The sequence below is a fragment of the Opisthocomus hoazin genome, chromosome 3 (assembly GCF_030867145.1).
Source record: "Opisthocomus hoazin isolate bOpiHoa1 chromosome 3, bOpiHoa1.hap1, whole genome shotgun sequence".
Lineage (NCBI taxonomy): Eukaryota > Metazoa > Chordata > Aves > Opisthocomiformes > Opisthocomidae > Opisthocomus > Opisthocomus hoazin.
In genome coordinates, this window is record NC_134416.1 from 45,326,323 (window position 1) to 45,444,947 (window position 118,625).

The 118,625-nt window shown below is 42.9% G+C and overlaps 3 protein-coding genes and 1 non-coding gene across 6 annotated transcripts; 3 read left to right on the forward strand and 1 right to left on the reverse strand.

The window, feature by feature from the left end:
* The first annotated feature begins 2,449 nt into the window (after positions 1-2,449).
* RPS20 (ribosomal protein S20) lies at positions 2,450-5,191 on the forward strand. Its single transcript, XM_075416131.1, has 4 exons — positions 2,450-2,562; positions 3,646-3,745; positions 4,491-4,564; positions 4,970-5,191. The coding sequence occupies exons 1-4, from the start codon at positions 2,560-2,562 to the stop codon at positions 5,150-5,152; spliced, it is 360 nt and encodes a 119-aa protein (XP_075272246.1). The 5' UTR covers positions 2,450-2,559; the 3' UTR covers positions 5,153-5,191.
* LOC142360942 (small nucleolar RNA U54) lies at positions 4,350-4,414 on the forward strand. The gene has a single exon (XR_012763546.1). It is a non-coding gene; the product is annotated as a small nucleolar RNA U54 (small nucleolar RNA).
* A 3,092-nt stretch (positions 5,192-8,283) lies between the features above and the next one.
* Positions 8,284-32,778, forward strand: LOC104332325 (kinesin-like protein KIF20A). The gene is made up of 18 exons (XM_075417253.1): positions 8,284-8,415; positions 9,539-9,613; positions 12,260-12,379; positions 13,312-13,450; positions 13,550-13,734; positions 17,214-17,310; positions 17,785-17,982; positions 18,068-18,179; positions 19,866-19,937; positions 21,602-21,748; positions 22,706-22,871; positions 24,204-24,374; positions 25,105-25,244; positions 26,435-26,600; positions 28,229-28,346; positions 28,429-28,493; positions 30,173-30,292; positions 32,291-32,778. The coding sequence occupies exons 1-18, from the start codon at positions 8,284-8,286 to the stop codon at positions 32,561-32,563; spliced, it is 2,496 nt and encodes an 831-aa protein (XP_075273368.1). The 3' UTR covers positions 32,564-32,778.
* A 1,855-nt stretch (positions 32,779-34,633) lies between these two features.
* LYN (LYN proto-oncogene, Src family tyrosine kinase) lies at positions 34,634-88,522 on the reverse strand. 3 transcript variants are annotated; one of them, XM_075416133.1, is made up of 14 exons: positions 83,020-83,078; positions 81,748-81,877; positions 66,974-67,110; positions 65,725-65,773; positions 65,531-65,636; positions 65,089-65,187; positions 64,879-64,982; positions 63,254-63,403; positions 61,824-61,976; positions 55,013-55,195; positions 54,033-54,109; positions 43,522-43,675; positions 41,621-41,752; positions 34,634-36,300 (listed from the first exon to the last, which is right to left on the reverse strand). In XM_075416133.1, exons 3-14 carry the CDS (start codon positions 67,103-67,105, stop codon positions 36,098-36,100), a joined length of 1,542 nt encoding a protein of 513 aa, XP_075272248.1. In that variant the 5' UTR covers positions 67,106-67,110; positions 81,748-81,877; positions 83,020-83,078; the 3' UTR covers positions 34,634-36,097. The 3 variants fall into 3 exon arrangements, with proteins under 3 accessions (XP_075272248.1, XP_075272249.1, XP_075272247.1); XM_075416134.1 differs by lacking the exons at positions 81,748-81,877; positions 83,020-83,078 and adding an exon at positions 88,351-88,522 and having other exon boundaries at positions 67,037-67,110; XM_075416132.1 differs by lacking the exons at positions 81,748-81,877; positions 83,020-83,078 and adding an exon at positions 88,351-88,522.
* Between the last annotated feature and the right edge of the window lie 30,103 nt (positions 88,523-118,625).

A 118,625-nucleotide genomic window follows, 5' to 3' on the forward strand; every position in this document is an offset into this window, starting at 1 on the left:
TAAAAAACAGAAAGTATCATGAATGCACATGGAACAATATTCTGCGTGATAAACCATGAAATTGGGCATTAAATTGTTTCTGTTACAAATGTTAAAAGCATGTCTTGCTTCTTAATTGTTTATAATCTTAATTATGTGACATGAGGAAAACCGTCCTGGAAGCTTCAACTAAAAAGCATATGCCAACAGTGTATTCTAAGTCCAAATTCACAATCTCACATCTAAAGTTAGCATTAGCTGGGGAGAAAAACCTATATTAAAACAAATATGTAACCAAAGGAAAACCAAGCATAACACAAAATATGAAACAGAAGCTAAGAATGACAAAATATTCCAAAGGCAAGTGAAAAAGTTGTATTTACAATGGGTATTTAATCATGTGAATAGCATGAACGCGTATTTTTTATAGTGTGTTTCAGAGCGAGCAGAAAGTTCAGATATAGTTCTGTTCTACATTTGTGGATAAAAACAACAATATATCAGAAAATTCTAACAATAGCTAAAGAAATCTTTAAAGATAGGAACAGAAGGCGGTTTTTAAATCAGCAGCTCCAGATAGCTTGCATCCAAGAATTTTAAGAGCTGGCAAAGGAGACTTACGTGCTGTTAATATGGATTTTCCATAAGCTTTGAGAAATCTGGGGAGGCTCGGAAAAAAAAAAATCTCAAAGAAAGCTAAGGTGGCGCCAATACTAGAAAAAAAAGTAAGAAAGGAACAAATTCAGGAACACTGCAGGGAAAAAAAAAAGCCAACTGGCTTCTTGATATAGAAACAAGAAATAAATGAGGAAATTCTACTTGAACTACACAGCTTAAATGTATGGAAAATGTATCTTTTCAGATTAACTTTTTTTCCTCATGCAATTACAGCATACGTTTGGTAGGCAATAGGAACAGTGGTGGTATAACACATTTGTACATCGACTTGTTGAGTAGGACACAGAAACTGGTATAGTTGTGCACATATAGTTCATAGTAAGTAAATTAAAACTAAGGTTACAGGTCTGTGTCAATGAGGAATCAGTCAGACATATTTCTAATTGAATCCCACAGGAACTAGTTCTTGGCAGCAAGCTACTCAGTATCTTATTTGCAAATAAAGTTTACTAAGAACATTCGTAGAAGCTCTAAGCAAATAACATAGCAAGACTGCTGACTGGAAACTATCCGGATTACTCAAAAATGAATGTTTCAGCATGATCAGTGTGAAGTCATGATTTAAGAGTGATGAATATAAAACACTTATAAATGGGAAACTTCCCCAGGAAGTAGTTGAAATAGCTGATAACAGAATAAACATGGGTTCCTTATGCATAAGCCAGTTCAAAATTGTTAATCTAGTTGCTAAATGGCTCAGAAAAAACACCAGAATGAAATCCTGCTTTCGTTGCAGGGAGGAAGAGACCAGAGAAACGGGAGTATATAAAAACAAGTTTTTGAAGTACTGATGTCCACTGGCAAGATACATTGCTGCATTTCAGGAAGCAGCGACAGGACGACACTTCTGTATCCTTGTTTATTTGAACTGCTTTATCAGAATACAGCTTCTAGTCCAAAGAAGTTGTTAGTAAAACAGAGGTTTCCATGAGTGAGTACAAATGACCCAAGCGCAAAGCGAGTCTAAAATGGAGCATCACGATGGAATAATTGTCATACATTAGTTAACTCCATCAGATGAGGTTAAAGGACCACAGGAAGACCTGCAAAGCATTTGGTGGTGGTGGTGGGGAAATTATAGGAAGTGCAGTGTGGTAGCTGAAATTAAGTTCGTATTAAAACACCAAGCAGACTTTTTTGAGTAGCTGTAGTAATTACTGAGCTTCCAAAGGCGGCAGCAGTTTTCGCTAACACCATACGTCTCTATGCTGACCGGACAAAACCCCAAACTAGAACCAAAATATTATTTTTAAAAGACAAGCGCACTGCCCTTGCCACAAGCCGCCCCCGGGTAAGGCACAGGCCCTGTCCCTCCCTCCCGGCGCGGCCCAGCGGTCCGTCGGCACGGGCGGGCAGCCGGCAGCGCCGGGCCCGACCAACCGCCGCTCCCACCGAGGGCACTCCGAATCCACGCCGGGACCTCGGTCGGTAAAATGAATTTCGGTGCCTAAGAGCGAACGCCGCCGCCATTTTTACTGCTCACAGCCCCACTTCCAGTGAAGCCCAAGAAGCAAAGAGCCTCAGACTGGGACGGGCTCGCCAGCCCTGAGAGCGACGAACGCCCGCTTGCGACTCAAACCCCGGTACCTCCCCCCGCAGCAAGCCGCAGCGCAGGACGGCCCGCTGCCGGCCCCCTGGCGCCGCTTCACCCGCCGCCGAACGCAGCAGGCCCGGCCCGCCCGGCGCTTCCGGGCCGCGGCCCGGCGGGTGAAAGGTCCCGAGGCGCCCGGATGGAGGCGGTGCTCCCGCTCCCTCCCCCGCTCGCTATATAAGGGCCCCACCGCCGCCGCCGCCTCCTCTCCCCGCGCCGCCGCCGCCTCCTGGCTCACCGCTGTTCGCTGGGCCCCGCGCCCCCCCCCCCCCGCCCGGGAATAAGTCGGTCAGGAAGGCTCCGCTGCCGCCATGGTGAGCGGGGGTCGGGGCGGGGGGGACACGGGACGGGACGGGGGCCGCCGCCGGCAGCGCCGCGTGGCTGCCAGGCCCGGGAGGCCGCATGCGCCGCGCCGGTGCTGGCCCGCGGCTGCCGCCTGGGCCTGGGCGCTGCGGGCCTGGGCGCTGCGGGCCCGGGCGGGGGGGGGGGGAGCCGTCAAGGATCCCCGCCGCCGGTGCGGCTGCCGGAGCCCCTGGGAGGCGACGGGGGCGCGGGAGGGGCCTTGCGCCCGCTGCCCCCCGAGGCGGCCGGTGGGGCGGGCGGTGCGCGGGCCCGGGACGCGCCAGGCCACGGCGCTTCCTGCTGGCCGGGCTCCCCCTCGGGAGCGGGGTCCGCGCTGCGGCGGCGGGGCCGCGGCCTCGGCCCGGCGGGGGTGGCGGTGACGGGGCCTTGGGCGCTGGGCCCGTAAAATCGGATTTCGCTAGGGGAATGTGCGTCGTGAAGACGACAGACAGCGCCTCATCGGCGGGAGGACTGCCGCGTTTCATCCCCGGCTTTGTACGGCCTTTCTACCCCCGTGTTTTCACTTTCTGGTTTTATTCATCGGTTGCCTTGGTCCACAGCAATGCCCAATTTTTTGTAATCGTATGGTTGTATCAGCGCTTCACGGCGGTCTCCCGAGTGGCCGAGTTGCTCTTTGTGGCCAGACGCCCCATTTTGTTCTCGCTGTTGCTGTTCTGTCGATATCTTCGTTACTTAATTCGTGGCGAGGTCAGGTGGTGAGATGTGTGAAATCCTAAGTGTTTTTGGGGTCGAGGATTGTTGGTGCTGGCCAGCCTGCTGTATGTAGGCAAAGCAGGGAGCGATGTTCTTGCAGCTTCCCACCGTGAGACACAGTTAGACACTTCAAAAAATGCTGCTCCTCAGAGCAGTTAGAACTTTGCCATTCCTTTCCCAGCGTTTCTTCCATGCCTCCGTACCCTTTGCATATGTCATCTAGTCAGCAGAGCAGAACAGTCCCATGGCTAAATTATTCTTTACGCTCTGGAAGTCTGTTTTTAAGAGGCATTGGCTGGTGCCGACTGTAGTGTCTGACACCTGTAACTTCAACATTTCAGGCGTTTAAAGATACTGGCAAAGCACCTGTGGAACAAGAGGTAGCAATTCACCGCATTAGAATTACTTTGACAAGTCGCAATGTAAAATCACTGGAGAAGGGTGAGTGATGCTTTTTTTTTTTAACTGGGATGGCTTGTTAGGTAATGAACGGTATATAAGATATAGCGTATTGCAAAATACAGTGTATTGAAACCAATTGTAATTAAAAATGTTAGTGTTTGCCTGTTCGTATGTGGCTTGGCTGACAAAGTCAACCTAAAGCACTTCATCCACTGACAAGTAGATTCTAATGTAATTTTTAATGGAAGCTAACGTTGGGGTTTTTCATCGTGCTGAAAACTTGATGTCATAATGACTAACTTAAGGGAGTGCCGCTTCTTCCCGTCGGTTCTCATGGAGGTTTCACTTGTCACTACTCGAATGTGTAAGAACTGAAAGGCCCCAGTTTCTTGTTTGATGCTTTGTCGCTCTTGTTATGAAGAGTTGTCTTTAACATTCTTTAAGAAACTGTTTATTCTTGTTTAGGAACTGGCTTTGTGGGTGTTTTAGTCGTGTGATTTAAATGTTGTAGAATCACTGTTTCATGCAGGATCTTCAGGCTGATAACAGCTTAAATACAGCTTAAACTTGTAGTAATGGCTTTGGCCTACTGTTGTAACATGATTTTGGTAACCATGGCATAACATTTCCACTTGGATGTGGTTGGCTGTGAGGATAACCCTTAAAATGAATGGCAATGATCACTTCATACGCTATTCTGAGCCAACTTCTTGTTTCAGATCTTCACATAAGAAAACAAGCAAAAAAACCGCTCAAAAGCCTGAGCTATTTTGTATTTTTTCAGTCTGTGCTGACTTGATCAGAGGCGCTAAGGAAAAAAACCTAAAGGTGAAAGGACCCGTTCGCATGCCCACCAAGGTACTTAACACTGTTTTGCTGTCTCAAAAGTTTTTTTCTGCAAATGTTAAACCATCTTTTTTAAAAAAAAAAAAGTTGAGATGAAAAGCAGTACTACTAAATTGATGGTGACCCAGTGTAAACAGATAATGGTTTCAAAAGTTGCTTTGACACTTGGGGCATCTGTTTAATGAAAAACATGTTGAACATGGGAGGGGCTCTTTTGTCCTTCAATTTATTTTAATTGCGTTTTTTTAAGTTTTTTAAGTGAGTATAGGGAAGGAGTGTTAACATCAGTAGAATGTAACTTAAGAAGTAACTTTCTGATGACAGATACCATACGGTATTTTTAGGTGGATTCATTTGATTGTAGATTAGTCTTCTGTATACATAAACTAAATACCCTGTGTTTGTGATTTTGTTCAGACTCTGCGAATCACTACCAGGAAGACGCCTTGTGGTGAAGGTTCCAAGACCTGGGATCGTTTCCAAATGCGTATCCATAAGCGGCTCATTGACTTACACAGCCCTTCTGAGATCGTGAAGCAGATCACTTCCATCAGCATCGAACCAGGTGTAGAAGTTGAAGTTACTATTGCCGATGCCTAAATGATGGTCATCGCTGAATAAAGCTGATTTACAAATTTTCGTCACTGTTTGTTTTCATATGCGTGCTAAGAGTCTTGGGTAGCCCTGTGATGATTTTCATGAAGGACCGCAGAAATCATAATCAGAATGCTGTGTGAGAGGATTGTGTGGTGCTGATATTTAAGGAGGAATACGCCAGTTGTGAACATGAGGAAGCTGAAACTCAGGCATGATAGTTTCATTGGAGGTTGGTGACTGCATGGACCTGCAGCACTTAAATTATTAAAAGTATATTTTGCATAAAGGATTTAACTTTGGCTGAAATCTTAATGCTGCTGCTTGCTTGTCTGGGTATGGACTAACATTGATGTTTAGGTAGATTGCCGAGTTTTGAATTCTTAGTTTTTGCCATGTAAGACTGAACACTTGGGTTTTTTTTTCCCCATCCTTTTCACAGTCAATGGATCCTGAGGATGTTAGCTGTAAAACTTCATAGTTTGTGGTGAATACATTGAATCTAGCAAGTTCTTTCTTTGGGCTTGTGTGTGCAGTCACAAAACTAAGCTGTGGAATGCTGCACTCTCTAGTTGCCTTCCTAGGTTTAGATTTCCAGGGATTTGAATATTAAAGGTAAGCTTCATATGAAAAGCAATAAAATGGCTATTTTCATTGCTGCTGCTTAGGCCCCTCAAGTTTCGTGGTGGGTTTTTTTCTTCTGCAAACTAATCCTTAAAGGAGCTATGATTGATTCTTAAACCTACAAGACATAAAGCCCTGAGTTAAAGAACACTGTCTCATTTCATTCATTTAAGATCAGGTTGCCACTTCCGCTTCAAGCGTAGGAGAGAACTTCAGCTCTAATTAAACAAGCAGAAGCGAAGAAGCATGCGGCTTTGTAGACCTTGTGGTCCCATTTGTATTTGCTGAGACCTAAAACAGTGGCTAAAGCTTGAGCTTTCTTACTCGGGGGATTCGGGAGTCTGTCACCTGCCCACTTAATGTCATTAAAGCCTAAGAAGGATTCAGTCCCTCTAGTTAGCAGGCTCAAGAGCTTTGGTAGAAGGGGGAGGTGAGAAACTTTGTTGCATTTACACACGCAGATTGCCACAAGCCTGCTTCCTTGGGCAACATCTCAAAGAACTATGAGCAGAGGAAAAAAAAAAACACTTTGTCTTACTAACGGTCTGTTTCTGGTAATATGATCTGCCTGACAAGTACTGCTAGCCTTAATTTTAGAAGTATCTCTGTTGTCTGGGGTGCTCTGAAAAGCATGGTGAGGACTTGACATTGTGACACCAGTCAGATGTAAATAGGATAAGCTGGGGTGGACAAGCAATGGATTAGAAGTGGATGAGCTGTTAAACTGTCACCCAAGTTGTATTCTCTCTGCTTAACCCGATGACTTTCTGACAGAAGGCGCTTGGAGGGGCCTAGGGAGGGCAGAGTTGGCTGGCTTCGACATAATTTCTGCCTTGGGTCTTTACTGTTGGGACAGGTTGCCCAGAGAGGCTGTGGATTCTCCTTCTCTGGAGATACTCAAGACCCACAAGGTCCTGTGCAGCCTGCTGTAGGAGACCCTGCTTCGGCAGGGGGGTTGGACTAGATGACCCCCAGAGGTCCCTTCCAACCCCGACCATTCTGTGATAACAGCTTCGTGCTGGCTGCACCTCTGGCTTACAGGGTGCCCCTTAAACCATGCCTAAACAGCCCCGAGTCCGTCTGTGTCCTTTGGGTAGCGTGGCTCTGGGTAAACAAGATTTCTGTCGTCTTATGAGCGTGCTTCTCTCTTCTCGCCTGCCTTCAACTCCCCAAAACCAAGGACAAATACGACTTTTGCGGCTGGGTCCTACACGGCGTGAAATCGCCTCGCTCCTCTCTGCCCGGACCGGCTCACGCGTGTGGCTTTCCCGCCCGTTACCAGCGGGACAGGCCGCTGGCTCGCCGGGGGGCGAGGCTTTCCCGCCCGTTACCGGCGGGGCAGGCCCGCTGGAGGCGGCGGGCGGGCCGCGTTCTGCCGGGCCGTTCCCAGCCCTCCGGCCCGTCCCCCGCCGCGCTGGCTTTGTGTAACCTGAACGTTCCGTGGTTGGTTTGTTTTCTGCTCCGCTGACGACAGGGCCGCCTGGTGCCGCAGCGGTTACGTAACAGGCATCGTCACCTTATATAACTGATTCGATGGAAATGCTCAGGTATCTGCGTCTCCGCTACCCCCCCCCCCCCCCGCTTTCCGTCAGGCAAGACACCCCTCCTGTGGTCGCCAAGCTGCCGCCGCCCATCTATACCCCCGCGCCCCGTGCCTTATTAAAATCGGTAAATAAATCCTGCGTCACGAGCACACGCTGCACACGTGCCCCCCCCCAGCCCCCACCCCCCCCGGCCGGCGGCGCCGCCGCGGCTGACCTTGCGCTGTGCGGCGGCGCCCCCTGCTGGGCGGAGGGAGCCGCGCCCGTGCCCGCACGGGCATGTCCGTCACCGCCGCTCCACCCCGCCCCTCTCCCTCCCGTCCGGCCAATCAGCGCCCGCCTCTCCCCCCCGCCAAATGCTCCCGCCGCCGCCCGCCCTGGGGTGCTTCGCGGCTTCCCGCGCGCGCGGCGAGGTAGCGGCGGTTGGTGCCGCGCGGGGCTGAGGCGGCCGCGCCTGCCCAGTCCCCCGGGGACGTCCCGTCCCGTCCCGTCCCGTCCCGTCCCGTCCCGTCCCGTCCCGTCCCGTCCCGTCCCTGGGGTGCGGACGGGGCCGCCTTCGTCGGATCGCGGAGGCGGGGGACGGCGGCCTCGGGGGCTGAGCGCGGGCCCGTGCCGGGCGGCCGAGTCCCTGGCGACCGGGGAGCGCGGAGGCTGCCGCGGGTGGAGCCTGCCGCGGGTGGGGGTGACGGGCTGTGGCCCAGCGCTTGCGGGTGGATGAGGGTGATGCCTCGCAGGGGCCATTGGTGTGCTTCCACGTGGGTGTTTCTTGGTGTAACCCAGCCGTCAGTCGTTTTTTTAAGGTTCCTTCACGGTTCCAAACTTTGTTTAGGTGACCACGTTTGCTTCAGAGTGCTTGTTTATATACAAGCTACCCCGATCCCTGGTTTGATCTTTGTGTGTTTTTGCCTGTTCTGTGAGAAAATGATCATTTTTTTTTATTATTATTCTTTACAAGTCCCTTTGCACAGAGCAATGGATGATGAAGGGAAAAACTATGTTTCTGCAGAAGTGTCTGATATGTCGGAATCAGTTTCTTTTCTGAATGTAGCGGGTAAACTCTCACCTATGGAGTCAACAGCATTGCCTAATACAGAGGAACAGGAGGTGTGGATTAGTTTTGCAATACATCTGATTATGCTTTTGTTTTTTAAGCTCTATTTCTGGCAAATATTTTTTCAGTAGGAACTACTGTATTCCCCTGCCCCCAAAGATGCGTTTGATCTGCTGCTCATTGCTTACGAACAGATCACAGCCAGTAGCAAATGCACGTGGTCAATGCTACGTGATGTGCTGTGCTAAGCTTTTGAGAAGCAAGTGAAGGACTTCAGTGATTGCACTTTGAATGTAATGTGACTGTACTGTTCTTTTTAGTAAGCTAAAAAAAAGTATAGGTCCTTTTTGAAAGCTTGTTAGGTGCTTGGAAATAAAAATCTATAATGTGCTGCAGTACGCTTTTGAAGATAGTATAGCTATCTCTGCTTTTTTATGGTGGTAGGTTTCCTGATTGACTTCCATCAGGTGACTTAATTTTGTATGATTAGCAGAGTGCTGGTCGTGAGAGGGCTGTGGAGATCTCTGGTAAATCCATTTGCTGATGAACGAGTTGCCAAAGTAGGGACTTTGAAACTCTCTAAGAAAGTAAGGAAGGCTGGGATCCCTCTAAAAATCTCCCTGTTATTTTTGCCTCACCTGGATGGGGAGACCTTTGTATAATGGTACGGGATGGAAAAGCCCACCTTAGCAGCTGAGAGCTGTTTCATGGTTGTTGCTGTGAGGAAGATGAGGGGCTAGGTGCCTGGATGGTGGTAATGAAGCAGTCTCCTGAGGCGAAGAATGTGTCAATCTATTAACTGAATGTGCTCCATACAAAATGGAAGTGCACTACTGCAGAGCAGCTATTAGAAAATAGTTTGAATTCAGTACAGAGGGAGACCAGAAGGTGGAAGCAGTGCAGTTTACGCCTCCAATGGTGTGCTCTTTTTAAATCAAAATCTTGGCTTTGTTGTAAAAGAACACTGGAGGGGGCAGGGAACAAAAAAGGAATTACTTGAGGACATTATGAGGTAAAGAAACAAATGAAAGCTTAGTGTCTGAACTTCACAAAGAGAAAGTGAGGAAGTAAGATAAAATAGCAAATACTCCATCAGAGATGTATGCTGATATGATTTTGGGGGGGTTCAACTTAAATAAGTGACCATTATAACTATATTTCTTTTTTAATGAATAGGTGTATCAACCTTTGAAAGTCTTCTTGAGAGTGAGACCATTTTCTATAGCAGAGCTTGAAAACCATGAATCTCAGGTTAGTTGCAGAATTAAGTTTTTCTTCTTGTACAAAGAATGCCTAGTATTGTAAGCCAGGACTTTCTTTTACAAAAGCCATTGACTGCTTCCACATAGAACTAGTGAACACTTGGGTAAATGTGATTTTTATTTCTTTTTCTATCACAACTTTTACTAATTTGCCTGGTAAAGACATGCACATCTGTAGCTCTGCAAAACTCTGCTGGGTATGTTGTTTAAAAGGTGATGTCACTCTTGACTCTGTACAGTGCTCAAGAAACAAAGGAGTTTCATGCAAGAAATTGTGCGCTTCTAGGAGCAATTCAAGTATCTGACCCTGGGGTTTCTTTGTAATGTCTGACTGATCTACTGCCTGGTCCTGGTGACTTGCTGTTCTTTCTGTCAAATTTTTCTATAACCTCTACAGCTTATACTGTCAGATTCAGATACTTCAGTGTTTTATACACACATACATGTACACATGCAGACACAGAGAAATGCTCTTCCTTCCCCACCCCGCATTGTGAGCACTGATGCAAAGAATTCATTTAGCTGTCCTTGGAGGACAAGGTCTCCACAGTGTATGTCAGCCCTCATGTTTGCAGGGTCCCAACAGGCTCTCTGATAGACCTCTTGTTCCTGACCTATTCAGAGAAGGATTTAGTATTAGTTCTGATTTGCTTCCTGTGATTTGCTTTTTAAAAAATCTGTTCTTGCATTTAGTCTGCCAGAGTTGGAACATTTGTATTTTTTTTCACTTGTTGTTTTTTTTTTTCCCTCAACTTCCATTCACCTTTCCTTAAGCAGTTCTTGTTGAGTAGTATGCACTGCCACAGTGTTTCCAGTTAGTATTATTCAGCAATCTGAGCTGGCTGTAAGGGTAAATTGATTTACGAAATAAAATTATTTTACAAGGTTTTATCTCTTATTCATCTTTGGAATAGGAAATTTCTGACTACCTGACCATTAGTGAGGCTACTTTTTTTTTAGAAACAGGGAAGGATGAGAAAAGTAAGTGTTGAATTTTGTATTAGACTTTTTTTTTAAAGCTCTTGTCTTCAGGTAGTTCATGATGAAATTGTTGTTCTTCCAACATATTAGCTGTAAAACCTGTTTTGCATGGTATGAAGGCTTTTTCCTCAGCCTCCAAAAACTATGAATGCTTGAAAGATCTTCAACATCTTCAATATTTTCTACTACTGATACTCTTAACTATCACCTGATTCCATGAAGAACAGGCTTGGTAACAAATTTTAAAAAACCTCAACCAACCAAAAGAACCCATTCCTATCTGTATAATCAATGAGAGACCAACTTAATTTTTATGTTATTTTTAATTCCCTGCAGTACATAATTTTTGGGAAAGCATCTTTGTTCCAAATATGCAACAAGAAAAGAAAAAAGTAGAACCCAACCCCTATTTTGTATAGCTGTAGACTGATGCTTTAAACAGAGATAGCCAGTGGGTTAACTGATCTGAGATAGTGATTTATGCAAGTAAAGCTGAAGAGCTCTGGGTGAAGTCCTGTACTCTTGATACAACTGCCAGTGATTCTCCCGAGTCACCCGCTGGAGAGTGGAAGCTGCATTCTTCGTATATGAATGTTGTGTACAGTGGCAGTGACCGGCTGGATTCCAGCTCTGCAGATCTGACTTCAACGCCTCTACTCACGAGCTTCTATGAGGCAGGTGGCAGCTGATGGGACATGCTGCAGGTGTTGGATTCTTCTGTAGCCCTCTAGGATTTGGTACATCTGACCAGAATTGCTGTTCCTGCAATGTGTGGGAGGAATGTTAAAGAGTATATGGGTTTAGAGCCTGGCACAGTCTGCAAGTGATTGGTCTAAATTCAGTACCCAGCTTCTTAGAGCTTCTATGCCTGTTGATAAATAGGCTCGTTAAGTGAGACTCCTAGGAAGAGCAGGTACTTCCCAAGTACATGCTACACATGGATTATTCAGCCTCTGAACGTAAATGTCAGATTTAGTTACAATTAATCCTTGCAGCTGATGCCTCGAGATGCTGTTAAGCTATACTGGTAGTTCAGTTTGTATTTTTGGTAGCCAGTGTGGTGTAAAATAAGTTTTCGTGTGATACTACACTCTACATTTTCTAGTTTGCGAATGCTAGGTAGCTGTATTTCACCTTTACTTAATTGAGAAATAGCAATCAAATTACTTGAAACTAATTCAGTTTCCTTCACTGCTGATAACACCATCTGTCAATCAAAGGATAATACTTCAGACTTATTTTACTTTATTTATGACGGTTATAGCTTGTTTCGTACTGACAGTGATTGAAGTGGAAAACCATTAGATTTCTGTGTAGCTTTGTTTTCAAGGCTAGGATTGTGCAAGCCATGATCACAAAATACCAAGGTTTAAAAAGAGTTTCAGAAAGAGAAAGTTGCTGGAAGGAATCCTAGAAAAATTTTAAACCTCTTGGAGAACTCCAGATGATTGCCTCAACCTTGTCTACACTCTGACTTTCATGGGAAGTGGCTGTCTCTGTAGTTGTTACATGCCTCGAGAGATTATATGTAAATTTTGCAACTCTTTGTAGCTCTGGTAAATGGATGAAAACACCAGGGTTTGGTTTTGGTTTTATTTTTTCTTCCTAAAGAATTTTGTGTGGTGTTTTGGTTTACCTTCTCTTGTTTTTTAAGGGTTGTGTAACTATTGAAGATCCTCAGACAGTAATTCTGAATGCACCCAAAGAGTCTTCTGCAATGAAAAACAGTGAAAGAGGGATTGGTCATTCTGTGCACAGGTTCACCTTTTCTCAGGTAGGCAAACTTTTTTCTAACTTAATTATAGTATGGTTTTCTTTTCCCCACTGCAATGCTAAAAATTGAATTTTGTGATATACCATACAGTGTGATTTTTCTTCTTTGAATTACATGTGGTGGTGGTACTTGCCTTAAAAGAACAGACTGCTTATTTACTGTTAGGCTGTCAAGAAAGCTGTATTACAGTGGAAGTGCCTGTTATATGAGACAAGGAAGCTTGTTGGGCAGCTCTTTTGTTTTCTTTGACTAGATGCCACAGAAACTTCTTGTAGGCACAAACTTACAGTGGTTCTGCTGTTCCTGCAGAAGCCCTCATCTGGGAAGTGTTACAGGAAATCACCTGCTTAAAAAGACTTGTGTAAGCATGTGTTTAGGAACTTACTTTTGAAAGAATAGCAGCCTAACTGCTTACACCTTCTATACTGGAAGTAAATTTCTTAACTCTGTTACCTACTGCAAGAACTTCTGTTCGTCTGTTCATACTTGCAGTATGAAAAGATAAACAGCTCCAACCATTGATTCATTTAAACCATTGTACTGCTGATCTTCTCATCAACTGTGGGTGACTGGTACAGAGTAAGGAGGGAGTTGTGCGTTACCAGCAGAGCTCTTGGAAGTATCCGCTAAACAGTATGTGCTCAGTAGCATCCTGAACAGTTTATTTTAGGAGTAGAAATATATTAAAAAAATAAGTTCAAGCCTGAGTGCCTCTCAGAATTAAGCAGGCATCCTTTGAGAACCCAACAGAAAACATTGAATTGGAACGGGTTCAGGCAAGACAGAAAACTAAGCTGGTATCTCCTACTCAGCTTGCTCTGAAAAACTACTTGCTATTAATCGGTGCTTAATGTTTTGATATATTAAACTTATATATGCCATTTATCACTCCTTTTTTACTTTCTCTTTTTTTTTTCTCCCCCATCCTCAAGGTCTTTGGACCGGAAACTACTCAGAGTGAATTTTTTGAAGGCTCAGTGAAGGACATAGTAGGAGCGTACGTCAATGGAGTGAATGGACTGGTGTTTACCTATGGGGTTACAAATGCAGGCAAGACATTTACTATCCAAGGTAAAAAAATGTTTGCCAAAAAGCATATATAACAACCAAGTCAAAATCCAATGAGAAGTTTATATGAATGTCTAAGTTTTATCTTTTGTTATTTTTAAGGGACTTCAAAAGATTTTGGTATTTTACCTCGCTCACTGGATGTGATTTTTAACCACATAAGGGGAAGACAGTACCTGAAGATGAACTTCAAACCATATTTAAGCAATGATGTTAAGAAACTAGAAGATGCACAAGTTAAGCAAGAAGAAGCCATAAAAACTGCTCTTCTTGCATCACTGAAAGAGGTCAGTGATCAAATACTTCCTTGTTGCTGAATGAAGCTTCTTAAAAAGTTCCTGTCTAACAGACTATCTTTACTAAAATATCTGTTTCACTACTGATCCTTTAGATTTCTCTAAATCCACAGTATGGATACTTGGTGGACTTGGAATAATATGGCAGCTGGCTGTTTTTGGAGCTTAGGGTAAACCGCTAGAACTTCCTGCAGCAGGCAGCACACAGTTCAAACCAAAAACCATTGCAAAGACAAAGCTGAGATTTCCATAGAGGAGCAGTTCTGATGCTGTGGTGACATTAGCCCTTAAAAAGTCGCCAAGAGCTGACCTGTCTAAAACCTGCTTTTTAAGTGAATCTTCTTTTCGGTCGGGTTCGTGGGCTGTATCTCTGGGCAGTTGCTCAAATTCCAGTACTAGCTCAGGAGAGATGATGGCAGTGTCTTAGCAGGAGCAGTGAAGAAGGCAGAAGAGTCCCTTTTGGTGGAAGACAGTTTTAAGGTGGACTCAAAAGTCTGTAAAGCTGTGATTTATGTAAGTTCATAAAGAAACTTTTCTGATACAGCAAGTGAAGTGAGGTGCCACAAAATTAACTGCCTAAAGGGATTACAGCCTGCTTTAGAGGATTGTATGTGTCTTTAACTCTGGTCTCTGAAGACTGTAGGTAGAATAGGGGAGTCTTCACTGTGGCAGCCTCCTGTTCTCGTTATCTAGTCATTTCTGTTTCCAGTGGAAAAAAAAAAAAAAGGGTCTCACCAGAAAATGGGCACCCTTGTATGTGTGACTCTTCTATACTTCTAAGCCCAGGTGCAAACTGTCACAAGTTGTCTGGCTCTTTTTTACCCTTATATTCAGAACATTTTTAACCTGAAATGTAAGCCTACTCCATTTTGGGATTATGATTCAAAGCAACTCTGAATTCTGGAAAGTATAGAAGTAATTGACTGGGTTTTCTTTTTTTTCTGTGGTCTTTAATACTAACGTTGACAAAGTACTCCAGTTAGCTCTGAAAGAATATCCTTCTATGAACCAAATTCGTATTTAAAGTTCCACTCTAAATTCTGTTGCTTGATTTGAACTCTGCAAACTGAACTTCATTTAATCTGCATTTAATTTGGGGAAAGACCTCAGATGAAAATCAAAAAGATGCTAAAGATCCCATATTTATTTTGAGAGTGTATTAAAAGCTCACTTGCACTGTATGTGTATGTGCAGGGTGAGGGTCTTAAAAATTGAGAGGGTCAGGAGGATAGTAGGTAAATATTTTTAAAAACTTTATGGAACCTACAAGCCTGCAAGAAGGAAAAAGCAGGAGCTCAAGGTCTAGAACAGGAGGTCAACTATCTTATTTTGAAGATAACGCTATACTTTACAAATAGTATTTTCTGTTAAATCATAGTCTGAGTTTATTAATAGTTTAGTAACTGAATGTTGCAGTAGGTGATTTAGATGCTGATGCACTACAGCGAAAAGCAAGCAAGACTCCACCATCAGGAAAGAAAGGTAAAAATCCATCTAGAAAATAATACATGACAAGACCTTGCTTGTCTTACAATGCTTCCATAGTGATAGCTCAGCTATCCCCTGTACTGAAGCTGTGCTTCTTGATAGCTCGTGAATAGCATCACTGTTCGGATACTCACCCAAACTTGTAATCTGAGAGCAGATAAGGTTTGGTAGACTTGGTTTTAGCTTACCTGAATTTATGTAGCCTTTTTCCCAGGCTCAGTTTACACGTTTTGCAGAAAGACCTTGCTGTTCATTTAATTCTTTCTTGCGGTTTAAACTGCTCTGAGTTACTGCAATACACTTGTTATTTAATGTTCTACGGTTTCTGTTCTCTGTACAGTACTGCTGCAAAAACTCTTACTTGGTGTGGTTCACACCCTCTTTTTCCTTCCCTTTAGTTGTTCTGTTCACTGGATTAAATACTGGGTTTTACTGGATTAATAGCTGCTTTACTCGCATTCCTATTCCCACCTGTCCTCGTATTTGCTATTAAATGTCAGCTTCTGTCACTGGAAAACAATGTCTGTTCCTGTTCCCACTTGTTTTCAGGCAGTCATCTTCATGTTCTTTTCTGCATTTGGTCTAATGATTTGAAGACCAGTATAGCAACATAGCTAATTCACTCAATTTTGTTGAAATACTTTTACAAAAACTTGTGCACAAGTACTGTGGTACTGTTTTTTTTTTTTACATTCCATCACACTTTTGACATGCATAGATGTGCCATGCATGTCAGTCCCTTGTCCTGCTTTAGAATTCTGCTTTGTACTTTACAAAGAAAATGCGTAAAATCTATGCTTGTGGTTATACTTGTAACCACTCAAGCAGCATAAACGTATAAACAGTGCAGTCTTTGCAAAATGGTCGTTTCTAACATAACGTGTGATTTTGTTGTTGTCTTTAAAATGGAAGATCTGAAAGTATGGCTTCATGCTTTTCTGTTTGTAAGAATTTGGTTTTGGATATACTGAGCAAGTAACATAGGAATTGGTAGACAATCCATAATGAACTAGAAACTGCATTCTAATAGCTAGAACATTAAGGTTTACTACTTTGAATCTGTTCCCCTCTTCTACTGCAGGATGGCCCTCTATCAGGATTGGGTTTTGGGATATCAGGGTGAATGTCCTATTGAAAACTTAGATCAGTGTATAAAATATAGAAAGGGATGGAGGTAGTACGTGGAGGTGTTGGAATCTCTAAATAGTGGGAGTTGCCAATTCGTTACACTGTTCTTCCTAGGGGTAATTTGAAGCCTGTGCTTTGACAAGTTTTGGCAGATTTTAAAGTAATTTTATTGATGTAAAGAAATTCAGCAAATGTGTGTACTTAAAGAAACTGTGCTGTTATCTGTGTGGGATTTTTAATGGCCTTTCAATTCACCCTGAATTAAACCAACATACGCTTATCAGATCTTTAAGTCCTTTATGAAGCTGTCGTTTCACTCTGGGGTCTTAAAGTAATTCTGACTCAAACTCTCACAGACCTGGCACAAGCCTGTCATTGATTTGCAAAAGAGCTTTGCAACAAGCAAGCAAATTAGGAATCTCTAGTGCTTTAGTTTCTCTGTTGTCCACCACCCTGCCGTCTGCCCCTGGAAGAAACTCACTGCTCCAGTTCTTTTGATTGACAGAAATACTGTTCAGATTTGTCCAGTAGTTCATTAAGGCATTCCAGGCTGTCACAGATTGGCAGAGGATCTTGTTTCTCCCAGCACTGTAAAGTAAGTCTCATATGTTAGCAGCAATTGGCCGCCAAACCAGGTTGCTGGGAGTACCAGAGAACAACAATTCTTGTAAGAGAAGGAGCGCTTACTGATTTTAGTTTGGTATTGTTGAAAATGTTTGATCTGCAGGCAGAGAAAGGGGGACTTAATACTACCTCAATATTTAAGTCTTAAATATAGGAGTTACTGTCATTTTTTACTTCTGCTGTTCTCATAGTATGTTCATGTGAATGTAACAGTCTCTTATTTTCTCAAGGAGACAGAAAACATCACAAATACTATTACAAATGTGTGTGATGTGGAGTCGGCTTCTTTCAACTGTACTTCAAAAACTCTTCCTTCTGATTTCCTAGGTAAAATAAAGCGGAAAATTTTTGTGGGGAAAGAAGAGTAGAAATTTTAAGAATATGAGTGGGTAACTATTGGTGGGTTTAAATATCTTTATACTATACTACAAAGTAAATGTATGTAGTTTTTAACAATTTTAGTCGCTCAACTCAGGCGCAGGAGTAGCAATGAAAAAATATTTTGATAGCTTTGGCCCTTTTCGGGGAAGAGGCAGGCTTATTAGCGTTGCAGATGTGTATAAGCTGCTGGGCACTTGTGATAGACGGGGGCAATAGCTTAGAACTTGGGCATGTTCTGGTTACAGGTGGCTGCTGAGAAGTTTGAACGTTCTTGTGTAAATGCCAAGTCACACGGTACTGTGTATCTAATTGTACAACAGATATATACAAGCCTCCTCCTTTTAAAAGGTTCTATATACTGCAATTAAAATTTATCAGTGCATTGTCTGGTCATTGAACTCTTTCTCTGTTTTGGGTTAGCAGAGAACAACTTTGTTCCACTTGACACGTATAGGACTAATATACAGCAAAGAGCACAAGCATCTGTGTGGATTTCTTTTTGTGAAATTTATAATGAATATGTGTATGACCTATTGAATGTGCTATCTTCATCAAAAACTCAGAAGCGCAGAGTCTTAAGAATTTGTGAGGATCAAGGAGGAAATTCTTATATTAAAGGTAATAATACTGTTTTATGACCTCAGCAGTTTCACAGAATTTCTTTTGATGATCAGAAGTGTGTGTAAAATGTCTCTCTTCACAGACTTAAAGTGGATTAACATCCAGAGCACTGAAGAAGCCTGCAAAATACTAAAATTAGGAAACAAGAACCGAAGCTTTGCTTGTACTAGAATGAATGAGCAATCGAGTAGGAGGTTTGTTCCTCTAACTATAAGCATACTCTGTCTCTTTTCTTTTAAGGGGGGAGGAGAAGACTTCAGAATTTGTTTGAAATGAGCCACTCTTCAATAATAGCTTGAGACTTTCCTTGATGATTCTGTTTTTATTATGAAATTCTTTCTGGAAGAAAGCTAGGAGAGTCCCTATGACTTGACTAGTAGCTGGATTTGATATGCCATTCGTGGCTTTGGACAACTGAAAAGGTCAAATTGCATTAATTTTTGAGTGCCAACAGTGCTGTACATCTTGGCAAATGCTAATGGCGCTGAGCGGGAATGGCTGTGTGAGGATGTTGAAGGAGAAGCTGGATAATTCTTCATCACTGACAGCATAGTTCTTGGAAACCTGGAGCCTGTCAGTAGGGGGTGTAGGAAGGAGCGAGTTGTGCAGTACCTTGGGCTGCTGCTAGATTATCTGGATGCTTTTATGTTGCTGCGTCCTAGCTGAGCTGAATTGATATCTTACGAACTAAGCCCCTAGCTCTTACCCAGCTCTGGGAGAGGCATCGGGGAGAATCTGGTTTGATGGAGTGGGAGGAAATAGAGAGGGTGGTACACTTTCTGTTGAAAATGCTTTCTTACTTGATTTTAATGCCCTCTTATTAATTTGTCCTTTAAGTGTGGAAGGGCCATGTTGTATGTTTAGCTAATATAATCTTAGTGTTGCTAGGCCTGCTTTTTCTCTAGAAAGCAAGAATTATGCTGTTCTGTGTTATCTAAAGACAGATGCCATTAAATTTCATGCTGTGATTCCACCTGAATTTCACTCAAGCCTAAAGTAGTACAGAAAAGAATTGTGTGCTTTTCTGTCAGTTTTGTGCCTAGAATGTCCTTTTTTTACTCTAGAGAATATGCTGACTTCCACTTAGCTTGTTTCTAAATTGAGTTTTTGGTGGGTTTTTTTGGTGTGTGGGTGTTTGTGGTGTTTTTTTGTTGTGTGTGTTTTGTTTTTTTTTTAGAAACGTCATTCTTAAATTGTGGCTTGGTGCTGAGAAGTAAAGCACTGCTTTATATCTATACTACAGAAGTCTGATTTTTGTGCTTCCTGATTTGCTGGATAAACTGGGCACAGGGCACTTCTGGTTCTGGGATTTTCTCTTTGGTTTTGGACAGCCATGTCCACTGCCTTTGTAGCTTGATGTCTAAAACAGAATGATTGGATTTTCAAGTATTACAAATTCAACCTTTCTAGAAAACTGAATAAATAACTGTTTGCTGAAGTAGGCAAAATTATAGGACTGTCAAACCTTCCTTATTCCCTTTCCCCACTGCCTAGTTATTTCTAAGAAGTTAATTCTTTAGTTTTACAGAGTTCAGATACTGTTTAAAGTTCGCGTACGAAGTGGCTACCTGAGTACTCATCTTCTGATCAGTACACTTAGGTGATCTAGCTTGTTCTTTCTCTAAGACAGCTTGTAGGCTTCATGTGGTGTTTTTCCTTCTCCTGTGTTGAAAGAAATGGAAAGTCACAAAATACAACTTTTATTGCTGTTTTTTGCTGCTGAATGAATGCATTGTGGAGGTAACTAATGTAAATTAGTGAATTAATTCTTGTTTGTTCTTCAGCACTGAACTTTCTGTAGAATACAAATTTTACTTTGCTTCAGTGACTGCTTATTTTTTGTAATAGTGGTTATTAAAAAGGACTTCTTTCCATTCCAGTCACAGTATATTTTCGATCAGGCTACTAAGGCTAACTGATGAGCACCAGCCGCATGTTCTTGGAGTTTCAGAGTAAGTGAATGCTTCAGCTGGTTGTAAGAACCATAGGTATTTTGGAAGAATTGGTCAGGTGTAAGTGTGCTAAACTGGTGAACTTTCGTTTAATAAACAAATCTTCTGAGCGCTGAGAATGAAATCAGAACTACACTGGCTGCATCTGACTCAAAACCTGATAGGGACAGGCATAGAAGTGTTTCCCTGTCTCTCTTATTCTGTTAATGTTTGTCTGCAGGAGCCTGTTAAAACTCTGTCAGTAGTACATAAATTGAGGGAAATATACTTATACTGGGTTACATAATAGGGGTGGGGACAGAGTAGTACTGTGTAATACCATGCTAAATACTCAGGTAAGCAGAAGTCAGATGACTGGCTGATAGAAGCCAATCTTTAAAGTCGCAGTGCAGCAGGTAGTGCTGAAGACCAAAGGTGCAAGCTATGCCAGTGTATCTTTCTGCTTTAGGACTAAACTAGAGTTATGGTTGGATGTCTGTTTATGGCAGCACATTTGATGTACTTCTGGAAAGTCTATCATCCAAAAAGAATGCAGGTGACATGCTGTGGAACTGCTCCATGGTATAGTCTACAGTAAGAGGGGATTGTCAGGTGACTGGTTTAATAACTGTTCTCATCTAAAATGCTAATGTAGGTGCACCCATTAAGAGCAGTGCTAAGTCCTTGCGCCTTTCTGTTCTTTTGTAATTTAGAGGAAGAGTTTGTATGTTGCTTTAGAAAGAAAAAAGCTCTTCATCTTATACTCAAAATTATAAAGGTCATAAGATCATAGCCTTTCACACAGTTGAAATATGTTCTTTACTAATATGTATACTATTAATATGTGCTTATTTCAACTCTGATCTTAAAAAGGTGTCCTTATATGTAAATAAATGTATGTATAAGTGACTAATAGTTGGGTTACATAAATTATCTAACTTCTAGAGGTTCTGTATTTCAAGGTCTTTCTTAATGTAAAGAAAAAGTGGTGAAATTCCTTGATAATCCAAGATTAACTGTCTCTGTAACCTATTGTACCTTGAGGGACGATTCAGTAGCCTGAGTTTAGTAGCACATAATCGCTATAGCCAAAGAGCTCTCAAGTGATCTGGGAAGGACTTCTGGCCTCTTATCTGCTACAGTAAACAAATGGTTCTGGGTTCAAGAGAGGCAGACTGCAGTGTACCGAAGCGCGCTACTATCCTGCAATCCTCTCAGTGCTGGAACTGGTGAAGGTGATAGTCAAAGTGCTTCTATAGTATAGCCCCAGAATGCAAAACTGCTTCAGAAATGCCTCTTGTCTTGTCTGGAAGTACTTTAGGATTGCAACAAAATTTGGATTCCTAAAATGAATTCTTTATGTAAGAATTCGTACAACGTTTTAAAGAATGCTATAGGCAAACTTCTTCAAATGTGCTGAATAGACTGTCTTAGGAGCAGCAATCTTGTTGAAGTATCTTTTTATACAGTGGGAAGATAGGTTAGTGCTGTTATCCTAAATACCTTGTGTAGTGCCTTCTGGACAAAACATCAACGTTAAAGTACAACTTATTCTGTGATCTAGGTAGCTTGAAATGAGTCACTCACAGTTTAGACACATAAAGAAATAAAAAGACATGCAGTTCTGTTTTCATACGGTTTAGAAGTAAGTCTGTATGTATGTTCTGGATAATTCTTTCATGCAGGTTGTCTTTCTGTGACTTGGCTGGATCAGAGAGGTGTGATAAAACACAAGCCTTTGGAGACAGACTGAAAGAAGCAGGAAACATTAATAATTCACTTCATATCCTTGGAAAATGCATTGCAGCATTGAAGCAGAATCAAAATCCGAAGTAAGTGACAAGTTGTGAACAACATGCCAAGTCTTAGGTTGAAACCTTAAGCATCCCTTTCTGTTTCTGTGGGAGGTCCTTGTGATCAGAGGAAAATGGAAATCTACAAAATCTTGTGAGCTGTCTTTATTACAGGGGAACATTATTTCTCTATTTTGTTCTCTTCCTTTCCTCCTCCAAATTATACAGGTAGATTAATCAGGCATTTGACAGATGTCCTGTGCTTAGCCTGTTGGCTTGTTCCAGGATCTGCTATCTAACCCTAGGGAACTGTGATGCAGACACTATACTACTCTTACTTTTAAGTACTTCACTTTGTTGGAGAGCTTATGAGATCCAGGAAAAACCTTGCTCTTTGATGTGAAATACCTTAGGCTTAAATATGAGCATCCTGTTGGATCTATTTCCTGAAAGAGAGGAGCTGTTGGAGTGGGTCTAGAGGAGGGCTGCAAAAATGATCCAAGGGCTGGAGCACCTCTCCTATGAGGGAAGGCCGAGAGAGTTGGGGCTGTTCAGCCTGGCAGAAAAGGCTCCGGAGAGACCTTATAGCAGCCTTTCAGTACCTGAAGGGGGCCTACAAGAAGGCTGGAGAGTGACTTTTTACAAGGGTATGTAGTGATAGGACAAGGAGTAATGGTTTTAGACTGAAAGAGGGTAGATTTAGACTAGCTATAAGGAAGAAATTCTTCACTATGAGGGTGGTGAGGCACTGGAACAGGTTGCTCAGAAGTTGTGGCTGCCCCCTCCCTGGAAGTGTTAAAGACTGGGCTGGATGGGGCTTTGAGCAACCTGGTCTAGTGGAAGATATCGCTGCCAGTGACAGGGAAGTTGGAACTAGATGATCTTTCGGCTCCCTTCCAACCCAAACCATTTCAGGAACAGAATTAAGTGAAGTTACAGTATTACACAATTTTACTTCTTATAATTTCACAATTTCATTATTCTTTTATCCATGAGGATGAAGCCAAGCTATATTCCATTCAGAGAGAGCAAACTGACTCGTCTGTTTCAGCCATTCTTTTGTGGAAAAGGCAAAGCTTGTATGATTGTCAACATTAATCAGCATGCTTCCACATATGATGAAACATTACATGTAATGAAATTTTCAGCTATAGCCAAACAGGTAAGAGTGCATCTACTTTCTCTGATCAAATTGTATGGACTTGAGTCTGATTACGACTTTTGATGCATCATATTAATTCTTCTGCATGTGGCTTCCCTCTAAAATGTTTCCAGTAGTCTTGCCCATCCTCAAACCTATTTGTGGTAACAAGATAGCTGCAGCTGTCTGTGGCTTGTTCAGTTCTACACCACTGACATTCTGTCTTGAAAAAAAAAAAAAAATCAAAAAACAAAAAACAAACCAAAACCAATAGTCAGGGCACTTTTAGATATGACTGGTCATACCATGTATCTGAGCAAATGCAAGATTTCGATGCAAGCTTTTGATGAATCGCTTAACCTGTGTGAAGTTAAGCATCTGTTGTCCAAGATGACAATTGCTGAAAACTTCTTGGACAGCTAGCAGTAGTAGTAAAAGGAGTAGCCTCTTATTTTGTAGTCTGAATGAGATCTCTTGCGCCTGCATTGCTCCTGTTCGGCTAAGTGCAAGTAACTAATAACAAACAAAAAGGGAGGACTTGTTTTGTAACTTGACACTTGAAGATAGTGTGCTCCTCCCCTTTGAAGGCAAAAACCCCTCTGGTAAAACTACGTGCTTTCATGCTTTTTCTGCTTGCTTTGCTTGTCAGCCTCCCATTAAATTCAGGACTTGGGGTAGATGTTTGGTCTTAAGTCCATTCAGCTTCCCTGGAAACTGCTTCATGTAGGGGGTCAGATGGTGGGATGTAGTATGTTTCATGGCAGAAATAAAGTCCATTTCTGTTCTGGAACCATGGATTAGTTCTGACACGTTCCAAGTCTGTAAGGGCATGTCTAATTTGACCTCGGAGAAAAAGATTTTTCTAATTCTATTCAGCTGCAACTCATGATAAGATGAGTGCGTGCACGGAGGAGATAAGCTTCTCTGATATGTTGTCCTATGACATACATACTTGAGTCTTTATGTAAGTAGCATGAATTGCTGAATCCTGCTCACATTATTTTAGGAAGCAGCAAATGTTTTAGGGAATTTCTGCTTTTCATTAACTTTCCAAGAAACTACACCAAAACCTTATATTTTAGGGGGAGAGAAAACACCTTTCTAGACAAGCATACTAAGGTTTTTAGTAGATAATCTTTCCCATTTTCACTTTGTTAGAGTACTAAAGTCTTATATTTGTACTGATAGATGGTTTTGTCTGCTAAAAGACAAGTAAAATTTTGCTGATGTTCTTGGAATCATTAAATATAGTGTAAATACAGCAATACATTCATGCCACTTCTTCCCAGTGTTTTGATACCTGCAATATTGACAACATTGATAAATCGGTGCATTCAACTCTGGATTTTCCAGGTAATCCAGACAATCCTACCCAAGTGTTTTAGTTATTTTCCACCCAAGCTAGTTGGAGGCGACAGCAAACCTATCGTGCACTTTGATGCTAACACGTCTGTAGAGGACTTCCCTGACAGTACTGAAACCTCTGCAGAAGAGGAAGTGGACATCACCATTCTGAGTCATGAGGTAGATATATGTATACTCAAAATTGTACCCAAGAAAGCCATTGCTACTAGTTCTAATGTTAGAATCTTTTACCATAGGAGGTGTGCTGGAGGCTGTATCAAAAGAGAACTGCAAGCTTCTGCTTAGTGTCAGGCAGACCTAAACAAGTCTACTTCTGAGGGAACAAGTGTATCTGTGGAAGGCTGCCTGCGACTTTCTGGTTAGGCCAAGTGCTAAATTTGGAATTCAACTGATTGCTCAATGAGAAAAGTTAGGAAGCAGTATGTGTGTTTTAAACAATGTTATTTAGTTTGTGCTTTTTTGGGAACAGCAGGAAGAAGTCAAGATGAAGCATTTTAAAAAAAAGCTATACAATCTAATAGCAATAAACTGTGAAAATCAAGTACGCTTTATGCTAAACAGTTGTACAAATTCATATTTAAATGCCAAAACAGTAGTAAACATTTTGCTAACAGAAACCATCAAGGCATGGTGGTGTTGAGTTGATGGTTGGACCTGATGATCTTAGAGGTCTTTTCCAACCTTAATGATTGGAAAGAAGATGGAGAAAGGTTGTCTTTGTAGTAGAAATTAATGTTTGAAAATATTTAACTTTTGGTGCAGCCCCCCTGAGAATATAGGCTTGTAGAAATGCCCTCTGTGGATGGCTATCTGTATGAATATTTCATTTGACATGCATATCAATATGTGTTTCTAGCTTGTTTTCTGAACTGAAATATGTTAAATTTAGGATCTCTTGAAAACTACAGAGAACCTAAAGGAGAAGCTAGTTGCAGAAAGGCAAAGTAAACTCCTTCTGGAGGTGAAGATACGTAGAGAGATGGCAGAAGCAATGTTCCGACAGCTGTTGGAAACAGAGGAAGCCTGGAGGCAAGTCATATTGCAGTCCTCTTCAAGACTGAAAGGATTCCACATAAATAATTGCATATATTTATATATGTATATACACCTATCTATGTATAAGTATATGCAAGACATGCATGCTTATGTTATTTAGAGAAGCTAGGGCTGGACAAAGCTTGTGATGAAAAGGGAAAAAGGAATGTTAAAGTAAACTTGTACAGATCGGCCTCTTCCCATGTACAATGAAGAAGTAATGCTGTTTTCTGTTGAACTTTTCTCTGTTTAATCTGTAGTTACTGGAGATTGTCCTGACTCATTATTAGTATTTAGCAGATGTGGAAGATTGTTACAGATGCCCCACTGAAGCTTGTGATTGTTCTAAAACTTACACTTGGTCACGTTAATATGCACACATGTGTTTAAGGTGGTTTGAATTTGAGCTCTCCTGGATGAATTAAGAACCATTATAAGTTTACTGTCTTATAAATTACTGTGGTTGCCTGCAATTATGTTACTAATTTGGGGATTTTTTTCAAGTGTCCAGGTTACTCAAGCTGAATTCACTTCTTAACTCTTCTCTTCCTGAAATCAATTTCCTGCTGTTTGAATTGCTAACAGAGACTAAGCCCAAGTTAAGTTGCCAGCTGAACACACTATGGTTCAACACCTGCACTGACTTTAAAATTGTTTGGGTGCCTTTGGCCAAACACATGAAACAGCAGTGATGCTTTTTCTCTGTTGACGTGATGTTCTATGTCACTGCTGGGGCATTTTTAAAGATTGTGACAGAAGTAATGTGTAATGTGCTGAAATAGTAAGACAAAATCTTTATCTTTAATGGATGAAAAAAAAAATCCCAAATCCCAATGTGAAAGACACCCCTCAGAAAGATGCTTCAAATGTTATATCTAATTGGGTGTAGTCATATCTATCACTACATATTGGTGGATTTTTTTTTTTATGAAACTTTTGTTTGACAGATCTTAAGTATGTGTGCTTCTATAGCACTTTTCTTGGTATATGCCAAGTAGAGGTTATGCCTTGGTGCAAGTCTGTAGGATCACTGAGAACGAAAAGGAGAAAAGGGAGAAAAGTACTTCTTGGTCTCTTAACTTCACCATTTATGATTAGATTAATAACTTTGATAGTGCCAGTTGAACACATGTAATCAAACTGTAATAACTGGAATGCTAATAAAACTAACATGTTCTCCTCAGCAACCGCTTAGAAGATATGAAAGACAGTTATGAAGAAAAAATGGAGAGCAAATTTGAAATGTATAAAGAGGCCATCAAGAAACATGCGTATGTGTGTGCAATGGAACAAATTGAAGACCATTATGTTCCCATAGAAGAATTTCTAGCTGAAAAAGAGAAAGTTGAGGTATGACTTGACTGCTGCTAAAAATGCGTGCTAGCCTCCTAACTGTAAATTTTGCTTTTCCTTAACAGAATAATTCAGGAATCCTAAGTGTAACACTGAACAGTCAAAATAACTAGCAGTTCAGCCTAGCTGTTCTGGTGTTCAATGCTAACCATAAGGATAGAGATGTCTTCTGTCTAACACCACCTGTAGCGTATACCTAAACTTCCTGATCTTTGAGGGCGCAGTTGCATTAAATCCAAGTCATCTTTATCTCTGTAGTGTAATGATTGGAGCACTGAGAGGGAAAGTGTATACAGCAGTCCGGCTTTGTGGAGATCCTTGGGATGTAGAGTAAAAAGCTAGTCTGAAAAGGCTGGTGGAGAATTCAGTACAGGGTAGCTATTGTAATTATAATGGATCTCTGCTCTGAAGGTCTAGAGGGAGGATTGTGGGATAAGAAATTGCAATGAGAAATCAAACTTCATGCAGGAGAGAACTTAATCTCCTGAATGTACTTGTATCTAGAACTGCTCAGAGTTGGCAGCAGTAAGTTGCTATTTCTTTTGCAACTGAGCCACGTTAGCCATGTGCAACTCTATCAGTCTTTACTTCTAGCCTCTGCTGAGATAGCCAAGTGCATGCAGGCAACAGATACGACCTGTGGGTCTCAGTCCTTTCAGAAGGTCTGTAGTGGGAGAACACAACTGTGGTATACACCAGAGGTGCTTTCTCACTGCACTCTCCTGTCCAGGAACCAGTAAGGCATCTCACTCTACTGGTAGGCAGGTTCCTTTCAAGACATGAGGAAAGGGGATTTCTGTTGTAGGTTGTGATATGTAGACATTTCTACTTTTACAGCTCTCCATTCAGGTGCTGACAAGCAAGACTGTATTGTGTAATGGCCTCTTTTTCCAACTCCTTCAGGCTTGTCTTTTTTTCCCCACTTAGACTCTGGTTTTATGTTCACTTAAGCCCTACGTACCTACACCATACTGGGGTGAAGGAAAGGAGTTTTAATAATGCCCTCTGTATCTATAGCTCTTACACTGCCCACAGGGCTGCATAAGGGAAGATTCAAAGAACAAGATGGGCTTGGTAGCAAGTCAGATGAGAAACTGATGAAATTTATAAAGTGTAAAATTCTTGATTGACAAAAGAGAGCACAACATGAAATCTGAGTGAGCAGCTTCAGAGAACCAGAATTAAATGAATAACTTCTTGTGATGGTGACTCTTGTTGGATTTTTCACTCTGAAATATCACCCTAGCGATCTGACAGGTAATGAAGGAGAGACTGAGATTAAAATTTAGCTGTATGAAATATGTTCTTCCTTATTTAGCAAACTAACTGGTAACAGCGTTTAACACAGATAACACTAAAGTTTCCTTTCTGCCATATGGTTACTTTTAATACAGTTTGGAAATCTTCAGATTGCAAGAGTTGACTCCTGTGTAAAGTAACTTCTTCCTAGAAGGTCTTGTGATCTGAGTGTTACTCCTTACTGTTATTCTTCAATGATAACAACTTCCACCTGAAATGATTTAAAAACTGAATATACATGTGCAGTATAATTGAAGGATGTGCAGTAATGTGTCAGATTAAGCAGAAAGTTAGACAAATTCTACCATGTCCCCTTCTTTTTTCAGGATAGAGAGAGTAAAATACTGCAATTGGAAAGGCAACTTGATGAACAGTCAGGAAGGCTGTTGGCTGTGGGAAGTCTGAATTCAGATGTACTGACTACTGAAAGTAACATGGAACTAGGTAGGAATCTAATCTGGATATTTAAAGTTCAATTTACTTTTGGTATTGTGTATAAACAAGCAAACTTTTCTTTTGCCTATAGATCTTACGAACAACATGAAGAGAGCCAATGAAGGATTGCAGAAACAATGCAAAGAAAAGGAAGAGGTAGCTCTTGTTTAGTATTTAACAAATCTGGGGATAACAGTCCTAAACTCTGGCATGATTCAGTGCTTAAATATCTCCACCGTAGACAAAAGCATGAAGATTCCTGCAAACGGCCATCAAGTTCACAAAAAAGCCCTTGCTCAATTCTGGATTATTTTTGCCAGAAACTGACTGTGGTCTGGCTTTACTCTATTTTGTAAAAGCATCTACTACGGTAACAAGTCACATGGTGAACATGATGCAGATTGGAAGTAGGGATAAATATAGCACCTTATATTGGAATGCGTTGTAAACATTGCTGCCATGGCCTCAGTGCTTTCCTTCCTGAAATGCTGCCTGATTGTGCACAGAGGCCTAGTTACAGAGTCTGGTAACAGTTTAGATCTAAAGCCAAAACAGTGCCTTAAACCAGTCCTTCCTTTAAGTACTAAACTCCTCTATCCCCATAGACTGAAGTAAAGGCTAATGTCTCTGTTCTTCAAACAAACAAGATCCTCATGTTCTGAATAGCATATAGAGGTGGAAATTAGGAGCTGCAAGCTGTGTTGTGGAAAACAAATATTAATTATGCATTTTTAGTCTACAGCTTGAATGAACTTCTTGTAAGGCTACAGTTAGTTTTCCATGTTTAAAGAGGATGGGAAGGAGGGAAGAGACAAGCCTTGTTACTTTCACTAATAACAAATACTAGTAGGAGTTGGAGAATTTGTTCCAGCTGTTTCTAATAAACCATGTAAATGGAAAGTGAACTTAAATCCCTTTCTATTGAGAAAGTGTAATCCAAAAATAACTTTTTCCTTACCAACTTTAATGTCTCGTGTTATGGCCCTGGCATTGTTTTCTACTCTTGTTCTTTAGAGCTGTACATCATTTTCCACTTCCTATGTCAATTTCAAATTTTGATGGTAGAAAGAAACTGACTTTTATGCTTGATATGGGGATACAGTATTGATTGTTTTGTGTGGCTGGAAAGTGTTAGAATGACGGGATTGCTGCCTGGCAATAACAGAAGTGAGAGCAGTTTAAAGCAGTTGGTTCCATCAGTGCCCTTCTGCTTCGCCTGAAATATCTGTGCACGTGTGATGAGTAATTCACCACTTCTTTTCCTTCCCTCCCATTCAGCCATTAAACATGTGCAAAGGTGGTTTTTTTTAGCAATTGAGTTGTTTTCCCTCCAACTTTATAGAAGTAAATTAATGACAATTAAGAAGTAAATTAATTAATTGTGCTAGGTCCGAGTTTCTTTTCCCTCTCAGGACTTAATCACCAATATTCCCATCAGAAAGGTGAGGTCTTCTGTTGTAACTGTGCTCCAATTCTTTATATGAATAGCATTAATGAGGTGAGAGCATTCTTTTAACTACCCTTACTGAAAAGGAGCAGACTGTTCCAGAAGTAGCTTAGTCTGTGCGGCTCTTCTTTGACAGGTCTGTGTAAATCTAGTAGCTTCAGCACAATAGCCCTCATATGCTCCAGCTCCATTTTGTCACCAGAAATGACGAGTGGGGACATAGGAGGTTGAGAGCAGCAGGCTTCATCTTCATTGCTTTGATCTTGCAGTTTGCACTGTGCAATATTAAACAGAAATGGTTACAGTGTCTGTATGAGTTCTAGTCATAAACAAAATTAATGTAAAATGTGCTGTCTTGAACTTCAGTATGTATGGGTTTTATTTGCAGCTTATAAAATCTCTGAAGTTTAAAATGCAGAAATTAAATGAAACCCTGCTAGAAGCTAATGAAGGCTGCAGAAAAATGGCAGAGGAGAACAGTCAGCTGAAGCACGCAATCATGCTCAAGGTTTGTCAACAATTTAAAAGCAACTTTAATATGGCTTGTATCTAGCTGTACTGGATGTTTCTGCATCTTTGTACATGTAAAAACACTGTTCAGTCTTAAGGGACAGGATGCCATCTGGAGGGACCTGGACAAGATCAAGAGGTTCAGTAAGGCCAAGTGCAAGGTCCTGCACCTGGGTTGGGGCAACCCCAGGGACCAGTACAGGCTGGGGATGAAGGGATTGAGCGCAGCTCTGGTGAGAAGGACTTGGGGGTACTGGTGGATGAAAAGCTGGACATGAACTGACAATGTGTGCTCGCAGCCTGGAAGGCCAACCATATCCTGGGCTGCATCAAAAGCAGCTTAACCAGTAGGTCAAAGGAGGGGAATCTGCCCGTCTGCTCTGGTGAGACCCCACCTCGAGTCCTGTGTCCAGCTCTGGAGCCCTCAGCACAGGACAGACATGGAGCTGTTGGAGCGGGTCCAGAGGAGGGCCACAAAGACGATCCAAGGGCTGGAGCACCTCTTCTGTGAGGACAGGCTGAGAGTTGGGGCTGTTCAGCCTGGAGAAGAGAAGGCCCCGGGGAGACCTTATTGTGGCCCTTCAGTACCTGAAGGGGGCTAGAGGAAAGGTGGGGAAAATTGTTTTCAGCAGGGCTTGTTGTGATAGGACAAGGGGTAATGGTTTTAAACTAAGGGAGAGTAGATTTAGACTGGATATAAGGAAGAAATATTTTACAGTGAGTGTGGCAAAACAGTGGCACAGGTTGCCCAGAGAGGTGGTAGTTGCCCCATCCCTGGAAATGTTCAAGGCCAGGTTGGATGGGCCTCTGAGCAACCTGATATATTGGAAGATGTCCGTGCTCACTGAAGGGGGTTTGGGCTAGATGACTTCTAAAGGTCCCTTCTAACCCAAACCATTCTATGGTTCTCTGTTAGCATTATGTTTATACTTAAGTTGGTTTTTTTGCCTTCCTTTTTTCCAGTCCCGAACTTCCTGAATTATGAGCTCTCAGAGCCCTTGTGTTTCTCTCCTTGACTTTGTAAGACAGGACTCATTTTTCAATTTAAGTGATAGATTTGGTCAATACGGTAGCTCTGTGCTGCTAGCATCTAAGGATGCCACAAATTATTGTCAAGCGAAGAAAATACTACTTGGAACTCTAGTGTTTTGCTCAGGGCAAGCAAGGTGTCAGTGCACAAATGTTAGTGCAATAAGACCTAAGGATCTATGGCTTTAAAGCTATACTGACACTCCTGCAGAGGTGGCCAAGCTGGAGAAGGGAAATGGGCAGGTAAACTACTTAATACTGAAATAGGAATCTAGTTGCTCTCTGAGGTCAGATGCTGTAAACTTTATGAAGTCCCTGCTTTTCTCTAAATAATAAAAAAAAATGAAAATTTTGAATGCTTGACATTTTGCATCTATGCCTCATTTGTAGTCTGCAAATGAAGCAAGGCAGTTATAAGACTGTCTAGTCATTTTTCTTCTTTGAACATTAAATTACGTTCTGCAGGCTGCTTAGTCTCAGTCTGAGACTAAAAATTCTTAATCTTGAACTTTGTTTCTTAGATGGTTGTAAGACATAGGAGGGTGACAAGGATTAGAGAGCATCTTTAAGACTCTGTATTCTGCCCACTGAAAGCTCTTATTCAGTCCTGGTTAGCAGACTTATGACTAAGAGTTTTGATTTGACCAGTTTTGCTTTCAGTAATTGCAGCTCGAGACAGGGAAGCCTTCTTTCTTTGGTTCCTAGAACAGCAGCAGTGCTTTGCATAGTGTGGCTAAGCATTTTAGCTTCAGCTTCTTCAGTCAGATTTAGTCTCTAACTAGATTTGATGGCCCTGCAGTTTGCTGTTCCCTAAATTACATAGAAGTATTCAGAATAAATGAGTACTGAACAGCCATTTGGCATAGTAATAACAAGGGTGTTTACTGGTATAGCAAAATAATCTGAAAGAGAAAATAAACTACATGAAAAAGACTTTGGAGTGCCTAATACAGCCTTATCCTCACAGGATCAAGAAATGAATGGTCTTCAGAACTGGGCTAAACGTGTTCTTGAGCTTGAAGAAACAGTGTCTTCCCTACAAAAAGAACTTGATGAACAGAAAAAGCATCTCTCTGTACAGGAGCCAAAACACCAAAAACCCAGGAGAGGTTTGTTGGCTAACCTGAAATCCACAGTAGCAGCCACTGCTAGCACACCTCTAGGTAAAGGCTGGGGGAAGTATGAAGATGCTTCATCCTCTTCAAGAAAACAAGTACTGTTTGCTCATAAAACAAAATAATATTTGATTAATGAAAGCATGGAATTACTGGGCTGCTTTATCAGTCTCAAACTGTTGGTAGCTTTTTCTCACTCTTAGATGCCATCTTCATTGTCATGTTAACTGAGAGAAAAATGTTTAATACAGAACCTTTTAAATTGAATCAGGGTTGAACTTAGAGCTATGCTTATAGATCTGAATTTGTGCTTTTACTGTTGATATGGGGATGTGATTTGAGAGAGATGTATATATAATTTTAATTCTCGAGTAACTGCTGTCATGGTCTTCTGTACTGATAAATGTGAGACTCATGCATAGTGGGATGTTTCTCATCTGCTCTCCTTAACTTTTTAAAATTAAGTATTACATTTTCATTGTTGATTCCTAGAAATCAGATGGCTTGTAAGCTTAATCTCAAGTAGTTAAAATAGCTTGGTTCTTCAGTTCATGCTCTGGTTTTGACCTGGAAACTGCTATCTTGAGACCAAACTGAGCAAACTGCTAAATGTAAAGCCTCATAGAAGAGGCAAGAAAATGAACTCTTTCTTGCTATTTTTCAGTTAATTTGGCTTTGTAAAGGAACTTGTTTTAGTATCATTTGAATTCCCACTAAGAATACGCATTAAACTTTGAAAAATCTATTTATAATAAAAGTTCCCATTGCTAAATTAAGCTCTGACTGTTCATTTTCTAAAGATGAGAAAAATCAGTGAAAACAAGATAAAGATCATAAACTTAGATGCCAAATGATCAGTGTGATTGGTGTATGATGATCTTGAGTTGAAAGAATCGTAGCCCTGATTATAGTACTTACCTTTAGTAACTCAAGGAAGGCTGGAGCATGATTTGAAATAGCTTTCTTCGAGCCGTTTCAGTCAGTGAGGGTGAGAGTTTTTTCCTAACTGCTGTGAAAGTACCATGCATGCAAGTGCTGGAGCAGTGCTTTAGACCAAGGCAGAATCTGTAAGCAGCTGGGACTGATCTGTCCCTGTAAAGCTGTTTCCCACAGCGGAGGGGGACCCAGCGCTCATCCTCCCTGTGAAGGCACTAGGTGGTGCAGCCTTCCCGTGTGACACCGGGGACAGCCCTTCTCCGCTGTGACTCCTCTTGCCAGGGCTATGGAGTTGTCTGGTTGGTCTGTGCAGATGCAGGGACAAGTAATCACTCTGGCAGGGCTTTAGCCAGGCTGGAGATATAGCTCTTGAGCCAGTGCTTTCTCATGTTTTGAACTGTTTCTGTTAAATACAGGTTATCTGGATCCAGTAGCTCTAAAGGCCTATAATCCCTCCAGGCTCAAATTTCTAAAATATTATTCTACTTTCACACAAACTATTCCAGCTATTAAAAAAATATTTTGGTGCAATGATACAATACACTGAGTGTTGAAATAGAATAAGAAATATTGAATAAGAAAGCTGTTATACAAATTGTTTTAAGAACAGCGCTATTCAGAGAGAAATTTAAAAAAAAAAAAAAAAATCATCAGACCAGGCTAATGCTGGAAGCTTTCTGTAATACCATTTCAAACAATCTAGTGCTACAGCTTGACAGTCTGTCACTTGTCTGAGAGTGTATCTTAGCAAGTTTATAGAGCACTAACTGTAACCTCCTATTTGCTGAGTATCTGCTGTTTCCGTGTTCCCTCCTACCTCCGAAAGCTCTTTGGTTGGCTACAGGAAATGGTTTGAAAGACAAGGTTACATTAGCTCAAGCTATTGTTTTTTTCCTTTAAAATAAAATGAAGCCTGTAGTGAAGTACTGACCAATTCTTAACTGTAATGTTTGCCAGAGAGTTGCAATGGGCTGTGTTACTATTACATTAAAGACTTTTGAGAAGCTGTTTTAAATGACAGCTGAGGACTGACTTCCTCTCTTCCTGCCCTGCAGACCAAAAAGAAACCCCAACAAGGATGCAGAAATGGCTGCTTCAGTCCTTTTCAGCTTCTTGAAGCTGAATGGGTGTGAGGGAAGCAGAATCCATTATTCTTGTTAGTGATGATGAGCAGATGTTCCCCTGTTCCATGTGAAGCTGCCCCTCTGGATAGAACATCAGCAATTTGTTTTATCTCAAATTACTGCCATACAACTTGCTTCAAATTAAGTTGTTTATTAAAATTAAAAATCACCATACAATAGAAACTATTTACATATTTAACTGATAGTCTGCTTAAACTGCACAGTTTGACTGAAGGAAGCCAATGGAAAAGAAAAGCAATTAGTATTTATGCTGCTGAACTCCAACTGCAGGCACACTGAAGCTTTGTCAAAAAGTCTGTAAGCTTCTGAAAGTACCATTTGCCTAAATAATTGGGCTGAGGGGTGGCAAAGATGTACTGGGTTTTACTGTAAGAACCGGTGTCACTTTGAGGGAAAAAAGAAGTAATCTGTGCTGCAGTCACATTGCAATTGCACTAGCTCAGCTGTTTTGGTAATTGGATAGAACAATTCAATGTGTACACGTAGAGCTTAGCAAACTGCATTCACTGTTATGAATTAGATTTATGTACTGAGCAACAAACCTATAGTGTCACTGCAGTGTAACTTGGTATCCTGTTGCATATTTCCACAAATTGTTTTTGATAGCGCTAGAGCTAGTTTTAGCTTTAAAACAGATTTGAGGTTAGTTGATTAAAGCAGCAAAAATATAAGGAATATTCTTGAATAATCACAGAGGATTAAAAATTAAGATTAAAATATTTTCACTGGTAACAGTCTCAGTGACTGCAATGAATGTATTAACTTCCTTCAAAATCCTGTGCTTTCCCTTGGACTTCAGATGGTGGCTTTGGCCTTGTGGGAACCTGAAGGTTGAACACAGAGCTAGGTGGGCTGCTGCTTCTGCTGTCATGCATGTTCATATTACATGTCTGCATCTGTGATGGCTGTGCGATGCTTTGAAAAATGATTTTAAATTTAGTATGAGTGATACAGCAGTAAAACAGAATAATCTTCAGTGTAAAGAGTTACATACATAATCTTTCCTTAAAGGAAACCATGACACTGTTTAGAAAGTCTTACAAGTGGTGACAGTACTCCAGATACTAATGTGAAATAACAAGGATATAAAAATAATTTTCACAATATGCTGTATTTCAAAAAAGATTATTTATGAACATCACCATATCTTAAATCTGTATGTTCTCCTTCATGACTTTTTCTTTTGGAAACAGCTGTTTGTGCATCTTCTCACCCGTTTTATAAAGGTCTCCTTGTAATGTATTGCATGACTTAGCTCCTAAGCAGGCGTTGTCAGCCTGTACCAGTGCACGATCTCTTTCCTTCCTTTTCCCTCCCCACCCCAAAAAGCCTGCTTGCTTTGGGATGTTTCTGCAGATGCGAAACACAGAGCATTTAAAGAGAACTTCAAGCTTTAGAGGAACTGTTTTAACCAAATAAAACCATTATTATTTCTGTGCAGAATTATTCTTTCCTTCAGCATTTCAGCTTCCACACTCAGTTAAGACATCCAAACGCATGAAGTAATTGGTTTGAGCAGTCTGTCCAAATAATAGTCTGTGCCAATGATCCATGTCAATAGAAAAAGTGTTCTTTGTTCTATGGCTGTTGCTGATACTGCCCTTCTGTTGCTGTGTAGAAGTCATCAAGCACACTCTGTAGATAATCAAATGTTGGCCTCTCTTCTGCTTTGTCTTTCCAGCATGTTTTCATGATATCATAAAGCTCAGCTGGACAGGTTTCCATGCGTGGCATTCGGTACCCGCGCTGAAGAGCAACCATCACATCTGAATTGCTCATACCTTCCACAAAAAAAAAGAATGTTGTGATGAAATGATCTCAATTCCTAAAGACATGATTTTTTTTCTATTTTATTTACTTCACTCTAAGGACCTTCACCCAATAATATGAGACTATTGCTACATATTAAAGGTGGCTACTAATGTGAGTTAAATTAACAAGGCCGAGGTGTGCACCAGCACCGAGGGGCTTGCTCTGAAAATCCTGAGGGGAAGAGTTCCATCTCTCCAGTTGAGCGTAGGGACCTCTTTAGTGCCAAGTCTAACTGGGCTGTGGGAGGGATCATCATTCTCGTCTCCACAGCCAGCTGCATTCTGCTCCTCTGCCCAGTCCTGCCGCCGTTTGTTCTGCTTTCAGTGGTGGTGAGATTCCCAGCAGAAGCCCACCCTGGTGTCAGCCTTTGTCTCTAGCTGCAGAGCTGCTAACCTGCTCGACCTGGACCCTGTCCATACTGAGACAGAGAGCAGCCCACCTGTTTGACCACACTGCCAGCCACCCTGCCCGATGGAGCAACACGCCTTCAGATTTTCTTCTACATCAGCTTTTGTGTAAGTGTTGCTGATTGCAAGATACTGGACATAGTCACTTCCTCTCCCTTCTTCCTCGTCCTGTTCCTATTGTGCAAAACCATCTCGCCAGCTGTGCTGAGCTTTGCTTTGCTTCCCTGCTATGGCTTTCTTGCAGAGGATAAGATTTGTCACTGCCAGAAGCGCATCCTGAGCCTCACACACCAACTAACGTCACGTGAGAGGCCTGCCTGGACTCCAGCCTCCTCCTTGTTTTTTTTTTTTTCCCCCCACTTCCCCCTTTTTTAAATCCTGGAAATCTTGGTTCTCAGAAGGAATTCAGCACCTACTCTCAGCGGGTCAGCTATGCCAGGGCCAACAAAAAGGCTCACCCCTTCCGACCCAGAAACCAGCCTTTCAGCGTGTCCCTTCCTCTGCAAACCTTACGCAAGCCTGTGGGGTAATTGTGCCAGGATTACCTTCTCCAGGACACAGACTCTAAACTTTCTGTACTCCAGCGAATGCTGTTCCTCCCGATGGCTGGGCATGCAGGTAGCACCTGTGCTTCAGCCTAGAGATTTGTTACCAGCAGTGAAGACCCTCCCTTTTGAGCAGGGTACTCAGACCCCACAGCCACTGGCCGCTCCTCAGGCTAAATACTCCATGTGGTGCAGTTCTGCCTAGGACTACAGTTTCTCATGGGTTTTCTTAGGCAGGTCGGCCGCCGGTCGGGTGCGTGCATGACATTCACTGCTCCAGCTCACACCAGTTCCCCGGAGGTCTGGGAGAGCAGCTACACCCTGCTGAGGGGAGGCAGGACGGGTCCTGCGCCGAGCAAGGTCGGTAGCGGAGATGCAGATGTGGTGCTCCCCCGACCGCTTCGTGTCTGTGCAGCTCTGTTGCTGCAGACTGTGCACATCGTTGTGCGTGTTATCTTACTACTAAAGCTATGATTTAAGCCACTTGGCAGGTAAGGACATGTTTGAATTACAACCAAATGACAACTTTATCCGGTATAAGTACTTTGATTATTCAAGATGACTATAGCTCATGTAGTTGACTTCAGTTCAAGCCTTTTGGCTTCAACCTAGTCTAGAAATAGTCAGCCATAAAATCTGGGTCTGGATCAGAGTGCTTCCTTTGGGCACATTTTTTTATATTTTCAGTTCCTCTTTGGAAAAAGGAGTGAAGTTATTCTGAGCTAACATTGCACACGTGTAGAAAAACCAGTATTTCGAAGGTAGCAGTGGAACGGCATGTTGTCACAGAATAAGGAATTAATGCTATATAAAGACAAAATAAATACAGGAAGAAAGTTGATCAAGCATTTTATAGAGAACGGTGATCGGACTGCTTGAGCTTGAAGAAATGGATTGTATATAATTTATGCAGTAAAACAGTTATTCATACTGTGCGAAGTCTTAGTTAACCATGTGTAATGCATGAGGACTGCTGCTGCTGGGTTTTGCACAGAACGGGGCTGGTTCTGTGGGTTTAAGCACTTGACAGGATTGTGCTTAGATCAAGCGTCTGCAGGACTGATTGTTACGCTCTGAATGCCAAGGACAAAGCCTGTGTTTCAGCTAACTTGCAGGAAAACTATCTGTTAAATAGCCATTTAAGTTCACGAGGCAAAAGACTTTTATCAGTCAGTTCCACAGTCAATACAATGTCACGAACACACTTGCATATGTTTAGGGTTTTATTTAAAACAAAAAAGCTCACCTGTCTACCCACAGTCCGTGCAGTATTCTCAAAATAGCTACTTGTTTAACTTTTCCTTTTTTTTCCTTTTTTTTTTTTTTTGTGGCTAGTGAATTACCTGTCCCATCAAAACTACATCCTAATCAGCAAAAGAAATATATCCCACGTGCGTATGTGTTACACTTATACCCTCTTAAATACCCTCTTACATCCTAATCAGTAAAATAAATATATCCCACGTGCATATTTGTTACATTTATACCCTCTTCAATGCTAGCAAAGGATGTTAGCTCTAAAGGTTTAGCACATGTCTGTTAATTTACACCGTGGTACCTGTTAAGCATCACATATAGAGACACATTTACTTGTGCTAGAGCCTGGGAAATTCGGTGAACGTGTTGTCCCGAAATTAAGATTCTTTTACCCGGTGTGCAAAAAGCAGTGGTACGGCGGAAGAACCCCACCGTATAGAAGGTGGCAGATCTTGTGCAGAACAGCTGACATAACTGAAATCCAAGTACGGAGGTTGCCAGTGTTTGACATACTATACAATCACCAGGAAATTAGTTTTAACAACTAATTCAACTTATTTGCCTAAAGATTGAGATACTTGTTTCATATTTCAGAGGTGGTTCCTAAAATTATAGTCCCACTAATTGCTTTGAGTTTCTCAGGAAGAGAAACAGCTGCTGGAATTAAGAACAAAGGTCAAAAAAGCCCCAGGTTTCTTGCCTGGAAATGCTTCCTACCAAGTTGCCTGCCTAGATTTTCTTCACAGGTATTAACTACTTGCAACTCAAACTGTTTCATATACAGCTTTATGCTGGATACTGTCTAGTTGCTGGAGCTGGTTAATAATTGAAAATAATATTTTGAAGCATTCCCATTAGAACTGAAAAATCAATTTGCAGTTTCTCTCCAGTGGCTGCTGGTTGCAGCCGATCACCAAGTTACTCTTGCCATGCTGGGGTAATTTGCCCCAAACTGTCACAACTCTTCATGTAAAGTAAACTGGTCACCCGTTTATTTTTCTGTCCTTCTGATTCTTCAGTATCAACTTTCAGTCTAATTGGCTATTTCAGTTCACACTTCGATGTAAAATACACGTATATGCCTCTTCCAGTTTAATGCAAGCAATGCCTGCAAACTATTAAAATCTTCCAGTATGCACTCAAGAGGCTTCTGCTTCTAATTGCTGGTTGACAAACGAATCCACAGTGTATGGCCTGTTTATGGTGCTCATAAAAATGCTCCCATATTTGAAAAAAATATTGCCCAGACTTCCCCTAGAAGAGATATTTTCCCACAGTAGTACAGCAGTACAGTGTCTGCTGTACAGATTGATTTTGTTCTTAAAAGAAAAATATGTTTTATGGAGGTACAGACTGATTTTGTTCTTACAATAAAAATATGGTATGTTTTACAGAGGTAAAGAGAGAGCAGACTTAGCTGCAGAATTAAGTATTGGATTGGGTTTTGTATGTTTGTAGTGCTGGTTTCCAGGTGAGCTCGTAGGTTTGCTCAGGCAAGGACAATTTTCACGCATCCAGAAATCACCTTGTGAGCCCAGCTCAGCGGAGGCAACTGTCTGTTTACATGGGCATGTGCTAATGGGAAAAATAAGTATCCCAGCTGTGGGAGGAACCATGCGCTGCTGGGCTGCGTACAGCTCCCATCTGACCCTCCCTGGGGAGGTGACCACTGTTTAGAATAGCTTTGGGAGGACCTGCTGCTCGGTCACGTATTTTATAGCCCTTACCTAAAAACCAGCCTGGAGCATATGTTCAAACGCTTTGCTGTGCAAGCAGCCCTATCACCTCTGGAAGTTTAAGGGGGCTACTCTTGAGCTTAAGTGCTTCCCTGGACTGGAGCCTTACCGAGCAATGAGAACGTCTGGTTTGGCTCTCCCTCTTGTATGGAAAGCTGATATGTTCTTCCATAACGTAGCGTAAAGCTGGCTGCCATCACCCCTTCCCCGCTGCCCGTGTCTCGTGGGGCGTCCGGTCTCCCTGTGCCCAGAGGTGTTGAGCCTACTGTCGTTTCAGGGACTCGAGTCTGCCCCTTTGCTGTCTCTGGCAGCTCAGGAGGCAGAATTCCAGCTGCTCACAGAGTGCTGGGGAAAATGTTCTCGCTGTTTAAACATCAAGAGCTGCTGCACTGGAAGCGCTGGGAAAGCGTTGCTTGGATGAAATATCTGTTCTCCCTTCACTGCCTGTAAACTGCAGGATCCTAAGGGTTCTTCTCAGAAGATACTCCACCTGTGAGATGTACTGTATGGGTGAACATGGCTGTACTTTCCCCACTTGCCCACAAGATAAGAGAATTTAGGTAAATTTTCCATAATCTCAGTAAGCTTAAATGAATGCAATCTGCCGCCCAGAGTTAATCAGCCATGCCTCAGATGTAACAACTTTGTGTGCATCAAAATACCCTTCCTGCAAGCTGTCTCTGTGTGCTGGGAACATTAATACATATTTTGTTTAACAGAAAGAAAAATGAAACACAAAGTACATAACCATTTCACAGCTACTTAATGCAGCCACAACTGATGTACTCCTCTGTGGTACCTCGTGCGTGAACCGTATGGAACAACGAAGAGTAAATATTCCTAGGGGTACGTCCACAATGCGTTAACGTCTGCTTTGATATTTATTTAGATTAGCTAACACTCACAAATTCTTACAGCCTAATTGCTTGTGAAAACATGCTTTCTGAGTACTTTCACACGTTACGATACTGAAAACCCCAGCAGCTTACACAGCACCGTCAGAACTTGTAGCACTGCATCCTCGCTGTGGGACCGAGCCGCTGACCGTAAAGCCGGGATCTGTGACAATGCAGTGTTCGCTGCAGCTGTAACACCTTTTGAATATATAAAAATGACCACACGTTCATGGTGCCCTTAGTCTGTTTGCTAAAATTTACCCCAGAGAGGCACGCGGTTTACACGTATGGTGACTATAAGTTTTCAAAGCAGTAACATTACCTGCAGGACATTTTCCAAATCACTGCTGTCGCTACTGTCTGATGCCAGCTCTTTCCCTGCGCATTTTCTTTGCTTTTTAACACCAAAGTATAAATACAGAGGAACGGTATAAACACGTGCCCGTACCTGGATAAGGAATCTTTCCATACGTAACGATTTCATACAGGAGAATCCCAAATGACCACACATCAGATTTAATAGTGAAAGATCCATAGTTAATTGCCTCTGGTGCTGTCCATTTAATAGGGAATTTTGCACCTAAAAAAAAGCACAGTCTCAATCAGTCAAAGGCAAATTTAAACACTCAATATCAAGTCACTAAACGGCCTTACACGACTTGCCTGGGATGCCCCTAGATCAGCAAAGTTACCAGCAACTCCTGCTGTCCACGCGTTATCAGCAGAGGTGTGCTGCAAGATGGACGTTGCCACACTGCATGTCCTGCGTCAGAGGTGCAAATAAGGTGCCGAAAGTCACGCAGCACCTTTCGACTCTTCGGTATGGTGAATGCTTGCTAAAGTTACAGCCAACTTCTCCTTCTGCCCAGTCACCAGGCAACAACCTTCCAATTCCCATTGCCTGGAACTTTGCAAGCCTGTAACTAACTTCTCCTATTTTAAAGAAAGTCAGCTGAGCTTCACCATACACTTTACATGCATCATGTTCAGCCATAGATGCAAAAGCAGTAATAAGTCACATCTTTAAAAGTCCTATCTTAAAATAATGTCTTTCATGTCTAATTAACCAATTCCAGAAAATCCCATCTAAAAGCACACTCCTGCCAGTTAAATAAGAAAAGCTCAAGCAGCCTTTGTTGGGGAATATTACGTTAGCTCCTCAGACAATGAAGAGTAATACACGCAGATTCTGTCTGTGCCTTTCTCAGCCTGCTCTATCATTCTGGCACAAAATACCAGGTAAGCTAGGAAACTTTTCTGAATGGTAGAAAACACATAAAAGAAACTCGGTATAAAGAATTTATAACCTGAAAGGTTCATTTAATCAACATACAATGTCCAGAGCTAGCTAAAAACCACAGATACGGGTTCTGCACCTCTGAAAACTGTTTAATCAGACCCTTCCCTCTGATCTATTGAATTCCTGTTACCTAGTGACTGCTGAAAAGCTCACCTTCCTTTAATCTCAGCTGTAGCGCATTGTTCTCTTTCTTCCTCACACCTTAGTTCTTCCACTCCTGTCCTACATTACCACAGTTTCCACCCAGGCTGTGTGAAAATATGATGTGCTGTCTTTAAAGCCAGAGGGGGAAAGCCGGCCAGCAAACCTGCTCCGAAAAGTCACCCCAACGCAATCTGTGCACGAAGTGTAAACAAAAACTTTGCACTGCAGCAAACTGACTACGCGCTGCTTGAAAGGATCCTTGACAACATGAGGAAACACACATATATCTTTAAAGACAAATATCTTTACCGGTATGATTGCCCCTCTTGCCGGTGCTGACCCTGCTGCGATGCCAGCTCCCCTCTGCGTGCTGAACCCCCGGGGACCTGAGCCAGCCCTTCCGTCTCCCTGCATGCAGCAGCAACGCTGCTGAACATGCAGATCAACGCTGCGGTGCCTAAAGCAGCTTCAGAAGGTGACCGGTTCCACTGAAGGCGGAACTACAACCCATAGGGCTTCTTCCTTTCCCTAAGTGAAGGAGGCACATCTGGCATTGAAGGATGTGAAGAGAAAATAAGATCACGTTTTCTTGGCATTTAATTCAGTGGGATGGAAGCTGTGGCTGCGCAACAGACTTGTTCAATTCAGAAAAACTTGCATGCAGTTAAGCACTCTCAGTTCTCTTTGTTCTTCAAAATTATTTAAAATAAACTTTTCAACAAGACTGGGGAGCACAGAAAGGTTATTTGTTTCCTTATTGTTTTTTAAAGTTCTTGAAGCATTAGAACGCTGTCTCCAGGAAGTTATCATGGCATTTTCTGTCCTTGGTGACCATGTTATTGTTAGATACAGCCTCGCTGCCTCCCAGAGGCTGCAGCTTTAAATACAAACAGAGAAACACATACCTTCCCTTGCTGTATATTCATTGTCTTCGATGACTCTTGCTAGTCCAAAATCAGCAATTTTGCACATCAGTAAGTCCGACACCAGCACATTCGCTGCTCTCAAATCCCGATGGATATAATTTTTTCTTTCTATGTATGCCATCCCCTCTGCAATCTGTAAGCAAAGAAACAACTCTTTCCATATTTCCACACCACACGATACCATCAGCAGGTCCGACCCCTCTGTTCTTCCAAGGTATCAGCAGGGTCGCATCCATTCATCCATGACCAGTATCTTCGGAGCATTTTTCAGATGGAAGCATGGAAAGGGTAATTGCCATGGAAAACCTAAGCGTAGATCCAGTTCTGCAAAACTACACTTACAGTAGCAGCTTCAAAAGAATTGCTTGGGTGAATAGCAGCTAGCAGGATTAGAGATATATGTTAGAGACATTTCCTGAAACAAAATATGAATTAAAATGTTCCTAAGACTTCTACTAAAATATTCTCTTCCCCAAGTTAACCACCAGTGTATTTTCCACATACTAGGAAAATGGAAGGAATTAATAAGTTCAACAAGATACAGATATTCTTTTAAGGACCAATGAAGCAACATTGCAGATAAGAGTTAAAAAAAGCCCAACAACTTTCTGTTTACCCAGTATAGGCCTGGACAATCAGGAAACAATTACTAAAATAGGGCAAACAACTTTATTTTCTTCTACAACAACATGTACCTGTTCATAAATGAGGAGTGTTTGGCAACAGCCAGCTTTCAGATACTATCATAAGTAAATTTAATTTGCATTTCAGCAGCCCAAATTAATTTTCAAACCAAATTAAACATGATTAATATCCTCAAAATATGCACCGGGGGTCATATTTTCAGTATTTGCCCAGACTGCCTCTTTTTTCCCCTCTAAAGAAAAAACGCTTTACTTTTCAGAAAAAAAGAAACTCAAATAACAGTTTCTAAACGCAGAGCAGTAAAACTGATGCGTCGATTGTATTCTGTCCTAAAGTTTTAGAGGAGCTAGGAAAAAAGCAAACTGAACCCAGTGCTTGTGAGCTGTCAGTTTTCCTCTTCCTTGTGAGACCCTGGTGATGGGTGACCCCAGACAAGGCCCACGGTCCAGGCTATGCCGCGGGCACCTCTCCAGGACGCCTGTGGCTGGGAGACAGCCAGATTGCTCTCAGCCACGTGGCTTGGGGAATGAACGTGCAAGCCCCCAGATCTGCTGAGGAAGCAGTGAGGGTCCTTCTCCAGTGCTGGTCCCCAGCACACCCGCACGTGGGCTCTCTCCTCTCCTCCTCGGGAGAAGACAAGTGCACGGATCCCTTCTCAGAGGGCGTCGTTGCGGCCGTGCAGTAAAGCAGGAAGGAGCACCCGACCAAATATTAAGAGAACTTTAACATCACTTCTACTTATCTGTTTTTAAACAGTCCCCGAAGGTCAGTGCGAAGGCACACACTGCCGCCGCTTACAACACAAAACCACATGGTCTTCGTTCCTCTTTTTCGGTTTAGGCAATGGAAAAATAAAGCCATTTGCCCTCCCACCTCCTTCCACTGCAAACCTCTTCTCACAAACCAATACGTTCTTCAGAGCAGAGTGTTACATTGCCCTTGCACAACGCAGGGGGGTTCTCACACTAAACCAGAAAGAAACTCCGATGATGAAGAGAATGAAGAACACCTGCATTTGACCTTTTCTAGAAATAAGTAAGATGTTTTATAGCAAAGGAAGCAGCTACCAGTGAATAACTGACACAGAGAGTCTTACCAGAGACTTACAAAAGAAACAGAAGAGCAGCATTTGATTCAGAGCCTGTTCTGCCCCTCTCTCCTCCCCTTGCAATTATTTGAGTTTGGGGAGGAAGGCGAGATGAACGGGAAGGATTTGCTGTAAGATCAATGCTGAGACTGGATTGGCCGGCTTGGCAGATACGACGACCAAAATGCAGACAGCTCCGCTCATGTCACCTAAAGCACATCAACCATCACAAAGGAACCAACTTTCCTTTAACATTTTGACAAACTGCTGGCTGGGAAATGAAGAACCACTTCACAAGGGAGACATTTGTGATGGTGATATTTAGTTTCCAAGTCCAAGCAAGCAAAGCCATCGGAAAGACCATTTTGTTTCCTCTTGTTTGTGCTAGACTCACTTAAGTCATCATTTGATTAGTCAAAAACGAAGAATGTGACATCAAACAGTCCATTATGTTTTCAGGAAATATAAACTCGATTTCCATGAAATTCTCAGACAATGGTTATGACTGTGTTGAATCAGAGAAGCTCAGGGAAGCCACGTATGTATGAGCATTTGGGCATGAAAGAAGCGGAAATGGATAATGGGCAAGGAATTTTGAATGGGAGAGAGAGGGGAAAACCAGCAACTGGACAACTGAAATCACACATCTGGTCACGTTAAACCTTTGCTTGTGGGGAAAAAATAAAGATGATTTTTTTATCAAGGAAATGGGTGCCAGAGCCCATGTGATAACCCTTTATGATAATTGTTGGGTTTTCCTTGCCAAATGATATGTTAAATGTAGAGAAATTCATGGGAACAAAAGAAAATTAAAGCCTTTTTCTCCCTCTTCTAATGATCATTGCTTACCTGCCAAGACTGTTCGGCTACACGTAACTACTACTCAGGAGCAGGCTGGGAAAGCTGATCTGGGCTTCTGGAATATGTCCTGTGTCCTGGAAGGGAGGATTCTGCCTACACAACTGTTACCACCAAGAAGGGAGCAGTTTCCCCTTTACCTTCAATGAACTACTGACACGCTTCTAGAAATGCCCAGGTTGAATCCTTTTAAAACCAACCAGGCAGCAAATCTCTGAATACTAGGAACTCTGTAACTGGGGTAAGAACGAGGAGTAACTCCCTAGCTCCTGGAAGAAATCAATCACTCTACGAGACAGCCTCCATACTGTAAAACTCCAGCTAAAAGTCACACAAAAAATGAATGACTCGGAGCCACAGTTCTGCAGATGGCTCTGTCACCCATCTGGGGCATGATTTCAGCTGGCAGTGCTCTTTGCTCTCCGTTTTTGCTCTTTCTGCCTGTAAAACAGCGTAATTACTCAACTCTCTGGAACACTTATGGGTCACTTCGCAAACAGGTATAAAACTCTTTCAAAATCCTGAAAGAAAATGGTAACAAAAGCATGGAGCAAACAGCGATGCTTTGAAAACCCGCGTTCCCTACTTTCTGACCCATTTTTTGTAGCTTCTGAAGGCATTTGGAGAAAGCAGCAAAAGCAGCAGAGGACTCTGAAGCAGGGAGGCAAGACCCTAACAAACCAGCATGTCAGGAGGGGACACTGCTGTCACAGAAGAGCTACACCTTCAGAGAAGGTCAATTGGTCGCAACTCAGAGGCTTCCTTGGCGAAACATCACAGCTGCTGAGAAATAGCACGTAGAGGGATGGGCAGTTCTGTCCTTTATTTCAAAAGATGAAACTCAGCTATTTCCTTTTTTTGGGCTTTTTTTTTCTAAAAACCGGGAGAAATTCTGAATTCCTTCATAGCTCTGTTTTTTAACTCCAAGACATGCTTAATTTCAACTCCCATCCCAAGGTCTGTGATCCCCTTTTGCGAGTGTTATTTCAACCAAGCCACGTTTTACTCATAGGTTGCAATGCTGGTTCTTCATGCAGAGAGGGGGGTGAGGCGACACACGTCATGGATTCTGCTGGTGCATTCCTAGGCTGTATGTAAAAATGTGTAACACTGAAGAGGCCAGATGGGTTTGTTTAGCGTCAGCCTGATAGGAAGCTTTTACATCGTGCTGAGAACATTTTATATCATGTTGAGAAGGAAAACTAAGTGACAGGGATCATGAAGCAGTGGCATGGAAATGAAAAGGAATGAAAGAGTGGCCAAATATAAAGTTGTTGGGTTTTTTTTGTTTGGAAAGCGAATTTTAAACAGCTTGGAGGGTTGACAGGTACAACCTCATAGGAAAAAAGTCTCCAGAAAAACACACCATTAAAAAAGCCAGCAATTACAAGTGCAAGGGCAAATCACACTTAGTGCAAAGACAGTGCCTGACATGAAAAATAAGGCCAAATCTTATGTGGTCAGAAACACCCGAAAATGATAAGGCCAAATTAAGAAAGTTTAAAATACACCCCGATATGACAAAAATTGTAAGAGCCCATGCACAAAAAGTGTTACAAATAGTAAGTATGAGCAGGGGTACGTTAGTAACAGGACAAGACCGAGGAAAACATTCGCATTAAATGAATGATTAAATGATGGAGAAGACTACATGCAAATCGTACAGAGAATTTTTGAAATGCCTGCTCTTGCTTCAGTCTCCACTGAAAGGGCCAAGGGTGCACATGTCACTAGTGACAAAGAGGTAAGAACACAGGATGGAAAAGAAAGAACTGGGTTAGGACAGTTTTCGTGGGTAAAGGTGGTTTATAAGACACCTGAAAACTCAATAAATCCAAACTCACACATCCTCACTTGGCTTCAAAGCAGGCAAGCAAAATGGGAAAAAAATGTAAGTGGAAAATCAGTATTGAAATTTGAGCCTATTTTTTATTTGGTTACAAATGAAGTCCACTCTGGGGAAAAACCCAAAAGGATATGACCTACAATTTCCAGAATATTGAGAAAAACTGGGCTAAGAACCCAATCCTCTCCTGCCCTATTTTTAACCAGAATCATGTAGAAATTATTACTTAGAGATAGTTTGGGTATACTTTTAAAAGAATTCCCTTTGTGTTGACAGATGTGGCTTTTCACTCTTTTCAGGATCCGTACTACAAAACTCCATGTGAAACCGCAGGCAGTAGAAGGCAGGGATTCATGCATCAAGGCAGCTTCAAAACCCCCTCTGCATCGCTGCTGCCTGCGAGACAAGCGGTGCTGAGCCGCTGCGCCCGCTCCCCGGGGCCGCTCTGGGGCCGGGATGCTGTCCCCGAGGGTCCAGCTGTGGAGGCGACATCCTGGCCGCCTCTCTCGTCCTTTGCTCGGTGGGTGGGCAACAGCGGCCTGCCAAAACAGGTAAAGCAGCCCGACAACGGGACTGGGAATGAGTGCAAAGCGCTGGGGGTGGGAGGGAGCATCCTGCTGGTGAATTTTAAGCAGAGGAAATAATGGAGCATATTCTGAGGTTCACACTGCCTTGGGTTCGGCAATTCTCCGTTCCCAGGGAACGGCCTCACGAAAAACAGTCTGCGCTTTTGAAAGGTTTGGAGCAAACACCTGTTCTTGATCCGGACAAGATTGCCTTTGGTCTGAGATTAACCAAAACCTGGTTCCTTTCAATAATGTCCAGACACATAATAAAATAAAATATACTTCTGCATCACAGTTTTCAAAAAGAGAGTTCATCTTCACGTGACACTGTCTGTGAAGAGACCCTTTGTATCTGGCAATTGAAAACTGCTGTGAAATAGTCACGTGTCCAGTGTAATACCAATGTTCAGTCTGCAGCAGTCCGTATCCTAAAGACAAAGTCAGGAAAGGCTGAAAAAATGTATTGCTCTTGCCCCAGTCAAGCAGCTACGTAGTCAAAGCAGACCCACAGGGAAAAAGAAGAGTTATTAAAGTAACATATATAATTATGCCCTAGAACATTAGAAAGTATCATGAAAAATCAAAGAAACTAGAAAAGTACTATGGCAAAACTGCAGTGGAAATCTCCCAATGCCAAATAACAGTTAAAATTAATTCTGATTTAGGACTTTCCTTTTTCTCCTGGAAGAAGAGAGGAGAGAGAGGGATTAAAGCAGTGCATCAAAAATATCTAGTAATTTTATTTAAAGTCTCTTATAATTTTAATTCGTAGCCTTAGAAGGCAGAAGGAAGAGGATAAGAGTTGCCAATGAAGTTGTAGATCATAGAAGAATTAACAAAAGTAGCAGTACTACACAAGAAAGAAGACACACTCTTTGTGTGACACAGCTTTGGCCAGTTTGAAAGGTAGGATGTGAGTATGTTCAGTACCAACTGATATCATTTCCCTGACCACAGCCACCACGCACATGTCTGTGCTAGCCGGTAGATAACGGATTTGCATCAGAAGCAGGAGGAGCTGACACGTGCCAAAGGCTCACTGAATTTGCATCGTACGTTTTCAGCAGCTGTCACCAAACAGAAACAACTATGATTTCAAGAATTGTGAAACAGAGAATCGGTATGGCTGATGGACAAAGTGACGAAATTCGCTTACCCTCCAGCTGGTTAGTGGGAACTGACAGCACCTTTGGGTTCCCCGAGCCCGCTGGCCAAACTGATGGGCAGAGGCCCCAGGAAGGGGATGCGTTGGCCAAGCACGTCAGCTAACGCCCGCCTGACATACGGCTGTGGTGGACCAGCCGAGGAGGCTGCCATGCTGCTGACCCACATGCTGGCAGTGGTCACACAAGCAGGGGAACGGGTTCAGGTTTTGGTTTCCTGGCAGCTACTGGCATGCCCGACACACCGACAATTCTGCTGACTTCTACAAGAGATGCCGAAGCTCTGCTCTGTACTAAAGCGGGTAGTATGTGCTTGAAGATCCATTTGCAAAAGCCAGCTTCCTTTAAAACACGCTCCTTCCAGAGACTGCTGGCATTCATCTCTAGTGGCCAAAATAATTTTCACCAGGGCATAGCTAACACTAGATTTCCTCCGCCTCTACTCATACTCAGTAATCAAAACACAAAAGAGAAACTTCAGCTCTTTCAGGGGGCAGATTGCTTTAGAAACGGAACGTCACCACCTTCCCAGCAAGCATTTTCTTGCCTGATTTCATAATTTGTGATTGTTAGTACAGCAGAAAAACCCACAAAAATCCTGAATCCACAGCTGTACGCTAAAGGAGTCACTAGATTTAAGTGTGACTAACTAGAATCACAGAATCATAGAATGCTTTGGGTTGGAAGGGACTTCTAAATGTCATCTAGCCCAGCCCCCCTGCAGTGAGCAGGGGCATTTTCCACTAGACCAGGTTGCTCAGAGCCCCATCCAACCTGGCCTTGAATGTTTCCAGGGATGGGGCCTCCACTCTCCACTACCTCTCTGGGCAACCTGTTCCAGTGTTTCACCACCCTCATGGTAAAAAATTTCTTCCTTCTATCCGGTCTGAATCTACCCTCTTTTAGATTAAAAATATTACCCCTTGTCCTATCGCTACAGGCCTTGTTAAAAAGTCTGTCCCCAGTACTTGGCTATCGCTGGCAAAAATAACAATTATTGAGCGTGGATGCTAAGCTAAGAAAACAGCAAAATCAATATAGCAGAGTAGGATTATATCTGATTACTTCCTTGAAAAATGAAATATTTTAAAAAGGTGTATATTTCACTTAGAGGAGCAGTCCATACTTTTCTTTTTGCAAAATCAGAAGCTTTCACCCCTTGGAAATGCAGCTTTCTTTCAAGACTGTTCAAGGTAAAGGCGTCACGAAGGCAGCGAGTTGAGCGCTAACAGCAGTCTGGCGATGGAAACACCAACCCACAGCGCTCTTCAACACCACTTGGAAAATGGGCTTCAGCTGGGCATTCATGTTCAACTGCCTGCACTACGTCCTTCAGCTATCTGAGAGTCACAGAGACTGCACCCTCCCCTCCCTTCCTCCCATTCCCAGTCCCTCCTTCTCTGACAAGGCCATTGTAAGGCGGCAAAGACCTTTCCTCTGGATAGAAAGGCAACAAACTAAGTGGAACCACTCTTGCCAATTTCCATCCTGCTGTATCGTAAGCCTACTGGTAATGTACCCTTCTGCCATGGGTTGGGTTCTTCCACCAATTTTTGTTGCACCAGACGACTGATGTGCAGATGTGTGGATGCGAGCCAGGCAGCTGCGCAGCATGGTTGGGAGAAGGTCAGCCTCATGCAACATCACAGATGTATGAGGGGAAAAGCAAACCAATCCTCAGCTACTGTTTCTTGCATTTTCAGTCTTTCTGAGAAGCTGGGATAGCCTGGTGAACTGCCTTGCCAGAATGGTGTGATTAGACAGTCGTGAAGAGCTCAAGTGTGCGTCCACCAAGGCAAAAAAAATATACCTGATCTTATATAAGTAGTTCACCATGAGCTTCTTTCCATGCTTTTTTTTTTTTTTTAATCTGTTCTGAAACATAGCTCCGCAAATTTCTTTCCCCTTAGGCTGTACAAAGAGGTTAGCATCACTGCTTTAAGAATAAATTAGCGTGCCATTTGCACAAAACAGAGTCCTACCAAAAATACCAGACACATTTCGTGTTCTCCTTTATATACAGCCTACATCCTGGAAAAGTGTGATCCACAAGTCTGCACTAAAATTACCATTACCTTAGCAGTAGGCCAACAGAGTTTCAAAATTTTTTTGTCTGTCTTTTGCCCTACAGACCCATGAATTAACATTCAGACTGCCAGAGCTGGAGAAGACCAGTGAACATCTGTTGGTCAGAGTGAAATGCCTTGTCTGAGAACCACATGGAGCCTGCAAGCCTATTCCACACAGCCCTGTTTTTACCCAGTGGCTTTAAGGGGTCTTTAAAAATGTGCTCCAAAAACCCTACAAATTCTTTCCATAATAAATATCCCAGTATCCCTGTTGCAAAGTTGTGTTTGGGCTGCAGCTAGAAATCCTCAGAGAGGCCTTCCTGAACATCCCTTTAAGATCCTTCTGCAACCCAATGCACGGCTCGCTCTCAGGAATTTCTGTTGATAGCCTACATCTTCGGTGGAGAGAGGGACTTCTCACACCATCTGTGCTGCACAAGGTGCTGGCCTCTGAGGTCAAGTGCAGGAACTGGCTCCGAGAGGCTGCTGTCAGATCGGGGTGACAAGCGAGTCCGTTTCAAGGGACCCAACTTTCAAAGCTTTGTAAATGACAGTCGCTGACCCCTGTCAACTTGGAAGTGATTTACCCATGTTGTACACAGAGTTGCCATCTAGTTCATTAAGCTTTTTAAGCCTTAAATTTCTGAAAACACGATATTCATTTAAAATGAGCACAACATCCCTAACTCCAATAAAAAGGGCTGCTATAAAACCACATGTGCTTTCCTCTCCACATCCAGGGTCTGCTTTCTTACCACTGCTCACAGATGTTCTTCTCTCCCTTGAATTTTACATACTATTTTCAAAGGTACTTTTTTTTTTTCTGCCCACTGTTCTTCATCTCTCCAGACCATGACCTGGTTTCCAGCAGGTTTTCCACATCTGCAAAGATTTTGCCCCACTAAATTCTCAAGGACAAGTTACCCAAAGAGTTCAGAGAACTGAAAAAAGCTATAGCTAGACTGAACCAACAATTATAGTGAAAAAAGCTCCTGCATTGAATCTATGTTAAATAAAAATCCATATTTGATATATTGAACACCTATATAAAAATATGTGATAGATAATATACCACAGAATAGAATAGTTCCAGTTGGAAAGGGCCTCCAACGATCATCTAGCCCAGCTGCTTGACCACTTCAGGCCACTTTAACCAAAAGCTAAAGCACGTCTTTAAGGGCCTTGTCCAAATGCCTCTTAAACACTGACAGCCTTGAGGCACCGACCACCTCTCTAGGAAGCCTGTTCCAGTGTCTGACCACCTTCTCAGTAAAGAAATGCTTCCTAATATCTAGTCTGATATTTATTTATATAACAATAGTTATATAAAAGAGTTATCTAATATTTTCATAATAAGTTTTTGGTATAAATCACTAATGTTTTATTACGTCTTTTTAGAGGTTTCTTGTCTTTCCTCATGAATTGTGACAAGCTAGTTTAACGGAGTACACCAGTCTGAAAACTAATGCATACTGAAAACCCCAAAAGGTTGGCAAAAAAATAGCCTCTCAGAAATGCCTTCACTACCTATTAGTAACACGAATTACAACTCACAAAAGCATAATTTTTACTCTATTTTCTATATGCCTCTGAGGACATCTAATGCTGGCAACTGACCGAGGCGACACACTGGGGTCCAGGCACTTCTGATCCAGGCTTTGACACACAAATCATTCTGGGGTCTCTCTCTACATGTTTCATTTATGTCATTGGATAACTTGTATATTTTGAAACAATCATCTCCGTTCATAAATCAGACACTAGTACCTGAAACATCATTTAACTGGATTTCATTTATTTCACAGTAACTTATGTAAGGATTCGAAACCAAAAATAGTCCCTTGAGGTTAAGAGAATTTTGACCAATAGACCTAACTTAAGAAGTAAAAATGACACATTCCTTACCACTGAAGGAATCTCATAAGCACAAACTCACAAACCTGTACTTACACTTTCAACTTGCAGCCTCTCAAACTGAAAACTGCCTTCCACAAAGGAAAGCGGCTGCCTACCACTGCCATATCAGCAGGTCACCAGCGGTATCTAGGAGTTAAGCCTAACACCACGTATTCCCTTTGAAACCTCTTTTATCTATTCCCTCCTTTCAAGTAAACTTATTTACTCAGACCAAGAATTATTTGAAATTCAATTATTTTTTTTAATGCAAAAAAACTTAGAAGAAAGTTGCCCAGCACGAGTTTCAGACTCAGAAAGAAATAAACCCCCTTAATTTTGAGCACATTTCTTAAAATTTACCTGAGCAGAGAAGTCAATTAGCTTTGGAAGCAACAGTTTACTTCCTTCATCGCTCTTCAGAAAGTCCAGCAAACTTCCTGTTACAACAGAGAAAGATGAAGTCAGTGCAGCTTCTCACCAAAATAAAGCCCCAGTGCCAGTCCCAGTTTCCTGGTGAAGTGTTTTGATGTATTTTCAAGCTGACTACAGTAAGGCAGTCTCTTTATATCCTTTAACAACAGTAACAGCCAAGTCAGCATGTCAGGCATCCAGGTTTTGCCATTTTCCTGAGTGTAGAACATTCCCATCAGACCAGAGCTTAGTTCAGGGGTGTTGAGCGTGGTAAGTACCCTGGTCTACGGACTATCAGGAAAGCTGTCTAGGAGAGTCATCCTTTCCAAGTCATAAAGTGTAAGTGGCTCAACACTTGCTTATGAAGTTATCAGCAGAATTGCTTGAAAACAGAGCAAAAGAAGAAGAACTACCACCCAAGACAATCTGAGAAGGAAATCTCACGTATTTTGGGTAGTGACACTCCAAAAAGGTTGCCCTTTTCTACTCGTGCAGCCACCCTTGCAAGGCCGCTCATCAGTCACCTTATTATACACATATTTATCAATTCAAGGGTCACATGGGGCAATTTCTAAGGCTTGTTTTAACTACTTTGCTGTGACACCGGACACGAAAGTTGGGTAGGGAGCCCAAAGGAACCAGAACTATTTTGAGGGTTATGCTCTGCATCTGAAACAACTAAAAATGCTACATTATAGAAAACTGTAAAAATAGTTTATTTCACAAATGCAGCAATGAATCACAGAATTAAAGCCCAGTCCTCCTCTAGGACATGTGCTCCTTCACATTGTATCAGAGCATTCAAAAGAATAATGTTAAAATCCCAAGTTTTAATTTTTTATTCTTCCCTCGTTAGAGAAAAGGGACTAATTTAGGAGAAGCAGAAGAGTTTACAAAAACATTGCTTGCAGATCCAATGTTGTTCTCACCTTTAGCCATGAATTCTGTTATAATATAAATAGGTTCTTCTTTGGTCACTACAGCATAAAGCCTAACAAGCTTATCATGCTGCAGAGTTTTCATGAGGTTGGCTTCCTCCAGGAAGGCTTGCACAGACATCGTTCCAGGCTTCAGAGTCTTCACAGCCACTTTCGTACTGTTATGGTAGTAACCTAAAAGGAGGGGATACGATCAGTGCACTTGAGGTCACTTGGTGCCGCACAGGGTCCCGACTGGTAGGAATTTGTAAAGCAGGTGAGACTGGATTCCAGTAACAGCTAAAAGCCTGAGAGCAAGTGCCAGACGTAGCGCAAATATTTACGCTAGAATTCCTTTTTATTTTGCAACTGATACAACACTGCAGTGAAAAATAATCCATTCCCTATTTTCAGTAATCAGTTATCTGAAAAAAAATAAACCTGTATTAGTTCATACCAAGTTTTCATTTAGAAGGAGCCTATAAAATATTCAAACAGTCAAGAGATGCTTTAATGAATGTCCACACAAATTGTTCCAGAATCTAACAGAACCCATGGATTGCTTGCAAGATTCTGGAGCACCTTTAAATACCATGATTATAACCATTTTATGCATGCCAGTCTCATGCTTATAATCCTTTCTGCAACCCTCAGTGCTCAAAACGGAGCGTTAGGGGAAAGTGCAATCAAACGAGGATTCTCGTGACCAGCCAAGATATGCTGCCAGCACTGCAGTCCTCCAACATTCAGAGCAAGATTTAAAATGTGATAACTTCTTATCACATAGCCTGTGCCAGGAGTGGAAGAGACTGTGGCAGTTTCACTTCTGTTTATCCAACCCTCTAAGATAATATTCGAATTATATAAAAAGCAACTATCAGTAAAAAGTAAAGCAGTGAATTATTTTCTGCTTTAATGTTTTCCAAACATAAAATAAATCTTAAAATAGAATTTAAAAAAATAGAGCAGCAAGCACTGATCCTAAAGTTTATTTTGTGAAGTTATTTAATTTGAAAAATAAAAGAAATAAAAGAAAAGAGAGAGAGGGGGAGTTACAAATGCAACTCTGGTCCCCTACCACACCCATTTCAACATTGCAAAAATATTTCTCAGAAAAGGTAAAACTCTCATGGCTAAATGAAATAAGCTCATTTCCTTATTCAGCAACAATCCACAGTATTACCGCAATGGGTACACCTCTAAATCGGAGTCCACAATTTCCTTATACTACTTGTCATCCTAACGTAAGAGATCAGTGGCAAAGCAAGGAACTAATTTCCACATCTTAAGGGACTGCTCTAACCACTGCATCTTCTGTCACCTTTTTTTAAAGAAGGATCATCACCCAAGAAAAGCTACTATGTCTATCACAAAATATTCACCTGCGTGATTATTAAATATATTTTCCCAAACATGGTCAGGTCAAAGCACAATAAAGATATGCCTCTAAATGATCTAGTAATAAGAAATGACAACTACAGGTCAAATCTGCTGGTAAAGCTCAGGTACACAATTTGTATCTATCACAAAAACAGATGTTAAATATATTTCTTTCTGCCTAAGAAGCAGAAAGATTATTTGTATCATTTCTACTATTCCATCCCATACCCTGAAGCAGAGCACTAGTTCTACTCCCAATTTGTTGAATACTCTACTGAACATACTAACTAATTAATGTCATTATTTCTGTGAAGCAGTTGTGACCAATACACTTAATGGTGTAACTGTCTTTTACATTCACTAAAGAGAGCCATCAAACTAGGGTTCTACTTACAGAAAGTTTACTACACCACCTCAGCAATACTGATGTTTTCTGCAGGAAAATGGTCTACCCCGACCCTCTGGTTGTAACACACAAAGCAGATTAGCTGATGAGAGCACTACAGATAATTGTTCCTGATGTCTCTGATGTTCATTTATTTCATCAGGTGTTGAGAGGGATGGGACACCAAAATGCTCTGCAGGAACACTCTTACTGCGCAGGTAGGGAACTGCAGCCTTTGTGCAGGTGGAGGGAAAACTGGTGACCTCAAAGCACTTCAGCTGGTGACAGCAAAGTTAATGCTCAGCCTGCATCACAGCAGGATTCCAGTGACGCACAGGGAGCTGTGGGAAGGGGTGGCTACAGCACTGTATCACCCCTGCTTCATACAGTACCTGCAGCTCTGAACTCTCCACCAACATCTGCCTTGGCTGACATGAACCTGGTTCCAGGCGTAAACCCAGCACTCGCTGGGTCGCGATATTCCTTGCCATACAATATGACCGTGACGACATAGTCAGTCTGATGCCTAAATGTGAACTCAACAAGATAGGTAAGCAACGAAATTCTTGTTTACATCTGGAACACCTGACATAAAATTCAGATTCTTTGCAACTAACATTCAGCTCATGCATGTACTGTAAAAATCCATTTCTGATACTGATGAGATGTGCCAGCAAGTTTTCTTGGTTCACTTTCGATGCCTTTTGTTTTAATAACAGTATTTCTGTGGTATTATTTACTCTCACTTTTCTAACAGCTGCATAAGGAAGTACACGTCCAAAATGTTTAATACTTGTATTCTGATTTGTGTTACCAAATGAGAGAATCTTTTACACCTGAGATGCAAGCAAAATGTGTCTCATCAATAAAATACACCATAATGGCTCCATTTGGCTTGTTAACTTCTCTTCTAGCCCTGCTTGAGAATTCTCTTCATAGGTTATTAATACCAGAGAGTATTATGGTTCACATCATATCAGTGCACATTAGGAACAAAAATGCATAAAACATAGACCCTGCTCTTGCAGTGCTGCTCTGGTTCATCACATCACTGAAGCAGCTGCCCAGATGCAGTGAACTCTATGGTCAAAAAACCTTTCATACCACGGCAGGGAGCAAGTCTCTCTGCAATTTAGGCTTCGTTAAAGATTAAAGGCACTGCAAGCAATAGCATGCAAGTCTGAGGAACCTGATGATGTCTTACATAGAGCACCATGTTCTTTTCCATATGTTAGAATAGAATCCTCCAAAAATTGTTAGTTTCAGGTACTTATTTTGGAATTGATTATGATTATTTTGACAGAGTAGTATCTAGCACAGCCAGGTTGCCCCCAGATTCTTACATGGGCTTAATCAGACCAAGCTGTGATATGAATTTAGAACAGACAATAATGAAATTGAGCCTACCATTTCTGACCAGATCTCCAGGGCAGAAGATGAACAACTTTATGAACAAGCCTACAAGATGCAGCTTTCTCCTTCCTCTGCTTTCACAGTAATTCTCTGCAAGGTTATACTGGGAACAACGTGTCTGAACTATGGAGGTGTGACACTGTTAGAAGCCAGGTAATGCCTCAGGCCGTTACGATTGCAGGAGATGCTGGGGAAGTGGCAGAGGAACAGCAGTGGCTCTGCATCCTACTGCATGTCAGCACATCACTGACACCACCGTCACCATCAATTCACCAACTACAGCCATCAATCAGCTGAAGAGCAGAGGAATGCAACAGCAGCTCCATCTCCAGCTCGTCTCCATACAGACCATTAAATGCGGAGGCAGAGAGCACAGGCTGCAGCTTTCCAGCTACTTCCACAGTGCAGTGCATGAAACGTGAACACAAGTCCGCTCTGCTGTTTTCATCTATCATGTCAGCACAACTCATGCCCAAAATACACACATAAATGCTAACTTGGTAGCTTAAAAGCAGAAAGTCTTTATAATATATCTAAAATTACACATAGCTGTAAAGAAGAAAGAAATTAAATGCACTTGCAGTGACAGACAAAACTGGGAGCAAATTTTCTCTGTGTAAAAGACACTCGTCAGAGTTGGAGGGGATTCACCTGCCAGGTTCGTTAGTGACAAAGATTCTCTGCAGAGGCTCACAGGTGCACTGAGAAGCAGCACAGCCAAGTGCTTGGGGGATACGGGGGTCTGCTTTTTGTTCCTTGGCTTTTCTGAGTCCTCCTATAACATAAGCTAACTTCCTCCAAAATGCACAAAAGGAACAAAACTTGGAAGCCCAAAGAGTACTTATGGACGAACTAAAAAGAAAAGACTATAAAAGAACACTGGCATATCTTCACATTGCAGTAACAGTATTATCTCTATCTTCCCGTATATCACAGAATCACAGAAGGGTTGAGGTTGGAAGGGACCTCTGGAGGGCATCTGGTCCAACCTCCCTGATCAAGCAGGGCCATCACCTAGAACTGGTTGTCCAGGACCCTGTCCAGCTGGCTTTTGATTATCTCCAAGGATGGAGACTCCATGACTTCTCTGGGCAACCTGTGCCTGTGCTCGGTCACCTTCACAGTGAAAAAGTGTTTCCTGATGTTCAGAAAGAACCTCCTGTGTTCGGTCTGTGCCCACTGCCTCTGATCCTGTTACTGGGTACCACTGTAAAAAGCCTGTCTTCATCCTCTTTGCACTCTCCTTCCATATTTGTATACACTGCTGAGATCCTCCTGAGCCTGCTCTTCTCCAGGCTGAACAGTCCCAGCTCTCTCAGCCTCTCCTCGCAGGAGAGATGCTCCACTCCCTTCTCCATCTTTGTGGGCCTTCACTGGACTTTCTCCAGTAGCTCTGTATCTCTCTCTACTGGGGAGCCCAGCTCCTCTGAAGAGGACACTGTTCCCTCTGAAACGACAATTCTAGGTACCCTTTATCAAGAAGAAATTTATTCAGTAATTAAATCATGGAACAGTATTTCTCTCTAATTCACGCTATGGCTGAAAAATAATTTTTTTCTAAATGAGGAGAGAGCGTAACAACTAGCTCTCTAGTCAGGAGAGCGTAACAACTAGGTTATTTCTCATTACGTCTCCGTAAGTCCTGATGCTTCTGGGTGATCATTACAACACACAGTGTTTGCTGACACCCTGCATCATACCGGTGACCTAATACGTCTTTTCCAGCTCGAACTTCTATGGTTCTAAGATCAACCACGCTCCTGACTCGAGAGGACCTGCGCCATGCAAATCAGCTTCTCTCGCTTCAGAAGGGAAGCAGAGAAGAGGAAACACAGCAATTGCTTTCACAGTACATTAATTTTTCTCACAGTGAAGCAATTCAGATGCAGGGGTTAGGCCCAATCTAGATGTTAAAATAATGACACAAACAAGAGGAAACATCTTGAACCAGAAACACCCTCTTAAAGTTTTATGACTTTCTGTGTACATGTGCAGAAGTAGTCACTTCCCAAAATGAGCGACATTTTCAAGCAGGTGATTACCTTCTGCCACAAAGCCTTTCACAGCGTTTCAGTGCCAGCTAAACACTTCTTGCTCTGGTTTGTTGGACAGAAAAAAACTGCACAATGGCTGACTCTTGTCTTAGCTAGTATGTAAATGGTCACTCATGTACATCATAGCTAGAGGGTTGCTTAAGCCTTTTCTCATGAAGGTAGATAAAAGGCTGAAATTGGGTATATTATATTATAGGGATGCATTGCTTGCATTTTCTACGTGATTTATGTCAAAAGATTGCACTATGACTGAATTAGAGCTTTCTGATAGGCACTGTAATTTTGTGTGGAATTTGCCACTGAAACAGCACCACTCTGTGCTTTGCTTTTCTAAATGAGAGCATCTCTTCAAAGCAGTGACACTCCCGACAGCCTGCCACACTCCTCTGGGTCATCAGAGACCCCTTCATAGGTTTGCATCTTCTAAAAAGTTTTGGGATACACTTTTAAGATACTCAGAAATGCCCTGCATATAGAAGCTTGTTAAAAAAACCCCAAAAGCCCAAACAAACAAAACCAAACAACAACAACAAAACCCCTTCTATTATTAGAATAACAATTTTATTACTATTTAAATATAATTTCCAAAAAGGAGACTCAGGGAAGGGTTGAGACATGATCTGGCCTGAAAAAACACCATAATGAAGACTTTGAGAGAAAGGTATAATTTACCTCAAATAAGATGGCAACCAGTAACAAGTGTGTAAGTACTGAATAGCACACAGAACACAGAATATGGAACCCAAAAGAATACTCAGATCCCTGCATAGACAGCATTTCAAAAGCAAGAGGATTAAATCATTTCTACAGAATGTGATTAGATACTAGTCATAGCCCTGTGCCACAGGAAGCCACTGTGGCTGAGAAAATATTGTTTATAGGCAAACAAAGCTAATTATGGTCATAATAAGTAATACTATAATTTTTTTTCTGGGTATATATTAATATTCACAACTTGTAGGTCTTATGACACTTTCATTATTGGAGACTTGCATGATAATTCAAGGTAGGGGGATGATCGTCATCTAATCTTACTACTTAAGCCACCCACTTTCCAAGCAGCAAGCTGGCAGACCATAATCTTGGATTAAGTGTCCCTGTTCTTCACTCAGTACAGCAGCCCCATGCATTGCATTGCAGCGTCTTCTTTACCAAGAGACAATGACAATTCTATACATAAATCACTAAAATACATGATTTCTTTTTATTTCATGCTCTTTACTACTTTCTGATTTGAAACAAAGTTCGGAGAGGCCCATCAATTTTGAGAATCAGTAGTCACATCATACTATAACCTTCTACTCCATCCACAAAACACAACCAAAAAAAGCCTTATTGTCTTTGACCTTCTAAATTACAGTGCTTGCTTACCATTTTTTTCCTTTAAAAGACACCAAAGGATTTGTTCCACGTCTCTGTCAGGTATCTTCCCCCTCACAAACCCTCTCTCCTCTCGAGAAGGTATGTTCTGGACCTGATTGTGCTGTTTTAGAAGTACATCAGACCAGGCTGATGTCCACTATTTTTCTGAATGACTCTGAAATCACACTTTCAGGAGATATGAATGCTCTTTCCAAAGGAATAAACTTACCCATCCAGACTTCTCCAAACTGACCAGCTCCAAGTTTCTTCACTAATTTAATTGATTCCCGTGGAATTTCCCATGCATCTTTATCCCATGGTTTTTGAGGCTTGGGACTAATACAAGCTTTTTCCAGCTTTCTGCATAAGCCATCTGATTGCTCTGGTTTTCAAACAAAAAACAAAATACAAAATTCATAACACTTCTGTACCTCATGACTTGAGACAAACATTACTTAATTCCAGGTGTGCACTAACAAGCTCAAAATAATGTTCAAAATAATCAGATGCTTTGACGAAAATGTAATCTTTCTGGTGCTTTCATGGAACTTTAAGCACCTCTGAACTGAAATTTGATATCCAGCGACAAATTTAATACACAAGTGTCACGTTGCCATCAGATTATTAAGGGGTTTTAGTACAATTTGTACCAAATAAAGACAATGTAGGATCTGATTACTGGCAGTATGTTGATGAAGATACACACCAGAGTCAGGCTTGAGACCTGTATTCTGAATTTGTCAGTAAATTTTCTTGCAGCATCGTTTTCACATACATGTGCATGCAAGCAAAAGTAGGTCACCGTTATATTTTTTCTCCAGACACTGACCCGCTATAAATTTAGTACAAATTTTGAATAATTCTCAGGTTTTCCAGTTGTGCCAAATAATTACCACACCTGTGTAACAACTCAGAGAAATCTCATGGCTAAATCCTCAGCTCGGCTTTCAAAAATCACTATGTGATTTTCTGTCCTAAGTTTTTCATGTTCTCTGTCTTCCCAGTTACAAGACTAAAAAACACATATTTGGAGCTATCCACCAGGATGTTACGCAGAATGAAAAGTCACTGTTGTAGCTAAAATAAAGGTAGAAATTTGTCCATTCTTCCTCCCCGCCTTTTTTTAAATAATAAATGTATACATGCTATGTAGGTGCAATTTTCTTTATTTGAAGTCGATGGAATTTTACTTCCTTCAAAACGCCATTAACAATAAACAAACAAACAAACAAATAATGTTATAGGAAAAACAAAAACAATTCCAGACTCAACACCACAAGAAGACATTCACAAGTCTATACGTATTTTTGCTAAATATGACTACAAATTTACTCTCAAATACAGAATTAATTTATTTACAACGCAGGCAGTTCTTACTATAGCTTCACATCATCACAACTTTGATGAGGTGTTAAACGCAGCTATTCTTTATTTCACAACGGTATGCCACAGAGCAAGCAGCATTAGGTCTGATTATGATAACAACGTTACTTGGGTTCCAACCAGTTTTACTTTATCTTTGATAAATTGCGGGCCTGGGTTATTAAGAAAAAAAAAAAAAAAGATGAAAAGGTCTGAAACAAAACAAAGAATTTACTTTTCTTCACAGGAAATAATGGCTGTATTGTATTAAGTAACCCACTAACTGATTTAACTTACTTTGATAATGCTTGATCATATCATTGATGTTGGGAAAAGTTATTCTTGGAGAGATGTAAAACCCTCCATTGTCTAGACTCCTAATTTTGTAGTGCTTAATAACGTCACCATGCTGTGGATCATAGTCTCGTATGGAGAGAGAGTAACTGCCTGTGGATAAAGAAAGCATGGTCATTAACAGATAGCAAAAGTCTACAGAGTCCAAGCATACACAGCTGAGCCCAACACAATCACCTCTTTGTCTCTTTTTCTTTTTAGCCCCTTATTTCCTCAAAAAGCATTTTGCAATCAAGAGGAGGAAGTTGGCCAATAGCTGGGCCTGAACCGGTCACCAAAATGCTTACAGTCACGCTTTCTTTTTCAATCTTATTCAACAAAGTTAGGAGTTCCATAACCCAGACACCTCCACAACCAACACCCACTTCTGCAGAAAGTCCCCTCGGTTCGAGTGGAACCGGCTGGGGAAGCAAGGCCAGGGCTGTCACACTGCTCGGGCAGAAGCTGAAATTGGAGATCAGCATTTTGGAAAAGGAACACGCTTGATGTCATGGGCCAGCTGGCAAAAGGGCAGCTTGGAGATGGCTCGAGGCACACAGAGGGCAGATCTGTTAGTCCTAGGGAGCCTCACCTCAGCTGGGACTTAAGATGGGGCAGCAGAACATCTACCCTAAACTACAGAGCTCTTTGATTCTTCCACTCATGCAACTCCTGTCTATTTTCAAGGCTAAGAAACCACCTCAGCCCATTCTCTCATCCCACACACAGATGCAGGCACAGAAAGATTTTGGGGGTACTTTGCCTTACTCCCAGCAGCTTGTGTTGAAATTAGATCTCTGTCTTCATTTGAGAGCACAGAAACAGTGATATGGGCCCATTACAGAGAGCTGCCTAATGAAGAATCTGCAGTGTTAGGGCCAGAAAAACCACCCCTGCAGAGAGGATGGGCATACAGCCCGCTGCAGGAGTTCACGCGTCTTCCTCCGGAGGATGCGGTGTTGGAGCATCCAGCTGGAGTCAGGCTGCTGTCAGAGTCCAGGCGCTGGGGCAAAACCTCCTACGCTTTTCCGAAAGTCACAGCCAAAGAGTCTGGGGACTTCACTCAGCTTTTCAGTAGAAAGGGCTCTGTCTACTGCAGAAATCTTTACCAGAAAAACTTTTGGGAAAAAAATCACACTAAGTTCAGAAGTGTAAACTCTCATTGTGCACTAACTACATTTTAAAACTTGTGGCAATGGGTACAGACCAAATCATGGAAGACTACAAAATGCAGCATCTACTGTTTACAAAGTATGCTTCAGTAAAGGAATCACAAATGCTAGGAAGGGAAAAGATCTCTCCATTCATTCCTGCTTCTCGTCAGTGTAATCACACACACATACACAGATACACACACGCGCCCTTTTTTTTCCCTGTCTGAACTTGGAGTGTTAACCTGTAACTCTCTTTTCTCTTTTCCTGGTGATTTTCTCATCCTTCTCACTCCTGCAGAGCTGCAGAAAATTCACACAATAGGACACACTAGGACTATTCCACACCCAGTGCCAATTGATGCCAAATTTTGTGCAGAAAAACTGTATGTTTTTAACTCTACTATGAATTGCAGAGTAATCCATGCCAAAGCCTACCTTTTAATGTTTCACTTTCCCTGATAAGGAAAGCTCCAGGACTATTTCCAGGAGCCAGGAGTTGTCTTTCAGCATCTTTTCGGGTTATGTCTTTGAAGAACCATCTGAAAAATATTTCAAACAATTAGAATCCTTTCTTTCCCCCATCCACAAAGGATACACCACCAGGGTGAAGCAGTTTGCCAGTATTTAGAGCCCAAGAGAACTTACTCTTCTGTTTCCAAGGTGTTTACTTTTGCTACGTAGTTGCTGGGAATGAAGCCTTCCTTTCTTGTCGTGAGAGATTTTGCCCTCCACCATTCTCCCAGCCTGCAAAACAGAAAAGCCAGTAGTGTTCATAGGAAAGGAAAATTGTAAAGTGTTATTTGGGTTCTGCTGTGCTGAGAGCTCTGCCCATGCTGGAGAGAGAAGCAGCATCTCTCTCTGAACTCAAACCTACTGAGAAGCCATGGGCTCCGTCGTTCAATGTTTGGTCGCTGTTACTGAGGGCAGCTGCCAAGTGCTACCAACAGTTCCACATGCGTTTGTATTTTCACATATAAGAGAGCTCTCTTACCATTAATACACTCATGAGTAGGATACCAAAAATTTATGAAGGGGATTAGATGTGTCCAAAGGAAAGCTGCAATACAATCAGCACTGTCATACTTACTCCTCAATAACTTTCAATTTTTCTCCTTTTTTGAAGGACAAGTCATCTTCATGAATGCCGTCATAGGGATACAAAGCTACCACAATGACTCCATGCTCCTCTGCATCTGCAAAGGTAGAAAGCCAAAGGTGCGTTCGCATTATGTCACTGACGTGGGCATAGCACACAGCAGTAAGGCTCCTACGAAAACGTACCTTCGGTGACAAACCTCTGTCCTGGTAAGAGCTGTGCTTCTGTATTCGCCTACAATAAAATATGCCTTTAATTAAGCAGTTTTAGATCTTTGTGACAATCTTATGTTACATTACATATTATTCAGTTGCTTTGATACCATCTTATATGTCTTAAATCGAAAGGAAATGCTCCAGTCTTTTCCCACCATCCTTCAAAAGCAAATTACAACATAAAAATGTACTAAGTCCCCCCTAGATTTGGAATTGAGCAGCTCAGCCCTCGGGAAGGTGTGGGGAGGAGGCTCACAGCTCTGTGACTTGTGCCGAAGCTTTAGGCAGGGCACTTCAACAGGACAGTTATTGACATGCAGCTGTCATGCTGAAGAACCACAAGCACGGTTACGTTGCCAAGATGAAAAAAGAGTAATTAAAAAAAAAAAAGTAATGGTAGTTTGTGATGTGTGTACATTGGCTGAGGGCAGGGGGAGTCCACCATGTCAGCTGGGGAGAGGGGAGGGAAGGGCGTCGTTCGCACCCGCAGGAAGCACAGCCCCCGAGTAAGGGGAGCTGGGAAATAGGGCTTCCCCAGCACCGCAGAGAGGGTGGGGAACCAAGCTACCAGTCGCTGTCTGCAAAAGAGCAAACCCGCTTGGCACCCGCTGGGATGCCCCTCGCCAGCACCCTTACTTTCCAGTACCAGACAGCACGCATGGCCCCAATGCTGGGCTGGTCCTCTCCTGTCACCGCTGCACCCTCCGCTCCCCTCCCTCCCTCCTTTCCTACCCACCTCGGGCAAGGCTGGGCAGCCGCCTTTCCCAAGCGTAAAGAAAGCTGGCTGGAGCTGGTAAGGAATCGCCCGCAAGCACCTCAGCTTTTCTGAACAGAATGATCAACAGCTGGACCCCACAGCTGTTAAAAACCCAGCGCCGATGCTTTTAAAAGCGGTTTTAAACTACTTCAGGTTTTCTAAAGTCACCTAGCATTCTTCTACAGACATAGCTACATCTAGATCAAGTGTCCCCAAGGATTACTGTTTTCGTGCAGAAAACTATGACAGACATAAAGTAATGAAGTAACAAACTGCCAATTTTTATTTTTTATTTCTTTAAGTACTTATTTGTTGAGGGTGAACTGCAAAACACTAAAAGCCCAGTTGTGGACTAATGATCATTTGAATTTCTTCATGCACATGCTTTGGATTGAAATTTAAGTTACGCCAGTCATGCTTTGATCTTGCTACTGGAATTCTCCCCTGAGACTATCTACTTACTGGCCTTTGCTGTTTATTGGACGTTGGATCCCTCACATAAATAGTTCGTTCAGTTTTACGTACTGGTTGATTCTTCAAATCTAGCCCATCTCCATGCAGATTCTCTTTCCTTTTTGATTTTATACATCCCATATTTCCTGTTGGAATAAAAAAGGTATTAAACAAAACACGTTATGCCATAAGCCAAGCCGTTTCCCACGCAAATATTTGGGCTACGTAGCAAAAACCTGCTTCCTTTTCATACACAATAGTTCACGGGGAGAACAACTGGCAGTTAGGAACACATGCTGAAAGCTCTTTTCTGCTGCAAAGGAAAGAAATGAGCTCTGTCTCAATTCACAGATGACGTAAATATTTCAAAATAGTTATTTACCATTTCGATATTTTCAGATTTATCATTTTTTGTCTGATTCTCTCCCCCCCCCACCCCCTACATCTTTCTGATACTTCTGTGAGCTTCAGAACAGATATAAGAAAAATATAATTACTGTGGTGCCAACTTATTTCTGCATGTTTTGGAGAAAAGGCTGCTTCAGAAGATGTAGGAAAAAATTCCAGTGCAAACAATGAGAACCGCAGCTGGAGTTAGCAATGCCTGTATCTCCCCACTTCATTTTGCACATGCCAGTCTGACAGGGAGCTCCGCTTGGTTCAAATCCCCATCTCACATGAGGCTGATGACTTGTGCAGTCCCAGCTCCATGGCAGACACGCTGCCACTGTGACCTTCAGTAATGGACCTCCTTGTTCAGACAGGCCTCTTACAGCAGTCTAAAATAGCCGAGGTGTGTATCAGTGACGGCAGAACAGTACACAAATATTTCTTCTTCAATACAACTTAGAAGGATGATCCTTCTCTCAGGATGTGCATCGATGCTAAATCAGATGAGATACAGCTCTTAGCATCTACGTGGCTGGAACCTGACGGCTAATCCCATGATGTAATTACATAGTACTTCAGCAAGCACATATACAACATTATCTCTATACTCCTCCCTCAGAGGAGAGTAATTATACTTACTCTTCAAAGAATCCACTATGAATGCTTTTCAAACCTCTCCTTCCTTCCTCTCTCCCTCCTTTCAGGTCAGTGCTCTAACGCTAGGTTCACAGTCACATTTTCCCTTGCAGGCACATGCTCTCACTCAGCCCCTGCCCTAATTAATCTTTAAAGCCAGTTCTGTGAAGAACAATGTAAAACCTAAAATAAGAGCTCAGTGTGTATGCGGGCTCAAGTAAACCAGCACTGACTAAAACATAGCTGGAGAAGCTAAAACAGATTGTAACATCCTATAGTACATCTCACTTTTACCTTCATCCCTAGGAAAGAAAAGGTCATTAGAGTAACAGTTAAAGTAGCAGAGGTGTCCCACTTGCAGACACAACTGTTTCAGTGGGACAGTGCCTTATATACCATACCCCTGTAGGTAGGAGAATTACCCAGATTGGTCTGGGTCCATAATGAGACTTGTACTTTTGTAACAACAGTAATAATAACCATAATCCTAGCTGACTATAATGATAAACCAAGGCCACAAGTGCTCCCATGTGGCAGGTCTCAACTTCCCACATCACCATCATTTAATCTCCCACCCTGCCTTTGAGGAAGCACCACATACTGACATGCACTGCCCTGTCCATAGGCTGAATGTTTGCTTCTGAACATGAGAGGAGGGTATCTCCTCTCCTACCATTTCTGCAAATCATCTGTCACCTGTGGGCAACAAATCTTGGGTGTCCATAAAATTTCAACAGTGATGCAGTAAACTGTGATACTGGCTTAAAAGCAGCATGAGAACTCATTGCTCCCCTTCTTGTCTTCTCTTGAATTAAAAATAAAAGGAACCATACAGAAATAAATAGGCATTGACCAGGCATCACCATCCCACAGAGGGAGAGAACACAGTTTCCTCTTCCTGTGTGTCAACATTGCAGTGTTCTCATCCTCATTTGAAGACACCGGGGGCACCTTCAGCCAGGACCTCCCCTTAGAAGCAAGTATCTTTAATGCTTAATTTTAGTTTGTGAGAACACCCTTTGGGAGTTTTTTCCATATTCTCAGTGCTCTATGGGTTACATATTAGTTGTTTTGAAATATTGAGAAAGATTTTTTTAAATTGTGTATTTATTTATAATTGTGGACATGTGGATGACTCTTGTTCTGCAGTTAATGGTTCCTAGGAAATTTCTGTACACCCGCAGGCAAGTTGGTGTTCGCATGCTCACCCTAGACAACAGGAAACCCGGTGTTTAATTACCGGCTGCTGTATCTGCAAGATCAGGTATTTAGCCACCTAAGAGCTAACCTTTTTGCTCTTGAGTAATTCTGCTTCTAGAGAACAAACAGCTAAAGTGGAGGACATAAGGTAATTTGATCTAAATTGTCAGCCAAAAATCCCTTTCCCTATTGCTGCAAGAAAGATGAAGATATCTTTAGAGACTGCAGCTTGCCCAGCTCTGGTGTAAACTCAGAGAAAAGCATTTTTACTCAGCTTTTTTTCTGCAGCTTAAAGCACATGAACAACTGTAACTTAAGCCTGCTGTGAGGCTGTGCTGGTATGCTCAAGGTTAGTGTTTATTTATGCCAGTAACAACAACGGATCAGTAATGCCAAGGTGCAGGTGTTCCGAAATCCCACAGAAGTCCGCTTGATGTCTTGTGAAATCACACAAATACAGTATGTGAGATAACACATGTGATGGCACTAAACAAAGAGAAGATCCCGAGTCTCATCATGAAGCACAGTTGGTTTTGTTTTTCCTCACGGAGATGAAAGCCTGTAGACCTCAGAGGGCTTAGCTAGGTCCACCTGGTTCAAGGGGGGTTATTGCCCCGTTCACTCCAGCACAGCCCCAAGGGCTGAACATTCAGTAGGAGCAAGACCATGGCGAGGGTTTATTTACAGGTAAGGCCCACACTGCATCTTCCTAAAGCAGTCCTGTTCTTGCACTCCGAGGCTGCTCCACAACACAAACTACAGCCCAGAAAGCATGGGCAACTGCTTCAGGAGTGGGATCCCCATCTAACTAAAATGTTAATGTAGACACATCCTGAGACTTTTAGCTTCTTTATCAAACAGGCCTCTTAGATCTTACAAGAGAGACATATGAAGAGTATGCAATAACATAAAAGAAGTATTTAGACTTTACATCAATATAGTTAAGTATATGATACATACTTTAATATTTAATTTTCTGACCTTATGTTATTTCTAAACAAGTATAGGCAGACAATGGAGACAAAGCATAAACAAAGTTGAAAAATAGTTTTTAAGCAGTACAAACTGGATCAATGAGCACATGTTCTTTCGATATTGTGAAACGACAGATTTTTGAACTCTTGAAAGGCCACAGGAACTTATCTTTCTATACATGCCAGCCCTCTACTAAGCTGTGTGCACCAACCAGGTTCCAGACTGCACATTAAAATTCCTTAAAATCAGTCCTATGCCCAAAGCAAATGTAACTGTCTTGATTTCAAAAGCTTCTGCTCAGCAACTGCTCAGTTCATCTGCAATGTCAGATGTATTTCTTCCCGGTGCAGCATTATACATTTTTACTGAAATCTGATCCAGGTCTTTTCCAGCGTTTTGAGAGTGGCATCAAAGCAGAGATTCATAGGGCCAGTATAAACTGCAGGCACTGACGGGAGAATTTCAATCAACACACACTGTAATGGATTTCCAAATGCAAAATGCTATGTAATTATCAAATTTAACTGCACAAACGTTTGACCCTAGCAAACTACCCCCACAAAAAAGAAGCTTTGAAATACAAAATGTGCACACAGTGTACATCTTTCTTAGTTTATGGAGTACTCATAAAGAAAATCTGAAAGGGGGAAGTTCATTCAGGCATAAATAAAATATTTCACTTGGTGTAAAATGTTTATTTGCATAACTCTCTGTTACTGTATCACAATGAGCATCAGGGAAGTGTTTTCTGCAGGTATCAAGAGAAAGAGAACAGGGTAAGCAAAGAGCAACCCAGAGAGCGCAGCATCGTTACAAATGAAACTATGTTACTGTTCATCAGAGATAAAAATAATTCAGACATCAGAGGAAATGCTGTCAGTCCCTACTCAGACGTTTCCCATTACAACAGCTTTGCAATACAGGAGATACTACTTTACATCCATGCCTTTCATTTATTGTCCTGCCCACCCATCTAGACATGAAAGATAAACATTTAATTAAAAGATACTCTGTATAACATAGCTGCTAACTTGTATAAACAGATATCTAAAAAAGTATCAGCTTCTCTTTTAACAAAGAGCATACTGTATTTCATGGCTTAAAGGTAAAGACAGGTACTTGAGTTAACAGCTGCAGTGTGGTGACAAGAATCCGAGGCACCCTTCAAAAAGCCACGGGGGCATCCATCAGAACCATCACACACAGCCTCTGCAGCAGGTTATTCCACAGACGCCGATTTTGATGTCTACAGAGGCATTTGCCTGGAATTTTCCCTCCGAATCCCTTGTTTCACCTTGCTACAGCAGCACTTGGCTCTTCATTTCAAAACAGATTATGGGGGGCTAGCACGACATTCTTCCAGGGCTAAAAGCTGCTGTCTACCCCCAAAACACTGTTGCTTTCTCTGCCTTTTGCAGTGCTACCAGCAGAGTGATGTGTCTGAAGCCACATTATCTCCTACTGCATGCAGTCAAGGTTCGTGTGACCACTGCCTGTCCATCAGCCACCAGCAGCATTTGAGGTTTCATTTCCTCCCGACGCTTATCCTTCGCGTCATCTACAAAGTCAGTCTCGTTTTTCATTTTGTTCATGGTCACAACTACTCTCCTCTTTAAGATTCTGTTACTCACAATATTTACAGTGCACATTAGAAACCATTTCCTAAAAATCCACCTGACATGTCAGGGCTTTTCTTGATCGAAGTCAGGTCTTCATGAGAATGATTCTCAAATCCTCAGAGATTTTTCAACAGTTTAGAGTGGCTTCATTTTAATCTTTGCAGAACATGCAAACTTCTAAAAAACAAGTAAAACAGATTCTACTTTGGCTTTTCCAATATTTCAGTAGCTTTAAAAAGAATTAGAACCACTGAGTATATACGCAACTCTTTAATCAAATAAACGTCTGTTGTTCAAAAGGTCAGTAATCGCGCAGACACCAATTCTGCAGGTGGCTTAGACTTTTAACAGATATGTATGTACAGATTCATATGTATTTTAAGAGGTACATAAATAACAAGGTTTATAAGAATTAAACTCTTCACTTGAGCCACAAAATTTCTTACGTGTATTTAAAAGAGATATTTCATAGCAACACAAATAGGAGAGTGCATTAAGAGTATAAAGAAATAAAAAAAAAATATCGAGACCCCCGTATTATTCTGAGTCTTGAACGCTGCACTATATTTAAGGTTCTGAACCAAAGAACAGGAAGAAAGTGTTTACCCCTATATATAAAAATAACCTACTGTTTTTAAACCCGGAGCTTTAAAGCAGCCTAGAGAGCACAGGCATAAATAATTTTATTTTTTGACACCTGTTTCAAAAATTGAAAAGAACTTCTCCCTCCTCCGTTTCAGATGTTTCATTCTGGCCTTTAAATGCCATCTGGTTTGCTGCTACTTCACAAGTTATAAAGCCAGAGATAACAAGGTGATACCTTCATCAGGTCTCCTGAATAACTGAGACTGTGGGACTACTCTGCTTTACCCTCAAGGTCAAGGCAAAAGTCTCTCAAAAAACAAACTAACTCAGAGTGATCAACTTAGATCTAAAACTGCTGGGGAGGAAGAATTGTAAGCCCTCTCTTCCCAAAGACTCAGACACCTCCTTTCTCAGTACCTTCACTCAACTTTCTAGATCACTTCAACGAACACTAAAGTTTCCCATTCCACAAAAAAAAGGGGAAAAATCTTAAATTTAGGGAATTAATTTATCTTAACCTCTATTTTTGACTTCATCTCTGTGTTAACCTGCTTCCATATTATCTTTGGTACCTAACTGTGAGATGATCTTCTATAGCTCTGTCATTGGGACTATGAGGAGGAACATCTCTAAGAAGCCTGGGAAACCTGGGTTCGTTTCTGACCCATCGCCACATGGTGCAGAATGGCAAAGCAACCTCCGAGGAACACAGAGGAGCAGATTAATCTGAGGTGCAGAGCTTAGCAAAGCCTCATCTGTACTGCTGTGTACATATTTCCATGGTGCCGGTGAAGATGTGCTACTCGACAAGAGGGAGAATGAGTGACAAAAATAAATTATCTGCAGTTGGGAGTAACATGAAAGAATTGAAGTGGAGAGAAACTGAAGTAAATTCTTATTCCTTGCTTGTCTCAAAAATGATCAGTTTTGATTTTGTTCAGCCTTGCAATTCACCTGCAATTCATCACATATATATATAAAAGTATTTATATTTAATAATATACATAATACAATATTGCAAATGTATATACACACATTTAAATTTTACTCTAAGTCCTGACTGCCTAGTAACTTTCCTCAAACAAGACCCTTACAAACACAGAAACCCTCAGTCAGCTTTCATCTTGGGCTTGTTTCACTTCCTACATCTTGTTTTTGCACTGGAGACCAAGGAGAGGAACTTAAGCAGTTTGTTCTTCCCTTGCCTTTCTGCTGAAACGATTTTATATGTCTCAGTCACTCCTCGCCTCGTATTTTAATCTCTCTTTTAATTTAGCTTATTTCTATAGGTCTGGGTTACATCATCTCTATGCCTCCCAAGCTGAATTTATCCCTTCTACAACACATATATACATGGGTGTATATATATATACACACACGCACTGGCACAAATTACTATTTGCTCCCTGAAATGCATATAAAAAGGAGCATGGACAGCCCAGATCTACTGTGTTCAACTACCACAGGCTTGCCCAGTGTAGACTCCCTTTGTGCCTGCGATGCGAGAAGCAGTAGTCCAGCTGGCAGCATTTTTAAAAACGGAGAAGATTTGGGGAAATATTTAGCTGCTTCATTCTTGCTTTGGGAAAAGGTGAGACAAAGCAAAAACAATATTTTGACATACACATCTACACAAACAGGCAAAGAAGAGAAAGGTGTTAGTTCCCCGTGTCACCATCAAAACCCAAATACTGGTGTAGCGGAAAAGTACGCAAAAAGCACGCTACTGTGAGAGTTCCTCAATCTTATCCGCACTTAAGTCAAACCCTCAAATTTTCCAAGGGTGCACACCTATCAGAGCAAGATAACAGAGCTACCTAGTTTATCACCTGTGGTTAGAGCACAGGACTGAAAATTACTTTCTGGGAAAGGCAGACCCATTCTGAGCAGCATGATTTAATCGTACAAGCTCAGAAGTCAGTTTGCAATGCTCCATTTTTAGAAAGGATACTGAGTGGTGGAGGCGAAGAACAAAATTTTGTTGCTGAAAGGTTTCAGAACCTCACTCCACTTGGCTTAGAAGCTGTCTCATAACTCCCAGCTTTAAGCACGTTTTGGGAACAATAATGACATTTAGCCCTTCATCCTCTCAGGCGATTAGGAAGAAGTCACATCTCTTTCAGCTTCTTCTCTAGGCTTTAAAGACGAAGGCCTCTCAGCCTTTTCCATTTCCACTGGTTATCCTAGGAGCCCTTCTCCACATTTTTCAGTTTCAGTTTGAACTCATCCCTCCAAACGACAGGAGGCTGGAGTTGGTCAGGTGTTCCAAGAGGACTTTCAGCAATGCCTTGCAGCAAATAGTATTAATATTTCCTCCATCTACAGACATATGTCACCCAGTAAATTCCAGAAAATAATTCATTATTTTCACTCTTTTGTCACACCAGCCTTTGATAATCATCTTGCAATCTGTTAAGACATCCAAGCTTGTCTCATTTTTCATAATGACGAACTGCTGTCATAGCTGACTTTCATATCTCCAGTGGCGTGACCTTACACCCTGATGTTAAATTTCTCCCAATTATTTTGCCAGACCATTCTTTCTGCATGATATTCTCAGCCGCCTGTGTGTTTCTATTGCCTCCCAATATCACAAGGGGACTCCTATTTTTTCACTGCAAATTAAAGTATTAAAGAAAAAGGCCTCAATGTAACGCTAATGTAACATTAGGCAACCAAGAGTGGTCTTGCCAAGGGTTTGGGGAAGTACAGCAGATGGGCACCGCTACCCTGTTCAACTTTTTTCACAACTCCTTCCTTAGCATTTGTGACCAAGACAAATTCTACTTTGTCCGTGCTATCTCGGATTATTTTTTATGGTTTTCCTGCGTCAGTTACAGAAAGTATCACCCCATCACCTGCATGGCATGCTCTCCGACGCTTGCATTCCTACTACAGTTATAAACCTGTCACGTTTCCACTTCCTCTGCAACACTCAGTTTTAAGCCCCGCACCAGTATTTCTGCTCCTCCTCTTCAGAGCCCAGATTTCAATGTTTGCACACAAATACCCAGTCCAACTAAATCAATCTGGGTTGGCAGAAACCTTTCTTGAACTCCTTGCCTAGCTGACTGCTGTTCTCATCACATTCTTGACACCCATTCTTCCACCTTTTGGTGCCCTGTTTTCCTTTCCCATATTGGCCTGCACATTGAAATCAGGGGCAGGACCCTGCAACATTCATCACTCAAGTACACTTTCTAATTTAAACATTTTTTAAATCAAAATTCAAGTTATAACAGTGAAAAAAGGTGTACTGCCATCTGGCTATAGTGGAAGTGGACTGTGTATTACATTATACAGCAAAAATCCCCCAACAGCTGACATAAGGACAGGAAACTGGTGAAATAAAATACCTGGAGTTGCTGTATTGATGGGTTTCTGGGAAAGGCAGACCTGTTGGGAGCAGCGCGGTGGCATCATACAAGGAAAAACCTTTTCTCCTCTACCGCCCCCATTTTTTAATTTCTTTTTTTTCACTTACTAGACCAGGCATTTTAGCTATACAATAAACAACACTAATTAACACATTACTATACTAAATGGAAAACAAATGACTGAAGTCATCACACCTCAAGCTTCCAAGTATGTTGGATAAGTGAAGTTATCCAATACAGTTATACAGAAACCAGGTGTCGTCAAGGGTGGTTTGAGAGGAGTGCTTTGGTGAAACGAACTGTATCAGTTCAGGTAAAGAGTTTTCCATATTCAGATGATACTAATGGACAGTCCAACCTTTACCTGTCTTGCCCTTAAGTCTCTGGGGAGAGGCTAAGTTTATTCAGTGCTCAGCTAAAGGACACACGATCTTTGTTGGAACATATATATCTAGTAAGTATCATCATTACTGATGACACGAAAGGTAGCTCTAATGGGTGTAGGGGGTCTTGACCAAGAAAGAAGCATCTTCTTTTTTTTCTATAAACCCACCACAGTTTTTGACTAGATTTGTTAAAAGCTTGATTTCACGCAGGAATTTTGGCAGTGGTAAAAAAAATATTAAAATTAAAAAAAAACCCCTACCCATTGAAAATAACTAATGTCATTGTGGCAGTATAATAATGTTATAATGCTTGTGAAAGGATGAAAATAAAATTCTGAAACAAAACATTACATTGAAATGAAGTGGAATATAATTTATACAAACTACTGATCTTTGTTTATTCAATTGAAGAAAAATACCAAAACACAAGAAAGTTAATCCACACAGGATTGTAATTTTGTTAACATTGCATAATACATTTTATATATTATGAAAATGTTCCAGATTCATGTAGTCAGTATTTTTGGCACTAATTTTAAACCAAGTCTTACATTAAGCTAACATCTGTTTTCTGACCTTATAACACTCGCTTCATTTTATTACAATCATTTGCCTCAACCGCATCCTCCAGAATTTTGAATCAATATCAACAATGAATTAATTCACTTTGCCAGCCCTCAGGCAACTGCATCTTCCATTTCCTCAACTTTTTTCCACTGCACTATATCTTTTGAAGATAGGAGGAAAGGTCAAATAACATCTTAATTTGACATAACAGAATAAATACGTCTATGAAATCTTCAAAAGGATCATATGAAATGGAACAGAGAAAAGCTGTACCAACATGTTAACCACCTTAAAGGGAAAGTTCCCAAAATACTTTACAGACTTAGAAGTGTCATGTAAACTATAAGTAAAAATGTCATTTTTGCTACTGGTAAAAAACCTCAGTAATGACAAACAGCAGCTCCATATAACCAAATCTCCATTTCCAGATGAAAATATTGGCCAAACCACTACATTGAGGGGAATCGACATTTTTCCTAAATATTAGGAAGGGTCCCACTCCAGCTAAGCAAACCCCAAGGAGTACATCTGCCTTCCAAGCTGGCTGTATCTATGACTCACATACCATTTTTTCTACTTTAAATTGATGACTTTGGCCAATAATGGCAGTGTGCTAAAGTTTCAGTAGTCTAATACTTGCCCTGAGCTTTATAGATGTCCATGTCAACCAGTAGTATTAGGAACCTTCTCCCTTCCCTTTGTAATGACTAGAGCAATCACTGTGGCATAGGAAAATGAGAAACTCCTGATAAAAACACCAAGGTGTTGGAGCGAGATCCAGGAATAGCCCAGATGATGTCATCCTCATAACAAGTGACGCAACAGAAGGTCAGAAGGACAAGTTTCGCCCAGGTTCTTTGGAGAGCACAGATCTGGGACCTATGCTTCTTCACTCCCAACAACACTTACCTAGCTCCTTGCTCTCCCCTTCTCCTTCACACATACGCAGTTTGCCTCCCAAAACAAGGTGCCGTTCAGAGGCGTGCAACAAGGGTTTCTGCATCAATAGAACAGTCCATAATGCCTATGTTCTACACAAGGTGGCTTTACTTAGGTGCTGGTTTCAACATACCTGTCAATGTACGTGAAACTAAAGGCACAGCCACGCAAACAAATTGCACCGAGTAAGAAGGGGCCCTGCCTGAGCTACTGCACAGTACCCAACATATGCATTTAGTGCGTGACACTTGAAAGAGAAATAAGAGTTAGCTTCTCCCCGTTTCACTGAGCCTCAGAAGGCAATATGGGACGGAGCGAGCAGCTTGCTAACATTTAGTGAGTTTGGGGAAAATTAAGGTGTCTCTCTAATATCATCATCAGGCTGCAGCCCAACTAGCTCTTGAACTGAAATTTGTCACCTTGTCCGCCCCTTCCAGAAGGCGCATAGGAAGGTATATTCACAGGTAGTAGCTGATACTTGAAACATCACATTCAAGTAAGGCAGCCTAATGCTCAACCTCCACATGACAGGACATTTTTTAGGGAGAATCATTAACAGCTACTATGACTAAGGGGAGAAGCAGGTTATTTATGAACATGGCCTTCAACTAGTTAAAGATGTTGTTGGCAATAAAAAGTCTTTTGCAGATGTGGTCTCTTGCTTTGAGATGTGCTTGTAAATGAAACTCATTGTAGTACTGTAAACGAACTCAAAGATGAAATTATCACAACATGTCAATGAAAACATAATGGAGGACAGCAAATTCATGGCCAACAAGCCTTGACGAAGGTTTTGAGGGTGGTCTCCTAGAAATCACACCACTTCTCCTTTGGGCTTATCTTCCATTTTCAGTGTGTTTAATAAAAGGGGAAAAGGGGAGCAGATCATTCGTGCATACTAGATTTTGTTCTTTCAAATTCAGATAACCATATCCCCATGGAATAAACCTAATTATTATAAACCTGACCATTTTATGCATTCTACAATGCGCTTTAACATGGACTAAGATAATTATGACTAAATCAGTGCAGAATGACTTCTGTCAATGGATCCTAACTCCATACTATTGGTCATTTTGTAACTGCTATTGCTTTGCACCACGCTGCCTTTACCATTCTGCTCCACTGGTCAGAGGGCTTCATCTGCTGTCACCTCCACGTTTAAAATGCTGACATGTACTTACAATCAAATTTGCAACTTAAACATAGCATGCTTGTTATAATAGCATCACATTATGCCTTAGGCACCTGTCTAAAGCACTGAGTTTTACAAACAACTCACAAAAGAAAAGCAGATTGTTTTTCACCTTCTTCAGACGCCAGTGTATAGTTTGGTTGCAGAAAAAGAGTTACTTCTCCAGCAGACTGGTTTGTGTTTCATTAGCTCTGCAGCATTAGGTATATGCAGAGGAACCCTCCTGAAACACAGGCCATTGTACTGAGGTGTGCAATATGGATTTAAGAATGAACTTTAAGCTCAGAGGAAAATATGGGGTTAAATCATTCATGCTGATGTGAGCTAACACTCTTACTCAGAGTCCAGTTCCTCCTGGAAGTTTGCAAACCTTGGACAAGTTTTCTTAAGTCACAAGAGGAAGTTGCAAGAGTTCTCAAAAAAAAAAAAAATCCGACAGTGTCTAATGCGGTGCCAGTAAATTACAGTAGCAGAAATGAAGTTGTGTGCTATTTCATCTTTACAGGAATACCAGAAGAACATTCGGCACTAACTGTGTAAGCATCCCTGTGAGAAACCTCCTCATCTTGTTCTCACTGAGGTAAGTAGCAGAACCTCCCTTAACTTCAAGGATGCAACATTGTACTCCAGGTTCTGGCACTTCACAGAGGTCTATTTATAATTCATTTATTTTACTTAATTTTAAACTCTGTGTTAATTATGTTCCTTTGAGGGCACGAACACAAACCAGGCATGTTCAGTTGATTTCTCACCCAGCTTAGTAAACTGTTCTAAGCAACTGTTGCAGTTTGGGCTACTTGCCAGGGCACCAAAGAACATTGTCTGAACCAACAGTTTGCTGCAAATACCATAAATAGAACTAAAAGAGCTATATCATGAGCAATTTTTGGAGGTTTTTAAATTAAACCCTTGAGATCATGGTTTTTTGAATAGACATGAGTACACTCTACCAAACATACCCTGAAGGACTGCAGATTGCCACTGACTTGGGTTCGAAAGCCTAACGTGTGAAGACAGAACCACTCTTTAACTTAAGTCTTGTGAAACTACACGCTCAGGCTGGGGTGACAGAAAGAGTGTAAAAGGAAATATATCACCGAATGAACACGGAGTAACAATTCAAACCCAAGTTTCCAAGCATGCTTTTCACATTTGTGCACACATGAGCATGAATAAGAAGTTTCTCTAAAATTAACCAAAATGAAACATATTTGACATTCTTTCCATTTTCAGAATGGAATGAGAGTGGGAATCTGGAAAGTCTCTTTCGAGGGAGGGTTGTGAATCGCTGGTGTGATGCTTCACATGATTGTTCCTGCTTCAAACATTCTAAGGAAGAGCTGGAGACCTTGGATTTTAGACACGTGTATGTCTTTGCAGATGATCTTTCTCAAGGGCAAGAGCGAACACAGAGTTGCCCAAACCCCTGGGACAGCAGCTATGCAAGAATGTTAATGTGATTAAAGTTCTTTTATATTTGAGAGTTATTCTACAGTAAACAGAAGTTCTGAGCAGTGGACTTACTTGAAGAAGCATGTCGTATTTGCTCAGTATGTTAATTTATTTCATTTTCAGAAATCGATTAATAATTTGACTGCTGACAATATTTCAACTCTGCTTTGACATTTCTTGTTTTCTCTCTCCAAAAAAAACCCACGTTGCTGTATTCATAACGTATCATTACTGGATTGCACAGCACTTAGTATTTTCTGTTGTTTCTAGTCCTACTTGATGGTCAAGAGTCTTGCAGCTGATAGCAGAAGAAGACCTAGCAGTTACTACCATAGCGAGTTTCACCGAACCAGGCTCTGATCCTGTAAGCGACTGCACACAACTTGCAGGAGCTCCACAGGCTTTGGGAGACTCAGGGCAGGACTTTCTAAACAAATTGCAGGACCTTAAAGAGTAGGACAGCACGCATGATAATTTTGGCAGATTTAGACTCATGGTAAACTGGAAGTCCATGACAAGCACTATTTTCACATTCTCACTGCAGACTGCAAGAATTTCGCAGCGCTGTTTTTACTACCATACTGGCTACTCATTACAGTTTATAACCCTTCTAACTTCAGATATCAAATATATAGCTCATAGGCAGGCCACGTGATTACATGAACCTAACAATACCATCGTAGACTGTGCACAAGTGCCGTTGTTTATTTGTGACTTCAGCACTCACGGCTCACGCAGCTAATTTGCCAAGCAAGAACTAAGAATAAATCAGTGTTCATGATGGTTACCCAAGTTTGTTTCAGAACTGTAATGAGTCCACAATCAACCTACATCTGAATCCCATAGAGTTAAGCGCTTTAAAACCAGTAAGACTGCTTCTTTGCTGGGCACACACAGGAAGTTCTCAGGACAAAACAAACTATATGAGAAAAGGTGTAGGAGAGGAGGCTGAAAGCCCTGAGAAGTCAGAAATGGGGTTGATGCTGAGAAATAAATGAAGAGGGAACGCTGCAGACGCAGAGAGCTAAAAGGAGAAAAAAAACAGTCAAATAAGTATGCAAAGGATGATAACCAAGAGGGTAGAGACAATTACAGTTCCTAGGAAAGCACATTTTCTCAATCAGTATGACAAGATACAGAACATGTAATAAACATAATATAGTCACGTCGCTGAAATCTTATTCTGAGCTCAAAGAAGAAATTACTTTCCTGTGTCATATAGTACCAAGCACCCTGATATTTTTGCTTGTATTGCAGGAGCAAGGAAAAGGACTTTTCACCCATCTAAACCTAGCAGGAGAAGACAGCCATTGTACATAGTTAAATACATTACAGAAGAGAATACTGTTCTGATCTCTGATTCAAATAAGCTATTCAAATGCTGAGTTTTGCATTTTCTGACCCTTATATCCAATGCCCTCAGACTTGCTTAAATGCTCCATTGAGAGCAGAAACATCTCACCTGAAGCACCTTTCTCCCACTTGTTCGCTCCACCAGCCAATTCTCTTTCCCACTGGTGCCAGCTCCGCTGAAGCTGGTTCTTCAAAACTCGCACTGCCTTCTCAAAGCTGAGTTCCTTAAGTTTCACTTTCTGCAAGGACAGAGCGTACGGGGCATGTCAACACCGAGGCAAATGGCAGGGAAGTCCTGTTGCCTTAGCACCATACCCCTACAACACCAAGCCTTGGTTTCTTCCTCACAGGACAGCACACATGCCAAGAAGTTGACATTCTGCTTCACTGAACCAGGTGGATTTACAAGGAGGGTCAATGCTGGCTCATAAGCCCTTCACATGTGCCACTATACAGCACAGAAAAATCTCCTGCATCCAACAAAAATAAAACTTGACTGGAAAAGGTCGAAGCAACATCACAGAATGGTAGACAAAGGGGTAGCAGACAATCCGTGCTGACCATTTTCAAGATAGAAACTAAACTGTTTCAAGTTGGTTTGAAGTCATCATTTTAAATCAGATGTGATAAACAGTGGTAGCTGGCTCTAAAGACAGATTATACCCACACATTAGACAGAAGAGTCTTGCTGGCCATCTACAGAAGTACAAAGCTGCCCTCTAAGGAGGAACAGGCTTCTTAAAACGCTGCGAAGACCATGTCAGTACCACCAGGTCGGTACTGCACTGGACTTCACACCCCTCCAGGAAGCTGTGGGTACATATTTCTGGGCACATATTCCCTGAGAGGGTAGCACAAGTAGATTACAAGTGATAGTTAGATTAAAGGTGCTGAGGCTTGTCTTTCTGGAAGTGGAAAAAGAAAAGTTGCTGCGCAGACATCTAAATCAAGACAGTTTATACCACTGACAGTCCTGAAGTCAAAGCTGGAGAGAAAGAAACAACAGAATGATGTTGGGGAAATAAAAGACTGACGGGAGAAGAAAAAAGGAAACAGCGGTAGGAGTGCTGCTACAGCAGGACAAAGACTGAAACACGGCTTTTGCCAGGAAGTTGGGGAGAAAAAGCCCCAAACCACCAGCACATTCTTACTAATGAAGACACTTCATGAAGCAATGTGGCTCTACAGGCTTTCTCAGCCACACTGGTAAACCTCATGGCAGAGGGACAGGAACTGTGAGCAAGGAAATTCAGTGGGAGATTTTCAGAGGAGGCAAGTTCTCCTGGTCAGACCTCGTGGAAGAACTGCTGTCCACCACCTGCCTAGCAGAAACCGTCAATCAGCCCATCTACACCCCAATAGAAATGAGCTTAGCATTCACCTCAGCATGGCCCGGTGCTTCTCCACTGGTGCCAGGAGAGCTGCTGCAATCCCTCTCGCAGCCAGTGCAAATACAGCTGGAAATTGTCAACCGAGCAAAGACCTCGCAAGGCAGAAAAAGGAAGACAAAGTGCCACACCAGCAACACAGCAGAAGAGTTGCTTAAAAGGCAACTCTTCCTACATCCCTCACAGGCTGCAACGCTTCTCTCCAGCCTTTGCATAGTTCTGCAGATCTTTTGCAACAGTAGGTCTGCAGTTACAAAAATGTACTTTCAATCCCATTTGCATGCTCTGCTACGCCATAACGGCACATTCAAATGACTCTTGCGATGTATTTTGAACAAGTTGAGCCCAGAACATCCAACATGGGATTTCCTCTTTCTCCTGCCCATCTCCTTCCTGTGCGTTTACCTAAAACTTTCATTTCCTCAGTGGCATGGACACCAGCTCTGGCAAGTCCTTAACCCTGTTCCCCAGCTCCGGGCCGCTCATGCCTGAATCACAGCTACCCTAGGGCACTCAGCACTTATTGAAGGGTTTTGGAAATCCCATCAAGACATGCTGTAAGGGTGGGGTTGCCCTGGAGAAAACCATTTTCTGTCCACTGGGTCTAATGAATGCAAGCCTCATGATGAATGCAAGCAAGGAATGCTTGAGAAGGCAATGTCAATAAATGCAACAGATGCGCTACCATCCAGATCTTTCCCTATTCAGTCGATACTACCAGGAAATATTTTCTTTGTCTGAATAGAGTGAAACTTTGTCATAGGTCAGACCTTCTGATTTATAAATAAGTTATCATTATGTAGGAATTCACTCTAATGTACTCTTTACCTTTTAATATTAATTTTGTTCTAAGCCCCCTAGTACAGTCACACATGGAAAGCACAAACCTGCTTAGCAGCCAAATACACTTCTGCACTAACTCCTGTAATACTATATTTTTTCAGTTTGTGCCCAAGAATAAGCTTGAATAAGATTTCATCCAAAAATTGATCAAACAGGCTTGTATACACCTATATGCACAAACTAATCAAGGGAACATGAAAAGCAAAGCAATACATTACAGATGCCACATCAGAAAAAACCCTGAAGAGGCTATCCTTTTGTCGACGAACTTCCTGAAACGGCTTTCTGTTAGAGCAACAAAGGAGTAGTTAGGAACACATCCTGGAGGGACTCCATGCCCTCCAAACCTTTATCACATCCAGACTTTCAGTAGCCCTCTGAAACAGAGAACACTGCAGAAAATGCCATTCCAGAAGAGTAGCTGCATCCCATTCTTCAACCCCTGTGGCAAGCTACCAGATTTTCCAGTTCGAGAGTGCACAGTTCGCTATCACAGGCACTTTCAAGAAATGGCTTGGTCACAAAAACGTGGACAGCAAAAAGCAGGCCTTTGCCAATTAAAGTAGTAAATTCTACAACATATCAACCACAATTTAGACAGGAAGAAGTAGCCTCATGCTACGAGCAGCAGAGACCATAGAGGAAGAAGGACACATTGTTCAGACTGTTTATCATTGGAGTCCTTTGAACTGAAGAAGTAAGATAGGACGCTGCGCAAACACAGGAACCAATTGTAGATACTTCAGATATCAGCAGTTTGAAAAAGACAGACAATGCAGACCTAAGGGATAGCAAATACTGGCCTGAACGGTGCCAGTCTGCCCTTCCCCCCCCCCAAGAAATGAGACGTACCCATCCCCCCCTTCACCCTTCCCGGGTCTCCTCCTCCTCCTCTCCCCAGCAAAGTGTTACTGCCAAAAGATCGTCTGTCTTCCGACGATGTTTGGCTGACGAAAATAACTAATCTATTTACCTCTGTGAGTAGTTCTTTAGGGCACACAACAAATACAAGCATCACGTAAATATTTGGAGGAAATGCTTCCAACACAAGATGAATTCTGCCTTTGCGTTTTGTTCCATGAACCCACATTTTCAGGAAAGGTGCCGAACACGACCATGCATGATTCAGCCTCGGAAATTACAGCATTTAATGACAACGTCAACAGGAAACATATCTGAATCAGGCAAAAATAAATATGAAAGCACAGACCTTTCCATCCTTCCCTGAAGGACAATGAAGTTTAAACTAGGAACAGTCACATGAAGGACAGTTACATTGTATTTACCTTTTACTCAAGGAAGCTGGTTTCTTGGAGAAGGTACCATTACTGTTTACAGTATGGCACTCTCCCTCTCCTTGTATGCTTCACTAAAGACTGTTTTCATAGAAATAATTTTACGTTTTTTATCTGTGTAGTTTCCTGTGGTACGGCTCGGCAAGTCTGGAAGCCTATCTCTCTACCATCTCTAGAACTCCTACACTCTCATGGAAGAGAGGACACAAATAAATGGGAGAAATAGGAAGCAGCAATGTGATCAGCAGGAGAAAAAAACCTAATTCTCAGCTGGGCAATTGGTTCTTCTACAGGATGAAGCTGTTCTTAGAGATAGAAATCCTGCAGGGGTAGAACAACAATAAATACTGCTTAACGAAGTCACGTGGTTTGGTGTAATTATTTACACACCCGGCTCCATCGCTTCAGAAGGAAGTATCACCTACTGCACACAAAGCTCACCCAACCCTCAGGATCCCCGGCCGACGGATTCTCCTCCCATCCCTCGCATTGACACGTGACAGCTCACACCCTGCAGGGACCACTGGTGCTGCAGAAACACACCTCTGCGTACAGCCACGCTGCTGGATCGGAGTGCCAGGAATCCCCATCCACACCTAATGCCCACTCCATGTCTTTATTTGTTTATTTATTCCTCATCTGCTTGTTTTCTGTGTTCATCCAGTTTTGCAAAGGGCTCCCTGAAGCCCAGGAGTAAACGTGTCTCTACAAGTTTGACCCTGGACGCAGGAAATAAAGTCACTCAGTAACCCAGAATACGCACATATGGAAAGGAGGGAAGACCTCACCCCTCCCCTGATGACCTAACCCTTTGAGACAAATAAAAATTGTTTCATGGTCAACACGTTTCCATCCAAAAACCTCAAAGATGCCCATCAAGAGTCAAAACAACATGCAAAGTACAGAGAGGAAAACATCTCTTTTTCCTGACAGAAACGGAATCACATCTGAGATTAAACACCGCAGTTTTTACACATTCCTGAATTGCTATAGAGAGTCAAATGCTGCTCTGTGGTGTGCAGCACAAGGAGGGCCAGATGCAGCGCCTCCTGTCTTCTGAGCCACCCCGCTAAACCTCAGCTACTAAGCTGAGCCAGGAGGACCTTGGACCTTTTTCATCGCCCGTTTCAGGAATCGCTTCCTGCGGCAAAGAGCCAACAAGGCCATAGGAAGATAGCTCAATTCAATTACGTTGATAAAATGGGGGGGAAAGTATTATGAAATAGTTACGTATACATTCATAAATATATGCAGGAAAGAATTTCACATTTATGGAAACTCTTTTGAAAGGGTAGCATTAAAAATTGGAATATTAAACACCTTAAAGGCAATGAGGTTTAACTTTGCATGTGAAAGTTTCGTAATTGATTGCATTGTCAGAAAAAGCCGTTGCGCAACTCCACTGGTCAAGTAACTTGTAACGCAAGGCCTAAGCCTTACCTTGTCCTCTGTATATTTATATAGGAAAAAAAACCCTTATTTACTCAAAAAAGCTACAGGAGAAAAGCAGAACAACTTCAAGTCAGCCAGCTACTGTACAAACAAAGATGATCGTTCTGCACCATTACAGCTAAAAAAACCCCCCAAAACAGCACACAATTACAACAGGCCTTTGTTATTACATCAAGAATTCTTTCCTAACTAGTCTGTAGCTCACAAAGCTGAAATGGAGACAGAAAAAAAGCTATAAATCTCAGAGAGATAGACAGAATTAGGTATCTGTCGATCTCAGAGTCTATTAATTTTAATCCTTGCCCAAGATTTCATAACGTCCTATTAAGGGTATCTAACTCCTTTCTAGCCTGTTCTACTTTTTCAGAGAAAACTGTTTGATTTTTTCTCATTCATACTTTCAATTTTGTTGATGGCACCTGTTATAAAAATATAAAGTCCAACACATAAAGCTAAGTATCACCGACTCTGCATTCAATACCAGGCTGGAAACAGTCCACACAAACACAATTTGACTATTCTTTCGGTAAAACCCAGCTACAATTTCCCAACATAGTTTTGCAATTTGCCAACAAAAATCTTCCCTTTTTTTTAATAACCCTTTAGTGATACTTTGGTTAGTGCAGACTTACCTACCTGGCACTCATACTTTACAGCTGCTTGCAACTAACATTAAGATATATAAATTACAGAACTCTTCCAGGTACTTTATCGGATCAAGCTAAAAAATGTAATTTCCAATTTGTATTATGATGTGCTAAAATATGTTAAGATTGGTCAGACTGTGGGTTGATATTTTTTTTTTTTTAAGGTGGGAATGAAAGGCAAGAGACGAGATACTGATTTGGAGTTTCGGATGAAACAACAGAGTAGGAACCCAACCTCAGTGCTGCCTGCATACATCCACTTAAGAGAAGTTTGAAGGGCTAATCTCTGTGGTGGGTCGTGCCAGCGGAGGTCAGCAAGATGAGTTCTCGCAAGCCCACTCACGGCAAACACATAAAAGAAGCAATTTCAGCAGGAACTCTCGCTGCTTGACTGACAGTACAGCATCAGCTAGGGGGATCTAGCTGGACTTTCAGATCCTAAATTAAAACTGGCAGGCGAAAACCCCTCCAGACCTTTCCTCAGGCATACCGCACCACTACAACAGCAGTCAGCACGAAGCACCCCGCGCCAAGCACCACAATACCATTTTCTCGTCTTGCTTTGAAGCTAAAGCACATTTGAAGCCGCGGGTTTGAGAGGAAGCAGCTTTAGCCTGGACGGGGGTGCCCCTCCTAGCAAAGAGCGGTGGCAGCAGGAGCACCCAGAGGCCACACCGCCTCTCCTCAGCCAAGGCGACCGCCTCTGGCTTGGAACACCGTGACCAGCCAATTCTGCGCGCTTGCCGGCACGCAGCGGCCAGCGGGCACCGAGCCCTCCGGACCGCAGCAGCAGCCGGGCAAAGCGGCAACAAATCACGCTTTGGAGAATGACCCCCCCCACACAAGGCCATTATTTCCCCGAAGACTCCCTCCAGCCCTACCGGGAAGGTCAGGCGGCAGCGGCACCTCCTCCGGGCGGCAGAAGCGAGGGCAAAGCACCGGTACCCGCTGTGCCGTGCCGGGCGGTGCCGGGGGCACGGAGGCACCCGGCCGCGCACCCCCCTCTCCCGCCTGCCGCGCCCGGGGGGAGCAGCCGGCAGCGCCGGGGCCGGTCCCGGCGGGGCGGCGGGCGGAGGCAGGCACTTACTTTCCCCGGTGCGAAAGTTGAGCGGCGGCGAGCGAACTCCACGGTGACGGCCGGGGGCGAGCGGTGGTGCGGTGCGGTGCGGTGCGGTGCGGTGGGGGGGGGGTGTCCCGGTGCTCGGCGGGGCCGCTCCGGCTGTGCGTGCGGGGCGCGGCGCTGCCGCCCCGCTCACTTCCTGGTGCCGGGGCCGATTTGCATGCGGGGCTGCGAGGGGAGAGCGGGGCGAGGAGGAGGAGGAGGAAGGGGGGGGGGGGGAGGTGCAGCTCCGCCGGCTGAGCCGGGAAGCCCGGGGTGGGGGGGAGCTGCAGGCGCGGGAGGTGGGGAAGGGGTGGCGGGGCTGGGGCTGGGGCTGGCCGGCGGACCCGCGGCGGGGACCGGCCGCCGTTGGGAGCGATGACCGAGCACACCGGCGTCCGGCCGAGGGGCGAAACAGAAAACGCTGTCTCGTTCCGCCGGCAGCCTGAAAAACCACCACGAACTTCTCCAAAACTCAGCTGTAGCAGCTCCTCGGGTCCGCCGCAGGCTGGGCTGGAAGAAAACAAAGAACGAGCAAGGTTATCTTTCAATTTTTCTTTTGTCTTTTTTTTTTTTTCTCCCCAAGAATGATTTACCAGCGTGTTGAAAAGTGAAATAAAATCCCGTAGGTCAGCAAAACAGGAAACACGAATGCATGGACAGAACACCCAGAGGATGCAGCTGAAAAGCTCCACAAGAACCAGAGTCCAGGTGTCGTAGGTGTGCTGCCAGACCACCCAGACGAGCTCGGGTGACGGAGATTTCAAAGGCTGAATTTCAAAAGCAAAGCAATTAAGTTTTCCATATAAAGTGTTGAAGACAGTGGAACAAGTTTGGGGAACAGTGGTACTAGGTACAAGATGCAAGATGCCTCAAGGGATCTCTGTATATTTTCTTGAAGTCCACAAACAAGGCCCAGCTGTGGGCTGGAGCAGACTGGGGAGCTAGCAAGGATTTCCAGCAGGGTGTCCAAACGCCTGAAAATGGCTGAGTGCAGCTCACGACCCGTGGGTTTAAGAGAAGACCCTGAATCACGTCCAGGAAAGGAAACTCCGACAGCAGGACTTACAGATCTGTGGCCCTGATGTAAAGGTGTGCCACCACCTGGATCCGGTAGAAGACTCAGTCCATAGAAGCAGTCAGAGCATAATCTGTCACATTTCTAAAGGAGTCCCAGATGTCCCTGGGCATCTGCAGAGCTCTGAAAAGTGGAGAGCAAGAGTTGCTTGTCTTCTTTGAATTGTATCATCAGTGATTAAAACAATGTTGTGTAGATACTCATACTAAGACCAGCCTCTTAAAATATCGTAGGGTTAGGCAGTAAAGAATTCCTTCAAGTTCTATTAAAAAGTTGGTAAATGTTTTCTTCCTTTCCCCAACTTATTTAAAGGTGTTTTAAAAAGAAAAAAAAAATCCACAGAACAACCTTTTTCCCTATGAAAAGTTTATGCAAGAAAGAAAGATCTTTAATGTTTAATTTACATTGTCTTGGGTTTGGGGATTTTTTTGGTTGGAAATTTGGATTCCAAAAGTTTATGTAAAATGAGCTATTTCTGTTTGGAAGTGCTATCACAGAGGCTCAAGAGAATGTACTGTTAGCACCTCATGTTTCCATTTTCCTCTGTAGGGTAAGTACTTTGATCTTGTATCTTTCTTCCTGGGGAGGAGAAACGGTGCACAGAGCCCACATCTGTCTTGGCCTCCCTCCTTTCCTCCCTATTTCTTCTTTTCATTATCAAGTATTCTGCTGGGCTTAAAATTCACCTTCCCCTATCAAAGCATTAGTGGAAATACAACAAAATTTAGTTTTGTAAATGCATAATAGAGTCTAGCAGTCTAGTAAAATACAATCGTCTCACCTATGATGTGAATAATTTGGGAAAATAAAGTGCTGAATTACCCTTAGTAGGCTGCTGTGCAATATTAGATTGAGGAGGCATAGCACAAACTCATCAGTTCTGCTCTGAAAGAACTGATATGAAGAAGGGTTGGAGTAGAATAAATACACTGTGCTTTATGAGAAGAAAAAACAAAGACAAGTTGTTAGTATAATTTGAAATAAGTCACAGTTTTATGCATCCTTGTTCCTGCTGATAAGAGGAATATGTACAAAATCTACCTTGGAATGTGTTAGCAGGAAAGGACCGTCTCTCTTGTTACATATTCATCAAGAGAAAAAATAAAAGCTGGTTACAGCCTCTCTACAGCTGTAAACTTGCTGTTAGCCACATGTTTTGAAATATCTTTGTGTACAGGTCAAGAAAGTTGGGGGGGGGTGTGGTGTAAAATGGAGCAAGAAGGAAACTTCAGGCCTGCCGCTGAAGTGCATGTCCCCATGCGAAGGGCTGTGAGTCATGTTAGCCAGTTAGCCTTCATGCTCAGCAACTGATTTTGTGCTTTGGGCAGATTTGACTCCTAGACTACGTCTCTACTGCAAAATTAAGCACGGCTGCGAGATAGAGCTCCAGTACTGAGGCCAGCTGGTGTTATGAGAGCCTATGTCCGTCCTCTTGGCATCCAGAACATGGAGCCTACACCAAACTGGTGGCTGAATTGTCCCTGGCCCAGGCCAACTTCCAGATCAGCTCTGGAATTTTTTTGAGAGTGGTAAGTGGCCTGGGCCAGGGATGAATCCATCAATTTTTCAGTAGGATCAGAGGAATATCTGGGAAAGTTTCCTTGGGCAGCATTAAATACTGGCCTGTACATAGCCCTGTAGACTCCAGACCAGTGCAGCTACGCGCCCGTGTAGGTAGCTGCTGGTTGATGGCTGGATTGTGTCTGGGAGTGTGAAGTGGCACAGACTGTAGTGGATGGTGACTCTGGACAGTAAATCAAACTTTTGTCACGGGTATCGAATACAGACAGCAGGCTTCACTCTATTTTTTTATATATTCCTTAATCTCATCGTTGCTGAGCACTTTCTACCGTGTGCTTGAACCTAAAAACAGAGCAGTAATAGAAGAATACTAGTTTGTCATGTAAGTGTACGTGGGACAGCCAAAGCAGTAATTTGAGAGACATCTCAAGGAACACCTAGGTTTATTCAATAAAAAAAAATGTAGGGAAAAGATCACGTTGTTTGAAAAGAGGTTTAAAAGGATTTAAATTCTTCGTAGAAGAACAGGGAAAGAGAGAGTAATAATAAATGTAAAACTAAAACATGGAGACATCTGGCTTTTCTGAATGAACTGGAGTTTTGGAAGCTCATTCTCAATTTGTTGACACAGTAAAATGTGTTTTCTCTGGAAATTCCAGCATTTACATGGTCACTACTTGCATTGTTTTTCTGTATTTTATTTCTTTCTCAAAGGATTATCATTAAGTAGTTAAAGTCCAAATTGTTAACCTGCTTTGTAATAATGTAGCAATTTTTAAATATGTAGTGAAGAGTGTATTATAAAAAGCGAGATCCAAGTCACATGCTCATTCTTCACACAATGTTGTTGGAGAAAAAACCCTCCACACCCCTAGAAAATAAAAGCAGTATTGCTTTATGAATGCCAATGTTTTGGCACTCATTTTACATTGCTTCCTTTCTTATTTGTTTTGGTTTGGCCTGGATAAATGCCAGGTGCCCACCAAAACCGCTCTATCACTCCCCCTCCTCAGCTGGACAGGGGAGAGGAAAGGTGATGAGAGGCTCAAGGGTCGAGACAAGGGCAGGGAGAGATCACTCACCAATTACTGTCATGGACAAAACAGACTGAACTTGGGGAGAAAAGGGAGTTTAATTCATCACCAATCAAATCAGAGTAGGATGGTGAGAAATAAATCCAGATCTTTAAACACCTTCCCCCCACCTCTCCCTTCTTCCCAGGCTCAGCTTCACTCCCATTTCTCTCCCTCCTCCCCCCAAGCGGCACAGGGGGACGGAGAACGGGGGTTATGATCAGTTCATCACACGTTGGCTCTGCCGCTCCTTGTCCTTCAGGGGCAAGACTCCTCACACTCTTCCCCTGCTCCAGCATGAAAGTTCTTCTCATGGGAGACAGTTTCTGCAAACTTCTCCAACCTGAGTGCTTCCTACGGGGTGCAGTCCTTCAGGAACAGGCTGCTCCAGCGTGGGTCCTCCACAGGGTCACAGCTTCCTTCAGGCATCCACCTGCTCTGGTGTGGGGTCCCTTCCATGGGCTACAGGTGGATATCTGCTCCACCGTGGGCCTCCATGGGCTGCAGGGGGACAACCTGCCTCACCATGGTCTTCATCATGAGTTGTAAGTGAAGACTCTCTGCTCTGACATTTTGAGCACCTCCTCCCCCTTCCTTCTTCACTGACCCTGGTGTCTGCAGAGTTGTTTCTTTCACATCATCTCACTCCTCTCTCCCCACTGCCGTTTCACCGTCGAGTATTTTTTCTTCCCTTTCTTAACTATGCTATCCCACAGGCGCTACCACCGTCGCTGATTGGCTGGGCCTTGGCCAGCGGAGGGTCCGTCTTAGAGCCGTCTGGTACTGGCTCTATCAGACGTGGGGGAAGCTTCTCGCAGCTTCTCACAGAAGCCACCCCTATAGCTCCCCTGCTACCAAAACCTTGCCACGCAAACCCATAACATTATTGTAACCTACAATTTTACAGAAAGACATATTGACCTATGTAAGAAGAATATTTACAAATTTTATTCTAAGAAATGTGCTTTTCATGTGATAAATGTAGTTTGATTTTATTTGTTTGTTCAAAGAAAAAGAATATAGGACAGAAACGTTACTTTCAAGTATGAAGCACCAAGTTAAGACACTCTTATATGTGGATATTCATCAGTTCCTCTTATTTCCAGTTTGGAGCCTGGGAAAATATTATGTGACACTACAGAGAAATGAAAACAAAAAAATCTTAGTTTTTAATTGTAGTTCCTTTGGGATTATTTGAAATGTATCACACATTAATTTATAATCTTGACTAATTTTATGGCTAAAATTTTGGAAATTATTTAAAAACACTTTGGGGAATAATGTACAGATCCCCCTATACTGACTCAGCCTGCATTTGACCTGTCATTTAGACTAACACTACACATACTCAGTAGATTAAATTAGGGAAAGCTGGCATCTTTCCTGTAGACAGTGGTCTGCCTAACGCACAGCCACTTACATTTTATTACACTGACATTTTCTGGCCATAAATCCGAAATTCACCTTCTTTTATTTCATCTTGTTAATTCTAATTCCCATGAACAACCCATAATAATACAGCACATAGAAAAAGTGCTTGACTTGAAGCACTCTAATTCTGAAAGTTAATAAAAGCTGCTTCTTCTGTGTCTTTGCAGATTTTAAATATTTTATTCACCTGCCATTACCCTTTTTTATACAAAGGAATCTTTCCCATTTTGTTTCCACTTATTTCATGGCTGAAATTTATAAAAAATGCTAGTTAGCAAATCAAAACATGTCCAACAGTGAAAGCCAGTTTGAGAACTGGTTGCAATGAGCTAGGTTGTGTTGGTGGCATGGCACTGGTGCATATGCTGACGGAGACTGAAAATGGACTGCGTGCGCTCTACAGAATATCCCCACTGCCTTTCTGTAGAAAGCTCAGATAAAAGGTCCTCTTGGTTTTCATGAGTATCATCTTACTCACAGAGCCAGGAAAAGCAGCTGGACAGATGGGTTCTTCACAGCTCATTGAGGTAGACAATAGTAAGGGTGAGCTGGCAACAAGTGGTTCCAGGGGCCCTTTGCTTTCAAAGATTTGTGGCCATTTGCAGATATTCTAATCGGTCTGAAGAGGCTGCCCACACTATTAAAGAATGTGTTTAATTTATGCTTAATTTAGTACACAGTTCTGTCATCACTAATATTTAATTAGCTGAAAGAACAGATTTAGGCTAATTCAGGAGCAGGTGTATGTTCATTTCAAATTAGCAATATTACACAGTGGTGACATTTTTGTTTGTTTGCTGCCTTGCACTCTGGGCATTACGCCTAGTATCACTAGCCTGGATGGGCATCCAACCTGCGTCTTGCCTGTCCTGCACCACAGAAATTGTTAGTTCAGAAACATCCTGGTGTTTCTGGAGGCAGCTTCCAGAGCAGGCTGCTGTAGATGTGTAACTTCCCCTTTCCAAGATCAGCCAGTTGCTATCGAAAATTTCCTCAGAGAGGCACCTCGCACCATCATTAGCATCTCCATTGTGCGAGAGCAAGAGAGCAAAGCAGTGCTCAAGCTGCTCTTGAGCAGCTGTAGCAGCAGTGGGAAGGCAGTCCTGTTCCTGGTCACGGCCATACAGCAGTGCAAGTCATCCCTGTTCCAAGTGCAACTTTCATTTTCCTCTGGGGCAGCACAGAGCATCAGGCAAGGTGTGGACATTGAGTTAATGAAGTCAGAGCTGCTAGCATTGATGGAAACAATGGTACTAATTAAAGTTATCAACACCCTCCCCTTGTTGCACAGGGTTTGTGAGAAGTAGTTCTTATCTGGGACAGCAGATGGTTATCACCAGAGTACCACCCAGCATCAAGAAGAAGGTTGCCTTGGTTATATGAAACCTGGGAACACCTAACTTTTGCTGGCCCATTGCCCATCACAGAATCATAAATGGTCTGGGTTGGACGGGACCTTACAGATCATCTAGTTCCAACCCAGTCAGCCTGGCCTTTGGACGGTGACAGCTACCTGTGTGAGTTACGGGGTGACGCCTGCCACCCATAAAGTTCTCAGCCTGGACCCTCTGTGGGCACAGAGGATGTGTTGGCAGGCTGTGCTACCTGGAATGGCAACACAGTAGGGTGATCTCTTTATTCTCTGTCTCCTGACCTGGCACAATCTTCTATCAGCAGGAATGCCAAGAGGAGCCATCATGGATCATGACAGATACTTCACTGCTGTCAGCTCAGGCTGGCTGGTCTGGTAAGGAGTAAGACACTCGCATCTTCCATGTCTCCTGCCCGTCTGATGCTGTGCAGCCATGCCACGTACAAACCTGCTGCGGAGCCCATTTGGAGCAGTAGAGTTGCTGCATCACCCTGATACTGGATGAGCCTGCTTACCTCTGCTTGTGTTCAGCAGCAACCTAGCTGTTGCTAGAACCTCTTGCGTTCCCACCTCAGACAGGGCTTCCAAATGGCTGTGCAATGTGCCTAAAATGATGCTGGAGGGCTGCTGAGCTGCCCTCTGAGCCAGGCTCCTGTCTGCGTGCTGCGTCCTTCGCAAAAACTTGGAGAGCCAAAAGAGCAGATGGTGGCAGGGCAGGAGTGCAACAAGTGGAACTACAGCCAGTGCCTCCACCAGCTGCAGCTCACTCGTTTCCTGTGCAAACTGGGAGGGTCACATTGTCAGGGACAACCTGACTAATTGTTTTCTGCCGAGTGGTTGACAGCTGTTTGCTGTAACTTGAAATCGTGCACATGTCAGGCACGAGCAGTAAATCAGCTTTTCTCTGACTTTCCTGTTCCCAGTTGCTGCTTCCCCCTGAAGCCCTTTGTATCCCATTCTTGGAGCCAAGCCCTACCGGCTTTGAAATCCCAGCTGCGCCACCCCATCGGCTGCAGGCCTGCAACTCTTTGCCCCAGGCTTTGAAATGCTTGAAATTTCAGCTCCTAACATCTCTGATGCCATCCAGTCCTGCTGTGAAAGCCCCCAAATAATGCTCTCAGCTGGAAACAAATTAAAAGTAGCAAGTAACTGAAAAATAAAGGCAAAAATAAAATCAAATCTTGAACAAAACTGTCTGTGGCAGCTATTTCCAGACGTACTTGAATTGAAGATGTGGAAAATGGGCTCTGCCCGAGATCTTGGTCGGGATCAGGTTTTAGCCAGAGTCTCACACAGGGTCTCCTGAAGGCAATGCCTGCTCTGTTATGACTTGCTCCTTAACAGCCGCTGAGCCTTGGGTGAATTATCTGGTGTGGAGGTGTTTAGGATAGGTTATGAAGGGGTCAGAAAGGCTAAGCCTGAGGTAGCAGGAGCTTCTGATAGAGTAGGAATTACTGATGCTTGTTACACCCGCTATGAACCTCCTCAGAGTCTATACAAGCACTTGTGAGCTTAGCAGCAGCTGTGTTTGTCACCTGGCTCCACTTTCTGGATGTCAATGTCCTAGGATACTTTATTTGGTCAGGAATAGAGTTTGTTCTTTCTTATCATCACAACCGCCTCTTTCCTGCATCCACACGTTTGCTGCCACAGAGCTGCCCAGCCTCTTGGCTGTCGTGCGCACCCTGAGCTTTGTCCTCTGAAAGTGTGTGTATGTCCCCGCTCAGGATATGGTCCACCACCATAATGACAGTAAACCTGTCAATGCCATCTCACCCATCCTTTCCTTTCCACTGTTGCCCTTAACCACCTAACCAACTTTCAGGACTTCTCAGACATCTCTTTTGCCCTTGACCTTCCCAAATCCTTTTGAAGTCCCCACTAAAGCATCTGCGGGAAATGGTGAACTGTGTCTTGCTATGTATTGCCCACAAAGTTCTGCAGCATGGTGCAGGATAAGGGGTGGCTTCTGAGGAACTTCAGCTATGTTTATGGCTTGCATAGATTTATGGCCTGACTTCAGTTAGCTTGGCTGTGAGTCAGTGACTGTGCTGTACTGGCAGCCGGTGCGTGCGAACGCTGAGGCAAAAGCAAGGGTTAAGGAAAAGATCTGATGAAGAGATCGGATGCAAGGCAGGAATCTAGGATAAGATCTGTGATGAAGAAGCCTAACTGGTGAGACTCCATTACAGATGACCAGCACATGTAAGACTGCAAGCTTTGAGGTGACATCCAAGGATCATTATCTTTGAATAGAATGAGCAGAGCAGAGGCAAGAGGGCATTGGGGCAGACTCTTGGGATAGCGCTAGCTGTGAGAGAGTCACTTATACTATAGCAAAGACAGCTTAAAACTAGTTGATGTGAATTTAATCCATCAAAATTTTCTACTATATATATCAGGGCAGTGTTTTGTATTAGACAGCCACAGCAATTTTGGTCCAGTAGTATTTAAAATGGGGTTTACTCTTGTATTGGACCACAGCCTTAGAGGCAAATATGCCAGTATAAAGACAACTCAAATGTCAAGAGCAATTTAAGACTGACCTCTGGGCGGATCAGGCTAATCTTGTAGATGGCATGCATATTAAGGGTTGTCTGATTAACTAAGTGAATTTTCATCCGTATGAAGTAAAATGAGAAGCATACGGACTTTTTTTTCTGTGGTCTGTACTGTAACATAAAATTTTATTAAACAGCTTCCATGAACAAGTCAAACAGTTCACACTACTAGCACGAGGTTATTAGTGCAACCTGCAACTATGTTGCACACTTGTGCACACACTGCTGTCACCAAGGCAGCCTTCTTGCTCATCAGGGGTTAAATTTAAGCGAGCTGGTATTCACAATTAAATCAAATTTGCTCACAAAAAGAAACATAGAGGTGCACTGTGTAGTCCCCCAATGCATAGAAATGCATACGTGACATTCGGCATGCAAATTGCCTTATGATAAGTGTGGCTGGTTTGTTATTTGTGTGTATATATCAGCGTTTCTTCAGGTGCAGCTGTGAGGGTGCTTGTGAAATGTGCAAGCTCAGAGATAAACTGAATGAACCCTATCTTTAACGTTCTTAACTATATATGTGATATGCAGCAGATTCTAATCTAATTCTAATCTACTACCTAAATTACTGTAGAGACAGTTATTCCAACCTTGCTATTTGTGCTAAATAAGGATGGTGAAAGTAGAGAGAAAAACATATTATTTTAGGCCTGAGAAATCAAAAGGACGATACGTCTTTTCCAAGTCCTTCACCTCCCAGGAAGGCCACTAAATAGGGAGCTACAAGGAGCGTGGAGGGTATCAGAACCATCTGGAAGAAGTGTAGACGCTAAGCAACTCCCAGCACCTTGGGTATCATCACCAAAAGAGCTCAACTGGATTCGATCTCTTTCAGGCTCTTAAATGGGCTCAACCAGGACATAGCTGGCCAGACCCGACTCTGCATGTTCTCCTACTTCTCTGACTTCTGATTTCCTTTTCACTTTGACATTTAGACTTAATAAGAGTATACAAACCTATGAAGATTTTAGCTCTTTCTGTAACTTTTCTAATGCTTTTTAGTGATAACATTATTATTTCAGCATAAATCACAGTTTTGAACAACAGATGACACTTATTTAGATGATAAGGCAGATTGATTAGTCACAAAAAAAGATTTAAGAGTGGAAAAACCCCACCCACAGGAGAGATAGGTATATACTTCATAATTTGAAGGTATAACTGGAAATGTAAAATATCTACTTGACCATGTAATATACTAAATAAGAGAAAATTATCAGACAATCCCTAAAACCATATACCAGATTAGATTTGTAGACAATTACACAAATGTTTTCTCTGAAAAGGCAAACGTGCTATTTTAGAATGTGTAATATGCACACATTTTAAAACACGGTAGCTGTTGTCCCATTGCTTGGTGACATCGTTACTCAAAATGCTGCTCTGCTTTGCCATCACCTCTGCACGACTGTAGTGCGTCGTCAGGGACTGACATTACCAGGCCTCCAAAGTATCTGCCTGCCCTGATGTGTCAAATCAATGCCTGTCAGCTATGGTGATGGGGTCATTGAGCAGCAGCCCGTTGATTTGTCAAGCTCATGATCAGAGGAACAGTTCACAGCAGTCCCAAAGCAGTTGAAGAAATTTCTATTAGTGACAGCTACAACCCTGACGACCATTTTGAGTAAAAACTGCCAAAAAAAAACTATCCAAGCAACACTGGCCCCAGAATCAGACCATGATTTTGATTCATATGCACACTTTCCTCCTTGCAGTTTTTTGTCATGATCTCCCATACCAGGTTGTCTTTGGACTGGAAGAAGTTACTTTAGCTCCCAGCTGCTCTGCAGGTAGTGGCTGGAAGAAATCTATTGAACAATAAGAAAACTGAGAGTCACACTCACCTTGCTGCACATGAGGTTGAGCCCACCCACCCCAATTGCATCCAGATGCTGTATCCAGTGTTTGCTTAGGACAGCACAGTCTTCCAGTGTGTGCAGCTATTTCACTGCTTGATACCTGAAAGCCGGATTTAGAAATACGACTCAACGTCCAACTTAGTATAATGACGAGAACAGCAAAATCATGATTACAAAAACATAAAAACTTAACAAAGATATTAAGACACATTTGTTCTCATCCAAGTACATCGCCAAGGCAAAGTGTACAAGAAAAAATTTATTGCATAGGTTTAACCTCACCTGCCAAAGCAAAACTTCTGCGCTCCATTTAAAGACTGAATGGCATTTAAAAATCAAAGTAGCAAGTATCTGACAACTGCATGGTAGCTGTAGTCAGTAGTACACTGTTTCTTGAAAGGCAAGTTATGAATAGCAGTTTTGGCAAGAGTCTGCTTTGGGAACCAGCATGGGCTACTTCTTTAAAAAGACAAACCCCAAAAATCTCTGTGAAGGAGTCCCACAGGACTCCCGCTGCTCAAAGAAACTGTCGGGTTGAGTGAAACAACCAGAGGAAAGAGAGACTCAGTGGTGTAGCTGACTTTTCCACAGAGCAGCCACACTTCGGTGGCATGTGCCAGGAGGGAGTTGACAAGGAGCTCCCAAGACTTCGTGCACCCTCAGATGGACACTATGTGAACGTGATGAGATCAGTGGAGAAGCCAGAGCCCCCAGCTATGGGGAAACATCAGCCAGGTTCCCAGGACCACTTTCCTGGGTGTCACACTCGTGAGAGGCAGCATGTCTGCCACACTGTACTGTGGCAGGACGTGAAGACAAAGGCAGGCAGAGGCAGATGTTCATGAGGCACGGAGATGTCTGCAGGACAGTCTGAGGGTTATCGTTCAGCTGGCTATGCAGGTGACGGGAAGGCTGTGCGGACGAGGGCTGTTCGACCCAGCCTCTGCTCCGGGGTGGTCAGGAAGCACCTGCACAGCATGGCCACAGTGTGGACCTACCTCTGCCAGCAACTGCCGGCAGCCTCCCAGGGCTGAGCGCATCTTCTGGGAACAAACTCCTGTGCAGAGGAGTCATGCAGCGTCTTCCAGAGCCTCATGCAACCACAGGCACTGGCCATGGCTGCTGGGAGGCAACACCACCTCCCCTCCCAAAACGCTGCTGCTCTGTGGCTCCAGTCTCCCGCACTGGGACAGTCCAACCTCAGGAGACCGGGGTGAAGCTGAGCCATGAAAGCAGAGTTGCCTTTGTTTCCTTATCATTCTCCTACTTGGCCTGTAAACAACGATGTGAACCCCGAGGACGGTTTGTGCTGTATTTAAGGAAGGGGATAGTGGTGACCTCCACGTAAGATATCCATGAGTTCTGTGATGGTGACATGTTTTTCTAGGCTGAAGCAGGCTAGAGATGGGCAGCGGGTGGAGAGTTACGCGCACTCTCATGCACAAAGCAGTGTGCTGCTTCTGAACACACTGCCGCGTAGGCTGTGTGAGAGTTACACTTCTTGACATTATCCAGTAGGTGGATTATGCTGAAATGGGCTTTACAAACACACATAAGGATAAATGTAAAAACTAACAGCAGCATAAGACAAACTCTCTTTCGCTTCTCAGCTTCACTATTTATTTTCTGTGACAATTTAAAAAAAAACTTTTCAATTAACTACTCAGAAAATATTATTTTTGTGAACTGGCCCAACTGTGTCAGTCATCAAAGACAAAGGAAAAGAGGACAACCAACACTGGTGTATTAAGTGTGCTCTGATGTATGAAGAGAAGTAAAGGATTACAGTGATTACACCAGACTATGTGTTGAGAATGTAATAGAAAATCAATACCACAATCACCACCAACAAACACTGAAAGCAGGTTAGTGGGTGAACTACAGAGTCCCCAGCTATTACAGAAATAAAAATACCTTCTGAAACAAAGCAACACTTTCTTTACTGTGGCAGTTTTCCTAGCATATTTTACTAAGGCAACTAAATCGAAGGTTTTAGGAAACAGCTGTATGGGAACAATTAGGAGAGGCAGATAAAGTTCAGGTAATATTTGAAGAAGAAAAGGGAAACAGCAAGTTATTCAGGAAGGCTATCGCAATTAAAAGGAAGAAAAAGAAAAGGCTCTCCACTGTTGGTCTTGAACAGCCTCAAGAGAGGCTGCAGAGCCTGAAGCTGGATGAAAGAAGAGCTCAAGGGCTGAAGAGGGCCATGAAGAAACAGATAGTAAGCTTTACCTTTTGGTCAAGGCTAGAAAGTAGTGTTTGGAGTGGTTCCTGAAATGAAGAGATTAAAGCTTTTTCACCCACACCAGCATTAGTTATCGTAATAGGACATTGAGGTTTGGAGCTGGGGCTTTTTGAGGATAAGTAAACATATATACTTGTCAACCCAGAGACAGTTCCTGCCCCAGAGATTTTGCAGTCTAGACTTCAGGCATGAATCCCGATGTGGAAAGCAGACAGAGAGTGGAAGATATTTTGTTGACAAAACCAGTTGTGAAATAGATGGCACTGGAAGAGGACAGGAGAATTGATGATTGAAAAGTGGAAAAAAAAAGTCTGCCAACAGAAAGAACAAAATACTTGCTGCTAATACACCTGTGATCAGATCAGGAAAAGACTCAAAGAATGAGGGAGTGGGAGAGGTGCAGGTGAGAGGTGTGTAAAAGAACTATGGGGAAATTCTTATGCTGGAGAAAATGTTGACATAAAAAATAAAAGAAACCACAGAGCCTCTTTATTGTTCTGCCTCCAGAGGCTGTATCTGTATGGGGGAGAGAGGAAGAACAGTGCCAGAAATAAACACACATGATAGCAGTTGGACACTGACTTTTCCTCATTTCACTGTCAGATCATGAAGTTATGAGACTTATTTATTGACAGATTTGGTTCCTGGTATCTATTAATGGGGTTTATAGAAACCACCACCACAACTGAAGACCACTGTGCTAAACACAGAACTGACACTAAGTAAAGGGCAATAATAATAAAAAACATAATAAACGTCAGTGAAAAATTAAATAAAATCCTCCGTACCTCAGTAACACATGACCATTGAATTTTGATCAGCTAACTGCTCCTGAGTGTCACAGCAGGGACAAGTCTTGAAGAGGGATTTTGAGGATGAAGATGAATTTCGGGAGATTGCAGTTATTTCACGTGAAGTCATGACTCTGAAATTCTGTGAGGAATTATCACTGAAAGTTAGGCTTTATTTATGTGTTATCTCTCCACTAATTCCCTTTTACTTGGTCTGTCATCATAAAGCTGTCTGTTTAATTTTTGGTGCTTATATAGGTACACATACACACACACAAACTGTCTCTCAGGCTTGCTGTAAGATTTCTGACTAGGTGTTTATCTACCTGGTATCAGATATTTTTTTCCAAGGTCTTTGGGTAAGATCAGATTGACTTTTGATAGATCTACCACTCTAAGCTCTGTTTGCACTTGCAGATTCAAGAGCAAAAGGAAAGCGTTTCTATTTTTGCCATTTTTTCAACTTTTCCTTCTTTCTCTGTTACCTTTAAATATGCTAACTCTATGACCAGAATTCTTATGTTCTGACTTATTGTTTTCTCTTGTTGGGAGCAGGATTTGTTCGACTTCAGTTTTGCCACTCTTACTGCTATTCTGGTCAGCTGTATCCCTTTATCAGCATCCAAAAGAAAGAAGAGAAATCTCTCAGAAATTCTTCTACTGGCATGCAAGAGCTAAAAAAATGGTTGGGGGGAGATTAGCTTCTAAACTGTGGGTGAGAGAGAGGACTGCTGGCACAGAAATCACCTTTCCAGGCCTTTTCCAGGAAAGCTCTGGTGAAGACTCAACTACGTTCTCCCTCTGATGCTGGTAACTCCTGAAATTCCTCCATGAGGCAAATGGGTCAGCAAAATAACATTGGCTTCTCTAGCCTCCGTCAGGAGGCTTTGCTTTTTTGTTCCTGGCCGCTGGCCGGGAGGAGACCACAATTCATTCGTTTACCTCAGCACCGAGGTGGGTAGTCACCCCAGGAGGCAAATTGTGACTTCCCTCTCCTGATGCGGGAGAGGATCCCAGCATAGAGGAGTGCCCGGACAGGACTCCACTGCCACTTTCTTCCCTACTTCACTATTTATGTTATAGGGAAAAAAAAAGTAGAAGTTAAACTGCACGACAGTTACAGGATGTCCTGTTGCATTTATCTAGCGATGCAGGCGAATGACTCACCCAAAATATTTGATGATCGGAAACTATTATGTTTTTCTTTCTTTCTCACATTTCTTCCTGAAAATATCAAGTATTCAAACTCCGAAACGTGGTTAAAGGCGACATCTTAAAGCTATATGAATTCAAGGAAAGAATAAGGAAACTGAGTCTGTCTTTGAAGGCTTACCATAGCCCAGAAAAAATCATGTGACAAAAATGTGCCTGTCCATCTCTAGAAGCTGTGCTACAGGAAAGCAAATGGTATCATCCAGATCACTGGAAAAAGTCCTGCCAAGAGCATTTGCTTTGGCATGAATTATATACTGAGTTTATTATCCTGATCTTTTTTTTTTTTTAATAAAGAGACATCGATGGATGGTGAAGTCATGCCAGGCACAATTCACACCATCATTAACAACCTGAAACTGTTTGCCAGTTCGTGCTTTACGGAACCCAGTGCAAGGCTACTCACCTGTGGGTGTCCAGGCTGCAGATCACCAACGCATGGCCGGTGCACTGCTGTGGGGACGCTGGGTGCCTGCTTCCTCCCTTTGTCACGTCTCCTCTGGACCAGCCTGGGAGGGGGAAACTGGAATCCCAGTCCCTGCTCCAAGGGCCCTTCCAAATAAACAGAGATCAGTTACAAAGCCTGGTTGGGTATGGCCCCTTATGTACCTGTGCTAAGAAACGATCTGTCCAAAAGAGTCCGTAGGCCAACACAGACCGGGAAAGGAAATAAAATTATCCTCATGTCATGCAGAAAAAAGGAGGAACTCTTACGGTGACTTTCCCAAAGCCATGCGGGATGTCTGTGAGAAAGGGGCCTACTTCCATTGAGTACCATTGTAATGGCCTGAGCACAGAGCATCTAAGGAAGAGCATACGAGCCCTTTATTAAAGGTACAGAGAGAACAAGCCGAGTGCAGGCTGTGACAGTATCCAACACACATTGCTGTAGGCTGACTATCAGCACATGCTTTTGGACCTGTAAAGGAAAAAAAGAAAATCATGAACGTGGCTGACTGGCACGAGAGCAAAGACTGTCACAGGATATTTCACTAGGAACCATTTTTTTGTATGGTTACATCTAAGAACCAGCCAAGAAACATTAGGCATGTTAACCCAGGGTAAAGGGTCAGAATGACCATCGGATGATTTTATTTACCTTCAGGATTTAAGACTGTCTTGCTTCATATTTTCTCAGCAACCACAAAGCTAGAAATTTACATGTGATTTTTTTCATTGTGTTAATGAAGTCAAGATTATCATGTGGTTCCTCGATTACCATCAGCCAGAGAATTAAGAAAACATCAGATCCCATGACATTCATGAGATTGTGAGAGTTGATAGGACTGTCTCTAAGCACACAGAATTATCTCTACATGCTAAGCTTATTTTTGGTACTGAGCACTCAGCTATTTCTGGGTAAACTTTCTACCTCTCTCTTTTTCTTATAAGAAGGATTTTTTCAGTGCTATGCAATAGAGAAACAAATAGGAAATGGCAGTTCCTGTCCCAGGGACAAGGCAGAAAAAAAGGTGGGAGGCAGAAGAAGAACAATTTAAGCAGCTCAACAGCTTGGCCAGACACCGAGCCCTCTTCTGACTTTCAGCTCAGAGCTTTGGACCCCAGCACCATTTACACAGAAGATATTGTTTTATAAAAGTCCACTAGGTTATGCAAAGCAAGGCATAATTAAAGGCAGTCTAAGAATATCATACTGAAGACTCACAACATTCGTGTCTTAAAAAGTCCTTTTACGGGCCTTTTCCAAAATAATAGCTCCCTCAGGCTCAAATGCCTCATACCCAAGTAAAGATTTTGTTTAATTCATAAAGAAGTTGATTTGTCTGCTAGATTGTTTCCCATGGATCAGCCTGTTTGCAAACACAAAACATACCGGCATCCAGCTGGGCGTTACTGCTGCCAATTTCAAGACAATAAATGGTTCAGTACAGAGCAAAATTCAAAACTTTCATTCCACAGAGCAATAAAAGCAGTAGACGTTGCCTACTGACACACTGCCAGAGTAAATATTACCTACTGTACAAGTTTCCATTCAGAGCTTTCATCAGGTCAAAGTACAACCACAGACATTATCAAGCTTTATACTGCATTAAAAGAGTTTTCATGAATGATTGAAAAACATTTTAATTACATTTCCAAACCTATTAGTCATTGCATCTTAACGAGCTACAATCTCCCTCAACAGCAGTGTGTAACGGGTTGGTGCTCTTCTCCTGAAGACTGGGGTTTTATTTGGGACGAAGCCTTCAGGGAAGAGTTAAACAGCTTCCGTGGCATTTCGGGGACCCCAAGACAGGTGTCCCCAGCACAGGAAAAACAAGGGGAAGCATCTGAGTTCAGCATATCTGCAGCATGGCCCCTCGTAGCAGCCAAGCCAGGAGCAGGTTTTAGAGCTCACCTTTATTATTTGGTTGTTGCTTGCTTTATTGATACACCCAACCGCAGCAGAAAGAAGGATGTGCTGGCTGTACGCGGTGAGCCCACCATTGGTAGGTTAGGGAGCAGTCTCCTAGGGTAGGGTTGGTGGAAACACTCACTACAAATAGGCCTGCTAGAAATCAAATAAGTGTGCTAGAAATAGGAGCATTTGTATATTTTTTTTCCTTAAAAATAAACCCTGTATGTTCTAACCTTGTCACGTCTAAGAAAAAGTCACTTTGGCTCTTTCTGGACCTTTAGTAAAGCCACGTACCAGTTCAATGCTTCATCTTGCAGCTGGAGTGAGATGCCCTGGATGCAAGCACACTCAGGCAGCAATCAACAGAGCTGGTTCTGTCCTGGGCTCAGACATTGCCATTTCACCTCTCCCTGTGTTGGCAGTTAAATGGAGGATGCGTTTGCTATTTGAGCAATTTGAGCTATTGCACAGATAGAAAACCCCATATCTGCTGTGAGACAAACACAGGCTTTGTAGCAGTCCTGGAAGGTGAAGGGACATGGTTGATGGCAAACCCAAGCTGTGAAACGAGCTTCAAACCCGATGACTTGTCACAATGAATATCTGCCAGCAGCCCCTTTACTTTCATGCTGTAAGAAAACCAGCTGAGATGCTTCGTCTGGCAATAGGAGAGCAGCAAACGTCTGGGTAACAAAGTAAAGAGGCTTTGGCTTCTGAATGACGTGCACACGAGCTTCTGAATGATATGCACATGTAGTCCCATGAGGAGGACAACAGTTTACCTGATTAAACAGAGCTGGCTGTGCCACAAGTTTCAGGGCTCCGGGTATCTCCCAATCATTAAAAAGGCAGATTTTGATTGTCTCTGAGAAAATTGTACTCCGCAGACAGCAGATGGACCATAAACTGCATACTCACCCTCCTAGTAAGGTTTTAAAAAAACTGCAGTCACTTCTATTAGATAACTCCATCTCTTTTCCTCAGTTCAATACATGTCCTTGTAGACCATCTTCCGAAGTTTCATCTGGTCTGGATTTTTTTTCTTTCTTTGGTTTGTTCTTCCTTTGAAATGTCCCTTTCAAGCTCTCTCCAGTGAAATGCCCCAAGTTCTTCAGGAAAACATTTTTCTGGTTTAATAACACATCTTAAGCTGTTGTTGCATCCAGCACTGCCACACTATCAAATCCTCCCCTCTCTTTGCTTTTGTTGACTTGCTCTGCTACTTGGCTTCTTTTTAGGTCAGCCTCAGATATTTTTTCAAAGCAGTTTTTAAAAGCAAGGCTTCTCTCTGCTCTACCCACTGCTCAGCAGCTTTGTTCTCAGCTAGACGGGCACTCATGGCATTTTCAGGCTGCTCCACGCCGTCGCCTGGCAGTGGTCAGCAGTGTCCCCTCCGGGGGCTGAGGAACTCGTCCACAATTGGTAAGAAACCTAAGAGTGGCCCAGGAGAGGCTGATTGATACAGAAGCTGTTCGTTAGGGACACTTTGAGTAAATGTGCTCTACAGCAACACACCAAGGGATGGGAATTGCTTAGGGACCGCGTTTTCATTTTGGTCAATAAGAGGCACTTCTTCGCAGCACACACCATTTGGTGGGAGACAGACTCTGAAGAAATGACAGGAATGAGCCACGGAAAAGACAGAGGCAGGAAGGATGGTTTTTGCGGCATCAAGAGTTAAAACTGGGAGGTTGTAATCTATTCATGGAAAAGAGCTAAGAGCTTTGTGTGTGTGGTAACCAGTCCCAGCTCTTGGAGCAATCGAGGTGGCAGAATCAAATTCAGAATGCTAATTACTGTAACTGAAGAATGAGTATACTTATTATCTGATATAAGGCAATTTCAGAAACACCCACAGTTTTAAAATAATAGTAATAACAGTAATTGAAAACATGAACTGACAAGTCACTAACAACCCATTATATCACGGGAGTGTGGAAGAGCCTCGTACCTTTACAAAGAACCTTCTGTCAACCCTTGACAAAGATACACACCCCAACATGGTCTAAAGAGCTGCTGCACAGAAGATGCTAAAATATGTCACAGCCCAACACCCAAATCATGGTGTTTCTGCTAGGTCTTTTTGTTACTGGAGTAAGGTGGAACTCAGAAAGCTGTATCAGTAGCTGGCTTCAAAAACACATATCGGTTTGTCCAAACAGATTTGTCCCTTGGTGTAAATCAAATTAACTATTCTGAGCTACCTGTTTTCACTTGAACACAGACAGGTGTCTCAGACTTTTCTTCTTTGGGCTCATATGGGATAAGAACAAAATTTAAAGACACCAGAAACTAAAAAACTGGCCCTATTTACCCCACAGAGGTGTGATTCAGAAAGCGGGTTGCACAGAGGCTTGTGGCTTGAGCCAGAAGTCTCCAGTAAGCACCCTCGCCCCAGAGAGCTGCAGCTCCTCCTTGCCCGTGGGTCTCCTGGGTGGAGGCAGGCGAGGTGAAGGAGGTGGACACCGGCATGAGTCCATGCTCTCTGTTTCCTCAGCCTGCCTTGAAATGGAAAAAAGAGAAAAAGTTTTGCATAGAAGCAAGAAACTTAGTCAAGTACGGACTGGGGGTGGGGAGCTTTCTTTTCATCCAGCCATTCTTGTCTTCATTTCATGGAATTCAGTTTTTGGAAGTAGTAGCATAACGCAACTAAGAAAACAGCTACATAAAATTTCCTCCTCCCTATTCCACACTGGCATTCAGCAGCTCTAGCATACCTTACCTTGTGGCTGCCCATGGAGACTGACAAGCAAAGAAAGCAGGAGAAGGGAGAGGGAACATATGTGGATTCCTTGTGCTTTCTGATTTTGGAATTTTATTCTGATATAGTCTAAAGAATGATTCTGTCTCTAATTAGCCCCAGAGCTAACGAGCTGCAAGAACACTCTAAGTCAGTTTGTCTTCCTACAGCCCTGCTGTGTGCCCTGCACCAAGAGCAGCTCAGCCACATCCAGGCTTGCCATTTCCTCCAGGTTTATGCAACCTCAGAAGATGGGATCAATCCGGACTCTCGCTCTGATTTTTCAGTTACGCCGAGGAGGCTGGGGAATCGGGGTCTGACTTTGTCAGCGTTTTCCCGTGAACCCACACCAGGGCTGTGATTTGCAAGTTTCCATCTGTGGACAGACCCAGCCCGCTCACTGCCATGCACAATGCGGTCATGCTTTGCTCTCTCCGTGTGTCTTTCCGGATGTCTGCCATCTGGCAGGCCCTGCTCGCATTTACAGAACTCTCCGCAGAGGGTGACGGATCTGCTTGCCACCAGCCGCACAAACACACGCATTGTACGGGGCTGGCTCTGTGCCCAGCTCTAGCGTAGCCCACCCACTCCGTACATCTCAACCCGGATGCATAATCAGCTTAGTATACAATAATAATTCATTCTTATTTCAAAACAATCTTGCCCTACTTGCTACCACTTCATCAATTTCTTAGGCTGAGTTGCATCGTTTCTTTTCTGATTTACACCCAAGCAGCTCCACTTCTGCGCTGCGGCCCTGGAGCCACACTGTCCTGAGCACCCGTGGGCGTAAGGATGGCCGGCAGCCACGTGCACTCGGTGCCTCACGAGGTGGAGACAAACGGGAAAGAGGTGGAGGCTGGGGGCGAGATCACCTATCTAGATAACTGTGGTGTTTACATGGCAGCATCTGATATTTTAGGAAACCCCACAGTGGATATGTAATTAACAGAATAATATTTATTATTAAATTAATCTCTGAGCCAACACCTAAGGGCAGTGCGTGTCTGCAGCCCTCACATGAGGTGACACACAGTTTTAGTCCATAGAAAATGCCGTGGAAGGGAAAGCGTGATAATTTTGGAGAGGCAGCCAGCATTTGGGTGTTCCCTGTCCCGTGCTATGCCAGTGATGCTCCAGCTCCTCGCTGCTTTATGCTGCTTCAAGCCAGCCCTCACGGCTCAGTGGAGGAACAGCCCTGCGTGCCCCGTGGTCACAGGGACCTTGCCTGCAGCTGGCGGGCACTGCCTTTGCTCTCCCAGCTGGGACTGCTGTTCCCTAGAGAACGAGATACTGGTAGTTTGCCAGCCAGCCTGAAATCCCTCAGCTCAAACTGAAACGAATTTTAAGTGAAGGCAAAGGGAAATTTTATTGACATGCAAAGTAGCAGCATTCAGTTACTGTCTGTGGAGAGAGACATATGTAGAAATAAGGAGAAGAAGCACAGATGGCTAGCAGTGATTATTTTTTTTTAGTTCCAGTTGACCCTCCAGTGCTTCCAGCTAGAAAGCATTGAGATGCTGAGCTGGAGTTCAGTTCCTGGGTAAGGCACCCGTTACCTCTAGGTATCTCTAGACTGGTAGTTTTATTTGGATCACGAACACATTTTTAAAATTGATTTTGTGGTTGCCCCTCTTACTGTGGCTCCCATTGCAGCATAGTCTTGGAGTGTGCAAGCTGGATTCCTGCCAGGGGAAGGGTAGCCTGAAGATCACTTTGACCACCACCGCGCGCTCGGCCCACAGGACCGGATTAGAGCTGCTCTGTGATAAAACCCCAGCGACGTGTGCTGCATGGGGCCTCTGCACTGGCTGTTTTCCTCTGCAGTTCCCGTCCTAGGGTGCTGCATCGCCCGTGTGGACCTCTTCTGCATGGCTGGACGCTGATTTTGGGATTTGAATCTGGGTTGCCCTGGCAGGAAGGTGAGATGACAGAAAGAAACCTGAGAATCCGTCTTCGGCTACAAGGAAGGGGTTTGGAGCTCTTGCCATCTGTGGTACCAAATAAGCATTCAGCTAGAATCATCAGGCAAGCAGCCGTGACTTCAAAACTCCTACTGTATACTCTTACTTATATTGTTTATTCAGAAATCTTTGTGTTAACCCCCCATGGTCTTAGCAAATACATTTTATAGTGCAAGCAGCAAACTGCAGCATTGCTATTTTCTCTTACAACCAGAAAATTAACAGTCATCACAGCTCAGCATCCAAGTGTCACCGCCTCAGGCCACTGACTCATTTTGTCCTGTTTTTAATGACAAACTAACCAGGAAAGGACAGCGCAGGTGCTAGCCCACATAGATGGGGGCTGGCCACCAGTTACACTGCCTTCTTCCATTCGCTTTCTTCAGAGACCCGTGCAGAGTTTGAAGTGTTTCAGATGCTGTGAAGAAGGTACCTGGTACCACCCTGCTGCCTATTCAGGTCGCACTGGTCAGTTATTCTCTATGCCCAGCACAGGACAGCTGGCTCCCAGGCCTACCAGCTGAAGCATCTGTGGTATCTTTCTCTAAAAAGCAGTTTGCCTGGTGTGCTACAGGGCTTGAGAGTCCCGCTGTGGCCAGCATGGTGCAGCTCGGACATTACTTCCTCTGCAATAAATCTACGGAAGATGACACTGCTGGTGGGGATCCCAGCATTGCTGTTCGGCATGTGGTCTCAAAAACACTGCGTGCCACCAAGGTCATCTGATCGCTCTTCTCATGTCAACGAAAAATAAAGTTCCCTGCATGGCCCAGAAGTCAGTACAAAATTCATGTTGCAGACAAAGCAAGGAAAGGAAGAGGCAATGTTTGCTGGCCACAACCTGGACTCCAGCAGGAATTTGACCTTTTCTTAATACTGCTTTATCTGAGGTATTGCGAGTTGCTATGGTCTTTACCATTCCTCTTTGGTCACAATTGTCGTGCTGGGCAAGGCAGCAGCATCTTTAGTATCAGCAAACCTGTGCAGTGAGCCAGGTCTGCTCCCAGGCATGCCCTCAAACACCCACAATAGCCTGGGCACAGCGAGCTGCTTTTCCTTTCTCTCTTAGAACTCATGAACTTTCTGTCCGGATACCAATAAACTGTGATCTACAAATTCTGGCTCTTTTTATTTCTCACCCAAGCAGTTGACTTTGAAGCTGGGACCCACTCCTCCTTGGAATTTCTTCTCCTGGCAGTTTTCCCAGGTCCCTAATCCCCACTGCTGATTATGTCTGCCCACATGCCCTGAGCTGGTCAAATACTCAGGTTCACTTCTCTCATGGTTCATAGCTGTCAAACAGCTGCTCATCGCTGGTTCCTCCTCTGGACTGAGTTGAGATCATGAATCTTCCAGGGTTTTCTGAGTCTTGTATGCTAGCATAGCTCTTTTTTTTTTTTTTAGCTAAGTGGACAGTGTTAATATTTCCAAATGGCCAAATGGGATTTCTTCTTGACAGACCTTGATTCTGCAGCCTCCACATCCATTTGTGAACTGGTTTTCTACTTGCAATGAGATTGAATGATTTTTCCACTTTGAATTTCTATAACAAGTGACAATAATTTTGGATTAGGTCATTCTTCTCATTAACAGAGAAAATAAGTGTGCAAGAAGTCAGACCATTTCCTACTTCTATTTATTTGTAATAAAGGCTCCCAGTTCTTTAAACAAACCTATAAATCAGAGCAGAGGCAGAGACAAGCAGCATGGTCAATCCCAACTGCTGAAAAATCATCTCAGCCTCTCTTTGTCTCTGTGCCCCAGGCCAAAACACGAGGAGGACCTGCCTACGAAGCAATTGCAAAATATTTACGTTTCGAGCATTCTTATCTGATTTCTGAACTATTATAATGCATCCAGGTCTTGTTCTTTTGTCAGCTGTTTTTGTTTGCTTTCTTTCAACTGCAAAGGCTACAGATTCATTTTTAGATGAAAGCTCATTTTTCCAGACAATGTTCTTTACAAGCTGCATTAAAAACAAAAACAAAAACAAAACCAAAAAACCTGCCAGTAAAGTCACAAAACTTGGCAGTAAGAAGAAAAACAGAGCATTTTCTTGTAGGAGACATCCCATAACCACACAGGTTGTTCTCAAACCTGACTCTTAACAGCACCTCTTCTAGATGGGATTAATGAATACCCTGGCTGTAGGTTCTGTGTTAGGCGAAGAACCTTCACAAGACTTGCTTTTCTTGGGAGAACAGGGCTTCTCGGTGTCAAAATCCATCACTAAAGCACTTCTCAGAGCACGGTTTCTTCCACAGCAGGAGCCGCAGCCTGAGGTTCCCCACATGGCCACCTCCTGCGGAACTCCAGCTTCCCATCTGGGGACGGTTGCTTCCCAGAAGTACAGGTCTGAGCCTGAGCTGCAGGTAACATTGCGTCTGCTGCGAACATCCAACTGCTCTGCAGTCCAAGGCAACCTCTTGGATAAGCTGAGCGGCAGCTTGCACCCACTGAACATCATTCCCACACCAGTGTGGCTGTTTGGCACGGGCGCTCCCCTCTAAGTGACTCTGGGGTGATGGACTCTGCCAGTTTGGAGTTTTCTTGGGCAAAGCTGTCTGTGTTTAACCCTCCCGGGAAGATTTTCAGGCTTGGTTGGTGTATGCGGGAAAGCAGAGCGTACAATTCGCTCCTCTGTTTGACATAATCACAGGCTGTCCCGGCGCCTGGAACAATTTAATGAATACCTTAGGATGGGTTTTGCTGTCAGATCCTAACACCGCCTTTCACAAAAGCTCTTGCCGCTGTCACCACTGCCGTGCCTGACACTGTGGCTATGTGATGCACCCCCAGAGCTCTAGGTAGCAGCGCACTGATATGATAAATGTACTTCTTCAGCCTGCAATAACTACGCAGAGGAATGTTCTCTCTGATGCCCATTCTTTGGCCACATTTTTAGGATAAAAAATGGGTATTTCATCACCCCCAACACACCGAAGGCGCACTGTGAGCTGAGCCTCTTTACTCCTGTTTATGCAATACTCAAGCTCTGGTGATGCCATTGCGCTCCCCTAACAAACCACAGGGTTTCACAAGAAGGTTGCAGCGCAGCCTTGAGAAAAATGAAGAAAATGAGTTGAGCCAGAGAGAGAGCGAGAGGAAGGATTGCGCTGTCATCAGCCCCAGACTGCCTCCAACAGCACTTTTTTGCCCTCAGTGGTCTGAGAACCCAGAAAGCCGGAGTGACGTTTCGGGGTTTCAGTGAAGGCCGTGCTGCTGGGAAGCGCTTTGAAACTCGCTCCAGTTCTGGGATGTCGTGAGGTGGCGGGCCGAGACCTCAGAGACGTGACGAAAGGAAGAGCTCAGAAAACACATTTGCAGAAGACTTGAAGAAGGCCACACTAGGGGCTGATGGCAAAACCATGCTCCCTGGCTCTCAGAGACACCCCTGTCATGACATGTGCTAAAAAGACACCGATCCTCGGGTCTTTATCTGGAGAAACCCGGGGCTGACTTCGGCTGGTGGGAGAAGGAGCAGGTAAATGGGGAGACCCTGCTGTACGTTGCAGGGGGTGTGTTTGCAGAGCTGTGTGCGCAGCCTTGCTGGGGAATTCCCCGGCGCAGGGAAACCCTTGAGCAAGCCCAGCTGCTATCACGGCTCCCAGGCGGGCTGCTGCCCTCCTCACCCCTGCCCCAGGAGACAGCCCTGCTTGCAGCATCACTCAGGCACTGCCAAAGCCCAGGGCATCTTTAGGAGACACCGCAGGATGGTGCTGAGCAGAGCTGGAAACCAAATCCTGCGGTGGACGAGCTCTGTCTGTACACTCAGCCTTTCCTCCTGCCTCCTCCCTGCATGGCTGCAGCTTGGATTGTCACCGCTTTGGTAAATCTCCAGCTTCACCAGATTCAGTCACTCCAGCTGGTTTTGGCCATTCCTGTTGCTTCCTTGCAGATAGCGATGACTTCTGCAGCTTCCCAAGTACAAGCTGCCTTTTTATTTTTGCATTAATTATTTTGGGTGTTTGGGGGACTTCACTTAACTGAACCTGGGGCTGCTGGTGGACAACAAGTTGACCACGAGCCAGCAGTGTGCCCTTGTTGCCAAGAAGGCCAATGGCATCCTGGGGTGCATTAAGAAGAGTGCGGCCAGCAGGTCAAGGGAGGTTTTTCTCCCCCTCTACTCTGCCCTAGTGAGGACTCATCTGGAGTGCTGTGTCCAGTTCTGGGCTCCCCAGTTCAAGAAAGGTGAGGAGCTACTGGAGAGAGTCCAGCAGAGGGCTACGAGGATGATGAGGGGACTGGAACATCTCTCCTACGAGGAAAAACTGAGGGACCTGGACTTGTTTAGCCTGAAGAAGAGAAGGCTGAGAAGGGACCTTATAAATGCTTATAAATATCTGAAGGGTGGGTGTCAAGAGGATGGGGCCAGACTCTTTTCAGTGGTGCCCAACGACAGGACAAGGGGCAATGGGCACAAACTGAAGCACAGGAAGTTCCATCTGAACGTGAGGAAAAATTTCTTCACTCTCAGGGTGACGGAGCACTGGAACAGGCTGCCCAGAGGGGCTATGAAGTCTGTTCTCTGGAGATATTCCAAACCCTCCTGGATACAGTCCTGTGCAGCCTGATCTAGGTAACCCTACTTTGTCAGGGGGGTTGGACTAGATGATCCCCAGAGGTCCCTTCCAACCCCTACCATTCTGTGATTCTGTGAACGAACAGAGCATCACTCTTACAAGTACTTCTCCAGAGTGTGTATGTGGATAATACTCTGCCCTGATAGAGCAGGCTGGACCGCTTGACAGCTTTACCATCTGACAGCTGAAACAGGGGAGGGTCTGAATCGATTTCAAGCCTGGTTTTAGAGCATTTAGTCCTTCCCCACTCCACCACACATTTGCAAAAATATCTCTGTTCTGTTTTCATGCAGAAATCTAAAACCTCCTCACCACTGAAAATCAGTTTTTCAAAGTACTGTGGACCACAGCAAGAAATTCCAGTGGCAGGAATAGTTAGATACCTGTGTTGGAAAGTCTAAACTAGCAATGCTAAATTAGTTTACACTATGTGTTAGAATTACCCTCCTGCCTTGGTATTTGGAGGTGGGAAGATTCGTGTGGCGGGGGGGAAGGACAGTTAAAGCAAACAGTGCTTATGAGGCACATGAAAGCAAAGAGCATAAATAAAGGGAAAATGACCCAATTTTCTACTGATTTGTTCAACGAGTTACTGCAAGTAATTTTTTCCTTGTGCTATTTATGGAGTTTCCCTCTTCTAAATGTTACCATGGTCACTGTGGTGTAACATTAATTTGTTTATATAACCCCTGCGTTGCACATATAGATGCAGATGTTATTTCAGAATCACTACACTTGGGAAAGATTTTCTAAAACCTGTACACTAAAACTTCATGGAACAGCGATTTTTTTACCATAACAAGAAAAACAGGCAGAGAAGGGCACAAGACTAACTGTCCTACCATGAAGAGATGGTTGCTCAGCCCCTCTGATGCTCCACTCCCCTTGAATCCACAGCTGGGCTTCAGCCTTGTAACGTGCTTGTTTTAACTGCGTGTTCCATCGCTTCTCTTCATACCATGCACCAGAAAAAGAAACTGATGGGTTTGGTTTAATATTGGATTTAATTAAGATAAACCTAAGATATTAGGAGCTCAAGAGCACAGTGGAAAGTATAAACCAGGATGTATTATTGCTTTTAGTCCAAATATTCGTTAATTTCCAAAAAAAAGGTCTGCATTTTTCCTACAGCTTATTTTATGGCATACCATTGGTAAAAAAGCAAACCTCTATGAGTATTTACTTTACAGTGGCAGCGTAAATTCTTTGCAGCCTAATGTATCATATGCAAGATACTACTCGAATCCCAGAAGGGTATTAAAACTTTCAGCATGAGATGTCCAGAAATTTAACTGTGTCTCAGCCCATGGTAACTTTTTTTCTACAGTATAAAGCAGAATAATATTTTACAGAAACACATATCATGAATGAAGCTGTTCTCCATGAAGCGCTTGTTGGCTGAAATTATTAACAACGAAGCAAAAATACCTGTAGATGTATTTTAGGCTTAACAGATTGACTGATTCGCAGCCCTGGGGAACTTCTCCTGTTCTGTCTGAGTGGGAAGCTGTGGGCAAACATTCATCACAACCCAGCAGAGTGTGTTCCGACTTCAAGTTGTATTAAAAAAAAAAAAAAGCCCTTTTGTACTTTTTGGTTACAGGGAAGAACAGGCATGAACAAGAATATTCTTCTGCCTTTGGTGCTTTATGTTTGGACCTTGTGTAATACCAGCACTCTTGCCAACCTCCCCTGCCTCCTAGTAGCAAAAGACATTTTTTCTGGAGGATGAAGGTGTAAAGAGGGACCTTCCTTGCCCTTCTTTATGAAATTCTAAGGAATACTGAAGAGCAGATAATTTCCTTCCTTTGCAATTCCCTTCAAATATTGGCACAGAGCCTGGCACTACCACAGCACTTCTTCCTCGCTGTAGTACAGTGGCAAGATGCAGTGATGCAAATTAAAAATGAAGTCAAAGCACTATCTTCAAACTAACCTAAAATACCTTAAATGAAGCATGGATGGAGCCATCATCTAACCGTTTAGCACTTGTCTCGTATTCGATGGAGAGTAAAGTTAGAAAAAATTTCCTCCCAAGTACTATTTTAGTGCACTTCAGACTTGCACTGAGTCAGGTTGCACACACGTTTCTTAAGATCCCAGACAGACACAGTTTGGTCTCCTAACTGATTTGAAGAGTTGGATTTCATTCCTTACAGGGAAAAAAAATCCTCTTATCTGGTTATTCTACACGGTTATTCTATAGAGCTTTGTCTGCACTAATCTATGGCTTAGTGCTTAGTCTCTGCTGCCTTCATTGCCATGCTGCACTCCAAGTAGAGCAGAATAAGCCCTATTTTATTGCCTTAGAAACTGTATTCCTACAACTTAACCTCAAAAACAGGCTCAAAATTGATCTTGAGTACTCACCGCAAATGCATTTCAGTGAGAGCACCATACCCATGCCCTACACACTTCTCGCCTGCCTCCTTTTGAAGGACAACCAGGGGATCAGGCCCAGCCAGCATGGGTTCATGAAAGGCAGGTCCTGCTTGACCAACCTGGTCTCCTTCCATGACCAGGTGACCCACCTAGTGGATGAGGGAAAGGCTGTGGATGTTGTCTACCTGGTCTTCAGTAAGGCCTTGACACTGTTTCTCACAGCATCCTCCTGGAGAAACCAGCTGCCCATGGTTTGGATGGGTGTACTCTTCGCTGAATAAAGAACTGGCTGAATGGCCGAGTGTAGAGTGGTGGTGAATGGAGTTAAATCCAGCTGGCGGCCGGTCATGAGTGGTGTTCCCCAGGGCTCAGTTCTGGGTCTGGTCTTGTTCAACACCTTTATCAATGATCTGGAGGAGGGAATTGAGTGCTCCCTCAGTGAGTTTGCAGATGACACCAAGTTGGGTGGGAGTGTTGATCTGCTTGAGGGTAGGAAGGCTCTGCAGAGGGATCTGGACAGGCTGGATCGATGGGCCAAGGCCAACTGTATGAGCTTCAACAAGGCCAAATGCCAGGTCCTGCACTTGGGTCACAACAACCCCATGCAACGCTACAGGCTTGGGGAGGAGTGGCTGGAAAGCTGCCTGACAGAAAAGGACCTTGGGGTGATTGGTCGACAGCCGGCTGAACATGAGCCAGCAATGTGCTCAGGTGGCCAAGAAGGCCAACAGCATCCTGGCTTGTATCAGGAACAGTGTGGCCAGCAGGAGCAGAGAGGTGATCGTGCCCCTGTACTCGGCACTGGTGAGGCCGCACCTCAAGTACTGTGTTCAGTTTTGGGCCCCTCACTACAAGAAGGACATTGAGGTGCTGGAGCATGTCCAGAGAAGGAAAACGAGGCTGGTGAGGGGTCTAGAGAACAAGTCTTATGAGGAGCGGCTGAGGGAGCTGGGGCTGTTTAGCCTGGAGGAGGCTGAGTGGAGATCTTACTGCTCTCTACAACTGTCTGAAAGGAGGTTGTAGTGCAGCAGGTGTTGGTCTGTTCTCCCAGCTAATTAGCAATAAAGGAAAAGAAATGGCCTCAAGTTG

Excerpts from the sequence above, each read along its gene's own strand:
- RPS20 (XM_075416131.1), top strand. Across the intron at positions 3,746-4,490 it reads TGTAAAATCACTGGAGAAGG|TCTGTGCTGACTTGATCAGA; the intron begins GTGAGTGATGCT and ends GTATTTTTTCAG. Across the intron at positions 4,565-4,969 it reads CCGTTCGCATGCCCACCAAG|ACTCTGCGAATCACTACCAG; the intron begins GTACTTAACACT and ends GATTTTGTTCAG.
- LOC104332325 (XM_075417253.1), top strand. The coding sequence starts at position 8,284 with ATGGATGATGAAGGGAAAAACTATGTTTCTGCAGAAGTGTCTGATATG. Across the intron at positions 13,735-17,213 it reads TTCTTGCATCACTGAAAGAG|GAGACAGAAAACATCACAAA; the intron begins GTCAGTGATCAA and ends TATTTTCTCAAG. Across the intron at positions 28,494-30,172 it reads AATGCAAAGAAAAGGAAGAG|CTTATAAAATCTCTGAAGTT; the intron begins GTAGCTCTTGTT and ends TTTTATTTGCAG.
- LYN (XM_075416132.1), bottom strand. The coding sequence starts at position 67,105 with ATGGGATGTATAAAATCAAAAAGGAAAGAGAATCTGCATGGAGATGGG. Across the intron at positions 64,983-65,088 it reads AACACCTTGGAAACAGAAGA|ATGGTTCTTCAAAGACATAA; the intron begins GTAAGTTCTCTT and ends AATATTTTTCAG. Across the intron at positions 43,676-54,032 it reads TAATTGACTTCTCTGCTCAG|ATTGCAGAGGGGATGGCATA; the intron begins GTAAATTTTAAG and ends CTTTGCTTACAG.